Source organism: Anser cygnoides, chromosome Z (genome assembly GCF_040182565.1).
Source record: "Anser cygnoides isolate HZ-2024a breed goose chromosome Z, Taihu_goose_T2T_genome, whole genome shotgun sequence".
Lineage (NCBI taxonomy): Eukaryota > Metazoa > Chordata > Aves > Anseriformes > Anatidae > Anser > Anser cygnoides.
The window spans coordinates 71,916,692-72,041,238 of NC_089912.1; the positions used below are offsets into that span (position 1 = coordinate 71,916,692).

Here is a 124,547-nt window from a genome sequence, read left to right on the forward strand (position 1 = left end):
CACAACTGTTTCTGGAGCAGTGAGCTATACTGGGGTTGTTTCCTTTTGCATGTAACTGGGTAAGTATATGCAAGTTTACCTTTTTTCTTTCTTTCTTTTTTTTTTTTCCTCCCCTGGAGAAGATGGGAATAATTAGACAGGGAGAGAGAGAGAGGAAAAAATGCGGTATTCCTGCATAACGCATTTATTAATGAAGTGTGAAACTGAAGTAAAATGAATTGAGTCTATCATCAGAGAATTCAGTAGGGAGAGCAATAACTTTCAGCAGTTTCTAAAAGCATATAACAAACAGCCATGCATACTGTTGCACTTCAGGGTTAAGTTTTCCTCATCAAGTGAATCACTGGCTTGTGAAACAGAAAACAGCTGCTGAGCAGATAACGGGCAACGTCCCAGGTTATTTTTATCCTTATTCTAGCAAACCATACATTTGGAATTGCATTTTAAAATGATTTCTGGAGGACAGTTTGACAAGAGAAGAGCCAATAGTTAAATAAAGTAGCATAATTCTCCTGCCCCCCAATACTCGATTAAACAAGAGGCCATTAATCTAAATTATCTTGAACCTTTGATCTATCTTTGAAAATCTCCTTACCTTGCAATGTAGCCTTCATGAGTCTAAAATAAAATTGCAACCTTAGAACCTTAATTATAGATATGTCCAGCAATCCTGCTCTGTTATCGATTCAATACAGAAGTTCATTTCTGATTACTGTTGAAATTCAGCTACCTCATTCTGTATGAGTCTACAGTCCATTAGCAACCAAAGATGTCATATGAACTGGCTTGCCATTTTCAGGATAATGAAAGATGTAAGGGCAAGAGAGAGAGCTCAGAAGAACAAAAGCCAAATAAAAAGGAATTAAGGTATCTTGTCTGATTATTTCAAGCATCAGTACAACATGGGAAAACAAACCATTTTCCAGCAAACAGGAAATGCTTTTCCCTTTTCACTGCACTTTCATCTTTAGTCTTGTTAATCAAACTATTAATACTTCTAGGCATTATTTGCCCTGAGATCACACAGTAGCAAGACTACACCATAGAAAGTCTTTGAGGTTCTCATTCCTGCTCCCCAGACGTGGTAGATGGGATCATAGGTTCATGCTGTTAAACCCCAGAAGATGAAGGCTGCTGGGACAGCGGGATACCATTAAGGATTTGGAGTTTTCTTTACTATTCTCCTAGGGAAAAATAACTCTGTGCTCTGCTGGAAGCTGTGAAACATGAACTTTCCCTTTAATTTCCCCTGTGCTCTTGAGTCCGACTCCCTGACTGCAGAAGACTCTGCTGTGTTTGTAGGTCACTAAGACTGCAGGGTCAGCCATTAGCCACCCCCTTTCTAGGCAGGGATGATTGTGTTTCCTTCCTCCCTCCAGTAAGGCTGTTCACAAAGCCCAAATTTCACCTATGAACAACCTAAGCAACAACATCTAATGCATTTGATTTTATAATTCACCTAACCTAAAATTTACTCTGTTCCTACTGTCAAGCTACTTAAACTTCTTCCCTTTGTACAGTACAATAACTTTGTATTTCAATTAGAAGAAATACAGTTTGTATCTATTGCAATGTATACCTTGGAAAAATTGAATCATTAAATGTCCATTTAAATAAATGAGTCTTTCACATTATATGTCTGCTCATTATTCACAAGAACAAACAGCACAGTATTGCAATAAACAGCAGTGCATTACACTTTTGCTTTTACTTACGCATGGAAGCTGCACATGTGAAAACTGTTACAGCCACTGAAGACCCTAGCACTATAAATAGTGCTCTATTGTTAGCAGATAGGAGATGAAACGAGCCTCACTGAGCATGGCGTGTCCGATTAAGCGTTAAGCTCTCCCTGCTAAAAGTGAGAGGCTACATCAAGTGATCAACGAGCCTGAGGGTAAGGCACATGCCTGGGAAGAGTTCGGTCTAACTCCGTAGCTTCCCTCAGGCAACACAAACGCAGCAACTTATCTTTCTGCCTCAGCAATGGCAGAAGCTGTTATAAGACACTGGGTGGAAACTCCTGTACGCTATCAAGAGCAGTTTGCAGCCCAGGAGCTGGAAGCACACAAACTGGATCACTCTCTGTATGCTTTGCCGGGCCCTTCTACAGCAGCACTGAGCAACAGGAGGCAAACGGTGGAAAGTACAGCCGGGGCCGAGGCCGGTGGCCAGGAGCAGGGAACCACAGGCTTTCAGGTCTTGCTGGATGTTGTGCAGTTCCGCCCTGAAGATATCATCATTCAGACTTTTGAAGGCTGGCTCCTGATCAAAGCTCAGCATGGACCCAGGATGGATGAACATGGTTTCATATCGAGAAGCTTTACCAGACAGTACAAGTTGCCTGACGGAGTGGAGAACAAAGATTTGTCTGCACTCTTCTGCCATGATGGCATTTTGGTTGTTGAAATGAAGAACTCGGTGGGAATGAATTAGAACCTTGTCCATAGTTTATTGGTGAGATAAAATTATTCTTAATATAACAAGACGATATCATTCAAGTAATGCTGTAGAGTGTAGAAAGCATGTGGCTGTATTTATATTACAGGAAAGAAAAATCTCTGTATATATTTTTCAGCATGCTGAATTTATTGTTTGATGTGAAATGTTAGACTACTTGTCTCAGGCTACGTGTATCCTGGAAAGCTAGGCTTTTTGAACAGTAGAAAATTTAGGCTAATCACAGCAAGAGAAAAAAATCTATTTGATATTATTGAAAATAAAACACATTTAAGAGTTCAGTGAACAAGGAATTGTATTTCTTGCAATAAGCACTTGTAATATATATTCATAATGATTAAAGAAGCAATAGACAGGTTGTGAGTTTTTTTGAAATTTAATTTACATACCAAAAATGTTGTTTTCTAGTTTTTTAGATTAAGTTCTTCTTCCTAGGCTCTGGAGAAGCACACAAACTGAAGGATAATATCAAGAAAAAAAATCCACAGTTAATGTTTATATATAAAATAGCCTTGAAAAAGCACTTTTTAGAAGTGTGTTACATGTTTGAAAATATAGAAAACCAGAATATTCACTGACTATATATGTTTGAAAACACAGTACGTAGAAATGAAACTTTCTGTCAAAGACAGAAATAAAATGCTGCAAGAGATTTAGAAATTTGTTGTTGCTTAACACATTCTGCTATCTATTTGCAACCAAAGAAGAAATATATTGCTTACAAATACTCAAAAGCATCAAGTTTTTCTTTGTGAACCCCTGCTAATAAAAAGGCATTACTCTAGCATGGGTGCCTTTATTATTATTCACTGTCTTGTAGATCAATAAGCTGAATACTTAATTCTTCATGTTGCTTGACAGTTTAGGCTGACATCCTCCAACTGTACTTTCAAGATCAAATTTTTCTGCTGTTTTTTTCTCCCACTCTTTCTGTACCAATATGGATCCAATTTTAGTGTGGGGGTTCCTTACTACAGACACAAGTCTAATTTCTCTCTCAGTTTCTCTGATTTAAAAAAGAGTAGTAGAGATGAAAATAACATCTGCCCACTATACCTTGTAATTGGTCTTCTCTACATTTTAACAAAAAAATGCTCTACATGAGTTTGCAAGTGCTCAAAAATTTGAGATCTGCAGCTGCAAATGAAAGTGCCTCCTTTCATGCACACTGGAGATAAGTTTGACTGCTCTGCTATGAATAGTAGAGGAATGTGGGATGGAAAGTGCCAAGTTAAATACAGACTCTTTACAATAGCCATCTGCCGGTTGCCCAAATTAAAAACATATTCAAATGAAATTGAATACAAATACAATTTTAAGACTATGAAAAAAATCTGATGAACAAACCCCTGGCACTCACCAGCTGAAGCCAGAGAGTTCTTTTACTCTGAAATGAAAGCCTGAAGCTTGCACTTCTGCACATGTCCATTCATCAGAAAGACTTTTGTTGTGATTGTTTAGACTTGAAGGCATTTGAAAGCAGTTCACTTTAGAAAACTGGAGAGTTGCATTCTTGCATTTTATTTATTATTTGTACTAACAAGAAATTTGTACAAGAAGTGCAGAATAAGACCTGGATTGTAAATTTCCATGATGTACTAATTATTATTATTATTTTTTTTTTTTTTGGAATACAGCATAAGTCAAGAAACTGCTATTTTTTAACAAACCAAGCTAAATAAAATACGTATGTCCCTACATTTCCATTTAACTCACACTTCCACCTCATATTGCCTGTGTCTAATTTGTATATTGGTTTAAGGTAATGAGAAATCAATCACACTAGAAAATTGGGTCTAGATTTTATACACTTCTAGGTCAAGGAGCTTTCTCAGCCAGGAATCTGATGGAACATGTAGCATGGATTAAAAACTGTGAAGTCTAGATACAGGTCTAGATTTAAACCTTGCATGCCAACTCTATAAAAACTCACATGTTTATACCCTTGGTTTACATATCATTTTATGGCACAACTGCTGGAAGATAGCTCAGAGTCACCAGTGAGTAACCTGCTTTGCTGACCTCTGCTGACTTTCTCTTTACAGAGAATTTTGTAATTTGACCATTTAAAATTACAAGTTGTTATAAAAACGATTTTACCTATGTATGTGGTGATGGTGTTTATAGCCCTAGAGATGAAAAAGCAGTTTAAAAAAAAAAAAACACTGACAATTATTCTAAATTAGATGATGATTAAACTACTGGAAACTTGGCAAGGAATTAGATCAGACAGCCAAAATCACATCGTCTGTTCTATATATGTAAATACCACGTTTACACAGAGCCCTTCCTACGTGTACAGGCCTGCCTCACAAAACTGGATAAGGGGTTTGGCATCTCTGTGCCCGATTCCATACTTGCTGATGACACTGTCTGTCATAAGCCAGCAGAAAGTACTGACCCAAACATGTCAGGGATGCACGCGGCCAGGTTTCTTCTTCCCTAGCACCCAGAGGAACCCAGTACAGAGGCCTAAGCCCATGCTCCTTCACGAATGGCCACGTGCCCCGGCCCCACACCAGTGTGGTGGATAAGTGAGACCGTGCTGGAATATGGACGTGCCACTCGCTCCCCCTCTTTTAGTTCCAGGTACAGCACAGGCAAGTGTTTCTGTCGTCTGTTTAGTTTACTGAAAGTTTTGGGATGAATGCTTTTTATATGTTAACCAGAACAGCCTCAAAGTATGTGGCAGAGCACTTCTGAATTTTCTGTAAGGAGCTGTTTTCATTTGTATGTGATGTTTGACTTTGTAATTCAATTAGCACCGAATTTGAACGTCAAGGAGAGAGCTGTTAATATTGCTCACGAACAGCAGAATGAGACATCTGTAAACAGCAAAGAATTTTTGAACAGTTACAGCTTAAGGCAGGTTTAATACGCACTGATTTGATTAAATTAAGAACCCTGATATTGGCTGGCCACAAAATCCTGGCCCAGAATAAACAATATATGCTGCTGCAAGCACTGCAGAGCAAGTTATTGAACCTTCTCAGTATCTGTCAGTGAAGGATTACCTTTGTAATTGATCAGGCTGCTCCTCCAAATTGGGTAAAGATGATTTCATGCATGGATCTAAGCACTGTAAAAAATGCTTTCATAGAAGAAAATGTCTCAGTATCAGAACAGGTTGCCAAAAGCAAGGTCACAAACACATTTCTGTGTGACCGCTGTGGGCAGAAAGCCTACAAATGCCTTGGACTTTGAGACATTGCCTTGTCTTTTTATAGTATCTGCTGTATCCAGGGCATTTGAGATGTCTCAACACAATCTGATACTTGCAGTAAAGGGAACTGAGGCTGACGCAGCACTCATCATTCACTGAGTAACCACTCAGCTACAGCTATGGATATTGGAAGAGAGGAAAAGAAACCCCTGGGGTAATCATGACAGCAAAATTCCCATTAAGAAGGGCAGGTCTTTCATTCCTTATACAGTTCATAGCTGGAAATCAAAATATGCATTTTTATCTGACTAACACTATGAGATTTGGCTTCTAATGGGAGTAGGAATATTTCTGAAAATACTGGGTGTGCTTTCTCATTTGAGAGAGATGCTGGCCTTAGACTTGCTGACTGCCAGAGACAACAGCTGGCCCCGATCATCCCGAGGACAGCATCTCCATGGCCCTACACTGAAGGCAGGGGTTAAGCCTAAGGGATTAGATCTACCTGCGCATTGCATCAGGGATACCTGAGGTGGACCTGCTCACGCTCGAGCCAGAAGTATCATCCCCTTTTGCCACTTCAGGTCCAGAAAGCCTGGAGCGCCCATTGCTGTGTGCAAGATAAAAAATCATCCCTTATTAAAAATACTTTTATGGATGGAGAGACAGGAGAAACGAGGCACTGCAGCTCAGGACCCCCATTCAGTTTGGTGCTAGACTGGGGGCCTTGGCTCTCTGTTCCACTGTGGGCTATAGCCTCACAAGCCCCATCAATCTTTGGAATGTCTTTCTCAGCCCTTAAAAATGCACTTTTTATAAAGAAGTCAAGTATTTCTCACACACTCTTTAACCACACGGTAATAACTCTGATGACCATATTTTCAGGGGGAAGTATTTCTAGTAGCTGCTTGCACAAGCAGGACTGATGCAAGGAGAGAATCGTTTTCATCTTCCCCTGTGTTCTTCAGCTTGTTTCAGTGCTTTTGGCTGACCCTGATGCCAGTGAGTAGCACTCTTCTGCTGATGAACCATGTCACTCCCTAGTCCTGCAAGCTAATGCAGAAGCAGCAGCTTGCAGAGCTCTGTGCACAAAGAGGAGACAGAAAATTGTAGCACCATGGTGGGCCTGGGCACATGAGGATGTCCACCAGAGGTGGGCTCCAGAAAGGATGGGGAACAGGAAAAACTCTCCAACTGATTTGGAATATATACTTACATATTTCAATATTTTGAGGTATAATACTCAATCTCTTATTAGAAAGAATTTACTTTTGTATAAGATGGTCATCTTTAAAGGGCTGAGAGATATTTCAAAATAACCTTAACTGACAAATTTAGGTTGCTAATAGAAAAGGAATGAGAGAACAAGTCACATACAATCTTCAGCTACATTTCTTTCCAATTGCACATCCCGTTAGTTTTCCCACCCACTAGTTCTACACTCCCATCAGGTAAGGATGGATACCACCACACAGTCTCCAAAGTTCACAAACTCCTGGCACAGCCGGATGGCGTAAGGGTTAGGGTGTGAGTGCCCTATCTAAACTAGCCACTCCACAGTCCAAATCCTCCTTTCCTCAGGCTGGAGTACTGATTCACAGTAAACTAATCAACAGGTGAAGCCGTCCCTCTCAGCTCCGCTTGGAATTGCTTTGATCCATCAAGACTTACTGACGCAGGTGCCACTCTGCAGCCTCCAGGGCCATCTGGCACCCAGCTGTCTCATACCACAGTATCGATGCGGCGCGGAGCTCAGCTGGCAGTTTGTGCAGATAATTGAGATGTCCAAACGGGGCTCCTGCAGACGGAGAAGCTTGGGAAACACAGTGTGGAAGCAGCCAGATGGTGCCACATGGGGCCGGGTGGCACAGCGTGAGGGTTCAGTGTCAGGGGTTCCCTGCGCTTATGTGATGTTGCCTGAGCAGCGAGATGGGATCAGAAAACGTTCACAGGGTCCACTGGCAACAATTCCTTTAATATTATTTCCAGTCCTCATTTTCTGGGAGATCTTGCTCTCCTCTTAGCCTGGAAGCTAGAGCTCAGTGCTCCAAAAATGCCGCAGCAGTGCAGCGGTGCAAGCGCTAAAAGCAGGTGAAGCATTTTGGTGTGGATGAACTGATTTTGAATTCGGATGCTGGGTTTAAATAAATCCGAGTCTTAAATAAAAGTGATAGCATTACATCAGAGCTACAATGAAAAAATAATGAAGTGAAATGATTTGCAGTGCATGGTTTGACAATGCTCTGTATTACAAGATTGCCAGAAACCCATGATCTACCTGCAGTGGTGAAAGCCATATGTATTTTAATAGTACTTTAAATATATATTTTTTGTAACTCCATCATAATTTTCCAAGTCCTGATGTCATGATCAAAATACACTGTAAAAGATGCACCATAAAGGCAGTCCTTGCCTTGATGCATATATGAAGCCTGAAGGCTTGATACCAAAAACAAACTGGTAAGGACTCAATGCGGATTAGGAGACTTTTGAAGCAAACATAAGCAGAAATATGAATTCTGAGCCTCATTTTATCATGCTATATATAGCAATATTTATCTTGGACATTTCTGCAAGGCAGTCAGCACAAACTTAAAAGGTTTGTTTATTTTTCTTATTTTTCAGTGTAATGTGGAAGTGAAATACCAAAATCAACGAAAAAGTTTAGCAAATTAACAATATTTTGCAGGAAGTTGACTAGATGGCTCCTATATAAACAGAGTGCATTCCCATTTTATACTTTACCCACAAATCAACGGTGGTTTTGGTGAATCTCTTAAGATCTTAAAGATCTCTCAATAAAATATATTCGCAGTAAATAACTTAGTGCAGGGGGACAAAGTCAGACTTTCAAAAAAGTAGTGGGAAGAAGTGATCAAAAGGGCTGTAACCTGTATGCCCCATTCCAGCATCATTCTGTGCCTGAAATGCTCACTTGGAGGGGTCTCCACCCTCAAAAACAGCAGAGGATCCAAATTCAAAGGTTAAGGCAAGCTTATTTTGCTGTGATTTAATCCTGCCCCTGCAAAATCACTTTTCTGTGATGCAAGGTGGGAGGGAACAGACAGAGAGAAATGAGAAATTAGCCCAGAGAGAGCGTCCTTCTTCTTTTTACTAGTTTCCACACTTTGACTGTTGCCATGGCAGTGATTATGATTTATGTTAATTAAAATAAAAGGAAAATCAGATTACATTGACCTACGCTGTGATTTCAAGAGACTTTACAGCTGTGTTCAGCTACTCAGTCGCACACCATCCTTCCTTCAACAGGCCGCCTCTGATTCCCGGGCATCTCAATTCACACCATTTCATTACCACTTCATTACCATACGGGAACCCCTTTGTGCTTTTCCAGTAGAGTGAAGGGGCTGGGACTGGGACACAGTGCCATGACTCCAGATTTGTGTCCCTGTAGGCACAAAAAGATCTGCCATGAGCAATGTTCAGGTCGGATAGGATAAGGAAAAGAAGCAGATTAGAGTATGTAAATGATATATTTTACTTCGCTAAGTTATATATAGCTGGAATAGGTCCAGTAACCAGCAGTATGCAATGCCAACAGTTTCACATGCACCTTTACAGTCTGGTTTTTTGTTTGTTTGTTCGTTTGTTATAGAACATTTTTAACTACTGGGGAAGCAGAAGAATTTTGACAATTGTGGCTAAATGAAGATTTTTGTTACTAGCAGAGAAAGTAGAGACTCAAGTCAAAGATATCTACATGAAGATTGTTAATCCAGCCCATGTTTGCAAACCACAGCCTCTGTAAGAGTTTGTTGGGGAACTACTGCCTAAATATTTACAATAAAGGCCAAGAAAAACACATTTTGGTGAGCTAAATCCAATACAGGATCCAAGGAACACAGCGCACGAACTGTTCAATTCCTCCCTCTTTCAAGTGAGTTCATTGATCACTGAGGTTATCTTTGTAAATCAAAATGTCACATCTTGCGGTAAAGATTTTACTTAAAAGGAGGTATTTTAGGTGGTCACTTTGTTCTTCTCCGTAACTTTCTTACCACCAGGGAATTCTTATGCATTCTAACCCCTAAATTAGATTTTAAAATATTGATTTAATCCAGATCAAAAGAGTCTGATCAAGAAAAATTTGTACTTGATCATGGGGTCATCAAGTCAAAGAGACTGGAGAGATCTGCATTTCAGAAATAAGTTACTCAGTACAATTCAACTGAGTACAATTCAATTGAGTACAACTCAGTGCTGGAAAACAACTTTTACAAGAAACCATATTTTCAAAGTTTGGAGATTAAAGCTAATGAAAAAAAAAAAAGGGGTTATGCTTCAATGGAAGACGTTGTAAGAAGAAATGAAACTTCCACCAACACCTCTCAAATAATCAGGTGGAAGAATTGCTCTTGGCATCCTCGACACAGACACCAGTCATGAAACAATTTATAATTCAAATGTTCAAGAAAGGAGATACACAAGCTGTATAGCCTAACAAAGGGGGAAAAGGGGAAACAAGCAGGAAAGAGAGAGAAAAACTGTACGAGGAGAATCAAAAACTTGTATTCATATGTGTGCCATTTCACTGTACACTGAACTTGCAGAAGCTCACAGCTTATCAAACACCCTGCTGTTGATAGGGCCACTTCTGGTTAGAATAATGTTGAAATCTCTGACTTTCTATAAATACAGCTGTATTTATTTATTTATTTATCTTTCATTAACTGTATCTGACCATCATGAAACATCTTCTGAGCACTAAGCATGGCCAGAAGAGCTAAGATTATTTAACTCTTAGCTGTTAGCTGAATGCATCTAAAGACATCCTTTGCCACCCATGCTTGTCAAAAGTCAGAGCTCAGCTTGAAGCAAAAATCCCAGTCACTTCCTTTGACGTATGGGAAATAACAAAAAATGAAGTGTCACAAAATGACATATACAGCATGCAGTTCAAGAACTGTGTATACAGACAGCATAGGGCTTGTGATTTCTAGATGCATGAAGGGAACTGAGGCAAATTTGGTAGATGCTTGTAATTTACCAGTGCTTGCTGTAACCTAGTAAATGAGAAAGGTAGGAGGAGAACAATTTCTCCCAATCCACATAAACCTGAGGTATCTCTCCTGAATAAGTAAAACGTGCAGACAAAAATCCAAAGATGGAGGAAGTCTATTTTGTTTGATAAGACACATGATTTCAGTAATTTCAAATATTCAGGATCAGAGATGAATAGTTGTCTTAAACTTTTATTAGCTATCTCAAAAATATCTACTTTCTGTAAAACTGAAATTTTCATTTTGAAAATGTCAAAGTGAAACCATCTCAGCAACTTAAGATTTAACCTAAGAAGTGTCTTGATTTCAGTCTAATAGTACTTTCTGATACTGATCACTGGTCCTTCTACCGTTTACACCAGATTCCTCCTGTGTATGTGAACACAAAGAGAGTTTTTATAAACACACACATGAATCTGTGGAGGAAAAAAAAAATAATAAAGGATTTTTTACCTAGTCTTGTTTTCAAAAGGTATTAGCTGAGACCACCTAGAAACTTCAGCCTGAAATGGTTACAGCATGGAGACAGTCAAGGTTTCCAGATTCATAGGTCTAAAGGTTAGAAGATCAATGATGATCTCCACTGTGATCCCCTCGACAAAAGACTACATGTCATCCCACCTGCTAATTTCCTTGTGAAACCTGTAGTATGTTTGAGAAAGAACATGTACTTAAAGACTTCAGTTCATGGAAAACCCACCACAACCCTCCATAACTTGGTCAAGTGTTTTCAATCCATTCTCCGCCCAGCCTGTTTGTGCTTGGGATTGCCATGACAGGCATTAGATTGCAATCTATTAGGACTGATATTACTCCTCAAAGACTTGTGCAGCTTGGGCTAAAGCACATCTGGCTCATATGTTTGTTTTTGCTAATGCATCTCAGTCTTTAAATTCTGGAGGTAAATTCAGACTGTGTGTATGACAAGGACTGGCAGTTGACCTGTGCCTGTTTCTCTGTGACCATGAAAGACTCTCAGCACCACCTGAATATCTGTCTAGCGCATGCCCCCATTACACAGCATGGAAGGACGGCATACACAGCTGATTTATCTTAATGGCCATCCCTGCATAGCTGTGAAATGATATCTCTTCAGACAGGGAACAGAGACAGACATGCATTCCTAGCAATATTAAATGCAGGGTTAAGAATTTCTGAGTACCGGCCACCTATTAAGCAGACAGGGGCTGAGGCAACTAACGTATTGCAAAGGTCAAACAAGAACCTCTGTCTTTCTGCTCAGTTATCTCTTATTTTACACAACCTAGTTTCAAAAATGTTATGCAACTTCTGATGAATTTATGTTCCTGGTTGGGAAAAAAAAAAAAAAAAAAAAAGATTTTGTTTTCTCCTAAAGTCCACTGCATCTTTCCCTAAATTCAATAGCACAATATAAAGTATCTCCATTTCTGATACCTGAAAATAGATATATATTTTCAAGTATGATTTTACAGAACGTTTAAAAGCTAATACTATTTGATCTTTTTAAAGCTGAAAATGAAAAAGAAACTATAATTATTTGTCACATTCATTGTATTTACTTCACTGCTTTGCTAGTTTGAAATCTTTAATCTTTCAGAATGATAATTTGTTTTTAAAATCATTTTGTGCCCTCTAGTGGCAGATTTGTTAGGCATGGTAACTGCTGCTCTGGCAAGTCCTCATACCGTTCAGAATTAGACATTACAGTTACAGACAATGTTGAAATGTAATAAAGCCACTTCATTTACCTTTAAAGTGAAATTTCTGTCCATCTCTACAGTTTTTAAAAAAATAAATTACATTGGTTTCTAGTTATGATGAGATATTACTGACAACAAAGCAAAACAATAAAAAGCACATACTCAGTGTCTGACTGAGTTTGCTCTCAGAAATGGTATTGATGAACACTTCCTTGCACAAAGCACCATTCTGCTTGTTTCCTACTAGGACACTGTCCAACATCCTGGATTACGGTTTTTCCAAGTTGGTATCTTCATAATGGTGACAGTGAAAAGGCTAAATCCCACCAGAGCTTCATCTTCCCTCCTGGAAAAATCACTTTCTTTTCCTTACTAAAGCAACAAAGTTATAGCACAGAGGAAAATCCACAAAAGAAAGAAGGAAATATTTGAGGACTTCAAGGAAAATTAAATCTGGATTGATACACAATTTTATTATTTTTGTTTGCTGGGCCTCTACTAACTCGCTTTCTTAGGAAAGATAGCTCAAAATCCTTACCTTTTCCTTCATGTTCCCAATTTTTTTACTATAAGCTTCTGCACCTGAGCAGAAAAATAAATCACAATGCTTTCAAACAACTCTTTCAGCATAGGTTCTCAGGAGTCTTGAGATAGCAAACTCCAAATGAAAGCAATGAGGCATCCTGTATTTAGGCATCTGCACACTTTTTGCTTTAGTTTGGCTTTCTTTTCCACCCCTAAATTACAAATCTCTAGGAACACATTAAACATTAATCCTTTTCACTGAGTTACAGGTTCTGAGCTCAACAGAATCAGAATAACATTCACTTTGACTCTGAAAATTTGATTCCCAATGAAGATGGTAGAGATTCGCTACCAAAGAAGGCACTCAGATACATGTTTCATGCAGATAAAATGACAGAAATCAATATGTGCTATTCTGATTTTAAAACCCTTGCCTCTGGTAGTCTGAACAAAAAAGCAAGGCTTAATCAATCCAGCCTTTCCACTTAGCACTATAGATGGTTACTGAGGGCCTAAGAAGTTGGTGTTTTCAAAACCTTCAAAAATCTTTTTTTTTAGGGTGGTTTCTAATTTTGCAGGTCAGTTTTCTTGATTAAAAAAAAAAAAAAGTTCATTTTAAAACCCTTAACAGTCTCTGCACACAATGGTCATCAGAGCTGGCTCACTGATGGGAGGCAAATGGAAAATATAATTTGAAGCTAGTTATTGTTCCAAGTTCTCTTCGCAGTTTTGTCCACTAGGGAAATAATATAACATACTTTCTCCCTTCATATGTTTGCCTAATATAGTGCCTGAAAAGCCGTGACTTAATTTCATGTTATATAATTTTTGTTAAGGTCTCAAAGATGGAACATTTTAGAGAATAACCACTTAACTAGTTTACACTTACGTTAAAAAAAAAAAAAGAATGTTTTTATTAGTTTTACAGATTTTATGACTCAAAATCCTTGTTGTAGCAGTTTTTGCACCTTTTGAAGTTGACACCTTCGCTCGTGTCTGTTTTAGATACAAATAATGAGCCAGAAATTATTAAGAAAACACTAAGGGGGGGGTAAAGGCAGAAAGTAGGACAGCTGTCCTCTCCAGCACTGGACCCTGTGAAGTACAGCAGGCCAGCAGCTCAGCTCCGTCCCTCCTTCCTTCCCTTCCTGGGACAGAGGCAGCCTGCCAGGCACTGAAAGCACAACTTCTCACCACTTGGGGCAGCAAAATCCAGTGTCTGAGCTGCTTTTGTAGCTGAGAATGGCATCTCTTGGTCACTCCTGGGTGTTCAATGAAGAAAAATTTTAAATCATCTGCCTATACAACTCTAGCAGGTCAGCATTATTTACAGTGCTGATCAACTCATGAGAAAAAAAAAAAAAAAGCAAAATTGTTTCAGAGAAAACAGCAGTAATGATTAAAGGAATTGAAAATTAAGATGAATAGGGACCGAAAAATTTGGGAAATGAGCAGAATAAGATGCAATAAAACACATATAAAACAATAAATAGTACAGAAAAGGCAGAATGGGAAGTAATTTTCCTGTAGTTTAACCTGTGAGGATTCATGTGAATGCAAAGCCTGCTCAGATCAAACTGTGATCAGTATTAGGAGTAACTTTGAAGGAATATAAAACTTAGATCGCTTATCTTTGTTTCTTGCAGTAGTGAGAATTAGGGATAAAATCTATGACAGAGGTTAAACTGATCCGTAAGTACCTCCCATTGGGGTTTTAGTCCTCACTCTAAGCTGGCCACACGGGCTGAGGGCAGCATGCTGGAGCCTGGACCACATACCACTGAAGTTCCTGTGTTCAGGAGAAGAAAATCCTGTCTGCATGGATGGCAGGCACTGACTGCAGTGGCCAAAAGATAACGACCACTAGCCCTAGTGGAAAAAGAGCTGTGGTGGTTCCAAGGGTGTTGACAAATGCTGACGCAGAGCCTGAGGAACGCCTCTGGTCCTGCTGGGTGGGTCAATGATGACGAGGCCAGGTCAGTGTGCTGATGGGGAAAATCCAGCAGCCTTGATAAGGAGCTGTCTGAAGTCAAGGTCTTCAGCTGCACAGCCCTGAGCAGCTGCCAGCTGTCCCTTGGAAGGAGACTGATGCTTCTTGCTTTATCACTAATGCGGATACTCAGCACTGCTCTGAGTAAATGGCTGCTCCACATTCTGTGCTCAGGTTTGGAGATGGAGACACAAGCGATATAATGTGAGCATATGCCCCTGGGCTGGCCACGCAGGAGCTGCTTATGCGGTGAACTCTGAGGCTCTTTGGGCACTATTGGTATTGCCTAATGAAAACAGACTTCCAGAGCTAGGCAGATGCGGAGTACTGGGAGTGACATATTAATCTGGGGTGAACTGATGCATTCAAAAAACGTTAAGCAACACTAGATAAAAGTGCTGTGATAATATGTCAAATGGGAAAAATGGAAGTCAGAAACAAAAAGTGAGCAAAAGCAAAACTTGGGTATCAAAAAACATTAAGAACAGCGATCATAGACTCACAGAATCATTTGCATTGCAAAAGACCTCGAAGATCATCTCGTCCAACCTTTAACCTAGCACTGACAAGTCCACCACTAAACCATGCTGCTCAGTTCTACACTTACACCTAATGAAAGCAAGGAGCGGGTCTTGTAGCATTCCAACGAATTGCTCCCAAATTCACAGAAATTATTTGACACAAAGACCTTTGAGAGGTGACATAGACTTTGAACAAAGTCAGAGAAATGAGCTAGAGCTTAGTACCTGGCAGGGTGTTGAAGGGAAAACACGAAGAACTGGAAACCAAACGGGCGCACGCTGCTTTCCCAGCAGGGTCGAGAACGGTCAGCAAGGCACGGCGAAGGCAGTGGCACACCTGGGAGGAAGACATTGGGCAGAAAGGGGAGTGCAGTCAGCATTTGCTGCCCTGCCTTTCTTCCGCCAGGTAGAAGTCGTGAGGGAAATGCATGTCCTGGGATACAGGACGGCTAAAAGGCCGTGGATGGGATGTGTGTGAGTGGACAACACAGGGCCAGGTGCCACAGGAGTTATGAGGGGAAATGGCCAGGGTAGGAAAAGAAGCGTAGGGATGGGACTGAGGCTGCTCTGCAGAAAGCAAACGTGGGCAGGATGATCGAATTTTTGAAGAGGGACAGAATACACATCATCCACGACTAAAACACGGGCTTTCCCGACTGTAAGCGAGGGCAGCCAGGTCAGGGGTGACCCAGAGGAATGTGTGTGACGGGGAGGCACGGCCCCCTCACCCACACCGGGCCACCTCACCCAGCACCTCTGCACTACACCGCGCAGGACCCGGGGTTCAAATTCCTCCCTCTGGCCACGAAACAGACCCTCCGGGAGGCGAGGCGGGCCCGCCAAGCCTGGCGCAGCACCCGGACCCCTCCACCTCCGCCGGGGGCAGCCCCAGCCCCGGGTCCGTCCCGTCCCGTCCCGTCCCGTCCCGCCCCGGAGGCCGCCAGGGGGCGGGCGGCGAGGGTCGGTGCGGGCCGGGCCCATCGATGGGGGCGGCCGCTCTGCGCTCGGCTCCTCCGCCCTGCCTCTCGGCTCTGGATTAGCGAAACTGGCGACGTGGGACCGGGCCGGCCCCGCCGCGCCCCGCGGGGTGAAGCCGGGACTCGCCGCCCGCCGGCACCGCGCCGCGCCGGGGCTCCGCGGCTCCGCTCCGCGCCGCAGCACCGCACCGCCCGCACCGCCGGCAGCGCGCCGCGGCCATGGCGCTGCGGGCCCGGGCGCTGTACGACTTCAGGTCGGAGAACCCCGGCGAGATCTCGCTGCGGGAGCACGAGGTGCTGAGCCTGTGCAGCGAGCAGGACATCGAGGGCTGGCTGGAGGGCGTCAACAGCCGCGGCGACCGCGGCCTCTTCCCGGCCTCCTACGTGCAGGTGATCCGCGCCCCCGCCGCCGAGCCGCCGCCGCCCGCCCGCTACGCCAACGTCCCCGCCGCCGGCTTCGAGCCGCTGCCGCCGCCCGCCGCCTTCAAGCCGGCGGCACAGCAGCAGCAGCAGCAGCAGCAGCAGCCCCCGGCGGCGCAGCAGCCCCCCGAGCCCTTCCCGGTGCCGCCCGCCGCCGGGTACCCCTTCCCTATGGCGCCCTACGGCGGCCCCTACCAGCCCAGCCAGGGCAGCGACGACGACTGGGACGACGACTGGGACGACAGCTCGACGGTGGCGGACGAGCCGGGAGCGCTGGGAAGCTCCTACCCCGACTACGAGGCGGCGGGGGGCGGCGGGGCAGCGGGGCGCTACCGGCTGTCCACGCGGTCCGAGCTGTCCCTGGGATCCCGCGGTGGTGGCGGAGGTGGTGGCGGCGGTGGTGGGCACGTAGCCGGACACCCGCACCCGGCCGGTGGAGGAGCCAAGAGCTCGGCCACGGTGAGCCGCAACCTCAACCGGTTCTCCACCTTCGTCAAGTCCGGCGGGGAGGCCTTCGTGCTGGGCGAGGCGTCGGGCTTCGTGAAGGATGGGGACAAGCTGTGCGTGGTGCTGGGCCCGCGCGGCCCCGAGTGGCAGGAGAACCCCTACCCCTTCCAGTGCTCCATTGAGGACCCCACCAAGCAGACCAAGTTCAAGGGCATGAAGAGCTACATCGCCTACAAGCTGGTGCCCAGCCACACCGGGCAGCAGGTGCACCGCCGCTACAAGCACTTCGACTGGCTCTACGGGCGCCTGGCCGAGAAGTTCCCTGTCATCTCTGTGCCCCACTTGCCCGAGAAGCAGGCCACAGGCCGCTTCGAGGAGGACTTCATCTCCAAACGTCGCAAAGGCCTGGCCTGGTGGATGGACCACATGTGCAGCCACCCGGTGCTGGCGCAGTGCGATGCCTTCCAGCACTTCCTCACCTGTCCCAGCACGGATGAGAAGGCCTGGAAGCAGGGCAAGCGCAAGGCTGAGAAAGACGAGATGGTGGGTGCCAACTTCTTCCTGACCATCAGTGTCCCCACTGGCCCTGGGGCCGGCCTGGACTTGCAGGAGGTGGAAAGCCAGGTGGACGGCTTCAAAGCCTTCACGAAGAAGATGGACGAGAGCGCCCTGCAGCTCAATCACACCGCCAACGAGTTCGCCCGCAAGCAAGTCACTGGCTTCAAGAAGGAATACCAGAAGGTGGGGCACTCCTTCAAGTGCCTCAGCCAGGCGTTTGAGCTGGACCAGCAGGCCTTTTCGGCTGGCCTCAACCAAGCCATAGCCTTCACTGCGGAAGCCTACGATGCCATCGGGGACCTCTTTGCAGATCAGCCCCGACAGGACCTAGATCCCGTGATGGATTTGTTAGCGCTGTATCAGGGGCATTTGGCCAACTTTCCGGACATCATCCACGTCCAGAAAGGTAACACCCTTACTTATTTTCTGAAATTATAGTTTAATGTATCGGTGCCATGCAGACAGAGGTAGGAACCAGGAGCTAAACTTTCTCCATGTATGGCTTGTTGGCCTTGGGTTAAACTTTTCAGTGTTTACTCAGGTAGTCTGTTGCTAAAAATACACAAAACACATCAGTGACAGCTTTCATTCTGTGCCAAAGGTCTAGACTTTGTTGGGATTTCTGTTCGTCAGAGGTTACTGAGCGTGACTGTGTGCCTCTGAAAGAAACCACATCTACCTGTGCGGCTGATACATTAAAGATTAATGAGCTTGTTTACAACCCCCGGAGATCAACTGGTATGAAAACATCTATTACTCTTTGACGTATGTCAGGTGTCTTAAATCTCTGATCTAGTAGGTAATCGATAAGTAATCTGAAGATGCAGATACACAAACTGACCTTGTTGTTGGAAGTGTCACATGCGTTTTGCAGTGGTGGGCATTCAGATGAGAAGTTTAAAGCCGTTGGTGTTTGTCAGTTTGGCCATACATTAAACTCCCTTTTGCACCTTTGTGAGGACAGTGGTCTGCCACAGTGTTCCTAGTTGGGTTTTTTCATCCCTTGCCCTTATTATCCTGAAGAGATGTTGCTCATGTGGTACCCTTTTGGCATCTTTCTACCTGAAACATGCTTCTGAGGTTCACATTGCTGTTTGTTTGGCACTTTGTGATCCATTAGGGGGAAAGAAACTCTGAAAATGAAAGAATCATCTGCTATATAACTAGGGACACTCATTCAGATAAATACAGGTTTGTAGCATTGAATAAGTGTAGGTAATTTCCCTGCTCTGAAGTTAATGCTCTTCATGCGTTCATCACTGTTGTGAGAAGAATAGCCCATCATTCATCCTTTTTCCTGTTATATCGCTGACCTATGGCTTTCAACTCAAAGATTAGAATTAAAGAGACCTAGGAAAACACCACCTAGGCTGTACAGAAATTTGTGTGTGTAACAGTTGTACAACAAAATGCGAGAGCTTCTTCACTGGAAATTATTTTCGAGATTTATTAGTGGTGGTCTGTATCCAGAGAGGCAGAGCCTTAACTGTGACCCATAGTGATTCAGTCTTTCATGCCCTTATCTGCCTTTTTCAAGGCCTTGAAATCTTGAGATTTTTGATGAAATGGTTGGAAGAGTTTTTACAACAGATCAAAAAAGGCAGGCTTTCTGGAGGTGCACACTATTGCTAGGAAAATCTGAGGAGGCAGAGTTGATATAAAGTACACAACTTGTTTAAGAAAGCAAGAGTTTTGTTTCAAGTAGATGCATCAAGTTCAGATTTTCATTCTCCTGTCGAATCTTGAAAATTGTGGGTGGAAACTTAAATAATCCTGATATTATTTTGAAGAGAAAACTGAAAAGTGCAGTCTGACCTTTGAGAATTTGCTCCGCTAGCTGGTGTGGTATTGTGTTCTGATAACAACTCTCAAGTATTTTAAATTTGGAGAAAAGCGTGACACAATGTCTCACACTTGGGAAGGGGAAAGATTTTTTTATCAGGTGCAATAAAACAGCAGATGATATACACTACTTAAATACAGTCTTAAAACTTTAAGATATATTACAGAGTTTACTTTGAGGAGAGGATTGGGAATAGTAGAATATGTGCTTGATTCAACCCATATTTCCTTTAGCTTGCACATCTCTATTCCTCTTTCATTTGTGTTTGAATTTGCACTTACAAGAAGGTTTACCTTCTTGAACTGGGGAAAATTCATCTAAGCGAGCTTCCACCATAGCAGTGCAGAAGTATGATGACATGCATAGAGCTGATTTGGTGCCAGAAGTCTGTGCTGGAGCTGGATGGAGAAAACTACAGCCAGCCTGCCTTCACATGCTAATGCTCCAGCACCTCTGAGCTAACACAATTATTATCCCTGGTGCATATTTGCAATGAGAAAATGGCATGGGTTTGAGAGTTTGGTCTCCTGAGTGTCCATATTCATCACAGGAACAGGGTTAGGGCTGGGTTATGCATTTGTTGCTTTTGTTCCCTGTAGAAAAGAGACAAACTAGAAGAAAGCTTTTTTTTTTTTTCCCTCTCCATTTTATGGCTGTTTTATTGCTCTTAACAGTTATTTCTAACAGGGTATAACTCTTCAATTCCAAATTGTAAACTTCAGATGAAAACATGAACTGTTTGGTGTTCTTACAACATAAGACCTTTCTTTTAAATTTACAGTCTGGGATAGTTGCCAGTATGTAAGGATTATTATTGTCTGTACAGACCAAACAAAAATCTGTTGGTGATAATAGATCATCTGAAAACAGTCGACGTGTCTTTCTTTCAGTGTTTTATTTTCTAGTGTACAACTTTGTGCAGTAAAATAACCCAAAAGTGCCTTTAGAGGTGGCAGAAACAGCAGCCTGTTGATACATTGCCAACATGGGCTTGGCTTTAAAAAGATGAACTCTACGGTTATGAGTGCTTCCTCCATTTTTCTCTACATAGTGCAAATGGATTGTCCGCTTGGGGTAAAAAGCGAAGCCGTTTCTAGACTCCATCTCTGTATCCCTCTAGACCTGAGAAGGACCAAAAAAATAAAGGCGGCTATGCCCCAAACATATATGTGCTGGTAGAACCTTAGACTGCCTTGTCTTGTTAAGGGTTTGATCTACTGCAGATAGTTGAACAGCTGCTTAATTTGATTGGAAGCGTGTTTTGTGCAATGGACTGAGAAGTCTGCGTGTCTAGAGGTTTTTGAACAATTTCTGCAAAGTTTTTTGTGCCAAAAGAAAGCCAAAGAATCTGAACTAGAGGCAAGAATTTTCTTCCATTTGGCCTTTATCTGTTTGTCTAAAGTTATGAACCAAAGACACAAAAGCCCACTGTTGCTTTTTCTGTGTATCAGCAGGGAAATGGGTTAAACGTTGTGCTTGTTACTGTTCAGGGATCCCGGTCTTTCTGCCTCCCATGTTGAGGACATCGTACGTGATCTGTGGTGTACAGAGAGTGATTGTCATTTTGGTCACTTAGGTAAAGATGGAAAGCCATGGGAATATGTTCAACGTGTTTAGTAGCGTAAGTATGTGATGGAATGGCAATAACTTCAATAGGAGATTTAAAGATTCCTGTCTGTCTGCCTCCGTGATGTTGAGCACTCAGTGTTTAAGGAATTTTCTGTGAGGGAAGGAGGAGTTCAGGTTCCTGCTCCAAAAGAGACAGAGGAGGGGTTCGAACTGCTTTTCTCCCACAGTCCGGTTGAGGATCAGCTTGGCAGCGCTTTGTGAGAAACCTTACTTGGTTTTGTGTGTGCACCCGTCCAGGTCTGAAGGTTCACTGAAACAAGCCCTACAGTGAAGAGCACACCGAGCTGGAAATCCCACGTTTCCATTTGGAAGTGCTTGGCGTGAGAGTCCCACTGGGACTGGCAACAGAGCATTTCAGTCCCAAGACATGGTTTCCTTACAAACGGTTGCTCTTTTAGACGTTTTCAAAATAAAACTGAGCACTTAGGGGAAAACTGACATTTGTAGGGGTAGATGATGGCAGAGAAGTGTCTCCGAGCCTCTCAGCACTCAAATACTTTACAGATCTAGCCCTCATCCACAGGGAAGTGCACCTAACATGCTTACATTAAAGTTTTCCTGTGCATACCTGTGTGTTTCGGAATAGAGGATCCAAGTGTGTTAGACAGCTATACTTGTACTTAGTTTTCTTTAGCCTCTGGCAAACCATGTGTAGAAGGGGAGTGTTTAGTTCATGAAGCTTAAAACCAAAACTGCACCTTGTCATTTTCTTTTTGCAGAACTGATGTACCTTTCAAGAAATGCTAGATTCAGTTGCTTTAAGCTTGAGAAGAAAAGCACACTCCCATCTTCGTTTCTGTGCTTTTTAAGGTCTAGTTGTGGAAATTCCCTAGGCATTCTTGGCAAAATAATTCCTACATATTAATTGCTAGAGCTTCACTCAGGTGATGAAATCTTCTGACTTCCATAATCTTCAACCTCAATGTTTGCTGCAGGCCCATGCAAGTTCAGGTTTGGGAAGTTTGTGCACATGAGAATTTGGGATAGTGTGTGAGTGTATGCTAGTGCTGTAGTTCATGCTTGTCTGGCTATCTCATCTTGATACTTGCTTAGTGAGAGTACAGAATTTAGTGGTTTTTTTCTTTCTTTCTGTTTTTGAAGTCTTCCTTGAGGAATTACTGTAATTGGCCTCTTGTTTTCTGAAAGAGGAAGAAACACTGGCTAACTTGATGTTTCATCTCTGCTTTCCAAAATTGTTTCTATATCTTACCATGATGTTGTTAACTTCTGGTACGATTTTTGCAAAACAGGCTTAAGAAAGTGTTTTCTAAATGTTTTCTGAGATGTAGGCAGCAATTCATTTCCTCAGCACACCAAGCTCTAAAAGAATTATTTAAAAAGATCTGAGTGACCCTACCCATTTACTTCTTGATAAGTTTGTGAAAAATAAATTGAGGCAAATGTCCTTATTAATCTGGAGCAAACGTCATCCTAGACATTGGCTATAAAAATGCACTGGGTGTGCTTTTAGAATAACAAAATTATAGGTGAAAAAACATTCCAGATAGTAATGCATTGGAATTTCAAGCATGGAAAAAACCCAGACAGAAATCTGGAGGTCTCTATAACATTTTCAGCAGTTCTTGCAGGGAGGGGAGAAGGAAGAAGTCTCTATGTGTCCTTGAACGAATGAAACTGGTCAGAATTCACACCTAAGATTTTATAACACAGTGTAAAATCAGTGCCCTTCTCCCTTGCTTACTTTCTAGCCTATTAAGTTCATTGCACAGACTTGTATTCTCTTGTAATCCTTGCCAGGTGCCTTCTATGATAGTAAAAAGAGATGGGTACCCATCTTCCATCTATTTAAGGACTTTGATGAACAAGGGTGGATTTCCTTAGGATGACTGTTGTCACCCCTCTCAGCTTTCGCACTGCTGTTACCGGAGTGATGTAGTATTTGTCTACTTGCTCCTGAATCACCCAGTTTGAACCTGGTAGTGTTTGAAAGAAGCCTGAGGGAAACAGACTTCTAGATGGCTAAACCGTGAAGGAATCCTCACTTTTAGCAACAGTATAAAATTACAGCTTCCTTGGTCTGTGTAAATCACACAGAGGACAACAATAAGTAAGACTAAAATTGAGCAATGCCCTTACTTGAAGGGGATTAAACAGAAAGAAAGAAAGAAAAAAAAATAACTTGTGTGTCTTGTCTGCCAAAAAGATGCATGGATCTTGCATTGATTGTTCTTTTCTTTTTCCTCCCACTCCCCAGTCTCTTCGTACCTTATCTTTCTAAGTGAGTAAGATTCATGCAGGTATGATGTTTCTCTTTCCTGGTACCTTTTGGAACCTCTCTTAGCTTGATATCACACAAATCTGACGATGGCAAGACATTTCATAGGCGGTAAAGTCCCAATGATAGTTTTTCAGCAAACAGCTGGTAGCAGAGGAAGAAGATCGCTGTTCCACCTGTGGGAAGGACTGCATGCACTGCTGCACACCAGCAAGCCTGTATCCACCAGGCATTTACTACCAGCAGGCTGGAGAAGTTTTGACCAGAGCTCACACTTGCATTTTTGACCACAGGTAGTAGACTCTCAGCTCTTGTGTTCTTGCTTACCACAAGAATTAAGACTCTGTGTGCTGGGAAGACCTCATGAACGGCAGAGAGAAGAGGGTAGCAGGATATATATATATATATATATATATTTATATATATAAAACGCCTGTCACCATATTGATACACACTCTTGGGAACCACTCTGATGGCAGGGGTAAGAACTGGAGCTGGCCTTTTAGTATCTCAGCACTTCCGTTACCAACTGATTTTAAAAAGGGAAAAAAAAGCCACAAGACTACAAGATAAGAGTGCAGATATTAAAGAAGTAGAAATTATTTTGTAGAAGGAGGAAGCAGTTTTATTTCAAAGACTATGCAATAGCTTTTCAGGTTGAAGTTTCTGAAGAATCTATATGCTGAGAAAGGGTTCGTTGTCCTCTTACGGCTAGGGAAATGCAGGTCATGCTAGAAGGACTTCTGTCAAAACAGGGATGACCAGAATTGGTAGACTGAAAACAGAAAGCAACTCCTAGAGCTCTTCCAAGTCTTTGTAAGCACATTATCAAAAACAAACAAGCCGGACGAATTTTCTATTTTTGCAAGTCACCTTTGAAACAAGGACACGTTTCAGCCTTTCCAACATCTTTTCCATGACTTCATTGTTAGACTTTGTTTGAACAGTTAAAATGCCAAGTTAATGTGTGCAGACTGTATAAACTCATCCAGCTGGTACCGTACTTATTTTGAACTGCCTGATTCAAATAGCACAGAAACTGAAATTTTAATTAAAGAAATGAAATCACATTTGGCTGAGCCCCCAAGATATTAGCTTTATCAACGGATTTGAGCAAATAGCAAATGCTTTCTGCAGTCTTGTTTGTATCTTTCATGAAGGCCACAAGGATTTAAATAAAACAAAAAAAATTAAAAAAAGTTAAAAATGCATTTAAAACTTTTGAGTTGGTATTTCATGAAATCAGTAACTATATATATATATATGTACGTTAAAAGTCTGCTCAGGTCTTGACTATGCTTAGGCCTTGTCTTGGGCTGTTCAGCCTATGCTTTGGGTAGGCACGCATCACATATAAATAACTTCCGTAATAGTGATGAACTGAACCACCCTTTTTATGCCTGCATGCGATTCTTTCAGAGCAATGTGAAAGCAGGTTAATGCTGTTACTGGGAGTTTACACTGCATTTTCACCCTGTGATAAAAACCAACTTACTAGTCTAGTTTTTTCAGAGCTACCATTTCGAATCATAGGCATGAATAGCTGTTCCAGCCAAGTGACAATAAACTGAAGGAAAATCCATTTTACCACATTTTCAAATTGCTTGGAGTTTAGGTAAGTCAAGGTACTCAGAGGAGTAGATCACATCCTCCAAAAAGGCAGACAATTCTCTTCTGCCTCAGTAATTCTGTAATACTTTCTATACATTAGAATATATATTTATTTACAATTTTAGTTAACATATAATACAATAGTATCTGTTACAGCATTTTTATATATGATGTGTATATAGCATTATACTATGCTATTGTAAAGTTCTGCTTTTATATTTCAATCAGTTACGTTAGTGTTGGTTTACTTTGGCTGTTTTTACTGCAACAAGGAATGTCCTTTCTGTCCCCACAGAGATGCTGCAGCATTCACGTTTCTAACAGAGGGCATTTAAGGTGCACTATGGAAAAAGTGGAGCAGGATCTGCACTTAATTTGGATCTCAGCTCTTTTCATAGGAAGTTACGTAAAGTGGCTCTGCGTGTTATATTTGCTGATCCTAGGACAGTCGTGGAACTATGCAGATGATGGTGAACAGTCAAATACCATAAACTGTGCTCACCTTTTGCATCCCTTCAGCCTTTATGGAGACCAGCATCCAAAAGCAGGACTTGGCATAGGACCCCAATAAAGCAGGGTTATGAGAGTAGGTGAAACCAGCATTTATACTGGCTTTTCTTGACAATGTCATATGGATATTGCTATGTTGTGTAGCCTGTATTCTCCTGTCCACCCACATCCCATAAATCTCAAGAAATTTTTGAGGTTGCCATTTAGTATTATTACGCCTACATCCATTTTGATAATAACTTGTATTCGTCTTCTATAGATCTAGAGGAGACATTTCTGCTCATATGCTGCCAATTGTACTGAAAATTAATTGTACCAATTGTACTGAAAATTAATTTCTCATGTGTGCACAACATCATTTCTGATTGAGGTTGTTTTCTTGACTTAGGCATTATGAACAGGGCATTTATATAAGCTATTAAGATTTAGTGGCATTCTTCTGGCAGAAAAGTACCTGTTCTGAACGCGCTGAATGGGAGAAACCCATGTTGAGAAACTGTGATAATTAAATTGTAAAAGGCAACTTAAATTTTTGGAAGAACAAACATTTATTTTAAAAGCCTGCTTGGTGCTACTCTTAAATGCGGGCTCGTAAGATGTACTTAAAATCACTGTAAGTTTTCGTCTTGGCACTCCTGCCAGTTGTGATCACTTACATTTTCAAGTGTCCACCCTGAAATTGTTCAGCGTGAGCTGCTTTTCGAAGGGCAGATGTTATGCATTTCTATCAACCAGCCTGGTCTGTGGGGTCACTCCTTTCTATAGCCCAGTCTGTAGCATCAGCTGAAGTGCTGTCAAACCTCCTTAACTTGTAGCTAGGAGTGCTGAAAAGTACAGGCTGTCTTAGAATTGGGCAAAACCTGTGTTACTGAATGTTTGCCTCTCGGGCTGTGATGCACAATGCTATGTTTGTAATAATAGAAAGCCGTGTACACAGTTCAGCTGGATTTTAAAATTAACTCATTGATCTTATGGGCTTTCTTTCAGACATCACTCTAGGTACATATACAGTCATTAGAAATACTTGTAAACACATCCTGCAGTGGCTGCAATAAGCTTGTTCATTTGCAGAAAACATTGTCTGCATACAATACATCTAAAATATATTTCTTTTAAAATTGCTACATTCAGCATTCAGGAGGAAAAAAAACCAAGCACCTTTCAACTGATTTTGCATAATTTTTGCCTTTGGTAACGTAGCAGTGTGGGTTTCCTTTTTTTAATGTGGTTGTGCAGAGTGGTAGGTGTGGCAGACCTGTTGTTCCGTAGTGTTTCTTTCATTTATTTTGCCACCTTACTCACACCTCCTGTTGTCAACTGTTTTAAGGGCAAAGTGTGGCTTGTAGCTTGTATAGCAGTGCGCTGTAGCTTGGCTCAGTGAAACGTTCTTGCTGGAGCTGCCGGATTTATCTGGAGGACTCTAGAGCTGAAGTGTGCATTGCCAATGTGATAATGGAAGTATTTTTCAGTAGCATAAACATTTTGGAGATTCTGAACATGCCTAGGTATGATTACAGCCCTTGTTTCTCTGGATAAAAAAATGGGTCGTGTATACTCTTCTTATGTGTGTGTACACGAACTTGCCTTTGTATACACAGTGATCTACAACGATTTAATCAGACCTTAACTATGGCATTATTTAAAAATAAAAAAAAAGATAGCAGTTAGACATGTATAGTATCCATTAACAGTACTAATTCTTGAAAATTGAGTGGCATTTGACACTGTGCATTCTATCACCATCATTAATCAGTTATATAGGAATTAAATCAATGTCTATGGTTAAAACCACCAGATAAGATCAGAATTTGTCATGTTTCTGAAATCTCTGGCAAAGACTTTTATTTTTGCATGATATCTGCATTGTGCAGATTAGAGGGTGACTTTAGTTTGAACTGAAGAATGAGTCTCTGAGTGACAGCTTTTGATGAGCTTTGTAACAGGGTAGCTGGAAGAACAAATAGTTCCGTCTAATAATGCCACAGTCAGTCAGCGTTAACCTGGGTGTTAGCAGAGACCTGTAATTTGTGAGCCTAGATTTATAGGATAGTACTATCTTATTCTGATATTTTTTGAGCAGTGAGCAAAAAAATAATGAAAAATCTGAGGTTTTTTTAATTGTCATTAGGATGCATATTCTAAAAGCGTTATAGCCATGTTTCCATATCTATACAAAAACCTGCAATACTAAAGTAATTGTAATTTTATTTTTGCATTTTTAAATCACTTTCATTATGAAAAGCAGAACTTTCTTAAAATAGTTTTGCACCATCAAGAAAAATATCATCATTAAATTAGAAAGCTTGGTTTTGAAAACTGTGTTGACACTTTTAGAAAATACAAGTGACTTCATCCTTTTGCCTTTGATGTTGAAGACTGCTTGCTTTGTTATGTTCGAAACACTAAAATCAGATTTCAAAGTAGTGAGCCGTTCCTTCATTAGTTTCAGTAATGCTACATTTTCCCTGTGACATTCTTTTACGCAGTTAAGTCTCTACTGGAGAAGCCTTCTGTTTTTAATTTCAGGCAAATTCCCATTATGCTGCTCTCCCTTCTAAATCTCAGCCAGAAAATGTAAAGAATTTGCAGAATCTTAACTTAATGTAGGCTTCTTTTGTTAATCTGTGCTCACAGCATTCTTAAGCAAATAATCCATCAGTGTAGTACAATCTCTATTCTACTACGCACAGTTTCTCTTCGAATTGAGAGAGGGGAAGTGTAGGGGTTTGCTTCAGAGCAGGATTTCACGTTAGGTGTAATCTTGCGCGGTGCTTCTGATCCTTCCCTTGTGTTGGAGCGAGCAATTGCATAGCCGTGGGCTGAGCTGGATGGAATTGCTAAGCCATCGGCAAAGCCAAGCCCTCCAGGCCCAGAGCAGTGTTTAATTGGGTTAGTCATCTGAGTCATCCTGTAACAACATCTCTGCTAGCTGCGGTGTAAGCGGGACGGCCACGTAGATGGCTTCGCTTGGCAGCAGTCGGATGGGTTATGGAGACGGCTCTGTCTTCCACGGGGTAAATCAAAACTGCGGCTACGTGCACGTGGGCTGCCTGGCGTTTGCCTTTTCAAATCTTTAGGCAAAGAGCTGTAATTAAATAACAAATAAATAACATGAATAAACATCATCAGGTCTGTGGTAAGAAAAGTGTAATATCATTTCTAGTCACTTTTTATGCTTTTGCATCTTTTTATGAGAGCTGCTAAAATCAATGTGATGTGTATTGTTTTCTCACTTCTTTTTAGAGGTGGTGTCTCGTAATAGAAGTAAAGCAAAGGGAATTGTTTGCGTTCAAAGTTCTCCCTTCAGTATCGAGTAGCACACTTTAAAGGAGACATCATTGATGCCTACTGTTTGGCAATTTAATATGAAGGGCAGCTGAATGGCATGGAAACACAAGTTATTTTTCTTTCCAGTAAGTGATGCACCAAATCTGATTTTGTAGTTTGCAGACAGTAGGAAGACAAAATAAATTGTATGTATGTATGTATGTATCACACAGGTCATATCGTTTTCACAAGATCTATCAGATGAGACTGCTGAACAGTTTTCTTTGCTAATCTTCCGAGTTTCTGTAAAGAACACAATGTTTTCTGACTAGCTTTCTTCCCTCACGAGGGAGCCGTTTTTCAGAGGAACCTTTGTACTTTGACACAAATTCTTCGGGGAGGCTGGTGTACCGAAGCTTATTGGCCAGGGGACGTCTCAAAGGAGGCATTCAGGAATCTGGTGCTCTTTGTTTTTGCCACGCTTACCGCTGATACAAAGGCCAGAACAATCGCCCTCCCCAGATCTTTTCCGCTCTGCCATCTATTGTCCTTTTGGGTATCGTTTTTGAGCAAAGTGGGTACGGATTTACGTCCGGGGCGGCTGGTGGCCACGTGCCGTGTTCCTGTCCCGTGGAGCCACCGCTGCTTCCCACCTGCGGCACCAGCAGCCGTCACGCCAGGGGCAGAGCAGAGCAGAGTGGGGCGGGCGCAAGGCTAACGCCTCCCTCCCACGTTAAGGACCTATTCCAGAAAGTAGCTTTCTGCTTAATGTATCAAGGACAACCAGGGGAATAACTTTTCTTTCTTTGTCTCACGTATCTTCTGCACTTATTTTGCAGTAATTCCTTAACTCGAGGTATAAAGAATAACAGGAATGGGTGTATTTGAAAGGAAGTCTTACACTATCATAACAGTTTACGTATGTGTCAGTTATCTCACTACTAGTGGGAGAAAGCTATTTGCTGTGGTTTAGCATAATTCATCACTAAAGTGACGTACATATTTGAGTATCTGTAGTCATAAAGGCATTACAAATACAGGATCTAAAAAGCTATCTAAAACTTCTACATGCTAGGTGAGTTTTCCAGTTCAGTATTTTGTGCTCAGATACTGCAGACAGTGATATATAGGTGACTTAGTGGATGATACACATTCCTGAGAGCGACAGTGAATTGCAGACCCCCTGACCTCTACCGATCCTCGCTGCTGCTGCAAGTGCCATGTGTTAGTGACACCGAGCTGACAGGCCTTCATATTTAATCCCATATTGCAAGCCCCTATGCAGTATTGCTGTATGAAGTTAAGTCATTGCTGCTACAGCAATTTTTTAGCTCTTTTTCAGAAAAGAGGAATACCTTTCTAAACAGCATCAGTAAGGACTGCTCATATTTTTTAAGAATCGAGCAAGCCCAGCCATGGGGCAGATGTCTGCTGTACTAAGCACTGTGCAAAAGCAGAGCAAAGAAGGGCTGCTGCCCCAGAGGTTTCCCTTCCTCTCGCTTTGTCTTCATGTGGACTCATAATTTCATATGCAGCTGAAATTTCACTCCTGACTACTGCATGCAGAACTCCAAAGCTGACATCCAGGTGCTGCTTCTAGAAGAGGAGGTGGGCAGTGGGAAGTTGGTCTTCATGAGCTGAGCCCCAGGACTTCTGCTTTCTGGTCACGTTGCAGGCTGCAGTCTGGGCTGCTGCCGTGCACACTCAGCGCCAAGAACCCGGGCAGGGCTGGCTGCTGGCAGGCCGATCACATGCAGTCGGTTGTGATCCATTCCCCATGCATGAACGGGTGCTTGTAGACACATATGCATCCACATGATGTGATCCACTTACACATCTCTGTACACATACTTACAGGGTGAGGGGAAGTGAGTACAAGCTCATGTATGGGCTCAAACCCACCCTTGGTTCATTGTTCACACATGCTCAAAGCATTTCTGAACGTAATAAAACTGCAGGTGATAGGAAAATATATTGCTTGACCCAAACTTGAGTGCTCTCAGGTTCAGGACTTTTTTTTTTTTGGTTTTACTTTCCTGAATGTATTTGATTCTTTCTGCCTCATTGCAACCTCATGCTTGCATGGGAGCTTCCTGACTCAATACACTTCATTTTTTCCTGGTAACTCCTCAGCACCTATTTAAGTTGCTGTTTATACAGCATGTTTCACAGCTTGCAAGTATTTGTTTCTAGCAGGAATTTTATGTTGCCCATATATTCTTGGCTGCTAGTATTACTATAAATGTCCCTTATTAAATGTGTTCGTGTAACCTAGGCTTGTCTAATCTCAGACTTCAAAACAAGTACTGAAAACTGAGTTTCTAAAAGCCCTTAAACAGCATTCATCGAGCACCCCGGTCTGTTTAACTTCAGTCTTTGGGTGATGAAAAATAGCATTCACATCTGCTTTTCCCCACCTTTAAGAACAGAAATAGATGTAGCACAGCTTTTTGCAGTGTCTGTGACCCAGGCCTTCTTTGTTGATTGAAAGCTATCCCTGACCACTGGAACCTGCTCTCCTAACAGAAGGGCTTTTCATCAGACCAGAAGCTTTAAATTCACGGACAAGTTGTAAGGGAATCTTTAGAAATGGAGCTAAACAGAAAATATACATATATATATATAATATATATATATATACATTTTTTTGAATGTGTTCCATCCCTCTTGGAACCATGCCTTTGCAGATACTTATCCCAGACATATTCAGCAGGAGATTTCTTTAAGCTAATATGCATTGGGAGGTGCCTCTTTCTGTGCCTTCTCCTCCTCCCTAAAACATGTGGTATTCTTTTCTAGGGCTGCCAGAATTCTGTGATTGCTACTGTTGTTCTGGTTGTTTGCTTTTAAATACGCCTTGCTTATTTGGATTGTCCAAACCAATGCTTGACGTTTGGATCTTTGAATCCAGGAGCTGGGGGAACGGAGCAGAGCAGCCCAGGTGGAGGGAGCTGCATCCAGCTGCAGGTGCTTCTCCAGGTGTGCCTGGCCAGAGGGGGCTCGCTCAGCCTCCGCAGGGTGTGGGGCAGAAGGGAAGGTGCAGAGGTGCCAGGCAGGCAGAGGAGAGGGGTGCAGCAGCAGCTAGGAGAACGTTTTGAGAAAACGGGAGATGAAACATGGTGTGTTGCTGTTAGTGAAGGTGCTTGCAAAGCCGTGCGAGCTAAGAGTGCTTTTTTTTCCTGAGGTTTACTAAACTAAGGCTTGAGAGCTTCAGTAGATGATGAACAAATTAAAAATGGTGTTTTAGAACAAATGATTGCTTACTTTTTAATATAAAGCACGTGGGTTGTTGTTTTTTTTTTCTCTGTGTTTGGGGAAGGTTTGTTGATTGCCCGAAAATAACCTAAATGTTTCCCTGTATGAAGTTATTTCAAGGTTTATTCTTTCACTGTTAATTCAGTACTTCATTTAAGATACTTGAAAAAATAATAAGAATTTTGTGTATAAGTATATGTATAAGCTCTTATACATCGCTGACTTCCAGTTGTAGTCTGCCTAGACTTTAAAGGAAATTCCACTATAGTACCAGCATGAAAACACATGCATTATGAGACCAGTGTTAACGGTTGGAAGTTTTCCCCTTGGATTCCTCTCCCTAATTATAAATCTTTTTTTAACTTTTTTTTTTCCAGAAAAAAAAAGTCACAGTGTATAATATTTGTAGTCTCAAGGGGTTTAGTGTTTGGTAATGTATGGTTGTATTGATGTAAAATAATTCGAAGATTATGCATGCTCCAGAATCTAGTTATACATTCAGCTGCTGATGCTGTAAAATTTCAGTATTTTTTCTTCCAGTTCGGTCATTCTAGAAATAACATCTAAAGCTATTTCCACACATCACAACCAAAGAGTTGTCATGTTTATTTAACCAGCTCCATCTGGCTCCCAGTTAAGTCACAAATTTCATATTTTTTCACAGCCCTGTACAGATTCCTGCAATGAAGCAGAATGCAGAGAAAAAAAAAAGCCGAGTTAGGTTTTGTTTCCTGAAAGCAATGTCCTTTTTGTAGAACAGAAGGTTGACTGTTTTTTTTTACATCGTATCCTGCCTCCCAGATTACTCAGTCTTTGAAGGGGAAAGCACAGATCTTCTGGCGCGGCCTGCCGCTTGCAGCACTGCCTGTGTTTTTTCAGTTCTGTTTTTTTGGGACAGGCTGGGGATGATGTCAATCAGCTGTCGCATCCGGTGCCAAGCTTTTGGCCCTCACGCCTGAGGGCTGTGGCATCGGGAAAGGTGTGGACGGGCCAGGCTGCACCAACCACCCGACACTGTCCTCGGGACCATCGCTCAAATACCTATGCTTTCTGTGAAGCAGTCTTCGGTCTAAACTTGTCGTGCTCATGACTTTCCTAGCAGGAACGGTCCATATGGTTCCTGCAGACCAGAGAGGATTTTCTGAAGCTCCTGATGGAGATCACATACTGGGACTGAAACAAACTCTTTTTCCCCAGGTCCTCTAAATCCTCTGGTATTCTAACTTGCCTCTAGTAAGAGCACGCTGACACAGTGGTTAGGCACTGGGACAGGCTGCACGGAGAAGTGGCGGCGTCCCCATCCCTGCAGGTATTTAAGTGACATATGGTTTAGTGGAGGGGCTCAGCAGCTCAGGTGCACAGTTGGACTTGGTCATCCTGAAGGTCTTTTCCAACCTTAATGATTCTGTGACCTTAGAGACGAGACAAGGGACGACTGCACCAGGCTGTGAGAAATGCCAGGGTGACGGGTGTTCAACTAAACAGGCAAGGAAAAAATGGAAGGTGATGTGTCTGCTGCTGAACTCTTTTTGCTGGTGAATAATGTTCACTACAAACAGAGATTCAGGCTGACAAGATGAAATTAGTCCTCCAACAGACAAACTGGAGGTCGTCCTCCTTAAAGACAGAGGTAGGGAGTCTCCTCTGTTAGCTTGGTTCCTCTGTAAGCGTGCTGTAGGGAGTACAGAAATGCATTTCTTCAAGGCAACGTAAAGGGAGTCCTGTTCATGAACTGTAGGCACTTGTATGATGTAAAGCGTAATATGAAAGGAGAGAGTCATTTGAGATATTACAAGTAGCTGAAGGAACAAGAAACTTGTGTGATCATAAGAGTTTTGACAAATATATCACTTTATAGTGATATATAGTGATTTTTTTGAGAAGATAAAGATGTATTGATCTGACTGTTCTTATGTATATGAATAAGATACATTCCCAGGGCGGCAGTGGTCACGGCACCAAGCCTGCCAGAGTTCAAGAAGTGTTTGGACGATGCTCTCAGACACATGATCTGGTTGGTCTGATTTTATTTATTTATTTATTGGGTGGTCCTTTGGGGACCCAGGAGTTGGACTCAATGAGACCCTTCCAGCTTGGATATTCTATGAAGATATATGTGTGATATCTAAGGCAAAGAAGTTGCTTTTAGGGGAAGCTGAGCTCATGAAAATGAATGTTCAAGATGCTTCTCGGTGTTCTGCGTCACTATATGAGTCTGTTTTGGTGACGTGTTTTTGTAGCGTGTGTGCTTTAATCAGCTGTTTGGAGGAGGAAGGCTAGCAACCTTTTTGCTTTGTTTTTCTTCAGGCTCTTCCAAAATTGTGTTACCTCTATCTGGAGTCTACAACTTTGAAATAAACTCCTAGATTCTCTAGTACTCAGTGCATTTTGGGGTGTCTGTAGTGTAGAAGCAGAATGGTATACTGTTATTTTGTGTATTCGGATCTCCTTTTGATGTTTCACAAAGATTGTGAAAGTGTATGGTGTTTCACAAAGGTTTCTGAATGATGTTACTCTTCTGGTGTTTATGTAGGCTTAAATCTGACTCGTTTTGTAGTGCTTTTCTCCACTGCCGGTGTATTTATCAGTTATTCTCTGAAGGACACCATCTGATTTCTTAAGATTATGAAATAGGCATGTTTTTCTCTTACTGACTTTTGAAAGCTACAGCCTTAAAAGTTGCTTTTTTTTAGCAAGATACACTGTTCTGTGATTTTATTTGAAAGAACTTCCCATTCATATAAACACACGTGTAAATACATTCAGAATGAGCCTTATACAAATCCTTGTTAAATGACCTGTTAAAGTGCGGTAAAGTCTACATTTTCCTCACAGTTGTACTCTTGTGTTTTCTTCTTTACACAGGAGCCCTTACCAAAGTAAAGGAGAGCAAGCGGCATGTCGAAGAGGGGAAGATGGAGCTCCAAAAAGCAGAGGGCATTCAAGAACGCTGTAACATTATTTCTTTTGCAACCCTAGCAGAAATTAATCATTTCCACAAAATCCGTGTGAGGGACTTTAAATCACAGATGCAGCATTTCTTGCAACAGCAAATACTCTTTTTTCAAAAAGTGACACAAAAGCTAGAAGAAGCTCTTCACAAGTATGACAGTGTTTAATCTCTGAACATTGATTTGTGGACTTTGCTCAATTTGAACATGACTTAAGCAGCGAAGCAAACATCGCTGCTGTTAAAGAGCTATTGCCAGTGGTAGATGGTGGTACAAGGATGGTTTGTGTTTACCTGGAATCCCGGTTTAATCTCTGATATGTAGGAAGGAAACAGTTATAGGGCTATGTAGTAGAAACAGTACCACACATTGTAACTAAGTTATACTGTGTATGCCTACACTACCATTGTAACTTTTTTGAAATAATGAATATACTATTTGCCTTATTGCTTTTTGAAATACGGTATTTTAGTGCATACTTTGTAGACCTCAAAACCCTTTGGGTCTTTAAGGAAGTTGGCTAGATAAGCCTGCTTCAGATGCCTTTTTACTTTCCTAGATTTGGATTTCCTAAATTCAAACAATTCTCTGTTTACAGACTCCTACTAGAGCAGCTATGTGATTCTGTGCCTTTAGACTCTATTTTTCCTTTTCTAGTAAGTCACATTTTTATGATTGAATGAATGAAGGGTTGATGCCTATGAGAGGAACTGATAATGAAACCTCATATTAACTGGAAAAAAATCAGCTGCCATCCAGTTTGCACAGCAAGTACTGTCTTATGACAAATGTTGGCTCAAAAAGGAGAAATTAAATCTATTCACACTTTCCTTGAAAATGGAGACTACTTGTTACATGTACTAGGATGTTAAGCACATATACAAATATACACCATTGAATTCCCTTTCTGAAATGAATATTACAGTGAGGGGTTTTTTTAGGATAAAGCATTACTGTGAGTGGAAATTTGAAGGAATAGCCTAATAAAAGTGATGTTTATCAAAAGGATATGAATGCAGGCTATGTGGCTAGAACATTTTTTTCTTATAAGTAGGAAAAGATCTGCTCATTGCTCAGTCGCTGATTCAGTTTAACTTCAGACTTGCATCTACATTGCCGGTTGTCTGAGTTGAGACTCCACTGTGATTCATTAGTTTACTCGGTTATAAATTTTCAGGGATGTTCAGTAATACAAATGATCTGAAATCAGTCTTGGCTGAACTGACTTGGAAAACAGGTGGCATTTTTATGTTTATAACACTCAAGAATTAACAATTGTCTTAATTTTTGTATAAATATTTTTGACAAGCAGGGTGCATTTATATGTATGTAAACACTATCTTTTAAGGAGTTTTCTGGCTTGTTTCCCTTGAATTAAGTCTGAAGTCTGTGTTTATAACCTATTGGTTCCCTTCTTAGAGGTCAGTATGAGAGGGGGTTTTTATTTATCCTAGCCTTCTTCTCCTAAACAAAAATAACAAAACCTTCAAAGGAAGCAAAATGTTTACTTTATTTTTTTTTAATTAAATTAATCAAAGATAGCTTAAACAAATTAAAGCCTGGAAAAGGAAGTTAAGCAATAGTTACATTTAAGTACAAATCATTCCTCACCTATGCAGCAGAAATGTACAGTTCTTTTATTCAATCATGGGAGATTCTGTAGCTTAACCCCACACCTCTGTTTCAGAGGAATAAACGTAAGAATGTAGTTTTGGGTTTAAGATTTGCCCCAGAATGTTTGGAAGATTGCTATTTTGACCACTTTGCATTCAGCAGTGCTGCTAATACATACCCAAAGAAATGAAATACGGAGTGAAGAGGAAGAAAAAACAACAGTGTTTGTAACAGAAGGACAATCAGTGAGGGAAGAATCCATTTGCAGGCTATTGAAAGAGTGCTGCAAACAGCAATGTTGACTGTAAAATAAGGATCATAGTCATAGGGCTGACTTGCTCTTTATCTTCCTCATGGTGTCTTGTTCTACATTCAAAACTCACCACTTCCCATAACAGCTCTTCCCACCAGTGCTCCAACTTCCCACATACTGTTTAATTACCTGAGATAGCAGTGAGCCGGGTTTGAGCTGTTCTGTGGTTTACGTTTGCTTAAGCCAGATAGCATTTTGTTAAATGACTTTACAGTAATTAGATCAGGCTACAGTTGAAGTAATTCTATGTAGAGGTATTAAGACCTGATCAGAAATTGATCTTGGTCCAGTTGAAGTATTCTAGGCGGTTAGTATTAATGAAGTGTACATGCCCAGGGGAAATTAAGCTGTGATATGTATACATAAAACATTATCAGACAGGTACAGTTTTCCCAAATAAACTGTCATGGCCATCACCTTACTTTCTCATTTGTGAATTTTTGGGGTAGAGGGAGAATAGGGGTGCTAATTTGTTAAACTTGATGTACCAAAATGCTTGACTGCAGTCCAGGATCTGAGGTGTTGCAAAGTTTGAAAAGGTATTAGCACATTAGCATCTTGCTTTTATTCTCACTTAGAGAGAGTTGGAGTTAAGCAGATGTAGGGAGCCAGAACTCAGTTCATGCTTACTGCACTCCGTGAGATCTACTATTTTAGTTTTACTTGGAACCAAGTGTCACATTGACCACCCATGCTGACGGACTACTGGATGGTGTGATCTGAGGTCCGAATGTACTCTACAAGAAGGTGAATGTATATTGTGTGGGACTGTGGAGGTATTGAGGGAAATCTAACAAAACCTCTTAAATGAATAAATGTGGAAGAGAGGAAATGAGCTCCATAACATAAACGCATTTGTTTTATTCCATTCCTGTAATTTGTGTTTGATGCATTACAATTTTTGTGCTGATAGTAATATGTGTCTGTTATATTTACTGGGAGTTTAGGGGGATTAATTGAAAGCTGCAAAAAGATTCACTGATGTATTGGTTTCTGTGAAAGTGCTGTATCCAATGAAAAATGTAGAATAAACCCATCAGTGGAATATAGCTACTTAAAATGATCAGCAAGTGGTGAGTGAGTAATGTTTCTTTTTAAATTAGAGGCTTTACATTTAGAAATTAACCACCTGTGAAAATGATTATCTAATCATTTTCATGTTTGTGTTGTAGCCCTGCTGTTGTGTGATGCTTGCAAAGAAAACAGTTATCTCGGTTTGTGACCTGTGCACATTTTCTAGGTACTCCCCACCAGTTTCATGATCCAATGGCAGAGTACATTTGTTTTAGGAGCGTTGCACAACCCAGCTTAGAGAGATCAGCAGTAAAATTGTGGTGATGAAACATTTAAAACAAGCACCAACAAAATCTGAAAAAAAAATCAAAATGGAAGTATATGTCACATAAAATTCATACGCTTTTATAAGATGTTAATGAACTGCATACACTGAAAATACCTATGTTATTTTGTGAGGTACAGATATATTTTTGGTGAATTACAAGACACTGTATGCACTACATTATTATTTTGTCAAACTTTCACAATTCCAGCTAATATCTTCCATGCTGATTGTCTGCTCCAGCTTGAATTCTTCAGGGAAACTTCAAGCTGTTCAGCTATTTCTGAGAAGGAGATCATAAAAATATAAAAAATTAAAATAAGTTATTCTTCTTCTTAGATCCTTTGGCTGAAAAGCTTTAGTTCTCTCATGCTTTGGAACAAGGACTTGAAATTTGGCAGACTTTTTACCTTTTGCATCCTCAGATACGCCTTGCTGCACTGTGAAAATTTGCCCAAATATTTCAAAGTTGAACTAAGGTTTCTTCAGACGCACTTCAGCTAAAGTTTGACAGATAATTATTCTGTAGCTCCCATTTGCTTCAAGCCATCTTTTTGCCTAACCTCAGTCAGCAGCAGCTACACGAGACTTTCTCTGTCATTGTTTTGTCCCTTCATCTAGAAGGGGCTGAGCCTCCCAGAGCAGAAGCTGGGCAAAGAAGCTGTCAGTAGGTCCTGGCGTTGCTGTTCTTGGTACCTGGCTGTGGCAGAAGAGAAGCGGCAGCCTGGAAGGCAGGTTGGCAGCTACAGCAATGTGGACATCGGGGCTGATACAGGGGAACATGGGGACAAAGATAAGGGAAAGGCTAGGGCAGAAAGTTCCTCCAGTCCCTCGTTATACCTTGGGCTTCCAAAGCGTCTTGGCCTTTTGCTGTCACCAGGGAGCCATAATAAGCAGATGCAAAATGGATAACTTAAGTTCTTCTGGTGTTGAGGATGGCAACAGCTTGTTTTTCTCATTATAAATTGTATATATATGTATAAATTTATTTGTTCAGTGGTCAAAGGTCTGATACGTTAGTTGAAAAGTTTTGACTCAGTTGATAAACTCTGGTAATTTGGGGACTGAAGGATTGTGCTGGAGCTCTAAGTATCCATACCACAATTTATATTCTAAATTGTTTTAGGAGTCTGCACACTAGAAAGTTAAATAACAAAAAATGCTAAGTTTGACTAATGATTTGAAAAAAAATAATAAATTAAAAATACAGTTGCCTGTGTAACTAGTGTATCAAGACACACCTTGATAACGCCATCATATGAATGCTTTACCATCATTTCCATGCCTATTTTGAGTGCACAGCGTATACAGAGGTCTTCTGGCCTGTGGAGATCTGTCAGGGAGGGTGTCGTCTGTATCATCCTTACCTCTTTTGTAGCACTGGTTGTACTGTGTGCAGTGAGAAAGAAAAGTAAGGGTCTTCAGCCTGCAGAGAGGTACTCAGAGAGCTAGAGTCCATCCCTGCCTGCACCCATGCTCTTCTATGCAATGTGAGCCGCAAAAAACTTTTAAATTACTTATATCAATTCTTGTGTAGGTTTGAGATTAAAGCTAAAACCTGAAAAAAAAAAAAAAGTGCTTAGAATTCACAGTTTTCACTGCAGATTGTGGACATTCTGCTTTGAATAGAGAAAATGCTACAAAATGCACAGCTCTTGGATTTGTCCTGTAAGCAGAGCACCACAAGTTAGAGGACACTTCTACTCTGTCAGCTGCAAAAGGGAAAAGTAAACCCAGTTCATTTTTCTGGAATGTTACTAACAAGAAATAGTTTTTAGACACTGCATTATTAAGTTAAAAAAAATAAAAATAAAATCCTCATAAGGAAATTAATACTCAGTCTTCAGAATGAAGTGTGAGTATTATTTGGGATAAAATAAGCCTCTAGAGGAAGCTCACTCAGTTACTATTCATACAGTGAGCTGAAAGAGAGGAAGACTTTCACAGGAAAATCCTTTGTGACTGTGTCATTGCAGCACAATTTTGATGCATATCCACAGGAAAGCTGAATTGAGTTGCATGGGTTACCTTACTTCTGTCATTGCCTTGTTTTTGAGATACTGCTTTTGTAGCTTCAGTAATTTCTTAATGTAACACAATGCAGTATAGTAAGCACTAACACAAGAACATAAATTGGGTAATATGCGTAATAAAAATACAAGTAGTGTAAGTTCACTGTATTTTGAACTTACACAGTTGGCAGCAGAGCTCAGGCATGCATGAAATTAATACATAAGACTTTTGGATAGAGTGAAAAGCTCTGATTTAAAAGTTAAAAGGCATTCTTATCCAGACTGTCTGATAGCCATGCTGCTTTGCAACCCCGTTTAAAACTAAGCACTTAACATGGTTCCATTTTGAAATCCAGGGGAACTTTTTTTCTGCTTGACTCCACTGGGAAGAATATTAGGCTCTCCCTGTCGACACAGTGCGGTGTTCCTCTCCTGTGCTAAGGTACAATTCAATCTAAGCCAAAGATTCTAAAGTTCCCTGTTACAAAGCTCTTTCACATAATTTTAATAAAAATCTCTGGCTGTTTTAGGATATATGAAATTATCATTTGAAATAAAGAATCTGAAGGAACAAGGTGGGTTTTTTTTGTTCCCCTTCTTCCCTCCTCCCTGCCCTCCTGTTGTAGCTTTAGAAAACATTTCCAAGGAGCAGGAAAACATCCTCTGTCAGAAGATAAAATCAGGAATTTTTAATTTGATTTTTTTTCTTTTTTGATCCATATGATTGACCCTAACAGCTAGGATTTTATTGATAGAATAACAGTGCAGGTGAGGAGAGTATACACAAAAAGTTAAAGAGGTGAAGTAGCATAAACTTCTATTTTTAGCGAGTGCTTCTCACAGTTGGTATTGATTCACCCCATGCTGTTTTTTAAGATTCTTATTTTCAGGGGGAAAAAAAATGCAAGAACTAGTTCTTTCAGTAAAAATCTTTGTGAGGGAGGGAGGAGGGGGATTGGTCACTAACTCTCAGGTAAGAGTTGTAGGAGGTGGTTCTGTTCCTCCTCTGACCTTGAGGAGCTCTCAGCTGTCTCAGGAGAGCAGCTGGGGGATGCAAGCAAAACAGCTTGCTGTTCAGCATCCATAAGGTGAGCTGCACCTGAGGCAACGTGTCTGCTGTCAGTGTGTTGCGCCAGTTGGGTGCTGTGTCCATGTGTAGCTACGCTCTGGAAATACTGGATTCAGGCAAACAAGGCTGAAAGATGGCTAGACACTAACAGAAGCCTGACTACAAGCTCAAGTGCCTTCTTTAGCAGAGACTTAAATTTCAAAAATATAGCATATGCTTTTTTAATTATTATTATATTTTATATATTCAATTCCCCCACTACCTGAAATGGCACAGGTTGAACCCTGAATAAAGCAGTGGCTTGTGCATCCACCTGCACTGTTTGCGCTGGGGCTGTTACCCTGCTCTGCCCGTCTCCCTGTCCAGGTGGATGTGGTTTTCCAGGCTTAGCTGTCCATAGCATAGAGGGACGCCACTAGCACAAGAAGCACACCAGAGTTCACGAATCAATTACTCACACTTTGAAACATAGCTAAAGAATGTGTCTGGCCGACAGGGTTGAGCAACATGCATCCCGTGCCTGGGGGTGGGGAGGGAAGCTCGCAGTGGTAACCAGATAAAGGGCAGCCTCTGCATCCAGGAGCATTGCTCCCGGTATTCCACTGGCCAGACAAGACTGGAACTTGTTAGGGCAGGAGGACAGGAAGGAGGAAGCGATTTTCTCTTCCCATGCAGCCCAAGTAGGCAGCAGGCTGGGGAGCAATGTGTTGATGGCCAGGGAAAGAAGGCAGAGGACACTGCGGGTTTCCGTCTAGGCCGCGCTGAGACCATGAGTGCCCACCCAAAGGACAAAGCTTCCTACAGAAGGCAGTTGTGGCCACTTTCTCTTTAAAATCCATTATTGAATAACCACAGTGTAAAATGCAGGAGAGGCCCTGGGAGCAGGAACTCCTGGCAGTACGTGCTCAAGGCGATGGGCCTCTAGGTCAGGCTCTCAACTCCCAGCCTCCCTTTGCACTCTTCTCTGCACTGGGAGGCAACGAGGGAAGGAAGAGCCCTGGCCAGCTCTTTGATCACAGATATTGCTGCTGAAGGTGACCACCTGCCAAAGAGGACACCAGACTGTGTCCAAGGGTTATCAAAAACATCCTTCTAAAGCCATAAGGGAAAGACGTAAGTTCCCAAAGGGGCAGCACTGGCCATGGCCCCAGTGCTTGGTCCTTTGTGGGCTGCTTCTAGGTGTCCTTTTGCTTGTCTTCTTCAGGACTGTGAATGCAAAATATTTAGGAAGCCAAGTCGCCTGACACAGAGGTCCCCTCCTCAAGCCAGGTACCCTAAGATAGGCTTACAAAATCTGCATTCTTTACAGGATCTGGCCCTAACGAGTTGTCTACTTGGAGGCTCAAGAAAATTTGTCCATATTAGATCTAAAGTAGATTAGCTAAACCTTGTTAAAGCCTTGTGTGCATGTTTTCATTCAGAATTAATGTTATTTCCATTTGGCTTAATTTACTCGGCTAATGAATTAAAGCAAATCAAATTAAGTTTACTTCAGTTCTGAACAAGAATGTCCACAGCTCCAATAACCTAAATTCACATCCCTAGTTGACAACAGCATACTGAAAATTCCTGCATAGGAAAGCCCCCGGGTAGTTTGCCATATATTCCGGGATTTTTGCAAAACCTGAGCACCTTTTCTAGACTGGGATTTCAGGCTAACATCTTTCTAAACACCACTTCCTCACATAAAAGGTGTGTCCTGCATTCTGCCCTTCCCACCACCATGCCACGCTTCTGCTAACGCCCTGCTGTCCCGCATTCCCACAGAGCTGTCACCATCCCCACAAAACCTGTGGTCTGTGGCACTTGGCAAAGCGGGCTATGAGTGTGGGCAGAGGTGACTTAACTTTTTCCTAATTACTGGTGCACCAGTAATGTTCTGGCTGTAGCAACTCTGTTTTTATATAAATTTACCTTATAAACATCTCTTCTGCATTCACTTTTTTAACTCCAGTTTGGCATGTAACATTCTTAATTGGAACTTACGTTAAGTGTTCGTGAAACCTTTTTTTCAAGCTTTTACACGTCAGATGCTATTTTGTATCTTGTGTATAACTGTCCTTGAGATATTGTTTCAGTGGTGAATTTGAAGTCTTTCTTAGTTTAAATTCCTGCTCAGTGATTGGTAATTTAAAAGCATTTTATTTAATTAGCAGAATCTAATTGTATTTTGATTAGCAGAACCTAATTTCTATCAATAAGAAGGGAGATAACCCAGTTTATATATATACATATATGCATATATATATATTATTATTTTTTTTTCCCCATCTCAAGGTCCTAATGAACACCAAGCACGCTAGACCAGAGGTGTGTCCTGGATTGCAGGGCAGTGATGCAGCAAAGCCAACGCACAGGAGTGAGCTGCAGAACTTGAATGTTTGGGACTACATTCAAGGAGGCAATTAGGCACCTAATTCCCAAATTATGTACTTTAAAAACCCTCATCAGCCAATGCTCAGTCTTGGAAGCGCCTAATCCTTAACACTGTGCTGCTGCAGGTGCACTGTGCGCCTCCCTGAAGGTTGCTCAGATCTTTGTATGGTCAAGCAGCTCATTGCTTAATGTGTCCCTCAGACCCATCAGTCCAGGTTAACTGGGTGTTTCTCTGCTGGAGTTCCTTACAGTTTTGATGGTTGTGCCTGGTTGTGGCCATCTAAAAGAAAACAAAGTCTAGATTAAAGAGTACTTAAATGCCTGCAGTGTGAACTATGCTGCTCCCTTCTTTTTATACATCTGGCTCATAGCATCATAGCAAGCACTTGCATTGATTTTTCACTTCCTTCTCAATTAACCTTCTTCAAGATACGTCTTAGACTAAAACTTCGTGAAATGATTTCTCTGAGTCTAGGAAAAAAAAAATGAAGTCGTGTGTATCAAACTTGTTATCAAGTAATTACTAGAACTGCTAAGCACAGCATGATAGCTAAAGAGACTAACACCCAGTATTTCACATATGAAATGCTGTGACTTTGCCTCATTCTGACTCATACAGCAAGTACTTCTGAAACTAGTGACCAAAACTTCAAGTGTTTACAAAAGAGAATTTCCTCTAGAAAGGTTTCCAGTCTGTCTGAGGACAGTGCATATGTTTGAAATGTTCTTACTGAGTAAAATAAAATAATGAAATAAAATGAAATAAAATGAAATAAAATGAAATAAAATAAAATAAAATAAAATAAAATAAAATAAAATAAAATAAAATAAAATAAAATAAAATAATGAAATGAAATGAAATGAAATGAAATGAAATGAAATGAAATAAAATAAAATAAAATAAATAAATAAAATTAAAATAAAATTCTGAAGCAAAACAAATTCAAATTCAGGTATACCTGCTTGGTCACTGACATTACACGGAACAAACAAGGGCCATTGAGCAGTTTTCTGTCCAGTTTTCCTATTGATGCTACCACTCATAGGGGTGCAAATAAAAATCGTAGACTTAACATACCTATAGACCAGCAGAGGTTTTGTTGGCTATCATGTCACAACCATTAGAAAATGGATTAGAGTAAAACACAGGCTGTAATCCTGTAGGTGTGTATTTATAAGATATTAGAAGGCTAATTATTGGCATGATTTGAATTGGAGTCTGGCCCTGTGCCAGAGGGGTGTTGATCTGGAGGTCTCTGAGTTCCTGCTGAAGCCCACTGGTGAAAAGGGCTTGCTGTCCCTCAGCAGCAGGTAACACCTCCATTTTAGCACTGGATGAAAACAAACGTAAGGGACACACTTGCTCAGCTCCTGTGCACATTTATTTAGCAACATATGTTACAATCATCTGCCAAAATAAAAATAATCAATCCGTGTTGACAGCAGGACCTGCCAGCTTGGTTTGTTGGATATTTATTACCCACGCTGCCAGCAGGCAGCAGATGTACGGTACGCTTCTATTACTGACTAATCACTGAATAGGAAGACAAAAGCTAAATGAAAAGAAAACGTGGTGAAGCATCTCCTCACTTAGGTGGTAACTCCTTGTCTTAACTAGAATTCTATACATTAACAACACCTCCATACATCTATATCCCTCTCTCAGTGCTGAAATTTTAGGTCACTTTATTATTCTTTTCTGTTAATTGCTTCGCGACTGACAGGCTTTGAAGCGGTGCATTTTTCTCTTATCATACAAGCTGGAAAAGCGCCCAAAGCATTAGCTCATCAGCCAGCCATTTGTACCTGCTGCTCACTGTCTGCTACTACTAAATATATGCTAATGATGCTATCTGAGTCTTGGGAGGATCGGGATGAGTTTGTAAATTGTGCTCATGCCAGGAAAATGAATGCTACTTGCAAAGATGACAAAGAAAGCAGCTGCTTTTAGATGAGATGAATCACCACATTTCGTATTACTCTGGGGTAATAAATTATATTTTCTCTCTTGAATTCATTTTTTATGGAAGCATGTGGTTATGTGGCAAGTATAGCATGTGAGAAACCTTTCAAAGCCTTCTGAGATGGAATAAAAATGATCAGATTTATTATTTTTTAATAGACTTGTGTTTAAACACATGCAAGCCTGTTATGTGTTTCTTTTAGAGGTCTTTTCACATATTGCATCCTAGTAAGAAAACAACAACTTTTAAATATTTTATAAGGTGGGTTTGTTTTTCTCCTGCTCCTTCTTCTAGCTGTTAATTACAGGGGTCTTTTCAGCAACAAAGAACAGAATTCTCCATGTCTTAAATGCATATGTATAAAATATACCCAAAGCAATTGAATAATATGACAGCAAATCAAACCAATTTGAAATTCTGATGTGATGTAAAGTAATGCAGACTATATTGTGTGTTTGTTATGAAAGAACAATTTAAGTTAATTGCAATTAAGATGGAGTTTAAGTTTTTTGAAAGATGATTAAGACATGCAAACAACAGGCTGAAAATATGGGTGCTGCATTTGACAAAAATGCAGAAAAGACTTGGACTGATGAGTAGAAGTGGGGATTATCTTGGGAAACACTGTAATTACACTTTGTGTGGTATTTCTGGAATGCCAGGACAGGCCATGCCCTTCCACAGCGCATTTCCCTTCACTCCCAAGTAAATCTGGGGTGGAAGAGGTGAAGAGAAATGCTCAGAGAGGCAGAGCAGGTTGCTGGCCCTTGCCCTGGTGGGTGAGCGGTGGGCAGGCAGATCTGGTGGACCAGCTCCACTCGCCTGGAGCTGGGTGGCACAGGGCACCAGGCTGCCCTCCCGCACGATATCCAGCAATTGCGGCTCTAGACTTCAAGTCCTGTTCTGTGAAGGGTCCAAAATGTGCTGGGCCAGGCAAGCTGATCGTGTGATCTTGTAGAAACACTTTTCTCCAAAGTCTTAATGCTTTCTGAGTAAGTCATATGATTTCTTTCGTGTGATAAACCACTGGAATTAGAAGCTTTATTTATGTATTTATTTATTTATTTATCCTTGCTAGGAATGGAACAACATGAAAGGGCTTTGAAATATTTATACTTAACCACAAGAGACTTCTCCAAAAACAGTGGCCTAGACTATATGCTGAAGGGGTGACTAAGAAAAGCAAGGAATATCCGGAGGGAAAAACTGAGTACAACAGGCTCTACAGGGGATATTGCTGCCCCCAGAACTTCCCAGACCACGTGAGTACCACCATGGCTTAGGGCTATTTTAGACCATAGTCATTTTTTGCAAGAATAGCTAAGCTTTACCTCTTAGAGACACAGCACTGAAATTCACTGCATGGATTTTTTGTGCAACACATTTGCTTAAAAAAATTAAGAAAAGAAACCAGATATTGAAAAAAGTGTTTTTGGACTAGAAAATCTGAACAGAGGACATTCAGTTTCATGAAAACTATCACAAATAAGTAAAGCAGGTCTTCATCAGAGATGACTTTGCTCAGTACCATGAATCCCACTTCTCCACTTCCCTCTCAACTGCACCTCCCCCTGTTTTCAGGACATCCATGCCAACTTGGTTGTCATTGCTCCTGGATGTAGGGCACTCCATCTGCCCAGGGCTCTTCCCAAACCAGCATTTCAGAGGGCGATTTCTGCTTCTCTGTTGCAGGATTTGGGTCCTGGCCACCTCTAAGCGAGCTTTCCCAGTTCCTGCACACACTTCACAGCTGGATGATGACACTCAGAAATGTTTCACAAACTGAGCAAATGTATTGCTATTAGAGAATTGTTATGGAAACACAAGTACCTCCGGAGACAACCACATTTTGTCTATTTTTTGTGTAGCTACATTTAGTGTAGCTACACTGCCTTCTAGTAAGAGGCCATAAGTTTTGCAGTGAATTTGCAAGACCTTCAGACTGAGGCTTGCCAGGCTTGTTCTGTCTGAACTTCTCTTGACCTGCCCCTGACTTGAAGATCCAGAGGAGCAGAGAAAGGGTGACCACACCTCTATGAAATGGGACACAAACGGAGAAATATATGTGTTGCAATTTAAATTCTATTACTGCTGTTATTGAGACATTTTCTGTACAGAAATGCTGTAACTGCATTATTAGTCTCCCTGTTTCTGCCATGATAACTTATAGACTAATAATGATTCATTATTTAGACTGATAAGATTTACATTAAATAACAATAAATTATTGCCTTTATTTATATATATATGACATGCTTCCTCTTTGCCCACAAACAAGACTTCAAATGTAGCAGTTTGTTATTTCACACCCACAAAATGAAGTTTGTTGGCATTTTGGGAGTGCCTAAGCCAAGACGGACAAGCCCTCTGAGCTCATTGTCCCAGTACCTAGAAAGAGTGCATGCCTACGCAGAACAATTGTCCTCTAAAGCTATTTGCCAGGTCTTTTGTGTGTGTGTGTGTGTGTGTGTGTTTTTGTGTGTGTTAATTCATTTGTAGACCCTGTTTCCCAAAGAAGCAAAATATTTCCTGTCTTGAACCACCCCAGAAAACCACAGCTATTGGTGAGTTTGGGGGCTGCAGGTACAGAAAAAGAGAGATTTAACTTCAATCTTTTGGGCTGGGGATTCGTAGGCAGGCAAAAAAATGATAATAATCACGTTGATCCTTGTCTACAGGAACGGGAGGATATGAACTGAACATCCCAGGGAGTTGCCTGGCCATGACCTTTGAAGACAAAGTATTTTGTCTCTTCCCTGGTTCTGCCCCAGGAGTTGTCATCCACAGGAATACCTCAAGGTCAAAGTACAACTTTCTTACCAGTAAAAACAAGATGCTGAAGTCACAGTGGGGTGACCAACAGGAAATTTTGGCCACGTCTGAAAGAGCTGCGCTTCCATTTGGGAAAAGATGTGTTTATATGTTAAACTGAGTTCAACTGCAAGAAATACTGCTGTGCAGCTGGAAACATCAGAGGACCAGAGGTCTGTTTGAAATGTCAGGGAAGAGTGGAAAATTCATTACAGCTTTGGCAGAAGGAGATGGATGTGGGAAGAGAGGGTTTTCATTGCAGATACCATCTGATGGTAGCCTTACCAGGAAATAACTGTATATTTGTATTTTTGAAGGCAGGTTTCCAGCCTAATAATGCTACTATTGCTGTCCTTTGAGAGCTTCTATGCCTCTGAGAATGCCACGCGCTGCGTCGCTTGCCATAAAGGCACAATTGTGCTGTCATGCAAAGTGAGGGCTTTGCTCAAACAGAGCACATCATCACACAGCATGTACGTGGATACAGACATGCATGCAGGGTTTGCAGGCAGGGTGCAGAGCAAGCTTACAGGGAAACGAACCTCTATTTCATATTGCCTTTTAAGTCGCCTGAAATATCAGGGCCACGATTTCAAGTTGTGAATGCCTGCACTGTTATATCCACATGTTCGCATCCATTTGGTGCACTTTGAAAATAGATGCATGTGCAAAATAAATTCTTATACATAATAATTGTCACCAGCAGATGTTTTGTGCACCATTCTGATTACTGAGCAACGTCTCCCAGAAAATGCAGAATCCTACTGCATATCCACCCACTGCACAAGTGCAGTTTTCTTTTTCTTCCATTTTTTTTTCTCCAAATATGCACATAATTTAAATTTAGTCCTGGTTTGTGGTTTCCTAGATTTGAAGTTAATTACTTCATTCTATACATATGCCAGAAGTCCTATACACAGCACTTTGAGAAAGAACCAGAATAGAATACAATATCTTCAGGATCTGTATTGAGTGTTGTGGGTTTAGATGTATTTCTCAATAAAAAAGATAATTAAATAAATAATAATTAATAAAATCTACTTGCATTAGGATCTGGTGCAAAAAAATGATACATGCCATCTAGCCTGAAACACATATTTTGCATCTATATTTACTTTTGAAAGATGTACTCACTAAATTGTCTTTCTCTAAAGCCAAAACTGAGATGTATGCAGGTACAATGAATGGTATGATGGAAACAGAGTATGCCTTACCATTTCACTTAGTTGCACTGCTGAGTTAGCCGAGTTTTTAGTTCATAAAAGTGTGTACTAGTTAGATATCTGAGTTAATATCAACGAGAGGAAGCTTCAAGAGTGGCAGACTGCAAATATGCATGAACAAAGCATATCTTTAAAATCAAACAAACAAACACACACACACTAGTTTTACAGGGCTGGATACACAGCTGAGGATTTTTTGGGTTGGAAGAAGCACAGAAAATATTGGGGTGCTCCTTCAACAATGCAGAAAGCTCAGGCTCTGCTCAGTGAGTCTGGCTTTGCTCTATCTATGAACCACTGTAAGAAGGGAGCTAGTCTGCTCCTAGTAAGGAAATGGAGCTTGGTGTCAGGCACAGGTGAGCCACTTCCAGCTCCAGCAACTCAGCAGCTGGGGATGAAGTGCAGCACTACAACTGCTAGGAAAATACAAACAACAATTTGTAATTTGTAGCGAATGGATCCACCTGCTCTGCATTGCACAGACCTCATTCTTCACATCATTGTTAAAATTATCAGCAGGTATCTTACTGCACAAAGTGGAGGGAGGCATGCAGGGCAGAAGAAGGAAGTTCTGCTGAAGGCTCACTCTTTCCTCATGCTCACTGCAGCACCCACAAGGACCTCATCAAAGCCAGTGTAAGAAATCTGCAAGATGCATTTAATGGCTAATTTACTAAGTGAAATTTTTGCTTATCGATACGTCTGTCGAGACTATCCATTTTGAATATTTGGTCTCCCCAAAACAGCTGTTCCATGAAGACATCTGTGGTTGCTGTAAGAGGAGCACACCAGGACAACCAGATACAGCAGGCTAGGACAGAACCTGAGTCATGTGATGCTTTTAGTGTAATTTGTGCTGACAATTAAAATATGTTCTTTTTCATGGCTACATAAAGAAAAATGTGAATGTTTTCTCTGGTATTGCAGTTAATGTATGGGGAATGTTTTAGGGGAGCATGAATCTTGCAGGGACTAGCAAATATTACGTACCAGCTGACCAGTTTCCTGCATTAATGGATTGGCTGCTCTCCAAAATGAACCTCCTGTGTGAAAATAGACACATTTGTAAAGAGGTTACTCAGCAAATTCTTCATTTTCAACAATGAAATAAACAGTATGGGCAAGAAACACCTTCACAAATTTTTGCAGTGTTTGTGTTGCAATAGCAGACAAATATATGAGGGAAAATTGCATCTACAGACATTGCTAATTTCTATACTGAGTTCTTGGAAAAATTCAAGGTTATTTCAGATGGCTTTATATTTTTCTTTTTGGATACTAACAGTGCTCTAACTTTTGGCCTCAAATAAAGGGGAAAGCCTAAATTGCTTTGTTGTTCATGGAGCATGGATTTAACCTTATATCTTAAAGTGACAATCTGTGCAAGGTTTGGGGAGGAACTGCATGGGCGGAGGAGGAAAGAGAGAACAGGACCGGGAGAGAAAAATATTCAGGGGCATGCACTGTTCAAAACCACATTCAAGGATAGGGCCATCACCCATGACGAGATATTAACAGGCTGATGAATACATTCATTCCTCTGTAGTGCCTGTTCAGAAATCATATTTTGTTCCTGACAGAAGTTATTTACTTCCCAAAATATATTTTTCCTTGAAGTTTTTCCTCACTTCATAATTACTGAAATAAGACAGGATGGGAAACAGAAGTAGGAACCTTGCCTGGTTGAGGTGGCTGGCAATATATCTGAAACCACAGAAGTTAAATGCTCAGAAACCTTGGAGGAACAGCGAACTTGAACCTGATTTTTTCAGTTGGGAGTTCACCAATCAGAACATAAATCTAAACACTTCTCAAACTTTGCACACTTGAAATCTCACTTTGAATCTCTATAATAAGTTTGAGGATTATTTCAAATTAGATGTGCCGCAATAACATAGTGCTCAGCTTTGCTGTGTGTTAAACAAGATGGTAGAGGGATTAGCATAAGCAAATGCAACCACAACTGTTGTAGGTTTCAAACCTTGATATTTGCTCATAAGGTAATAGTGCCAGTGCTGAAGTTATCAACAGAAAATTTTATACTTTGGCAAGAATTTGTAATAGACATAACAAAATAGAAACAACTCCAACCAAAAAAACTCTGCATTAAACAGTATCTCGATGAGCTCAAGTTGGCATAAGAAGAATTTTTTTTGGCTGTTTCCTGTGTTAGCTGAGGAAAATGAAAAACTCACTCTGTGCTAAATGCAAAAATCCTTGTCTACAGGCAGAGATGCTCTTGGCTCTTCTTTGCCCTGGGGGGAGCACAAGCTGCCCTCCCCTTGGTCTTCCCTTGACAGGGAAGAAGGAATAAATTCATGATGAGCTAAAACTTGTTGCATCACGGAGCAGAGGGTGTCATTGTGCTGGTGGAGCAGAGGTGGTCAGGGGGCAGCAGAGCTTGCAGCAAGCAGCAGATCCTCCTGCCTGGGCTGTAGAAAGTCTCCAGTCCTGTAAAGTATGTCAGCCTGGTCCTCTGGCCCGCTGGAGAAAACCTGATCTTGTATCAGCCAAGCTGAAGCTGAGGAGACCTGAATGGGTCTATGTGGCATGTGTATTGTATGGCATGTAATGTGAGAGAGAGGTATGGTTAGATTTTCAACTGTAGATGAGAGCATTTTCAAGCTTAAAGATGAGTAACCAAAGAAAGAAAAAAAAAAAAAAGGCAAGAACAAAGGTCAAGCAAATCAGCTACGTAGTAAATTCAAACAGGGCCTTCTACAGGAGCACAAGAATGGGACCTCACCTGAGCAGGGGAATGAATGGCAACAGGCTATAACATCTGCAGGACAATCTGTCTGCCTTCAGGAGCCAGAGCACTTCTGCTCCATCTTGTGCTACAGATACAATCACACTGCCCCTTATATACATGCAAGTGCTTGTTTCATGTCAATTAACACATACCTCACTATTTAAACTGTGCCTGGTTAATACGTATACAGTCAGACACTGCAGAATGAGTGTGTGGGGTTTGGGCCTCAATCTCTCTGCTGCTTCTTGTAATTTCCTTTTGGCCCTGTATCCTTCCTGCAGTATCTGCAGCTGGAAGGCTCCTCTGCTTGGAGCAGCACTTCCCCAGCACTAGAGAAGGAAAAGGAAACCAAAATCAGGATTCAGCTTTTTTTCCTTTTTCTTGTTGTGTCCCCGTGACCATCTCAAGTGACCTCAAACTTTGAGGTTGCAATTTGTTATCTTTTGTCCAGAAGACCTCATTTGACCGTAACAGAGTTGATGTTTCCAGCCTGGTATACAGAGCTAAGCCAGCTCACTGATGGGTCATAGAAACCCCCTCACTGCCCTGTGAAGAGATGCACGCAGGCGGAAACAGCAGATGTCTCCTAGAAACACCTCTCCTTTGCAAACTACAGTTTCTTTGCAGCCCCAAGCAGTGAGCAAGTCTTTGTTCTGCTCTCTGAATGGCTTCTTCCATCTTTGTCTCACTGCTGCATGGGAGCACTCTGCCAGGCACCTGAAATTTCTGCCATAACCAGCCCTCTTTGAGATTACCATTATTTTACAAATTATGGTTTCTATGTCAATATCTTATCACCAGAACCCTGCCAAGTACCTATAGAAAACCGTGACATGCTAAGATATGAGTAGGACTGAGAAAACTTTACCTCATGACATCCATACACACCAAACATATTCAGGACTCGTGTAAATCCATCCTATCTACACACCTTGCCTAGATGAGGTACATGAATACTCTTAGGAATGTATATAGCAAGGGCAGGACTACATATATTCACAATGACTATTTCAAAAGAGCTTTAATATGTTGAGGACATCTGTGGCCGGACACATGAAAAATGTCAAGAGAGTCTTGACACTGACACTTCTGCCAGGACAAGTGATGGAAGAAGTGAGGCAGTGTAATGGAAGGAGTTAATTTCTTTCCAGGTTCACAGAACTTAACCTCTTTATGAGTAGTTGGCTACTTGCAAGCAATATAAAGTTGGCATATCAAGAGAACCCTGGGATCAAATCTGAAATTTGATGTTACCTCAACTTAACCTTATTAAAGCAGCTAAATAGACCTGACACATATCAGATTTTACCTATGAAGCCAAAAAGCAGGCAGTATTTCCTGTGCCCTTCTTTAGTACCTTTGACGCTGATTAAATTCTGCCTGGTAGACAAGCAGACCCAGCTGACGGAAGAGCTATCACACTCCCCATGAAACCACGAGAATTTTTCCGGCTGGCCAGCCCAGCTAACAAAACATCTGGCACCAGAACAGATCCAACATCTCAGCAAGGACCAGGCGTGTCGCTACTCGGAGGCAGATGGGATCCATCCCCCTACAGACTGTGAAAGCCCTTTTTCAACAACAGTTGGTGGAGATGAGCTCACTTAGCTGACAGTGCACTGGTCCAGACGAACGAGGACCCAACAGCTGACTTCCACGCCACCCCTGCTGCCAGCTCAGCAGGTGCAGAAGTGGCAGGACCACTCTACGGAGGTGAGGGGCACGTCTGGATCCCATGAGTCCAGATGCAAAGCTGTGGAGGAGCTTTTTGGCAGGCTGCAGGACTGCTTGCTGCCTGGGAGCAGGGATGCTGTTGCATCAGGGATCCACAGGCAGCTCTGGACAGCTGAGCTGGGGTTTGTAGTCTAAATCTTGCTGCATTTGTCTTGCCCACACAATGAGGCTGCAGTAAGTCCCATCTGTAAAAAAGGTGAGGCATTACTACATCCTATTTTCGGATCCTTCCTAACGAGAGCGGGGGCATGGAGACCAAAACCTCACCAGTGTGCACTGAGGCTTCCCCTGTGGTGGGAAGAGTCAGCTGGCAATGCCACTGCTACCACAGGATGCCAAGCCTGTCAAGGACCAAACAAAACCCCAGCATTCAACTAATTTGCACTCACTTAAAGAATGTTCCATTGTGGTTTTGTCAATGAAGGGAATGAGCTCAGTTTTGAGAAAAGACACTGTAAAATGAGCTTATTAAGGACTCCTATTGGACAGGTTTCTATGATAGTTCCCTGAAAAGATATTAAATATGGGTACATATTTAAATAACTTTACATACAGATTATTCAAAGAAAGAGTAGCCCATGATCAATAAAGGTTATCAGTTAATGTTAAACAAAGGATAAATTATGTAATTGTTTGTATGGTTTGCGTAATACTTCAGACAACTGATTAAGAGTCATGATACAGCTGCCTTTTAAATCCTTGGCCTAGATAGGAGATGGATTCACATGGGATTTGTGATTTGGTCAAGCTGAAGAAGAGTCAGCTTTTGGCAATTGGATGATACGTTGTTGATTATGTGCATGATTTGTCAAATGTTTGAGGCATCCAGGGAGAGGAGAGCTTCCAAGTCATTCAGAATATATATTGGGCTGACATTAGAGAAAATGCAGAGGAAAAGCCATACCAGCAAAACCAGCACAAATGAGAAGACAGTCTACTGAGGAATGTGGTTTTTCTGAACATATTGGAAAAGAAGGTGAAGGTGTCCTATCGAAAGGGAGTCTATAGAGAGGAATTTTAGAAGATGTGGGATAAGTTCATTTCAGTGGAGCCACCTCTAGCAAGCAGAAGGCTTGCAAACACATATAAGATGTAACCACACATAAGCACAATCAGACAGAGTATCCCATCACAAAAACCTGGCTGTGCAGCACTGTGGTAACCTTACTCTGGCATATAGAGATGAACGTTAACTCTAAAGTTTTAGCTGCTTTTTCGGGCTTCTATAAACTACAGCTGCAGTCAGAAGCACCCATGGAGTTGGGGCCTCTCCAAGACACGGAGTCTGGGTTGATTAGTGCAAGGAGTGAGGACGTTGCACATCTTCCCTTTGCATTTGGTTTTGATTACAATGGTTGATAATAAGCAATAAAAAATAATAGCAATAATAAACCATTAAATCAATCAGTAAGCTTACGGGTGAGGTGAATATAGGTGTGTTTTGAAGCCTATCTTATCCCACAGTGCAATTTGATAAGAGAGACAGAGGAATTTTTGTTTCCAATGACTTCAGTTAAGAAGGATTTGCATACAGACCCTTTACAAGGAATATTCCTGAATGGGAGAAAAGGGGTGCTGTATGGAATATTCCTGTATATCATCAAGACTGTAACACAAGGCTAGGACCATACAATGGGCAAAACCAAAGTATTTCATACAGAAAAAAAGTATCTGACAAATTTGTGTTGTCCTTTGAAATACCATGTGGAAACTCTCATAACAGTGGAAGAACAGAGTTTGACATGGCATCTGTGATAGACTTGCTGCTTAAAAAGAATTATGCTCTTTTCTTGCCACATGTGTAATACTGACAAAACATTTTTTCTTTAATCGGACACTGGCTTCCCATTCTGATTTTCCTTCTTTCCACATTCAAGTGGAATTTCCTTGCCAATAGGAAATCAGTACAAAATCTCTCAGCAGCTGGAAAAAGTAATTAGAGAATAGAATTAGGCAATTTTAATGTATGGAAGAACAAACTCTCCGGGAATCTGCCTGCTAACAAAATCTTAGCTTGCAACTGCTTTCATGTCCTGTTCTTGCAGTGTAAGTAGGACACGGAAAATACGACAGTCATATGAAGAACGGAAATTCTAGCTAGAAAAGTTTTTCACATTTTGAAGTTTAACTTCATTTTAAGCTGGATAAAAGCCCAAAAATTCAGGTTTCTTCCTAGTGAAATGCCAAAGCATTTTCCAAGCTGCTAGGTTTCAATATAATATACTTTTTAAAAAGCTGTTCCAAAAAGACAATGAAAACAACTACATTTTTTCCATTTTAAAACAATTCCAGTGTGCTTTGTTTCCTTTATAAAGGATTTTGTTGCAATTGCACATTTCAGAGAAATGCTATTCTACAAAGTCCCTCCAGTGAGCTCTAAGCAGATCTTTTATGTCTCATTGCTCCGGATTTCCCCAAACTGTTGCTCTCTACAACTGGGGCAGGGGGGAGGGGAAAAAAAAAAAAAAAAAAAAGAAAAAAGTAGATCCTTACAGTGATTTTAGTATGTGCTTAAGAAGAGTCTTTTCTTATTGAATACCAGTATGGTATTTTGAACATTCTCATTGGCTGAAACAAAAATACTCAAATAATTCATGTTCCTGCCATACGAAGAAGCTGCTGCCTTGGCAGCCCCGGAGGCAGGAAAAAGAGAGACAGTGCCATTGAATGCTCTCAGCTGGGCTGCAGCCAGTCTGGTCCTCAGCCAGGCACAAAGGAACAACTCCCACCACGGCTGTGAGAGCCCCGCACGGAGCAGAGACCCTGACCACATTGCAGCCTGCAGCAGCACCATAGATACTGAGGTGTGGTGTTGAGCAATGTGCAGCTGGTAGGCATTATTTATGGACGATTTAGCAAATTAGGCTAACGATGCACATGAATGTTGGTGCAGCAGGAGGGCTTTCCCATCAGAGCCGTAGCCAGTGGCACAAGACAGATAGAGCCTTGCAAGGGCCTCCACTGACCTCAGAGAGCTCACAGGGGCAAGCAGGGATACCTGAGCACCTGGTTTGGCAGGACTAGCTTCCATGACTATAATACTCTTTGCTAATAACGCGTTGACAGCAACTATGTCTCTGTTTGCTTTCCATCTGCTACTGGCGTTTGATTAGTGGGTATTTGGTCATATGCATCTTTGAGATTTGCCTTGTGTTGGTGGAAGAATAGGAAGCAGGTCAATCTTTTAAAATAATTTCAATATAATAAAACATACATCCATAAAACTGAAATAGTAATATCCCATTTCTATTTAAATGATGCATTGCCATCAGATGGGGGACACTCTAAATGCCTCAGGCAGGCATGGTCTGGCAGCACCAGCAGGAGCAGGGCTGCCCAGGGTGAGAACAGCCAATCTGCTGTTCCTAGATGCAAACCTTTTGCTCCTGACACATTCCCCCGTGTTGCAATGGCAAGTGTGTAATCTGCTTAGTGACTGCAGTGATCTCATACAGGATTTTAAATGGACTGGACTGCAGGAAGACTATGACCCAACAGAGTGTTTACTTTATCCTCTCTGATGGATTGCATGTCCCGATGAAGTAATCCAGTTTGAGTGAAATCCAGCTGGCTCAGATCTCTTCTCCTCTAATGAGTTCAGTTAATATGTCAAATGAGTAAGGTGAGACGGAGATATGCTAGAAAACAAAGAAAGAAAGGTTTGACACCAGTGGTAAACGAATTAGCTAAATAGCATTGGTCCAGTAACAGGTTTTGTGATGTTTGTAGAAGTCATTGAAGGAAGCGTTTGCTTTCATCACATGCTTTTACAAAACAGCCTAAGTGGTTAACAAATATTTTTCCTGAGGACTTGGGCTTTGGCAGAAGAGGACACCGTCTTGTCACTGGTCACAGCCTCCTCCCCACAGCTTGGGAAATGAATTAGAATCAGGCATTTTGCAGGCAGCCAGCTGCTGGGCTGGGCTGGGCTGGCAGCACTGGGATGGCACAGGAGGGGAAGCCCAGGTGCCCACCCACGTTTGCTCTGCATGCTTGCCTTTGCCCACCTGTCCTGGTGGACACGCAGTGTCCCATACCATCGTGCTGCTAGTTGACCCCGAATATCTTCATATTCCCTGCATTACTCTCCAAATAAAACATAAGAATCTTTTCATATCATTTCACTGCCTCAGACAAACAATCCCAAAATACTACATGCTGATCTGGGAGATGCCTAAAATTAAAATCTCTGAGGATAAGAATAGATTTAAGCTTCCAGCCCTCCTCCAGACTTTAGATATTTGCTCCAGGAATCATTTCTAATGCTGTTATATCTAAAGAAACCAGATCTCTAATGACGTAGAGCATATAAAGCAGAACTAATATTTCAAGTGGGAAGATTTTTTTCCCAAGAAGTGTACAGGGTGAAAAACAATCTTTGTCCAGGAAAGTCTGGACTTCCAAAAAAGAACCCAGTTAGAGATTAAACAAAGTGTATCAGTATTCTTATTCTTGAGTTTATTGAAGATTTTATTCTTTGAAATACAGTAATTTGCAGATTAAATTTTTGCCAGTATGTATACACATTACACTGAATGTGATATAAAGACTACACAGTCATCTGTTATGCTTAGCTGACAACTGCTGCTTATCTACACCCGAGTTTCCCCAGTTCAGTCAGTTCTCCTACTGGCTTCCCAAAAGGAAATCCTACAGCCCATTCCCTCCTGGTACTGCAAGCACCAAGGCAAAAAGTGAAGAATAAGTGTGCGAGTCAGGTCCCTGATGCCATTAAGAAGATATCCAACTGGACCTGCTGATGGCTCATGCACCCACCAGCAGGAGCTGTGACTAAATCAGGTGGACCAGAAGCCAAAACAGATATCAGCCTGGGACAGGCACAACCTTACACACAGGTTTTGGGATCCACAGGAAAGTGTAAGCTTCCAGGAAAGATGAGCTTTATCATCAAGTAGAAGTTACAGTATTTGGCCTATGTGTAAGAAAGATTATCTTCTACTACTAACTGTTTTTACTGAGGTGTACTTTCAAGATTTCATTCTTAATTATGCCATTTAGTTGGCAGGATATATAGATATTTTTTTTATTAATTTGGCCAGCAGAAATTCTGGAAACATTTAAGATTAGTCTGACTGCCAAAATAAAATGTCTGTTTGTGTTATGAATCACAAAAAGATGCTACACGATCACTACAGTATGATAGGTTATCACATGATTTTATTATCATGAATCTTATATATGATCTCCCAGTAATAATTATTCGGATTGCATTTGCTAAAGGTAAGGTGATCTGAGCTCAAGGTTTCTCTTACAGGCTCCACGTTTGTTGTCATTTCCACAAGAATCCCCCCCCAAAAATAAAAAAATAAAAACTTACTTGGACCCAAGTTGTGCCTTGCAAATCAGTTACTGGAGCCCAACAATTCCCAAACTTTTTCAGATTTAGGAAAGACCATATTCAACAGAACATGAGTTTTACCAGAGAAGAACTTCTTTTTTTTTTTTTAATAAAAAATAAAAAAGAATGCTTACATAATCTCATTAATTAAGGAAGGCTCTCTCACAAATTCCTCTTTACTAATCTGTGCGAAAAAAAAAAAAAAAGTTTTACTCTTTAATCCCTTTGTAAGTTACTGGAAATCTTCTGTTCTGCTTTAAATGGCAAAAAGCACCTTTCAACATCAAGGCAGTAAATAAGTCAAGCTTTCACCCTAAATCAAGAAATTGCTCTTTGTGGATGTGCAGGACAAACCATACAGCTGCAACAATATCATCAGCTCAACACCCCAGCCTTAGGCTGTAGAACCCAGCCAGCAGTGGAGGGAAAATAAAAACGATTAAAGTCAAGTCATCACTCTCTTCATCCTCCCTCACTTTCCTCCTTCAGTTGCCTCTGCTTTAAAGCCGACAAAACATTGAGTCATTAGACAGCTGGCATGCAGAGGCCTGTCAGTTTGTTACTCGGTGTTATATATATATACAAGACAAAAATGAAGATAAAGCCATGTCATCTGCTAAAATTGTTTTGTCTTCATCTAGCCCCTGTGAAGTCACAGTGACCCGTGTTTTAGCTCTTAGTAACTATATTGGCCAAAGGGTTATTTTACTTTCATCGCCGGTACATGTTGAACTGAGTCACCACCTCTCCACTGCCGTGGTTACCCACAAAAATGGGCTCAAACTTGTCCATATAATAAATATATATACATTATATATTGTCGATACATTGCCTCTTATCCCTTGTACCTTTTCCATCTGTTGGAGCTGTTCATTTGGTGTCATTTGAGAGGAGGAAAGGATCTCCAGCCCTTTGTTATGGGTTAGCTCAGTGCATGTATGACGCTGGAGCATGTCAGTGCTGCTGCAGTATGAGCAAAGAGGGATTAATTAAGAACCTTAGAACATGACCATGAACAAAACAGCAGCATGAGTTTGGAAACACTCTCAATAGGAAAAACAGAAACTACTAAACAAAACCTTTTCCTGCTGTGAAGCATCTATTGTGTTTCATTTACATCTCTCAAATACTCCAGGGTCTTGGATTTGCCATATAGGATATTTACACTTGCCAACTGAGCTGAGAAGACTGAGTTTTCAATTTAATGATCATGGGAGAGAGGGTAGTAGAGGGTTTCAGTTCTCTGCTCACTCTCATTTAGTGTTTGTGTTTTAAGAAGAGACAAGTTGCGATCAAAATACAACTCAGGGGATCATGCTGAGCTCTACTGGTCTACAGAGGACCAAGGTAACAAAGTCTGTAGCAGCAAAGACACCACACTTGCTGTGAGAGTTCATATATCACCACATTTTTTCTGCTTTCTAAATTCCCACGTTGTAATATAAGTTTCGCACTAAGAATTTTAGCAAAGGCATGTAAGATGCCCTAATGGCAGAAAATAAATCTGTACACTCTGTGTGAATCTAACTCAAACTCTAGATCATATTTTTAATACAGTACAGATAAAACAGGTTTGAAGTTCAAATTTTACAGCCCTCAAGCCTAGTTGTTTTTGTAGTAGGAGCACAGAATTAGATACCTCTAAATAAACTGATCTGGGAACAGTCCTCATAACAATTCCTTTTACTAGGATATAGGGTTGCTACTAACAGTATGGAATTCCTAAAAAGAACAATGAGCAGGGACCCAAGAAGCCTGAACTAAATAAATCACTCCTACATAGGAACTAAATCCATGAGGTGTCTTTGCCAAGACATAGTCTAATGTAAAATTTTACTGCTTTGTCCTGTAATAAATTTTAAATGCCTTAACCGTGAGAATCATGCTACTTACTCACAAGGTTATTTTTTTAAACAGGATAATAATTTTCAGTGTTATGGAAGATATGCATCTGGTAAGACTTTCGTTTATTGAAATAGTTGCTAAAACTTCTCAGGACACAACATAACTCAGTCACTTCAGTATGCTCATGAGAAAATGCTTTATGGAGCTTCACAGATTTGAAAGACTTCAGAAGAAAACTTGGAGTTTAAAAAAGTTAACTTAAAGATGAGAAAAAATTAAAAGTGAGATCTATCATTAAATATAGGAATTCAACCATATAATAACATAATGTTACAGAAAAATTGAAAGACTGATTTGAAATGAGATAAAACTAGTATTGAAGTCATATTGCTAAAATGGCCGGCATCATAAGTAGATTCACATTCAGCCAGGTAATACCAGCACACTAGATCACTTCTGTTTAGTAATAGCTTCACTGTTATCTTCACCAGTTAATTACACAGAGAAATACTTAGCTTCACTTCATTCAAAAGAAACCCCTCCCATCTTCTGTAATGTTTGTGTGGAAGAAGCCAAGTCTTTCAGGATAGGCATTTTGTTTGTAAAAACATTGTTTATTTTCTGCCCTAGTTCTGGGTAGGTTTTGACTTACCACGTTAAGTATATGATCGTTGCTGTTGCAGAAAGAAGTATTAATTCCTTCTTTATCTCCTCAAATGTACTCATTAGCCTTTCATGAATAATAGACTGTTTAGTTAAAAAAAAAATGTGCTCATGTGTGTGACTAACTTGGCTGAAAGCACACATTTAGTACTCTTTCTAAAAATACTGAAGTGTTTAGCTAATTGAAGAGTTGGCTTGAAATCCAGAACTCGAAAATTAGTTGTAGATCTATGAAAATACTCCACTGCCCTTGGGGAAAATGCAGAAAAAGCACATGACTGTCATTAAAAAATTTTCTATCCCTGCCCTTTTCCTACAAATGACCAAAGTGTTTTAATATCAGAACTAGTCTTCCTAGTTCCTACACCTCACTTTTTTTGTGAATATCATTCATTATTTTCCTTGTGACTGTCTCTCTGGGTCTGACAGCTCCTGTTTTTGTTCTGTCCATCACTCCTGGGCATATCATATCCACAGCAGTTCTTCGGTTTACGACCTTCCATGATGACCTTGCAGGCAGCCTATAAGCTTGTAGTCAGTTTTTGGTCCCCAGGCTATTAACTTTTTTAAATGAATGCTCACATGATAAATCTTTCAAAAGCTTCTATCTGGAGGAAATTCAAGGAAGAGTAGCAGCAGTACAGCTTGTTGCTGCTTCCAGCTTTTGTAAAAAAGCTGCCCCTTACCACCCTTACAAAGGTTGCCCCTTTCACTTGTGAGCACAAATTTTTGCTGCTGGCACCAGTCAGAGCTCAAGCTTGCGAAAGGAAACCCTGCAGGGCTGGTTGCAACACACAGCATATCAGAGGAGATGTGGCTTCTCCTCACCCCTCCTTAAAGGAGCCCGTGTTCCTCTATGAAGAAAGGCTGAGAGAGCTGGGGCTGTTCAGCCTAAAAAAGAGTAGGTTCTGGGGCGACCTTATTGCAGCTTTTCAATATTTAAAGGGAGCTTATAAAACAGATGAAGAACAACTTTTTGCTCAGTCAGATAATGACAGGACAAGGAGGAATGCTTCTAAACTAAAGGAGGGGATATTTAGATTAGATGTTAGGAGGAAATTCTTCACTCAGAAGGTGGTGAGGTTGTTGAAAGGCTGTGGATGCCCCATCCCAGGAAGTGTTCAAGACCAGGCTAGATGAAGCCCTGGGCAACCTGATCTAGTGGGTGGCATCCCTGCCCCTAGCAGGGGGTTTGGAACTAGACGATCTTTAAGGTCCCTTCCAACCCAAGCCATTCTATGATTCTATGAAAATTACTTCCTCAGCCCAGTGTGGTTGAAAATGCTGTCTGTGGAGAGCAATTCCATCAGAAGGAGAGGGAGGGAGAAAAATATTCTGCAGAACATACAGCTAACACTGATTTTCAAAGCTAAAATACCAAAGTATTAAATCCAAAATATTTGGATGTAAATAATCTGGATGAGCTCAGCAAAGCTGGGCGTTTCTCCGCACAAGTATCTAACAGGTTTGTGAATGCACTTTCACATGTGTGTCAAATAGGTTAACAAAACTGTAGACTTGTCAGCTCTGTCATCCTCTCTTTGTATATCAGATGCTCTGATTCATTCATCATCTTCATTGCCCCTTGCTGGCCTCACACTGGTAGAGGTCTGCCTTTCTTGTGCTTAGCAGTCCTGAGCTGGACAGAGCACTCCAGGTGTGGCCTCTTGCAATACTCTGGCCTACAGCCACTATTCATTTACAATTCAAGGACTTGTGAAGAGTTCAGTCTGAATGAAGTACACAGACTTAATCTTATTAACCTAGTTTTAAGTATCGGAGCTGCAGAAACAATAAACATAAGCCTTAGGGCATCATTAGAAGATGAGTCAAAGGCTATGCCTATCTGCCAAACAAAAGAGGGCCAGAAGTGAGTCTGAATGCTGGCAGCCTAATTGTCTACACTGTCTACATCTGGCTCAGCTCAGGGCTCCTCCAGCCAAGTCCCTCCAAAGCAAGGTTTGGACACAGGCAGGGAGATGGCTGACTCCAAGGACCACTCCCAAAAGACAAGTCAAATAAAGTGGTACCTCAGAGGCACCAAACAACTGTGTTTGCTCTTCAGTAGGAGACTGTCAAGTACAAGCACCATTGGCATCACTACTCACAGTGTGGCTGGGATATTTGTTGGCATCCAGATTCTGCCAGTTTTGACTTGAAGGCAAGGAGGAAAACTCAGAAACAGTCAAAATGATGCTACAAAATCTGATACAGGCTGTCAAGAACACCTGACAGCAAAGGAGTGAAGAAGCTTGTACTTCTGAGTCTATCCTAGACTTGACAAGCATGACTCATTCCTAGTTTCTTACCACCTGTTCAATCAGATTGCATTTTAATTAATTACTGATTACTAATTACTGTTTTATAACTGATCATGTTTGTTCTGAGCAGAAAATGGAAATGACCTGACTCATAATTAATCATTTTTATAGGCCTGTACCCAGGTGTTAAGAGTAAAATGATCTAGACACAAATCCCTAGGTATCTGTAATGTGTCTTAAGAAGGTATGACAAACACAGCACATAGTTCTTAAAAGATCCTTCAGCCAGCTCTTGGTTTTCAAGCTATAGTGTAATTCTGAAGTGAGAAGTTGGAATCAAAATCATGCAGCTGTAACTCCAGCCACAACATCTACAATTATCATTTTCTAAATTTGTTTTCAGACTGTAGCACAGTTCTGGTTATCACATCCCACACCCCAAAGGTGATCACTGTTTTCTAGCATTTGCAAAGGCTGGTAGAAATGCTAACAAGCTTCAAACTCTGAAAAAGCAGCAAGTGTAAACTAAATTAAACAGGAAATTTCCTCAAGAACATGAATATTGGTGGGAAAGGGCAGAGAGAAAGGGAGAGAAAACTCTTTTATTCTGATCCCTGCAGGGAAGGAGGTGATATTTTCCTAACCAGAAAACACACATTCACAGAACTGCCATTTATTTTAAGCCAACTGCTGTTTGAGTCAGGAATTGAAACTCAAGTTTCAAACAGCACCTACAAGCTCCTTATCCACAGGAGCAGTGATTTTGAATTCTCAAAGAGTCAGAATATGGATAGGACAGAGAGATAGTTTTTGGAGGCATTTCAAAGAAAGTTCTGGATCTTGCTGTGGTGTGAAGGCTTCTCCCAAGGGAAAATTCCAAGTCTGTAGGGTAAACAGGAGGAGCAGTGCTGCAAGCTCACAGCTTGATGGTTTTAAAGATAAAACAAGTGTGTTCTAAGTACAGAGATCTTCATTAATAAACATCCTTTCTGCATCTATAGAAGTAACTATTTACCCACTAGCTGATTGATTGAATCAATCTTTCCCAAACCTCCTCCCTTTCACATAAGAATACAGCAGGTCACCATTCGGGCTTGCAGTATTACTCTTTGCTTTCTCCTTGCTTGCTTTTACACATAACTGTAAGCTCCTGCTTGAAAGACCTTCAGTCTAATTTGCTTTATCCAAGGAGCAATCACTAAGGACATGTGGTTATCATGCAGTGGACTGGCAGTCAAAACAATTCACAAAATAACACCCACAAAACCATGGCACTTTAACCACCTCTAAACAGAGAACCATGAAGAGGAGGAGGCTTAGGCATCCTTCCAGCAAAGCAAAAGGTCATTCTTTGAGACTGTGCCTATTGCATCATTTGGGCATCATAAACTAAAAATGTGCGTGGGTCTGGATATCAGAAGTTTAGTTTGCATTCAGGAAAGAAAATGCCAAGAATTGTTTGCATTTGTAAGCAACAGTATTTTGGAAATGGCCTAAAACCCAATAAAATAGTCAGGCAAGGATGTGAAAATGGAAGCTGTATGGTGTTATAAAGGAACAGACAGCTAGTCCTGGAAGGTGAGCAAACATTCACTTTTGCAATGAGACTTGGCTCTATATGTACTCAGCCTATAAATGGGCTCCGTTGATAGTGTTTTAAACAGGACATGGACAACATTTTGTTTTGGTTTTTTTTCAGAGCTTCAGAGACGTGGAGCCTCTGAAGAGCAAAGAAAACAAAGGAAATGGAGAAATTGAGGCAAATGTCTGTGAAACAGCAATGAAGAACGAGGCTTATGAAATTTCAAGAGGAAATGAAAAATAAGAATGAAGGGGTAGAGTGAAAAAAGTTTGCAAGAATGAGAGATGAAACCCTGACTTTCCTGCAGGCCAGAGAACTTACATCATTGGTTTTAGCTGAGCCAGGATTTCACTGAAGGAGCACCGGAGCTGCTAGGAGTCCAGGCAAGATTACCTGATGGAGGAAAGAAAGGATCTGAAGCAAACCAGAAAGGCTTGGGGTGTTAAAAGCCCTGAGGAGAGACAAAGCGTTGTGAGACAGAGCAAAGTTCTGCTGTGCAGAGGTTTTTAGGACTAAGAATTAGAAAATAACTATTACTGGCTTCATCTCTATAATCTGCTGTCCTGCTGACGCACTAGAGGGAACTGAGGAAGAAGATCCCTGGAGCTTTTTTTTTTTTCATGGGTGCTACACACCCACTAACAAAATTTCAACCTAGATGAAATGCTTGGGAAAGGTTATGATTGTAGAATGTCACTCAGTAGCAGGTTAGCAGTTGCATCAGTTAGAAACAGAATGGAAAAATAGCAAAAGGAAACAGAGCAGGTAGTGGTGGTGTCCGGCTGCACACTGATTTGGCATCCTGCTCTAAGGAACCTGCTTTGGCAGGGGGGTTGGACCCGATGATCTTTCGAGGTCCCTTCCAACCCCTTCGATTCTGTGATTCTGTGATTTTGGGATAGGCAGTTCTGCAGAGGTGTCATTACTTACACTGCTGAAGGACTTAGGCTTTGCAAATGCAGGTGGCAAATGCACACGTTTTCTGGATGCTGAAAAATACAAGCATATTTGCAGATGATCACCAATCTGCAAAGGAAGGAAAATTTCAGAAGAATTTATATGTTGTTATAAATGTATTTCATATATTTATGAAAAACAACAACAAAATAAGAAACAAAGTCACTGCAAAGACTGGGTAACATAGTAGCCTTGAAAAGTTTGTCATGTGAGCATTTTAGACCTTTTATTTATTTAATTAATTATTTTCCAGCCTGAAACATTATTTCTGCTGATTTTTTGCTCATTTCTTTGCTATGCCAATATTCCCAGAAAAGAGTAGGGAATTTAGATTTATTCTGCAAATCAGTGGGCATGGAATTTAAAAATATTTTGAAAATATTTTGTTTTTTATTTCTGCTCCTTACTAGGAGCAAATATAATAACCTGCTTGGGTCTTTCTAGAGTTAGCAGGGTAACTTCAGCAGAAGGAACTTGAGCATTTGTTGTATATTTTTGCTCTTAAAAAAATCAATACAAGCTACATGGTCATTAACTTATAACAAGATGACAGTGATAATATAAGCTTGATTTGAATAACAGGATGATCTGATCAGATAAAAATGAATTTCCAAAATATTATAACAGTAACAGTAACAGTCACAATAATAATAATAATAACAACAACCACCTCCCTGTGATAAAATAACTGAATTATCAGATATACCTTACACTTTCATTAGGTTCACACACCATTTGTGATTCAGATATCTCAGTTTCAGCTTCAGAGATTTTGTGATGTAGTGTGAGTGTGTGTTAAGTCTTGTACTAATTATCAGATATAGATTACATTCATTCTTGCTCTTTTTGTAATTCCATGTCAAAAAAAAAATTATTTTCCACTCAATTTTATTGATCACAGTCTCTCTGATGCATTATGGAAATTTAATTCATTTTAAAAAGTTATTGTGGTTTGGCTAAGAGAGAGAAAGTGTTTTTCATGGCATCTATCAAACATTTTCCTCTCTGTTTAACAAAAACATTTACTGGAATTTGCACAGAAGGAAAAATGTGCCAAGCTAGAAGATAGAGGGTTGGCAGAGTGCTCAGTACATGCATCGATGCAGGAAGATTGTTCCTTTTGTGAAGTGGTCTAGCTCAAGCAGAAGCAAAGAAGAAAGGATGAAAATATCCTTAGGAATTCTCAGAGCTTAAACTTAAAAGGGAGTCTGCTTTCTATATTTCACATGAGTAAAATAAGCACTTCACTTTCTATCTGCCTGTACCCTAGCTTTAGTTTCCAGAGTCTCTTCTGGGCACAGACTGTCAGAGCAGCTCAGCTTTGAGCTGGTAGAGGCTCAGGTCCCTGGAGAACCTGGCAATGGGGGACATTATCAGAGGGCGAGGGGTATATTGGTGGACAGCGGTGGTGGAGCACAAGAGCCTCTACCAGGCTAGGAGCTGGGGCAGACTTAAACTGGGACAGGGTTTGGAAGAAAGTTTGGAGGGCAAGTGATACAAGTGGTACAACTTCTGGATTGGGAGAAGTTGCAGAGTGGAAACCTGGAGGATCTGGGGACTAAGGGCCTGGGTCAAGCAAGAGAGAGAATCAAACGGACTGGAGAGCACACGTGGGACCTGGTTTGGGGGTAGGGATAGACACGCTAGGGCATAGCTCTTCTGATTCTCTTTACCACCTTCTTTCTAGTTTTTGGAAGCACATCAGCCTCAAAAAGAGTGTCTTGTTGCTCTCTGACTTGCAAGTTTTACTACTTAAAATAAAGCCCATCAAAGAGCCAAAGAGTGTCATATGAAGTTATTGCAAAGTCAATGCTTAAATTTAATTACACAAATATGGACTCAGCATGCTTCCGGAAGCACTAAAAATTGCCTATTAAAATATTTTTTAAAACTATTGAAAGTTTTTAAAACTGTGTAAGGACAAACTTTAAAAACACGATGAGTAGCCAAAACCAAGCATCCCAAACACCATGTTTCTTTCCACCCATAGTAACGCTGCAGTGTCCATACTTTTTTGTTTCTGCTCTCACTCTAACAACTTCCAGCAGCCTGATGGCTTTGTAATAAAGAGTACAGAGTCTTTGCTAGCTCTTGAGGACATCTGTTTGTTCTTTCAGCACCTCTGAGGCTTGGCTGCAGCTTGTTCTTTGCCACAGACAGGGCTCTGTAACTGCTGTAATGTGTCGTGGCCTCCCCCAGCTCTCCATCCCCCTGCTGAACCCTCAGGTCTCAGAGCCGTCACAGTTTCCTCCCCACGGGTTTATCTGACTTCACAAAGAGAAGCCAAAAAGGGCAATTGCAGCCCTGCTGCCCTGCTGCTCGGATGCAACCTTTTAATGAAAGCCACCACGCATCATACATATAGTAAGCTGTGAACACACAAAAAGCGTGATGATATATAATTTATCACGTTTACCCTGAAGTGTGGTGTATTTCCAGTATACCAAAGACCCAAGGAAATGATGTGGCTGAAACTCATCAACCACTACAGCAAACTCATACCGAGCCAAAAAAACAGACATACACTTACCACTCAGAGAATTTCTCTTTGAAAAACAGCCATGCCATATCAGATTTCTTGGTCATAATCTTCAGAGGAGGAAATTAAAATAAGCATCTCAGGTACTAAAATCCTGGATTGTACTGAAAATTAAGGGCTCAAGAGAGATACTAGTTTAAGTATTGGTTATGACCTTCATGATTTCCCCTCTGTATCACTCAGGATGCAACGGCACATTTTTTTCTACTCAGTTGATGTACTTAAATATAACTAACAGCAGTCCTGTAGAGCTGAATTTAGCTTGGATTTTACTGTTTTCTGCATGTGTGTTAAGGAACCTTGAGGTCAAAAGCCTTTCCCCCTCACTTCTGGCAATTTGTGGCTACAGCAGAGCCAATCCAACAAGTGTAAGGGAAGGGCTTGCTTTGCCATCACTGCTCCTAGACTGAGGTTCTGGTGCTTGTCTGACCCTTCCATAATCAGACTAAACTAATCTGAGGTGGTTTTGTTAGTTAGTTAGCTCGTTTTTTTGTTATTCAATTGCTGAATTTAATTGCTTGGGAAGAATAGGGCACAAGGTGATAGGAGAGGCAGGGCAGCACTTTTTGTGCCATTGAGATGGTGGGTAGCCTTATTCCATTTCACAGTAGGCTACCATTGGTGTCGCAGTCAGATGAAGGATACTGAACCTCTGTATGATCAGAGAGAAAAGGGTGATTACCATAGCTGTATTATTGTCACTGTCAAGACAAGTAGTGATCTGAAATCTTCAGATCAAGAGCAAAATACCCAGAAGATGCTCCCCAGACAAGCATGTCTTTAACAGACAAAAATTCTGTGGTCAAACAAAGTGATACAAGAGGTCAGACAAAGTGTTCTAGTGGTTCTTTTGGTCTTTTAAAATATGTAATAAAAAAAAAAAAAAAAAAAAAAAAAAAGCACAAAGAAGTAACTAAAACAGCTCTTTGCTAGGACCCAGGATTTTAATTTGGACTTAAATCTGGTTTTGAAGCATCCCTCCTCCCCTGCAAAGTCTTTTTGAACTGAAAAGACAGAAAATTGTTCCAGAAGTATGGGCTTCTAGAAAAAAGAAAAAGAAGGCTTTACTCACCATCTTAGATGAGACAGAATGGCTAATACCTTAAATTATGTTCCAGGCAGAAGTTGCTGTTCTAAAACTGCTTTTTTCTTCTCCATCCAAAATGGCTATTGGAAAGCTTTTGAGTTTAAATATTGCATCAACAGTGGGTAAATAGAGCAGCTCTTTGGTCCTGGCATGGGACCACGATGAGGTCAGATTTGCTACAATAACAAAAACCGTCAGAATTTAGAAAATGATTTAACAGTGGCAACAGTATAACTGCTGGCACTGGCTGACTGCATGCAAAGGCAGCTGTACCATAAGAGTCAGGGCATTTATTTTATTGCTCTTTGGCATTTTCTTTCTTCAACTCTTTATATACCACCATTTCTGTGGAAGATTATTTCAGAGCAGACACTCTGTACTAGACCTAACCACATGGCTTAAGTTATTTCATTCAGCATTTAACGGTTAAACACTTTCTACTCTAAAAGATGATGGGAAATGGGACTTTAAATCGTTTTCTCCCCTGACCAATATAGCAAAAAGAATCCTGCAGTGTTAAGTTCCTGACTTCATTTTTATTTAAGTGATACTGCTCTAGCTACTTCTTAGGGTCCAGAACAGGCTATTCACAGTTGCAGTAAGGTCTCACCCTGTGGCTACAAACAAAGTTATTTGCCCTCCCTCACCTTTGCCAGCCCAATAGGCAAGCACAGTGCCAAGGCTGACATTGCACTTTGCACTCTCTTGCAGTCAGTAATTTTATTTTTAAAATTTTATGTCTTTTTTTTTTTTTTTTGAATTGCTTGGGGTCCTTCAAGCTCCCTCTCCCTGTTTCTGTAGGAGTCAAAATGAGCGTGTTGTCAGTAGGTATGGACAGGCCTCCAGCTGTTTCCAATTGATGTCCTAGTACAGAATTAAACCTTGAAACAGAGCAGGCAGGACAGCATGAGTCACTGGGAAAGGACAGGAACACGAGGGCAGTTTAAAATAGTTTCTTTCTCCCAAGGGTGGTTCTTTTCAGAGGCCAGCTGCAACACAGCTCTTGTGTGCCTCTTCAACCTGAAAAAGGTTGTGAGCCTTGTCTTTTGGGCCCTGTCTTCATACTCAATATTTATTTCCTGCTCTTTGTTTCCCCCAGCTCTACATATCACTATAATTTTCCTGGATTTTCCCTTTTCCTCCATTGTTTACTTCCTCACCTGTTTTGTAACAATGAGAAGTGCCTAGAGATGTGTCCCAGCCACATCCCAAGCCTGTACTGGGGTGGGATGTAGTTGTGTGCCCCCCTGGCAGGGATCTGAGATGTGCTCCCCAGGTGCACTGATGTGGATACTCCAGCAAGGGGGTCTTGAGGACTACAGGGCACTCTAGACAGACCTAAGGTTCTTGCTGGCCAAAATAGTTGCAGGCAGAAACATCTTCTGTATGAATCATCATGATTCTTTTTTCTGAAGTACTTTTCCTTAGAAGCAATGGTGTATAGTCTAGCTGTGCTCAAAATAAAGCTTAATATACCTATTTAATTAATTGAACATAACTGGAAAAAAAAATCTGCTGTAAACAAAGTTGAGAAATAGCATTTTAGAGTTTGCTAATATATTTATGGATGTCAGTCAAGCATAAGGTGGTGCAACAACAACTGAGTTTGCTCTGTGTATAATTTTATTATTCTGGATTACATCAAATCTTGACCACATACAGTTAACAAACTTAACACTCCACAGCTAATACTCTTCCAAACTCTGAACCCAACCATGCTCAGATATGCATGCTATACACAAGCCACCCACAAATTCATGGTGTTTTGCACTGGTTTAATTTCAAAACTTTGAAACTGATGCATGATCGGAGTGAGCACTTCCTACAATGGTTTGAGTAAAACCAAAGTATGATTAGTTCAAACCCAGAGAGCTTTTTTTTTTTTTTTTTTTTTTGTTACTTTGTTTTTTTGGCTGGTTGGTTGGTTCGGTTTGGTTTTGTGTGTGTGCATGTGTGAGGATTTCCCACTCCTCACAAGGGCAAAGACTTGAGATGGAAGAGGAGAAGCACTTGGGCTTTTTGGTTTTCAGCCATGGTCACAACAAACACAAAGCTCTGCTCTGCTGGTCAGGACAGATGAGACCTCTGACCATCTTTTGGCCAAACCCATGAAGGCTGGATGCACTCCCTGGTCCTACCAACACCCAAGGAACAGGGCAGGCTGCAGGGCTTGGGCACGCTGATTTTCCTGAGCTCTGATGTATAGGAAATGCACCACGGAGGGCTTGGGGAGCCTGCTGTTAGCAGGGAGAGGGGAACCATGAGGAAAGTGGAGGACTACACACAGGAAGGTGGAAGGAAGGACTATATCCCCAGTAGGGCAGTGGCCTGCCTTCACAGCGGGGCCTCTGAGGGAGTGGCAGCAGTGGGCCTGCCCGTGGTGGGTACTGGTAGTATTTAGAGACGAGAGGTTTAGATGAAGCTGTTGGGAAAGAGAAGGACTGAGTGGGGCCTGCAAAACACCCTGTGAGGGAAATTCAACCAGGAGCTCTTGCATTAAAGGAGATGGGAGCAGAGTGCAGCCATGTGGGATGTGCCGGGGGAGGCAAATGGCCCAGGGCCTTGCCAGTTGCAGAGCCGCAGGCGCTGAGGAGGAAGGGTGTCTGTGGGCCTGGGCCCCAGCCACCGCTCCAGATCTGTGTGGAAATGTGGCCAGGTGCAGTGGGACAGCCAAGCAGCTGTAATGTGCTCTGCCTCTTCCTAACAGACCTCAAACGCCGATGCAAGACTTCTCCCCATGCTGGCTTAAAGCTGTGGTTGAGCTGCTCTGTGCTTATTCAGCCAAACTTTCAAGCATGTGGTTAACTTCTGGGCACATGAGTCAGTCCCTGGGACTCCGGTGGGACTAAATCATGTGCTTAACTTTTAATTTGTGCTCAGGCGCTTTGCTGAACAGGAAGGGGATCTCCTATGTACTTGAGGTTAAGCAAAAGCACTTCAGCACTTGGCTGGGACAGGACTAACTCAGGAGTCAGTCTGCCGAAATCAAGACTTCCAGACTCACTAAAAACAGAAAGAAATGAGAGAAGAATTAAGCCTACTCTTTTTATGGAGCTTTTCTTGATGGTTGAATATGTTGATGTCAGCAAAAGCTGAGATACCTAAAAAACAGAACAAAACAAAACAAAAACATTCATGCTTGTTTCAACATTACTTAAGGGACAACAGAAACCAAGAAAGGAGACCACCATTAAGCAAATTCCTATCTTAAATAATACTGCATAAAAAGGCCAGCTATGATGTTGATCCTGGTTTTCTTCTCCCATTGCTGCAAAATTTTCATAAAAGCCATTAATCATCATAATTGTCATAAAATAGAGGTGTCACTGAAGGTGTACACTGATGCGAGAGAAAGGAGAATTTGGACTAATCTTTACAAGCATCTGCTTTGAGCAATTCATGCTGTTGATCACATGAACATCCAAGCATTTATGTTCTATTAATAAATAAACCAAGCCTTTTACAACTTACTTCCTGGTAAAAAAAAAAAAAAAAAAAGTGGTTTTTAAGACACAGAAATCCATTGTATCATGTGTAGAGCTCATTCTTCTGGGAAACTTTGTCCACTGCCTATTGTATACTGAATGCTTTGTTTCAAGCTTGCAGAGGTTGTTCTGGATGCTTCCACCCAATGTTACTCCATCTGTGTTTAACAAGTATTTAAAACCCAGAGCATGTATTTGTAGCAAGAATGAGAATATGTGGCTGTATGTCAAGAGCTATTGAAAAACACCGCCTCCCAAATGCTAAGGGGAGGGAATTGCTGCAATTATCAGCAGGAAACTTATGGAAGCCTGAAATAATAATAGGAATAATAGAAATCTAAGTATGATTTAGAAATGTAAATAGTTTTCTGTTCCAGTTCAGTGTAACTGCAAAATCTTGTTTCATATTTTTTGTTCTAAAGTTCCAAGAACATGGCTATATATTTCAGAGTTTCTGGGAAACTGTAGTCAAATACCTCTAATGGGATGCAAAATTCTGCCTGTTTACATAACAGGCAGAGGGTGGTTGCACACTGGAACAGGCTCCCCAGGGAAGTGGTCACTGCACCAAGCCTGTCTGAATTTAAGAAGAGATTGGACTGTGCACTGAGTCACGTGGTCTGAACTTTTGGGTAGACCTGTGCGGTATCAAGAGTTGGACTTGATGATCCTTAAGGGTCCCTTCCAACTTAGGATATTCTATGATTCTATGATTCTATGATAAATAGTAAAGCTATTAATGTGAAAGTCACACTCTCTCAAGCAGGTAAGCTTGACTAAAGATCAGTTAATAGCCATCATGGCATTAGTTTTATGCTTTTTGAGGACAGCAGGAAACACTGGGTGTTTTCTAGGGATAGTGTTTTGTGCAGACACACTGTGTACATCACCCGCAGAAGCACAAACCATGAAAATTTCAGATCATTGTGCTAGTATTAACTCAGCAGCTGTCTGGGAATGCACAGAGTCCTAGGTACTTCCTTTTCCTCTGTCTTAAACTGGAAGATAAATATATACTCACTGTGATACGCTCTAAGCAAAAGTTTCAGTATGCTTTCTCTCGCTGGTGTCTAGGAATGTCACTATATAATTTGCTGGTGTACTCCTTGTTAGGTTCAGAAGTGAGTATTATATGACTGTGCATGATAAATATTACCCTGCCTGTTGCATTATATTGACTCATTTTAACAGCAGGATTTACATCATTTGTAAAAACAAGCCCCTTTTTCCCCCTCTCAGGATTCCCAATAAATATTCAATTTTTTGGAGTCCACCACCTTTACTTTCATCATTTCTACAAATGCATTAACACTGAATTTTATAATGAGATGCACAGGGCAATTAGAGGACTGTTTCTAGACTGGCAATGGAACCACTCAATTGTCTCAGAACAGCATTGCACAATGCTGACATAATTTCCAACACCAAAAGTTGCATCCTTCTTGAGAAGAAAGGGGGATATGGTTGCAGCAGTAAACCCCTAAACTTCAACTGAGACAGATGCAGCATTAGACTAGAATGTCCCCGATTACTTGAACAAAATGCCTGGTTTAAATAATTTTGAATCATTTTCTTCCTGAAGATTACACATCATGGAAAAGCTGGTAGCAGTGTCCTGGTTTCAGCTGAGATAATTTTCTTCATAGTGACTGGTATGACACCTTGTTTTGGATTTAGAATAATACTGATAACACACAGATGTTTTAGTTATTGCATAGCAGTACTTATGCTAAGTAAAGGATATTTTAGCTCCTTGTGCTGCCCTGCCAGCGACGAGGCTGGGGGTGCCCCAGGAGCTGGGAGGGGACACAGCCAGGACAGCTGGCCCAGGCTGGCCAAAGGGGGGTCCCACACCGTGTGGTGTCATGCTGAACAGTAACATGGGGAGTTGGCTGGGGCTGTGTGAGGGGCAGCTGCTGCTTGATGCCTTGCATCAGTCAGCAGGTGGTGAGCAATTGCATTGTGCATCACTTGTTCTGTATATATATATATATATATAATTATAATAATTATTATTATTACTTTCCCTTCCTTTTTTGTTCTGTTAAACAACTTTTATCCCAAACCAAGGGTTTTACGTTTTTCTGATTCTCTTCCCCATCCCACTATAAGGGGATGAAGTGAACGAATGGCTGTATGGTGTTTAGCTGCCTGCTGGGTTAAACCACAACACAGAATAATTTCTACAAGTAGATTTTTTTCTTTCCTAATCACATGGCCTTACATACAGAACTGCTAAGGTAACATTCAGAGAGTGGTCTTTGCCTACTAGATAAATCAAAGTCTACCTATTATTGGATTCAGACTAACATCCCTGCTCCTATTTTTGTTGCACATACGAGACCTTGAGGTAGACAGGACCATTTGGGGCACACCGTACCACAGGAAGAGTAGTCAAATAATAGCTCAGTTCCCTGAGTTTCGTTTCATTCTGTCTTGTCCTGCTTCCTTGCTGTGGCTTTTGCTTATAGGCAGGCAACCCTTTCTCAGTGAGGTTCCTGTACCAATCACACCATTCTGCAGCAGAAGGAGCAGACTAACTAGCACGTCTTTTTCTGTTGTTGACTTAGCTATGTGAAGCAAAAAGTACTGAGTGTTTTCCAAAGCATTTCTTCAGAATTTAAATTCCACAATTAGAGAAATTAATATAAGATTTTGGTACAAAGTCTTATGTTTTCCAAAAAGCATTCCTCAAGGACGGACTACTGGATAACAAGTTGCAGTAAACTTATATGGAAGGTCTTTATAGTCTCTTCCTGGATGAACTTTGCAGCTGCTATGTATACCAGTTCTAAAACATACATTATAAGGAGAGACTGGTGGAATGTAGTTTGATTTACTGTATCTTGCTGCATATTTTATTTTGCAGTTTGATTTATTGTTTGTTTGTTTTTCTGTATATATATACATATATATTATTGTTTTCCTCTAGAAGAGAGCTGTCTGTTACTTTGTAAAATATTTTTAATTTTTAATTAAATTAATTAAATTAATTAAAAATATTTTTGCTCTGTAATGTGTTCCCCCACATTTTGCACAATGACATCCTATCTTCTTTCCACTAAAATTCTTTTAATTTTTGTTGGCAGTGTAAGAATGAGATAATGAGTTGGTTTAACCTTGACAGCTATTATCAAAATGAAATCAAGGGTGCAGAAAGAGTGGTTGCTAATATAATTCATAGCAGGTGTTTGCATCCTAACTTTCCTTATCATGGCATCCAAGAAAATGGCTTTAAATTTGGATAAACTTCAGTTACAGAATAAATATCCTTGTTCTCTTTGAAGACCTATAGGCCTATCCCTTTGAGAAAATGTGTAAATTCTTAGAGGAAAAGCTTTAAAATGATAAAGGAGAAAAGGACCAGCTTCAAAAGGATGTTGCACAGAGGTAGGAAATAGTCGTCACCCATCCTCTCCACATTCCATGTACATTTGGTGCTAACTATAAAAATTTCTTCCTGTAGTTTAAAGCTGAATAAAATTCCCAGTGAAGTCATTCAATAAGCACCACAGTGTCAAATCCAAAGCAGTAAAAGTAAATATTATTTCTTCCTGTCCAGGTCAGAGTCTTTTACTTTTAAGATAAGCTGCTTAGGACCTTCATTTTTATTCAAAAATTCCCCAAGGAAAATCCTTCCAAGCACACTTTCAGCTATTTAATTCAGAGGGAAACGTCATGCATAGCTTAGAGCTGATGCACATTTCCCTTGCTGGTTTCCTGCAAGCCTGTCAGTTCCTTAAGGAATCATTCACTTTACAGCATATTCAACCTCTGGTTTGTTAATCACACAGATAATATGGAAGAACATTAGGATCTATCTGAAATACAAATATTTTATCAGAGATTCTGAAACACTAATTGAAATGTTTGCTGCCCAACAAAGCATTCAAGTATATATACCGTGGAGAGAGTTTGTGAAATTGTGATTAACCACTTGATTAAAGCCTGAAATCATTCTCTGAACAGGTAGTGGTACCAGTGACTTCAAGTATCAGATCTGGCTGCCTCTAAACAGGTGTCTGTCATCACTTCCAGATTTTCTGGCTTTTACACCAAGTTCTTAGAGCACTGCCAGTGCACAGCATCACGTCAAGGCTGGAAACAGGCCAACAGCAATTTAGCTTTAAGCTAACAAAGGCAGGAAGCAGGGAACACAGGCTTTATCTAAGCTTGCTGAAACATGCTTCCATCGATGTGGTGTTGAAGAACGGGAGAATGTTGCCGAAAACATTGAATGACCTTAAAAGGGAAGTTAGTGTTACTTGCAACAGGAGCTAGAACCCCTCCTTTAAAAACAGAAGTAGTGAAATTTGTCCAGTTAATTCTGCAGATGCATTTTTAGGCTGCATTTGTGTTTTGTATCGCATCACTGAGATATCCTCTCTTTGCATGCCTGGTATGTAGATGGGATCTGCTTCACTGCTTTTGCTGATTAGATAACAAAACAGACCGTAATGAAATTTATAAAGCTCAAGGCTATTTGTAAGAGCTGGCTGAATTCTTTCCAATGAATATTTCAACAGGATTTAATATAAGATCCGCTTTATAAATTATTCACAAGCAATGTAATTCTTCAAAAGGATCTAACATGTAAATATCCTAGAAAAAAAAAATCATTAATAATTAGGAAAAAAAAAATCTCTTTTTTTTCCTTTCCAATTCCATTACCCTTCTATTTCTCTTAGAAAATGTGTTTAAAATGTGAAATGATTTAATAGCTGTATATTTTTAGAGATAAAAAATCACACAGAGAAGTCTCTGACTTGATGATGACAAATATAAGGGGAAACTGTTCCCTTTCCCCACTTCGTTTCTCAAATGAAGGAAATTATTTAAAATCAAAGTTGCTTTTCCTCCACAAAACAGGAACACTAAGAGTTTCTGGACAAAAATCCAACCTTCCTGTTTAACAAGACATCCACACAAAAAGAAATCCCTGTTACTGGCCGCATCTGCTGTTCACAATAATTCACAAGCTCCCTAAGGAAAGAGAAGTCTTTGTATGGCAACCCCGAGTTTTCAGATAAGACATTGATCCAGGAACTGCAGGGCTGCATCCAAGCATCTGCCTAGGTCCTTGCCTCAATCTATCATCTTATCTTGATCAAGTGAAGCAGTCACATTTAGATCTAAATAAACTGAAACTAGAAAAATCTCTGAAAATGTGTACTTGGGATTACTCTGAGTGTGTTTTCTCAATCTGGAGACATGTATTAGTTGCATTTTGTACTTTAAAAATAGATTGTACTAAACTCAATTCAATTTGAAATCGTGGTACCCATTGGCAACTGTGCTGCATTACATCAGTACCCTCAAAGGAATGAAAAACTAAAGGCAGAGACCACTTTTTGCTGTGTTTGCAAAGCAGCTGTCAGGGACATTGGGAGTTCTGTGCCCTGCTCATTAGCCATAAACAACTGCAATAATACGTGCTAGACCTTCCATTTCTCGAATCTTTATCTACTGGATAGAAGACATTACATACATGACTTTGCAGCCAAATGAGAGGCAGTTTAGAGGTTAATTAAATACCTGGGCTTTGAATTACATGGCTTTGAAGGATACTTAGCGGAAAATAAAAAGATTTTACTAAGTATAAGTGTATCACTGCTATTAGGTCATGGATCCTCCCTGTCACCACTCCTTCCTGGAATAGTGGAGTCACTGTGAATTCATGATGCAGAACTGGTGTGTCACAGGCTGCTCTTTGCCAAGAGAAATGTGTAATCCTACACAAGTGCACAGCTGAGGTGTCTGGGAGCTTCCCACAGTAAAATATCTTGTATGTGTGATTAATGATTTCTCTAATCATTTCACCCATTTGTCCTCTAATTTGCTGATAAATTATATTACACAAATTGCAAAAGCAAGCATTTTTACTCATCATGCTTTGTGTAATCAACAACCGCCAACTTCTCTTTCTCGAGCATGTTTCCTGTCTGTGGAAATTACTACAGGAAACATTTCTGTGGAGACTGAAAAAGCCTCAAATGGCAAGTGTTTGCAAAGCCATCAAGAGACCCTTGCTGCAGCAGGGACCTCTCTTTACAAAAGCTTTGATGGTTTGTGAGCAGAAGACAGGACTGCCGTGCCACAGTGGTGGCTGAGCAAGGACCTGCTGCGGTGCGACAGTTGCTGCTTGGTCACTGCTGTGGGTGATGCTGGAGCAGGGGCTCTTCTTTTAAGACATCCATGTTACCTGTCCCTGCTTTTCAGAAGAAAACAAAAATCCTTGTTCGTGCTGATGGTGTATGAATTCAGGAGGACTAGAAGTGTTTGGATGTGTTTGAATTTAACTGAATTATGGAGCTAAACTGTCTAGTAAGAACATATTCTGTTATTCAAACCATTTGTTCACATAATCTAACATCTCTCAAGATGCCAGAACTACAGATGACAATAATTAGCTGAAGTCTCTTTCACAAAGGGTTAAGCGCGTGCTTTTTACTTTTCTTTTGCCACGTAACTCAACAGAAAATGAATGTATGGGATATACTGCAATGACATGGTCAACACATGTTCACATATTACTCTTCCACAAGTTGTTCAAGTGTTTGAAATCTGGTTTCTCTACTGGAGATTTACCACAGCTTATCTTCTGCTTGACTATTACAGAATTTGGCCACAAAAACACAGAGTTCTCCAGGCTGTGAGGGACCTCTGGAGCTCATCTAGTCCACCTCCCAGCTCAAAGCAGGGCCAGCTTCAAAGATAAGCCAGGCTTCTCAGCGCTTTTATCAGCTGAGTTTTAACAGTCTCCAAGGAGGGAGATTCCACAGCCTTTCTGGGAACACGCGCCAATGCTTAATAGTACTCATCATGAGATTTTCTTGCCTTAGATCCAACTGAAATTTGGATAGGTGCCTTTAGCCTCTTGTCCGTTTGCTGTGCTCTTCAGTGAAGGGTCTTGCTCTGTCTTGCTCTAAAACTTTCCTTTTTGTAGCTTTGTAATAAAGACATGTTTCTTCTTCAGGATGAGTTTTGAAAAAATATTATTTTCTGTACATACTTTTTGATATGCAAATACTGTTAAAATATTTAAGAATACTTTCATATGTTTCATAACTAATCCTATGTTTTTCATTCTGTGAATTGTCTTCTACAGCTTATTCTCAAGAAAAATACTTTCTGAGGACTGTTTTTAATTCCACTTCCCTTTGCCTTGCCATCTGTATTTACTTGAAATGCCTAGGGTGAATTGAAATTTATTTATAATATTGAGGATAGCTCAGGTCTAATTAAAGCTTTTTAAACTCTTGCTTTTCCATTTTAACTACATTAACTAATGTTTTATCTAAAGAGAAGAATTTTGCTTTGTCTTCTTAGCTCATATAATTTTTTTATTTTTTTTTTCCTGAGGAATAAGGCTCTTTTTCAGGCCTATTCTACATGCAATGCTAGAAGTAGGGAAAAAATGGCAAGAGTTAAGCAGTAAGCAGAGACTGTTATCTCCACGGAATCTCTGTAACTTCTGTAACTTTGCAAACAGTTCAGAAGCCAGTGTTATTAAAGATTGATAAAGCTATCCTGGAGCACTAGTATAAACTTACACCAAAACAAACAAACAAACACACAAACAAACAAAACAAACAAACAAAAACAACAACAAGAAAAAAAAAAAACACACAAAAACCAGCTTTATATTAGCATAAGTTACTCTCTCTCTCTTGGAGGTAATCTTTGAGTTCCATACTCCAAAACAATCTTTCTGTCTATCAGGCTGGCTGTATCACCTCTACGCCTTAGCCTCTGTTTATAAAATGAAAATTGTCACACTTCCCTGACATATATAACTACAGTATGGAAACATTCATGATGTTTCTGGGAACCACAGGTATTATAATTATGTTGGAAATGAGTAATAAGAGAAAGGAGACTATCTGACCCTTTCTTTTCAAGGCCAGAAACAGCAGGAATAATTCTAAAGTTCATTCTAAGGCAGCTGAGCTTCTGAATTTCTAAGTGTTTTTCAGACACCCAGATTCACCATTGCAGTTTGATGGCCACCAGATGCCAATGTGCTAACTTTGGTCAAATTTTACCTGAGGATATTCTTGAACCACAAGACTTGTGTGAGCATTCTGAGCTTTCAGATTCAGGTTCAGTGTCAGTCTTTCAATTTGTGGCTAAGCCTGGTCACTGAGGCCTGAATCAAAACCTAGGCTCCTGGAGTTATAGATCTCTATTTATTGAACTACTTCAGTACTATAATTTTCACATCGTATGAACTACTGGTGTCAGAAATGGCCATGATATATAAACTGGAGATGAGTTTCTTAGCACAGATATTTTAATCAATATAAATATACAACACAGGAGAAAACAAACAAATAAATAAGTAAAAAAATAAATAAATTTCCAGTGCCCAGTGCAAAATCATAAGATTACTCAAAACACACCTGATGTGCTGTGGTTGATAATTATTAAGGTGAATTGAAATATAATGTGTCTTACTGTTAAGATTATTTCATGCCTCAAACGTAAATGCATATGTTTGAAGACCTATTGATTTATGCAATAACGCTTCTCAAAATTTCTCTGCTAATGACTCATCAGGGTATGCACTCAGACAAGAGCAGAGGCAGAAACAGTGTTGTGGCTGGGAAGATGACGGCAAGTTACTGAGGGAGATGCAGGGTCATCCATCAGTTGGTGACCAGGTGCTCTTTTCATGGGGTACACATGGTGTGCAGGAAAGGATGCAGTGCCTTTTCTCCACCAGGGTATCTTAGAAATGCAATATGGGCAACCAACCAAGCAGTAAGGTATTTTTTCTCCTTCCTAGGGCAGTCTTTTATGCAAGTAAATTAGTAATTCTCATGATGCATCTGCAGAGCCATAGCTTTGGGCTGCCGCTAGGTAAGACTCACCTCTGACTGCTGAGCTACAGCTTGCTGTTGCCCCCCTTATGCTGCATGGGAGAGCTGAACTGGGAGATCAAGCAAGTGTCAGGACTAGAACAAGGGAAGGGAGATAAGCACCCCCCAGCCACACCAAGGACAGAGAGGGGAGTGGAATTTCTTCTTTGACAGGGATGAGCTGTTCAGTTTGCTCACCCTATTGCATTGAACACCTTCAGCTGCTGTTCAGCAAAACAAACTAGTGACAGCTTGAGAATGAGTGGACAGATCTGGTGTCCTCTACTGCTATTTTCAATGATGGCAAGCTTCTAAAAGAGCTAGACTCTTTGTCACAAAGTGCTGACAAAGTTTTGCCACTTTATATAAGAACTTGGCTCTTAAATAGAAACTCTGACTGGGAACATATGTTGGAGTCAGAAAGCTGGACTTACTTGGCCTATTTATAGGAATGCTTTGACTTTTGAAAGTGTTGGATTTTGGTAATTGCTCAAAAGGAAGAATGTGTGGATTTTAGGTGTTGTGGATACCACTTAGCTGAGAAGTGTGTTCGCTGCGGGCCATATGTCTTCCATTCACCACTGTCATCAACAAGACGATGGAAACTTCAGGATCTGACAATGAACTTTGTTATTTTAAGTTCAATGTCCGTGATCCTAAACCTCCAATAGGTATCGCAGTTCCTTTTTTCCCTTGACTTTAATAAGCAAACACTTCCCTTGGAATACACAGTCACATTTCTAAAAGGAAAACAGTGAAGCTTTCAAAACTCCAGGAAGAAATACACCTCCATGAACCAAATACCTTGAAATGAACATGTAGGGAGTGCCATGGTTTACTTTAAATCTTGCAGGAGCTTGAAAAGATAAGAGGTCTTCAAATGCAGCTCTAGTCCTGCCTTTCTCTCTTACAGAGCCTGGTGCAGTGGTACACTTATAAAACATACACTATGAAGAACCAGCCTGCTAGTGTGTGAAGCCTAGGTCAGATTTAATAAAATGTGCTTGCATCGCAAGATGATTACATCACCTAGTAAGCTGTGGCTCAGGTGGTGTACAAAGAAACAAAGAGAAGTTCTCTGGGACAGCTAGCCCTACTGGCCCAGGGGAGCCAGCCCCAGAAAAGGGGCCCTCAGCCCCCCCCCAACCCTCCTCCTTCTTCCATATGAGGGCATCTTCCAGGCTGCTCCCAATACAGCCACCTTTGGCCACTCCATCACAGAGGCTTGCTGAGGTCACAGTGACCACCACTGCCCCGCCTTTGCTGCGGGCCCTATAAAACAGGACCCCTGCGGCAACAGAACCCTGCAGCCATACAGTGACAGGGGGCCTGGGCCTTCCCACTGGCACAATGGTGGCGTGGGGCGAAGGCAGGAACGTCAGGCAGACAGCCGTGTGGAGCAGAGGCATGTCTATCATCCAGAATACAACGTGGGACCCAGCCATGGCCGTAAACCAGATGGCAGTGTTGAAACCATGCATGGAAATGAACCAGACAGTGGCATGGGACCTCTGCGTGGAACTGGACGACCTCCTGGTTCGGCACTCTGGCCTGAAGACATTCCAGATGGAAGGCATCCGGTCTGGGCAGTCCCAGGAAAGGACTGGCTTATCCTTCTGCCAAACACTGTGGAGTCCATGGAGTTGGTTCCACCAGAAGATGTGGAGGAACTGACAGAAGTGGATCCACCTCGGCCAGACCAGACCTCTGACTACCCCACCATGTCTTCGCTCTCTGCCATGCGAGTGCACCAACAGCATCGCAGGAGTGCCCGGTGAGCTCCCTACTCATTGCTCAAGCTCCATCCCAAGCATTAGCTTGGAGCCGCCAAACACCATGGACATCCTGCAGGCTCACCTGCAAGATGTCCCAGCAATAAAGAACTCTGTTGCCAATCCTCAGGGGTTGCGTGAGTGCTTCCTTCCCATCCACCAGCCCTTGTGCAAGAGGTGGCATCCCTTGCCAGCCTCGAGGAAGAACACAAGAGAGGACCCAGCTTCCTTTGGACTGCTGCGCTGGGGTGACAGGAGGAGTCCCCAAGGGCCACCATGCACCTTTCACATTTGTGAAAATAGACTGAGGGGTGAAAATAGTAGTGTGTAAGCGATTAAAGGTGACTAATTTCTTATATTAGGAGTGAGTTTCTATATCTGAATAATTGGTAATGGCAGACATGGAGAAGGTTGAGGTACTCAACAACTTCTTTGCCTCCATCTGCACTGGTAGACGGGCTTCCCAAGTCTTTCATTTCCTTGAACCCATAGATGGAGGCTGGGGGATCAAAGTCCCACCCACTGTAAGTGAAGAGCAGGTTTGAGACCACCTGATGAATCTAAACAGGTACAAGTCTATGGGACCTGATGACATGAATCCCAGGGTCCTGAGGCAACTGGCTGATGTAGCTGCCAAGTCTCTCTCCATCATAGTTGAAAAGTCCTGACATTTGGGTGATGTCCCTGGTGAGTGGGAAAATGGAAACGTCATGCCCCTACTCTTCAACAATTAAAACAAAGAATTGAACAAAGAGCACTCCTCTTCAACAATTAAAACAATTAGGAGACATTTCTTCTCAGAAAGAGTGGTCAGGCGTTGGAATGGGTTGCCCAGGGAAGTGGTTGAGTCACCGTCCCTGGCGGTGTTCAAGGAAAGGTTGAACCTGGTGCATAGAGACATGGTTTAGTGGGTGACATTGGTAGTAGGGTGATGGTTGGACCAGGTGATCTTGAAGGTCTTTTCCAACCTTAATTTTTCCATGATTCTGTGATTCTAACTCCACTGTTTTTCTGTATATTTTGGGCAGCACTGAACTAACTGCTATTGCTGAAAATAATCCCTTCCCAAACACATATAGGAAATACCATCCCTCATCTTATGAGCAGAAGAAAGACATCATCTCTCACAGAAGCTTTGCAGACATACATTGCCATGGCTGCTGCATGTATCTCAGACTTGTAAGATTTTCTAAATTTTAGAATTACCCCAGCAAATTACAGACATTTTTGGAAGATGACAAGAAGTCAGTGCATGCAGGTGCAGGTGCAAAGTAACCGTGAAGAGTGGTTGCTAGTTGTTGCCAGCTGGTGAACTGCCAAAGAGTTTGACACATCTTGCACTTGGGAAATATCTACTCCAAATGTGGTCGTACAGACTGCTCTGTTAACTGTGTGAAACACTCAGGTAACTGATTTTATCACAAGATGGGAGCTTTCAAAGAGCTTTCGTTGACATCCATCCCCCTCTCTAGGATTATCTTTGTTACTATAATGGAAATATATTCTGGCTATGATTAGCATGAACCTCTCTTGATGTGGCCTGTTGTTGTGAACAAGTTGTTTCTCTGTGCATCATCTAAAGCACAGAATATAGGCCAAGTGTTTCAGAAGTATATTCATTTGCATGGGGATTCTCATTGGGAATTGCCACAGTAAAATATTAAATACTGTCAGGCCAAAATAATAGCTACTTTAAGGGCTCCATTGTGTCATCAATCAAATGCAGATGTCCCAATTAATATTATGCAAACTTATTATTTTGCCTGGAGAATTTCTGGCAGCTAGGGTCATGACAGAGACTGCCTCCTAAGAAATAAAGGATAATCAGGCGAGAAAGGTTCAAAATCTCCTGAAGAAAAATGATAACTGTCAATTTAAAACACAGTGCCATAGCAATCTCTAAAAAAACTTTTATTTAAAAAAAAAGAGGTGGGTGGGATGGGGGGGAACATGGGACAGGCTCCAAAAGAGCTTGGCAAAGGCAGCCTAATTAGTGTGAAACACAAAATAAAATTGAGGTCCAATATATTCCTACACTTTTAAATATTAAAAGTTGCATAATATATAATTCAGAATTGATCTATTTTTTTTCTGGAATTTAATAAAAAACATAAAATGTGATTATGATATCTTCCTTGGCTGTTACCAAATTCTGTACATGCTACTTAATACACTTAATTAAGAGCATGGCATGAAAAGCAAACTTCTTCCTCCAGGGCAAGTTGAACAGCAACGGATCATCTTGCTTGATGCCTGCCAATGAGTATGTCTGCAGGTGAACAAATAAACCTGGGCTTCTTTTTAGCAGTAATGAAGAGAAACACATTTTAGATGTAATTCACCTTGTCCATCTGAGGAAATAGGTAAATTAAATCCTATTAAATCCTTACCTTTCTTCTCTGTCATCCACGACTATAGTGACAGCTTAGAGGCATTAGCTTAAACCACAAACAAGGTGAGATAATTCCCATCCACTATGACTAAAATGTTACCAGGTGTTCAAAATAACTATATCAAGTCTTGAAAAATCAGGTCTTAAAATACCAAATAGTAAGTATTCATTATGGGATTTGACTACTTTTCCTTTTACCCAAAAAATATTCCTCTGACTTCTCAACCTGATGTCAGCAGGTGTTTGTTTGCTCTGCTATCTCTGCAATGTAGGAATATTAGCCACCGGATGATCAGAAGAAACTTGGCTCTTCACATCTAACTTTCATTGGGAAAAGGAAGAATTCACTGAAACCAACCATTCTGAGTGGGCTCAACGCATACAAATCCATGGGTCCCAATGGGATGCATCCACGTGTGCTGAGGGAGTTAGTGGAGGAGATTGCTGAACCGCTCTCTATCATCTTTGAAAGGTCCTGGAGAACAGGAGAGGTGCCTGAATACTGGAGGATAGCCAATGTCGCTCCAGTCTTCAAGAACGGCAAGGAGGATCCGGGAAACTACAGGCCAGTCAGTCTCACCTCTGTCCCTGGAAAGGTGTTGGAACAGCTTGTTCTGGATGCCATCTCCAAGCACCTGGAAGAGAAGAAGGTTATGAGGAGTAGTCAGCAGGGATTCACCAAGGAGAAGTCGTTCTCGACCAACCGCGTTGCCTTCTATGATGGCATCACCAGCTGGGTAGATGGGGGGAGAGCAGTGGATGTCATCTACTTTGACTTTAGCAAAGCTTTTGATACTGTCTCCCATGACATCCTGCTAGAAAGGCTGAGAAAGTGTGGGATAGAGGAGTGGACAGTAAGGTGGGTTGAGAACTGGCTGACTGGCTGAGCTTAGAGAGTGGTGATTGGTGGCGCAGAGTCCTGTTGGAGACCTGTGACTAGTGGTGTTCCCCAGGGGTTGGTGCTGGGCCTGGTCTTGTTCAACATCTTCATCAACGACCTAGATTAGGGAATAGTGTCTGCCCTCAGCAAGTACGCCGATGATACAAAGCTGGGAGGAGTGGCTGACATGCCAGAAGGCTGTGCTGCCATCCAGTGAGACCTGGACCGGCTGGAGAGATGGGCAGGAAGAAACCAAATGAGGTTTAATAAGAGCAAGCATAGAGTCCTGCACCTGGGAAGGAACAACCACATGTATCAGTACAGGCTGGCAGATGACCTGCTGGAGAGGAGCTCTGAGGAGAAGGACCTGTAGGTCCTGGTGGACGACAGGTTGACCATGAGCCAGCAGTATGCCCTGATGGCCAAGAAGGCCAATGAGATCCTGGCATGCATAAAAAGGAGCATGGCCAGCAGGTCAAGGGAGGTGATCCTCCCCCTCTACTCTGCCCTGGTCAGGCCTCACCTGGAGTACTGTGTCCAGTTCTGGGCTCCCCGGTACAAGAAATATGGGGATCTTCTGGAAAGAGTCCAGCGGAGGGCAACAAAGATGATATGGGGCCTGGAGTATCTTCCCTATGAGGAAAGACTGAGTGACCTGGGTCTGTTCAGCCTGGAGAAGAGAAGACTGAGAGGGGATCTTATCAATGTTTACAAATATCTTAAGTGTGGGAGACAGAGGGATTTGGCCAACCTCTTTTCAGTAGTTTGTGGGGACAGGACAAGGGGCAATGGTCAAAAAAATGGATCACAGGAAGTTCTGCACCAACATGTGAAAGAACTTCTTCACGGTGAGGGTGACGGAGCACTGGAACAGGCTGCCCAGGGAGGTTGTGGAGTCTCCTTCTCTGGAGATATTCAAGGCCAGTCTGGATGCCTACCTGGGCAACCTGCTCTAGGGAACCTGCTTTGGCATGGGGGTTGGACCGGATGATCCCTAGAGGTCCCTTCCAACCCCTACAATTCTGTGATTCTGTGATTCTATGATCCACCTGGACTTCCTATTATGGCTAATGGTACCAGTACCTTCAATGTTACTATTTAGACAACTCTGCATTTTCTGTATCTTTAATAAAAAAGAGATAAGTTCCCTATTTCTTTCACTCTTCTTTTAATGTTGTGTGAAGCCAGCTGGCCAGGCAAGTGTACTGACCAAACGACACCTTCACACATGTCCAGCCTCTTTCATGCACTTGTCCTTCAATTTCCCCACGCTGTTCCTCCCAAACCACCTTGATCCCTCCCTTTACATTCCTTTGTTTACTCCCCTGAACATCCCGTAATCTTCCACAGCATCCCCTGCCCCCTGGCCATAACCCCTCAGTCTGTATCTGGGGAGCCTCTCCCACTGATTCACTGTGTAAGATTTTGGTTTAGGGAGAAGAAAAGAGATACGATCTTGTACTTTTAATTGTCTATGGTTTAAGTAATTAATGTTTTACTTTAAATTAAATCCTTAAAATTTTAATGAAATTTATAAGCATCAAACTCTACAATCATCTCCAAGATCAAAGAATTAGAATGGGTTTCCTCCTCCTTCCGAAGCTGAAGACACTGTGTGACTTTGATAGCCAGTACCAGTCATAAATAGCAAAAGTTTGCATAAACTACCCAAAACCAGACAGAGAAATAACTACACACACTGTATTAGTCATGCAATTGCAAATGAGTAATTCGCTGTTGAAATCAGGTTTTGTATGTGTTTAGTCCCCAAACAGGAGTGCTAGATGCATAAAAACCTGAATTACTTCAAATGAATAATTATTTGACTAGCTCTAACCACAGCTTAGTGAATGAAACACAAAATGTGATTATCTTTAAAACTGGGCGATATCATATGCTGTTCCATCAAATGAATTCGCTGCTCAAGCCTGCTACAAGAGATGTAAGAAAATGGGGCCATGCTATCAGTCAGTGGCTGCACCACTGGGCTGGTTGCCACTTTCCCACCTTCACAATAAATCCAAATTCCTCTTCTGCTGCTTAGCATAACAATAAAGCCAATCTATTTACAGGCACTGACAACCTTTTTCTAGATTTGAATGTGCAGGTGTCATAAAGTTACTTTAGAGAGACAACTAGCTCAGAAAATGTCTGCTTACCTTATTTTTTTTAAGCAGAGCCAATTTCTCTAGTGTGTATATAGGAAATAGCAGTCTTATTCCCTGTGAAAATAACTTAACAAAATTGTCTTTCCATTGTGTCTGCATCTCATGCTGCAGCACTGAAAAGGAAAAATCAACACAAGTGCCACCTTCAGCATCCTCAAAAGAGAAGAAAAATGCTATGGCCTCGCCTTTCATTTCCCTCCTTCCTGTATTCCCATAATAACACACAAAACTACTGTTAGGTGTGCTCAGATGCAAGACCATGTAGCCAGCTGGTAACGAAGATGAAAACACCCAGAAATTCACACTGCAGAAACTACAACCAAGGAGGTTACAGCTGCGACGTCATGCCGATGCCTGTGTATTGGGTTGGGCTGTTTCTTTCCTTTGGGGATCCACCACCTAGATTCTATAGTCCCACAGAAGAGATTCTGATAAAAGACCTCAGTCTCTTTTTCATTCGGTTTTATAAACTGCTTCTTTAAAGGATTTGGAGGTTCAAAACTCATCCTGGCTAAATGCCAGAGTGGGTGGATTCCCAGCTAAATTCTTCATGTCTATAGTGATTTGAGCTATTCCTAATAACCATAATACTGCTCTTGAATTTTTATCTGTTGTCACAGACTTGCTCGTTCTTTGTCAAGACTTACTGTGTCCTAATACCATGGTCATCATCCCTGTTAATGTTTTGTTCTTTGAATAAGAGTAATCCTCTTCCATTGTCCCTTCTAATACTTTATTCTGGCATTAGTAATATGCAAATACTAAGTGAAGATTATTATACTCTATTTTTGCTGGCTGTTTCCCTGAGAAATGTATTCTATTTATGGGACATGTAGACACAGCCGGTTCCAATTTTCCTTTTCATGCATAGCAATTTGGGGAAGCCTGCCATATTCCTGTATGTAAAAGCAATCATGCCAGGCTTTTGTTTCAGAGAGCACCCCAGCCTATGGGTCCTTTCTACTGCCTGGGGAGCTGATCCTTGTGTTCGCTTGCCAGATTGTCCTCAGCTTCCTCAGCAGATGTGTCGACCCCTCACTGGGGTCACGGCCAAGGATAATACCAAGAGGGAGACAATGCTTCTCAAGCCTAAGGCCTGTTCTCCTCCCACTATTCTGGAATAGGAGTGTCCACACATGGAGTTAATCAGGAGTAAGTCCCAGTGCAGACAAGCCCTCACACTAAATGTACCACTCTAAAAGATGCTGAGGCCTCTAACCACATCCTGGGTACTTTGCTACAGGCTCCCTCAGCACAGTGATTTTATGCTACAGTCTAAACCTGAGCATTCAAACTTAACAAAGATCAAAGAGTAGGTACCCAGAGATCTACTATTAACTTCAAGACTTTACAACAATTATTGTGATAGCTGTCATACTTCACATAGCCATTTTAAAAAGTCTTTGAAAAATTAACTAATTAATCTCCACAACACTACTGTAGAGAAGGATATCAAATCATAAAGAAGACTATCAGATGTATCACACTGCAAATGTTTCAGAACTATGTTTAACCTCTAAATGTGAATATCAGGAAAATTATAAAACAGTAAGTTTTCTGAGTGCTTTTTTTTTTTTTTTTTCCATGGAGAGGCATGGGGAGAGGTTGGGAAAATGGTTCAATGTGATGACCCTCTAAATTCCTGTGGGACTCCATGAAAAAATGATACTTTTCTACTTTCAATTTTTTTGGACAAAATTAAAGGCAAAGTCCCAATTTCAATTCCCTGTTGCTGCTGTGTAAAACTGGAGTAACTCCACCAAAACCATTGGTATTACACTAGATTTATGTTGCTCTGAGATCAGAATTTGGACTGCAGGCTTTGTGGTCACTGCTTGACTACAAAGCTTTTCAACTTAAGTGTTTTGTAATCCTTTCTCCCAGAATTCTTTTCAGATGAATTTAGGAAGGCACTTCAGACAATGTTGTATTTTTCTTTTAAAAATCTGTGTTTTAGTTAGTGAGCAAGTGTAAGTGTAGTCTTACAAGTACAGAGTAGAATAAAAATAGGAAAAGGAATTAAGAAGTCTGAGTAACTTTCCTTTGTTGTTTCACCAATTCTTTAGATAGCTGGATTTGCTCAGCAAATGCTGGCAGTGGAATTACTATCCAAAAAACAATCAGATAAAGTTTAGTTTGAAAATGGATAAACTGTCTTTTTCTGCTCGTTTGTCAGGACTTGGCAGGGTTTGCATTGGAGAAGCGTTGTCTACAGGAGCATGCTGGGACCTGGCATTTGAAGGCTCTTGAGTTGCATCATCTCAGAAAGCTTGGTCACTCCTGTAGGTCTCCTTTGCCTCTTCCTCCTCCTTGCAGCTTCCCTGTCATACCCCACAGTGACCACAAACTGGCTGTGCAGGTGATGTCCCACCATGGTGTTCTATTCCAGGCCCTCTTTCCAGCACCAGACCTGGTGTCTGTCTCCGGCCCAGCCACAAGCATTCTTCCCATGGCAGGAGAAGAACTGTCTTCTAATTCATGGGTACACCATGAGCAGGACATGGTCAGAAGGCATGCAGACTTTCTTGTGGCCCTCCTCTGGATGCCAGCAAAGCAGATGCAATGGAAGAAGACCACGTAGGCTGAGCTGGTGATGGTGCCCAGGCAGAAGGGCCATGAGCAGCCTGCTGATTACTCTGACTGCCCTGCCCGGTGCAGCTGGGTCACGTTGTCCATTGCAGCAGAGTCACTGTGCTCCAGAGCTTCCTCAGTGCTTATGCTGTGAGCAAAATAATCTCCACACAGGGGATTTTTATTTCATTAATAACTACTACTTCTACCACACCAACTTCTGAGCACTGATTTGGGTACCGAGGGTAAAAAACAGAGACCATAAACAATCAAACATTTTCTTCCCTGCTTTCTAGTCTCGACTTCCCTTATGTTCACCCTAGACCGCACTCAGAGGGACCCAGTATCTTTGGTGAGGTGACAACTGGCACAAAATGTCAAATACAGAATCCAGAGACACCAACGAAAACTCTTGTGCCTGTACCAGAACAAGGCTGGCATTGGGCAAAGGGGCTTGGGCAGGGGGAGCACATGTGGCTCTTGGGGTTATGGTATTTTGCAGGTATTTTAAGATTTCTGAGGAGGGAGAGGGACAAAAGTGGTTGGGGCTGATAAACGTTACAAGGGAAAGCTTTTAAGGAGCTTTTGGAAGTGTGTAAGGCTCATACCAGGATGTCTTGGGGAAGGCCCTGAGGTAGGGGAATGGGATGGGTCCAGACAGATGAGTGAGGAATCAGTGTGGAAAGAGAGAAGGAAAATCATGGGCTCATGGGAAAATTCAGGCTGGAAAGAACTTCAGGAGGTCCCTCATGGTCCCTGCCCGCTTTCTTACACAGGGGGATGGAGAGTTCTTGTGCTCTAAGGAAAACATCCTTAATGAGTTGCCAGCTCTGTCCAGCTCCTTTGTCCTTAAGGACAGTGCTCCAGGGGATCTCGTCTACAAGGTATTTAAATAGCTTGAAGTTTGGTTTTCTAAAATTCAGGGCTCTGACTCTGCTCTTCACCAGGCCTGTATTCCTTGAGATCACAAACTCAGTCAGGGAGTGGTCGCTGCAGCCCAGACTGCCTCCGGTCTTAACCTTCTTAATGAGTTCATCCACACTGGTGGGCACCAGGTCTGGTAACACTTCTCTGGTTGGTTTGTCTGATACCTGGACCAGGAATTTATCTTCAACGCACTCTAGAAATCTTCTAGGTTGCTTACAGCTTTCTGTGTTGCCTTCCAGCAGACATCTGAGAGGTTGAAGTCCCCCATCAGGATGAGAGCATGCGAGCATGATGCTTCTTGTAGATGAAGCAAGAAGGCCTCATCCACAGGCTCTCTCTTTTTTACTGAAAAAAAGCCTGGCTCCACCTTGTCAGTGACCTGCCCATAGGCAGGGGAAGGCTGATCTGAGGTGCCCCTAAACCTTTCCTTTCTCCAGGCAGAAGCAGCCCCATCCCTCAGGCTTCCCCCAGAGGTCAGGTGCTCCAGTCTCTGAACATCCCGGTGGGCCTCTGCTGGGCTCACTCTAGCTTTGCAATGTCCCACTTGGATCAGGGAGCACAAACCAGAGGACACAGCATCTAGGTATGGCCTAAGAAGTGCCAAGTGAAGGGGATTGCCACCTCCTTCCACCTCCTGGCTGTGCACCTGATGCTGCTGGCCCTTGCTGCTGGTCCCTAGGGCCCCAGGGACTTCTGTGCAGAGCCACGGCTCTGGCAGGCAGTGGAAGGGAAGGCCTCAGGGAGGGAAGGCCTCTGCTGCCTCTCCTGCCTCCCAGAGCTGCTACGGGGTTTCTGGGTGGAGGCATGTGGGGCATTATTAGTTTCTGAAGAACAGCTTAACTTGGAAGGCGTCTGGGTGTTTATTGGACACAAAATGAAACTGCAGCTTCTTCCCCTCATGTCCTCCTTTTCTTCCTATCCCAGAGACACAGACAGGGTTTCAGTGGGACTCCCCAGCACATAGGTTGACACAGTGCCATTGCAGGCAATTTACAGCAAAGTGGAGGATGTACCTAATGTCCCTGGGCCTTCAATATCTACCGAGATAGCAAGATCCTGTTCAGAGTGATCAGATTCAAGAACACCATGGACATCATCATTAACTCAATTTAAATCCATGGGACCAACCACAGGAGAAACAACAATTAATGTTGTGTCAGGGATAATAAAACATCCAAGCATACCAGTGTGCATTAATCATGTATCCACTAGTTTCAGGGTGTTTAGATAGGACAGGATAACTATCAATCCCATTTATTTTTTGAAATCTCACTAGTCTACCTTGCCTGGTCTCTCAGAGGACCCTTCTGTTGTGGGGTTGCTGAGGGTTGAAGAACAGCAAGTGCCGATCGCTACCACAACTGTGCACCGGCGGCAATATCGCACCAACCGAGACTCCCTGATTCCCATCCATAAGCTAATTCGTCAACTGGAGAGCCAAAGAGTGATCAGCAAGACTCATTCACCTTTTAATAGTCCCATATGGCCAGTGCGAAAGTCTAATGGTGAGTGGAGACTAACAGTGGACTATCGTGGCCTGAACGAAGTCACGCCACCACTGAGTGCTGCAGTGCGGGACATGCTAGAACTCCAGTATGAACTGGAATCAAAGGCAGCCAAGTGGTATGCCACCTGACTGATACTAATTGTTTAATTTCTACTGTTGAGACAAAGTCACAAAGTCCTCAAAAGTTCTATCTTGAGACTTCAGCAGCGGCCCAGAATTCATTTATAGTTTTTTCTCTCGTTTGCCCTCTCCCTCACACACACATGCTCCACCCAGATCCCATGAGGCTATCTTTAGACTTACAAGCAGTTTGGATTGTTACTTAAAATCACTGGTTACTGTTGCTTTTGTTTTCAAGTCTGCCCAAAAAAACAAACAAACAAAAAACCCAACAACAACAACAAACTCTGTAAGCTAAACTTCACTTTATCATAAACTATTAAAAATGTCAGTGTACTTTGTAGGCTGGTGGATTTTCATAAAAGATCAAGTTGTTTAACATCAAAGGTTTTTTTTTGTTTGTTTGTTTGTTTGGTTTGGTTTGGTTTTGGTTTTGGTTTTCTGGAAGTTTTAGTCCCCTGTGGTATCCTGCTATGCAGTAACATACTACAACTGTATACAACAGAAGATGGATGAATCATGGCGAAGATTGACAAATGTCACTAATGGAGAATATGTATGAGCTTGTTTGGACACGGAACCCCAGGTCCACACTGATTACTGGATTTAGGAAAGTAGGAGCTGTCAGCCTGTTGTGACATGACATGTCTCCTTTTGGTGGTCATGCCTACTGTTGGGTAGCAAACATTATCAAAGGCTCAGAGGAAGGCAGACATTGAGCTTTGCAACTTGCCAAAGTTTGAGTTAACTTTTGCATGTTGATACAATTCAAGATAATTTGAATAAGTCTTTTATTTTTCAGATTTTCTGGTATAGATACTATATTTATGCTATGACATAGGCCCTTTTAACCACACAGCTGAGTATTGATGTACACAAAGTGTTTTTTCAGAGTAACATATGACTAAGCATTTAAATTTTAGTTTACTAAGCTGAAAATTTATGTTTTGAAGACCACAGAGTATCTTCCCACATAGTGCAAGCTAAGCTTCAAGGGTGCCTTTTCTAAATTATGGAAGTTGTCTTGCTGCTCTGGCAGACTCCTTCCATCTTACAAAGAACACCAATATCTCTCCTGTGGAAAAAGATAGTTTATGCACACATTCTAATCTGAGGTGTTCCTGTATGACCCTGTAATTTTAATGACTTTGATGACAGCTCTATTCCTTCATTATTTATTTTTATTTATTTTTTTTCCCTTAGGAAATCTACATTAGTTTCCAACATCTGTTACCTCTTGACTCCTTGGGAACAATGGCTGATATCATTAGTTTCCACACATCACTCTGCACGTCTCTTACCCACATTTTCATTTGGTAAAGTGATCTGTTCTGTACTCATCCCAGGGAGTGGGATAAACTCTTCACCTGCACCTAGCACAGGGGCAGCTAGGGCACTTCTTTGTGAGAGGTGATTTTTCAGGTCAGTTCCATAGAGGAGACCATGGCCCCAACAAGTATGAAGAAGTCTGTGCCTCCAGGAAAAATGAATGTGAAGCATCCTACCTTGGCCAGTTTATGCTCATCTCTGATAGCAGATCTGGAGGAAACTGGCTGAGTAACAAAAGTTAAATGTATATTTAAAAAAAAAAATCTAAGTTCATCAAACACAATAGTTTTGTTTGCAAGTGGAAAGCTCTTCAGACTCAGTTTGACAGACTTTGAAGTGGCTGTGCATGTTACAGAAAAAAAGATCTGTGTGCTGCAACTCATGCCCATTCAATTGGACCAGATCACTGCCACAAAATCCCTTACCAGCTCACTGCCACAAACTTCCTTTCACAAACTCTTGGATTTCCTTCATACAGTCTTATTCCTTTCATGGGAAATAAGTGCCTCTTAGATGCCAGCATTTAGATATAATGATGATAAATGCTATTTAAAGGATGAAGGCCAGAGTATACATGATGGGGGAAAAAATTAGACCCTTGTCAGTTATGGTGATTCAAAGTTTCATAGTACTTTTTAAAAATCATATGTATTCACTCTCCTTCCATGGTCAAAATTCAAGTTAGAGAGCATGCTGTCAGCTTTTCAGACTGGAAATTTTTGCCTTCACTTCCTTTTCTCCCTAGTGTAGTACTTCCAGTACTTGCTCAGTCCCATCCCAGAGGTGGTTGAGGGATGATACCTCACATAGAGGTGTAGCTTGTAGCTGAGTTGTTACTCCTGCAAATACTAACACAGCTTCAATACAAACCACACCTTCCACCAGATTTACCCCTAATATACCTTAATACATTTTGTATACCTCTTACAAAGCTTTTTGCCCTAGAACACATTATAGTGTTTGCTCTGTCTGCATCTCTAAGTCAAAAACAGAGTAGCAAAGGCACAACTAAAGGAAACAGCAATGCTGAACAGGTCACTAGAGGGAGAGGTGGACAGGGTGAGATGCTGTAACAGCACATGCCAGGGCTGAGCTGGAAGCGCCTCTGTCCAGACAGTCTCAGATGGTCTGGAAGAAAAGAAGCACTTTCTCTCATGCTCCTTAGACCTGATTTTTTGTTGCCTTTGTCCTTGTGGTCTCCTCCATATATTGATGTTTGGCTGTGAAGTTTATAATAGCACCTCTTCGTTTAGCACTGAGTGCCCATACTACCCCTTAATTTCCCCAAGGACCAAGATAGCTGCTCAGCTCTCCCTTTCATGGTGTAGTAACTCCAAAATTTATCACTGGTATGCACTGCCTTGTGCTTTTCTCATTAGATGCCTTTTTTCAAACAATGCCTGCTGCTCCCTGATGTGCATTTGTGTAGCCCTGGGAGAGTTTTGCCAGGCGATCTCTATCTAGTGCTACTTCTACAGGGCTCATGTTGCCAGAAATGTCTCAAGCCCTCATCAGCAAGGTGGGGCTTGACAACCTTGAGACTATTTCAGATGCTCATCGAGGTGGGGATTGTAAAGTGTTTTTATTGCTTAAATGGTGTTGCAGTCAGAGATGTTAACCCCATCAAAAGCTAATTATAGTTCTCTCAAGTATGCAAAGGAAATAGAACTAAAAGAAAAAAACATGATGGTATGTAGATGTTACTGGTAGAACAGCATGCATTTCCCTCTATTGTGATAACGTGAATACAGAAAAGGACAGTTTGACAGGCATCAGCCATAACATGCTTCCACCAGTATCTCCAGGCTTCATGGTTATCTGCTTTTATTTATCGATGTTCAGAGATAACTTCACAGTGACCTTTTTCCCCTGCCTTTTGGAGCCTGCCCTTTACCCTGCCATTTTTCTCCTGGTATTATTCTTCCTGTTATTTTTTTTTTTTTTTCCTTGAGGCATTCTGCTATCTATTCACTGCTTCATACTTCCTCCTTGTTCAGCCCTATGCTTAATTTAGTTGTTTTTTCCTTCCTCTTTCTCATTTTTTCTGTCAATTTCCTATGTACTTCTAAGTTTTCCTTGCTTCCCTCCACATTTTAGCCCGCTGTCTACTCATAAACTTTGAATATTTGGGCATCACGATATGAATGTGATTCATCAAAAACATCTAGAAACAAAAACAGTTTCTTCCTCACAAGCAGTCCCCTCATCTGATTATGACAACCATTTGCTACTACTCACCACATTTTATTTTCCTGAAATAGAAAGTCATTCCAGCTAGGAATGCTTATGTTGACCTAGCACAGTTTCTCTCACCTCGTCCCTCAGCACAGCATCCTTGGCTACTTCCTCCCTCCCCTGAGCTCACGTGGCTGTGCTCTGACCCAGGGAACATACAACTGAAGCAAAGATTAATTTTGGCCAAAGTCAACTATGTGGCTGGGTACAGCACACAGTCGTGATAAACACAAGGGCAGAAGTGGGGCATGAGGAAGGAGATCCACCAGGAGGGGTGGGTGGCAGTGCCTCCCCAGCCAGCTCTGAGGCTGCAGGGATAGCTTGTGCCAGTTGAAACCGATGATGACACCAAGGCACTGCTAAAAATTACTTCTCTGTGCCTTGTCACCATCAGTAGATATGTGAGGAGACTGAACTCAGGCCCAGGACTCCCATTTCTCACCTAAAAGCTATGAGTATTCATTGCACTATTTCTACTTTTGTCCAATCCCTAGTCAAGGCTTTCTCCAGTCTCAGTTAGAGTCACAAGCTTCTTCTCTGCTATCAGCAAACCACACTGAACTTGCAGTGACTTCCATCACCCTGTCCATGTTTTCTCTGATATCTCTCTGCATTATCTTCTGGCTCTTTTCTGTATTTTCCTATTTACTGTCTGCACGACTACAAAAAGAGACACCTCCATTAAATCCCACAGACTTAATGAAAAATTATATACAGGCTTAATGTTTGCATTTGAAATCAAGTGAGCAAAACATTTTTGTAGTGTATGAGAAATAACTTGGCTCCTGGATACCCTGGTACTGTAACTGAGAAAACATTTCTGGTCCATCTTGCACAGCAAAATTCATATTCAGCAAGCATTTTAATTGTTTTGTTTTACTTGTTATTCTCTCTCTCTCTTTTTTTTTTTTTTTAATTGGAAATCAAGGTCTGACATCAGACCTATTCTCTTATCGGCCAGACTCCCAGTGAGTTCACTGGGGTCTAGAGCCCTTGCTATGGACAGATGCAGAGACCTGGCCAACCACAAGCACTCCAACAGTTCACTCAGTAGACCTACTGAAAGTACCTATAAGACACAACCCATCCCAAAGTGCCAATGTCCCGAGACTTGAAAATGTTATATTATTACATCCACAACCCAAGATATTTTTGCATCCATCACATGCTGTACAGCTGTATACAAATAATATTGCCTAAACCATCACTATGTCCCAGTAGGTCCAGCAACATGGCATGGCACCCAAAGGAGCTTTGGTCAACCACAGTGCCACCAGGATTAGGTCCTTTCAGAAAGGAAAGCACACTAGAATTATGCTCACATGTCCTTAGTAATCAACAGATACCCAGCAAACAGCAGCAGAAAACAGGACAAACCGGAAAGGAAGGATCACCCTTAATCCACTGCTTTGTGCATGTGTATTGTCATAGACACAGAACAGTTCTTTCTCTTACCAAAAAGGACACATAATTTTCAATTATGTGAATGTGTTTGTACTTCTAAGAGGCCATGAAATGACAACTGAAATAAGAAAGTCCATATGCATTCTATACATCTCTACATCTATGTGAAATTTCTAAGGGAAACACTACCCTTTCAGAAAAAGAAGGAAAAAGAAAAAAGAAAGAAAAAAAAAAAAAAAGAAAAAAGAACATGAAAGTCTGTGCATTGAAAAAGACTGAAATAAAGGGACTGGCTAAGATCCCATTAGGGGAAGGGTCATGAGCTGGACAGGATTTCAAGTGCCATCCAGTGTTCAGGGATTGGCAGTGATGCAGCTTTGCTGTTCTGTAGTTGGGATTGCAACTGGAACACTTCAATACCTGGTAGTTTAACTTCATTCCAGGTTAGAGCCAATGAGTAAAAATGAGTAAAAAGTCATTTTGCTTTCCCATATTTTGTGGCTTGAACTCAAATCACCAAAGGGAATGAATGTACATTGCTACAGCCACAGAAAGAGCCATCATGTTTAGGCTCAGCTCAGTACTGAACATGTTCAAAGAGGGACCTGTGAAATGATTGCACCAGATCAGGGCTCAGCTGCATTGTTAAAAATACTCAAAATGCCTCACTGCCACTAAGCATTCTCTATTTCTCCTTTCGGTATGTGTAGAAGTTCAGGCTCCAGAGCTGCCCTGTCACATGCACCACATCCAACAGAGTAGGCGTTGTTGGTGGGCACTATTTCACAGAATCAGAATCACAGAATCATCTAGGTTGGAAGAGACCTCCAAGATCACCCAGTCCAACCTCTGTCCTAACACTAACAAGTCCCTCACTAAACCATATCACTAAGGGCTACATCTAAACATCTCTTAAAGACCTCCAGGGATGGTGACTCAACCACTTCCCTGGGCAGCCCATTCCAATGCCTAACAACCCTTTCAGTAAAGAAGTTCTTCCTAATACCCAACCTAAACCTCCCCTGGTGCAACTTTAGCCCATTCCTCCTTGTCCTGTCACCAGGCACATGGGAGAACAGACCAACCTCTACCTTGCTACAGCCTCCTTTAAGGAATCTACAGAGAGCGATAAGGTTGCCCCTGAGCCTCTTCTCCAGGCTGAACAATCCCAGCTCCCTCAGCCACTCCTCGTAAGACTTGTTCTCCAGACCCCTCACCAGCTTCGTTGCCCTTCTCTGGACTCTCTTGAGCACCTCCATGTCCTTCTTGTAGCGAGGGGCCCAAAACTGAACACAGTACTCGAGGTGCAACCTCACCAGAGCTGAGTACAGGGGACAATCACCTCCCTAGACCTGCTGGCCACACTGCTTCTTATACAAGCCAGGATGCTGTTGGCCTTCTTGGCCACCTGAGCACACTGCTGGCTCATATTCAGCCGACTATCAACCAGTACTCCCAGATCCTTCTCTGCCAGGCAGCTTTCCAACCACTCATCTCCCAGCCTGTAGCTCTGCTTGGGGTTGTTGCACCCCAGGTGCAGGACCCGGCACTTGGCCTTGTTGAACTTCATAGAGTTGGCCTCAGCCCATCGCTCCAGCCTATCCAGATCGTCCTGCAGAGCCTTCCTACCCTCGAGCAGATCGACACATGCACCTAACTTGGTGTCATCTGCAAACTTGCTGAGGGTGCACTCGATCCCCTCATCCAGATCATTGATAAAGATATTAAAGAGGACCGGCCCCAGTACTGAGCCCTGGGGGACTCCACTAGTGACCGGCCTCCAACTGGATTTGACTCCATTCACCACGACTCCACTCACCACGCTACCCAGCCAGTTTCTAACCAATGAAGCGTACGCCAGTCCAAGCCACGAGCAGCCAGTTTTTTGAGGAGAATGTTGTGGGAAACGGTGTCAAAAGCCTTACTGAAGTCAAGGTAGGCCACATCCACAGCCTTTCCCTCATCCACTAAGCGTGTCACTTGGTCATAGGAGGAGATCAGGTTCATCAAGCAGGACCTGCCTTTCATAAACCCATGCTGACTGATCGCCTGGCTACCCTGTAAGTGCCGCGTGATGACACTCAAGATAATCTGCTCCATGAGCTTCCCTGGCACTGAGGTCAAACTAACAGGCCTATAGTTCCCCAGGTCTACCCTCCGGCCCTTCTTGTAGATGGGCATCACATTTGCTAGCCGCCAGTCGACTGGGACCTCCCCGATAGCCAGGACTGCCGATAAATGATGGAAAGCGGCTTGGCCAGCTCCTCCGCCAGTTATCTCAGCACCCTCGGGTGAATCCCATCCGGCCCCATCGACTTGCGTACATCCAAGTGTGCAGCAGGTCGCCAGCCATTTCCTCGTGGATAGCAAGGGCCACATCCTGCTCCCCATCCCCTTCCACAAGCTCAGGGTACTGGTTATCCAGAGAACAACGGGTTTTGCTGCTAAAGACTGAGGCAAAGAAGGCATTAAGCACCTCAGCCTTTTCCTCATCCCTTGTAACTAAGTTTCCCCCCGCATCCAGTAAAGGATGGAGATTCTCCTTAGTCCTCCTTTCTGTGTTGATGTATTTGTAAAAATATTTTTTGTTGTCTTTAACGGCAGTAGCCAGATTGAGCTCCAGATGAGCTTTGGCCTTTCTAATACCGAAAGGGTTATTAAGCATTGGAACGGGCTGCCCAGGGAGGTGGTGGAGTCACCATCCCTGGAGGTCTTTAAAAGACGTTTAGATGTAGAGCTTAGGGATATGGTTTAGTGGAGTACTTAGTGTTAGGTCGGAGGTTGGACTCGATGATCTTGAGGTCTCTTCCAACCTAGAGAAATCTGTGAATCTGTGAATCTGTGAATTTTGTCCCTGCACAGCTTCGCAACATCCTTATAGTCCTCCTTAGTGGCCCGCCCTCTTTTCCAAAGATTATAAACCCTCTTTTTTCTCCTAAGCTCAAGCCACAACTCTCTGTTGAGCCAGGCCGGTCTTCTTCCGCGCCAGCTTGTCTTTGGGCACGTGGGGACAGACTGCTCCTGAGCCATTAAGATTTCCTTCTGGAGGAGTGCCCAGCCTTCCTGGACTCCTCTGCCCTTCAGAACCTCCTCCCAAGGGACTCTGCCAACCAGTGTCCTGAACAGCTCAAAGTCAGCCCTCCAGAAGTCCAATACAGTGGTTTTACTGTTTCAGTGAATGGTTTAAAGGCAGAGATCAACTGTTTAATTTTCCAGTCTTTATTGTTTTTAGTCAAACCTTCTGTAGTATTTTAATCTACATGGTATGTCTTTGTACCATGTAGACTGAAAAATTGGCATGCTTTCAGACACAGCGCTACGAAATAACCCAGTCTCAGGTGTTATCCACTGCTTTTAAAAAATCATTCATTCCCATTCTCAAAGCTTTGATCTTAACATACATTAATACAATTGGATGAATATTTAGAGAATGTTTGATACACCTGCCAAGTCCCCTCTTTACAGAAACCTTGCTTCAGAGATTTGGGGATGATAAGAACAAGTCTGAAGCTTTTTAAATATTTGTGTGATACATAGCTGCTAATATTTAGCAGCTCACAAGTAGTTTGCCATAATCAAGAGAAATGTGTTTTTCAGAGGACAGCAAAACAGACTCTTTAGAGTATTGCTCTGTGGCCTCCTTTAGCTGGCACCTGCATGCAACATAAATGGTTTTTACATATAGTATTTAAATTTTTAGAAAAGAAAATTGTGCAAAACCACCACTCTCCAAAAGATTATTTAAAAAAAAAAAAAAAAGGAAAAAGGACTTTGTGCCTTTTCTGAAAAAACAAAAATGAGGGGGTGGGAGGGGGGAGATTAAATGAACTCACAGGTTCTGAAGACTTTTTGAGTCACCATCGAAAAGGTATGCTGAGTTCTGTAGAGCAGGATTCCTCTTTTTCACTTCAAAGCTTCTAGTAGTTTAAAATGACCAGCTAAAAACCCCAGAGAATCTTTCTTTCTACTTTATGCTGATACGTTTTTGAGTTGTGTGTGTTTTTCCACACAGGAAGTTCTAATATTTAACATCACATTGATTGAAGTTGGATTTACTTCACTTTTTATTTATAAAGGTTACTATTTTCATGCTTCTCATTTGTGTCACTGGAAGTAGATGATGTACACATGGCAAGAAATATTAACCAAAACAAATATCACAAAAGTAAAATTAACAAAAATATTAACCAGAACAACTATGCAGAAATTTGGATAACATTGTTACCTTGGTAAACACAAACAGCAAATGTTTCTGTGGCAGAAAGCTGGAGCTAAACGACTATGTGTGATAAATGAGGAACTTTATTTTTCTAGCATTCTGGATGGTAAACATCTGAACGAAATTGTCAGGAATGGTGTGGTCTAATCATATGAAATGGCAAGTCCTGTGAGTTCGGTGCCTCAGGTTCCTCATAGTAAGATAAGAATGCTTGTTGTCTGATTTTACCTCCTACAGGATCAACTCTACCTTCCTTGCTCCTGAACCTTATGGCACACAGGCAGCCTCTGCCCTTATGGCAAGACTTGGTCATAAAAATCTGCCTGCATTGATTGCTTTATAGGACAGGGCCACAACATTTGCAAAGCTTGTGGCCAATCTTCCTGAATCTACAAGCTGCATCCCAAACTTTCCCATGTGGGTAAGTGCCACAGAGTCAGAGGTTCAGGAGGACAAGTGACCATACCAGGGGACAAGGATATCCTGGAAGGATTTGCAAGCAGGAGCAATAATTAGGGTTGACAGCTGCTGAAATGCTGGGATTGGAGCCTGGGACAGAGACAGGTTGCACTGCAGTGTGCAGAGTGAGCAGCTGGACCAGGCAGTGCTGGCCTCACTACATTCACAGCCTCACCTTGCTCCATCACTGAAGACATTGCTGGGCACTCAAATGAGCTCTGGGTGGCAATCCCACCTGAACTGCTTGAGAGCTGCCAATGGCTCAAGAGATCATTGTAGGCTTTCCCTTGTTTGAGCAAAAGGGCTTCCTATCTGCTCAGTACCAAAAACAGAAATAATGTTTATCTTACTACAGCTAAAATAGCAGCTGATGGTTTCATTGAGACATAAATAGACTAAAACCCAGGAAGATGCACAGGTTAATGTGCAATGTGAGCCAGATTTCCGTTCAGATTGTATCTTTGCGTGGTCTGGGCTTTTAAGGTCATCGCCATCTGGGAAGTGATATAATTCAATTAGAAGATTCACTTTGACTCAGGACCTCATTTATCTCTTAGAGCTGGGACAATAAATCACAGCTTTGTGAGCAACAGTACAAGACAGTTGCTCTGCCCTCCACCTTGCTCATTGATCTGCCTGAAAAGAACGCATCTGTCTCCAAGATCTGGCACTGGTCTTTGTTCCCTTGGCAGTCTGGCTCCAGGAGCATAAGTCAGAGCCAAGCAACTGAAGTAGAAATAACACCTAGTAGGAAACAAGTCATTTCCATGCAACTGGAAACACATGTGCAGTGACCAACCATGTGTAACCAGAAATTGTGTTTGTGAATAAATAGCTCAGTCACTGTTCTGAGTCTGAGTTTGCTGCTGGTGGTGGGCCTCTGCTGAACAGCGGTGTCATTGAAGCTGAGCTTAGTATTCAAGCTTGGTTGAAAAAGCACAGCAGTGCAAGTTCACTGCCAATTCTAAAAAGAGCTTAGCAGCTGAGTACAGAATTCTCTACACACTCTACCTTCTGGGGTTGGAGGGGTTGTTTTGTAGAGAAAGTCATATAGGTGGGATTAGCCTGCAAATTGTCTCTATCAGCAAGTACATTTTCACTTACAGGGATTCCACATGAGACAAAGCACTTGAATTTCTTTTTTTTTGTGGATTGTTGTGTCTCCATTCCCTTGCCATGGACAAGACTACCTACTTTGAAGGTTGCAAGGCATTCAGCATGCATTTAGACAGATATAATGCTATCTAATAGATAAGATCCTGAACAGACTCAAGTGTCTGAAAATATAGAAGGGCAATATAGACTTAGACTGGAAAGAGGCAAATCAGAAGTGATACTGTAAATACCAATAAAGTCACAAGTACCATGAAGAGACTTGGGATTAGACTGTTCTCTCTTTCCTATTATCTGAACAAAGTACAGTTGTGGAGCTCCTCACCATAAGATCTTATGTATGCAAATATACATATATATATATGTATATATGTATTTAAGGAGGGACTCAACATATTTATGGAACAGAAAAACATCACAGGCTTTTTTTTTTTTTGAATACAAAATCACTCCTTTGCCTCTGAAAATCCACAGATTCTTGGAGCATGTGGACAAATACTATATAAGGTTCCTCTCTTGATTTACATTTTCAGAAGTTTTCCAAGATCAGCCACTGCTGGACACAGGGTAATGGAGTAGATGGACCTTTGTGCCAGTATGTTACATATCTACATTCTTAAATCACTGTTGCGTTGGTCTGTTGGAATTATCCCACTCTTCATATATATATTTATCATACATGCACTCAGTGTGGAACATGGCATCTTAGTAAATTGCTGCTAACATGGAAGAAATGGGCAGAATTTTTTATGCTATTGGTGTGAACTGCACACCCAAATATCTTAAAACAGTCACGCAAGTGAGAGTTTTGACATTAACATGACATGCTATGCCTCTGTCACTTATTACACATTTTCTCTATAAATGAGTCTGTTTACTCAGAACGAAACAGGTCTAGAATAAGAAAGGCCTTGTGAACCTCAGGGATAAGTGTGACTTCTGGCATACTTGCATTCAAATAGCACTCTCTGCTTTTTCAGTTTGTGTAATGCTTGAAAATCAATATGTCACTTTATCTTGATAAAGGCTAAGTGCAGATAATGGATTAATCGGATTATTGGGCTGTGATGAAAATGGTCCCAGGAGAGCACAGATGCACAAAGATGCATGCAGGTTTTGGGACTGTCCAGCAACAACTGAAAATACTTTGATTTTGTTATGCAAATCATTACTTCTTAATGTAGTGATTCAGCACATGTTTTACAGTGGAGTTTGGGATGCATGATTACTATTGGTTGTTTTTTTGTTTGGTTGATTGGTTTGTGGTTTTTTTTTTTGAACATCAGTGAAGATAGATAACTACTCCCAGTGTCATTTAGTGTATGAACGTCTCAGCCTTCCTGAATTAGCACTTTAAGCACTACAGTTATATGACAGGAAGCACTCTCTTCATCGTTTGAAGCAATTCAGACACTGTGTCCTGTGTATGAAATCAGTGTGCCCTACAGACGAAACCACAAAAGTCATTTAAAAGCATTTTCCAACGCTGTTTCCTGGTTCACTGTCTTTAGTTTATGATCTGTGAACTCTTTCTATGATACTCACAAACAGAAACAGAAGAGCAATCCAATTGTCAGCAGGCTTAAATTCTCTCTAAATGAACTACATGTCCACTGGAAAGACTGGGGAGCTCAGCAAATCAGAAAATCAAGTAGGATTAAATTGTGCCACCTCAGACAGAATTTACTAAACACATCATTTTCTCCAAAAGCAGCCCCTGTTTAATTCAAGGGACCAAGGAATTGACTTACCAATTAATTCAATACTGCTACAACTGCAAAGAAGCAGGAAGGGGTGCACTGCGCTTTTGTTAAGCAATGCTCAATAAGGGAAGCTGCATATGGAAATTAATTCCTTCCCTGCATTTTAGCTGTTGATGCATAAAACAGCACAAACATTCATGACCTAACGTCTGGACAAGGAACTTTCATGCTCTCACTTCTTTCTTTCAGTTTGGAACTCGTGGGTTTTTTTTGTTCATGCTACCTCAAAATATCATGACAAATGGAAGAAAGAAAAATAAATTTAGGCAGCTAGTGTAATGTAAAAGTTCTTTAATTTGTACCTTTTAACATACCAAATGCATGCACAGCCGAATTCTAAGCCTTGATAAATGTGAAAACAGGTTCAATATTAATTTTAAAATTTTTAAAAAATATATGAATAATTTATAGACAGAGAAGTTCCCACATTGGTCAGATGAATGATTCACAATGAATAATTCATCAAAATCCATTAAATAATTTTACATCACTGAAACCCCTTTGCCAGGCTCCCAGCTGTCTCTTCAAAAATCTGATCACTCTCAAACAATGCGATAACTGCAGTATTAATTCTGAATATTTAAACCATACTTTTAAACTTCTGTACCTAGTGAAGGATAGAATAGGCCAGTATGGGATCAGGAACTACATGTATCAGGTTCCTTCCACTGAAGTGAAATAATCTGAATTCCCCAGGAAACGAACACTTACGTTCTTCTTTCTCAAGCATAGGTCAGGTTTCCTATCACCAGAACTGTTAGACAATACTACAGGTGTACCTGGTCATTCAGTTCAGCTGTGTTTAAGTGATCAACCTCTCCTTGTTTCTACAGGAACTCACTTTATCTGTTTTCTTCTACCTGAGAAAAATTACCCTGAGAATAGTACTTAGCGGCATAAGCTGAATTTAGTGCAGACAGCCCCAGCAGCGCTTGTGACGTGTGGCAACTGGTAGGTTCTGGACTTTATTTTGCCAGAACAACCACCAGCCCCAAGGATTATGACATTTCATTTAAAAATATATCAGAGAAAAGCCATTAGGTTAGTAAATGGTTCCTGCTTGCTAGCAGAGGAATCTTTTCAACCTTACTCAGCATTTCGCGTCAGATGGTGGATATCTGTGGTCACAATCTCAAATTCCTGTTTATTTTCAGTGACTCAGCTGTTTCTCCTTTTTCTGCCCTAAAATCAAATAGATTCACAAGACTCATTTTCCCTAGACGGAGTATTTGTGAGTAACAGAACACAAGTCACTTGTCTTCCTTGCTCTTCCTGTCATGACAACCACTCTGATCACTCATTTCTCTCTTACTTCCTTCACACTAGATATCCTTTAGTGCATACCTGACTAGTGGACTTACTTCACAAATACAAAAAGTACAACAGCCATTCCCTCGTCTTGCGTAAGAATTTACTGTGGGAAATAAGCATTTAGTGTGAGAAATAACATCTTCTAAAGGGAAGCTAAACTGTACATGAGAAGACGAATTTTTTAAGCAGCACACAAAAGTAAGCTATTGTCCTGGTTTCAGCTGGGATAAGTTAATTTTCTTCCTAGTAGCTGGCATAGTCTTGTGTTTTGGGTCTAGGATAATAAGGTTGATAACATCCTGGTTCTTTAGTTGTTGCAGAGCAGTGCTTACACAAAGCCCATGGCTTTTCAGCTCCTTGTGCTGCCCTGCCAGCGAGGAGGCTGGGGGTGCACCAGGAGCTGTGAGGGGACACAGACAGGACAGCTGGCCCAAACGGACCGAAGTGATGTCTTACACCATGTGGCTCAGAAATGAAACTGGGGTGACAGGCTGGGATGGAGATGGGGCAGTCTTCAAGGTCTGGCTGGGTCCTGGTCAGTGAGTGGTGAACATTTGCATTCTGCATCACTTGCTTTGCATATTCTTTTGTTATTATTATTGTTATTATTAATCTTCCTTTTATTTCCTATTAAACTGTCCTCATCTTAACCCAGAAGTTTTTTTACTTTTTTTTTTCTTTTTTTTTTTTTCCAGTTCTCTCCCCCATCCCACTGCAGGGGTGTGCGGAGTGAGGATATGGCTGTGTGATGCTGAGGAGCTGCCTGCTGGGATAAACCGCAACAACTATACATGTCTGTGAAGCTACTGGTATTTTATATTCTCCTCCTCTATCACAAGTAATCCAGTTTAGACATTTTGTCCATGTATTATGTCGGTGTGAACTCTCTCTCTCTCTTTCTCTCTCTCTCTCTCTCTCGTGTGTGTGACAATAAACAGAATCCCAGCCTGGTTTTATAAGAGGAGATCTCCTTGGGGACTTTGTACACCAGCAGAAGATGGGGTTATTGTTTTCTGATTCTTGACGATACCAGACCAGTGCATCACACAGCTGTGAGCCACAGGACTCTGAAGTTTCTATGTTGTAACTTCTTAGAGTACAGTTCTCCAGTGCACAGGGGAAAAGTTATCTTTTCAAAAAGGCTTAAGTATTTGGAGCTTATGTACTTACCTATATATTGGGTCCAAGGACGCAGGCTTAGCGAAAAAGTTATGTAAAGGGGTTCTGTCTTGTGTTGTACTTGCTGTGTACTGCATTGAAGTACGAGGCAAACGTGGTGTTAGCTAGACCAATGCCATGGGATGTTCCAGGCACTGGCACTCAATGTTATTACATCACCAGAATTGTCCTCAGCAAGGCTTTGGTCCAGGACAACTGAAAGACTTCCTAAACTTCCTAGACATAGCAATTTCCTTGGCTAGGAGCCTTTCCTAGGAGAGTGTTGTAGCCATCGTGTCTGGGAAGGCAAGAGGGGTTAATAGATTGTGAGCTCTCCTGAGAGAATTGGCTCCTGCTCCAGGTAAAGATCTTTGTCATGTTTAATTTACCAGGATAGCTGCAACCACTAAGCCGAGCTCCCACCTGATTTCTATAATTGAGGTCTTCAGATTTTGGTTTCAAAATCTGGTGTCTATAGATGTTACTATAGCTCCTAAACCTGCTCCAGAGGACTCCCAGAACAGCAGGTTACACCCCATCACTGTACTGCCATGCTGTCTGCAAGTCTCCCCACTTAACACTGGGTTAAACCCAACTTTTCCGTCTTGCTTCTGAAGTTGATGCAAATGATGAGAGGCCTTCTCTCTCCACCAGCACCTTCCACTGAAACACCAGAATGTCTAACTGCACCAGGGGGATTTGGGAGCCCCAGCACACAGCTTTCTGGGCAGCTAACACAGGAAAATGGGACTTGCCTTTGGAAAAAAACTAGAAACACTGACAAGTTATTGTGCCTTTGGAACGAAACATAAAACTTATTTTTCCTGGATGGGAAGAGAGAACAAATGCAGTCAACAGCAGCATGATCCAGTGAAGCCAATTTTGTTGATTTTTTTTTGTTTTATTTTTTTTTTATGAGCAGACTGCATATATAAGACGAATAATTCTTAGAAAAACTCAATGGATGGTTGCTGTTTTTCAAATTTTCAATTGTACAGTTCTTTAGGTACAATTGTGGCAAACATTCTTTAAACAACTTGGCTTATGTACAGCAATGCTGTACAACTTTCAGAAAAAGGGAGTAGCGTGAAGATAGTCTTCTTTGGTCATTTTATCATTCACATAAATCATCTAGGATGCTATAGAAATAAATAGATTAAGAAAAAATTAAAAATAGAAAAGGAGTAATTTATTCTTTGTGCACTTCCAGAGTGCTTTGTTATTTAAACAGCTGGTCATATTTCTTGTCCTGATCATTTCCACTCTCATTTTTTTCCCTCTTTGTTTCCCTTTCATTCTTTAACCCTACATCAGGCCAAGGAAAAATAAAATTGAGAAGGAGAGGTGCCCGTGGAACAACCAGGAAAAATAAACACCATGTGGGTGGAGGATGGAGGGAAGGCACAACAGTGGATTCAGCTGTAAATTCATGCAGTTTGTAGCCTTGCCTTTCCAGACTGCCCAGCAAAAGGCCACATTGCCCAACTTGGCTTGTTTCAGTGAAAGAAAAACCCATGACTCTTGCAACCAGGAAATGTTGACATAATGGAGTTAGTAAGAAAACCTAAACATTAGTCATTCTCCAAACTAGATGCATCACAAGCAAGGTTGCACAAACATTATTCACATTAATACCAACTTTTCTTTTGTCTTGACCTCGACTGTCACAATCAGGCACCAACTTTTTTGTTTGTGCATGAAACAAAACAGTGTCTTCCTTGAATACATTGAAAGGAGATGTTGAGCCTGTGGTATGGATGGACCTTGTGAAAAGAGAATAGGTTTATGGCAAGGAAGGGTGCATTGCAGAGAATTGCCAGGACACGTTCAGATATGGGTGGGTATCTTATTCCTCCAGCTGCTATTGTTAATATACATCTAAAGGAATTTAAATGACCATGAAGAGACATTAATCCTATATTCAAGAGTTCTCTTTTAATATCAAAAGCCTGAACAATTACATGCCTTTAAGCCTACACCACACTTTGATAACTAAAAGTCATCACTGAAGCAGCAGTAGCTGGATATATGGAAGACTGAATCAGTTAAATACAATTACGGAGCTGGATATGTGTTGTATGAGGGCTCTGTGTCATGAACCGAGGAGAGGAAAGGAAGAATGAGCTGCATTATTTGACAAGAATGAACAAGGCAAGGACAGGAATAGAAAAAGACATAGCAGATGTGGGACCTTACAGAGTTCTGGTGTTATGGGTAGCTTCTTCCCTTTGTGGTGAGAAAGGAGGGGGTGAGTGTCACTGCAGGCATGGCACCATCTGCGTGCAGCACATTGGTGTGGTTTGTGCGAGTGGCAGTGGGAGTGAGAGGTGCAAAGGCAGGACAGCTGAGCCTGTACACCTGCCCTTGCATCCCAGTCCGCTGCTAAGTCTCCTACAGCTACCTCTACTTTCTGACCAGTTTTATCCTCTCCCTTATATTTCCCTATTTGCAGCAATTCATTTTTCATCATCTCCCATTTTCCCAAGAAAGGAATATGGCCAAACTACACTGTTTTACACAAAATAAAGAACTCAAAAAAAAAATTTTTTTTTAAATGTTAGTATATAAAGCTTTGTAACAGTTCAATGAAGATGAAGGTTCTTGCTCAGAATTGAAAAATTTGAGGCAAAGAAAAGTTAAGGAGTTTATTTCATTTCCTAGGTTTAATGCTTTCTTATAACATCATTGTTAGGGTCAGAAGATGTGTGTAAATGGTCCCCAGTAAAGCACTTTATCTAAAGACATGGACTAAGTCAGTGCCAGTTAGGATTAGAAGCCAAGATTTCCAAAATCTTGATCTTCCTATTTAACTACCTCTATTTATCTATTCCCCCCTTTTCAGATCATGCGATCACAGAGAAACCAAAGAGCTACACATTTTGCCCATCATGTTAAAACAATGAAATATTTGGGTTTTATATCGAACTGGTATGTGAGGAGTATATGGACAAAATCTGAGTTCTTTCTCTTCTGTTCCTGCATACTGTTAAGCTTGAGTCCTTGAATAAAACCATTCTTGTTTAAAAAGGACATTAGTACATCAATTTCAACTGAAGTAAGCATGAATGAAGTAGAAGATATATTTTCCTGTGACAGTAAGTGACCACCAGTAATTTCTGGGTAATGAAAAGGATAGGTTTCATGGTGGAGAGGTCTCGGACAGGACTAACCACAAGCGTGTGTCATTCATTATTCACTGTGAGGCTGAGAGGGGAAAGCTAGTCTGCCTTTACCATTTCAAAGCTAAAGGTCATATTCAAAACATTTTCAGGTTATTAGTAAAATTGTGGTTCTTTTTTCTGCTATAACCCCCTGAAATATAAATACCCTACCCTCTATATATATGTTAAAGCACACAGTTCTGGACATTAGCAATGTAATCCAGGCTCTTCAGGGTGTTGAAAAATACCCCATTTGGGGTTGCTTGTCTTTCTAATTGAACTGCAAAAAGGTTTCTTCTGGATAGCATTATCATCAAATGGCTCTAAAAAGCGTAAAACTACTGAGTTACTGAATCTATTTAAACTCCACTCGGAGATCAGGTAGAAAACCCGCTACAAATATGTTCTTCCTAAAAATAGGCTTTTAATGTCAATTTGTGATTTATGTGTTAAAAGAATTCTCTCAATTGTTTTCATCTCAACAGTTCAACTATCACAATTTAAAATATCAATGAGGAAGAATAAGTGAGATTTTTTTTAAAAAAAGTATCATCTTGCCTATGTATTTTGTCTCCTTTAATTTGACAAGTACATTTATTTCCAGAATAGGAATCTCAGGACAGGCACACAGCACCCGTCATGTGAGGTTTAATATTAGAAATACAACAATACCAAAAACTTGGCATTAGGGACACTCAAGATGCTTCTGTTTGCAAATTAAATAAATCAAACAGAAAACCTCCATAGTTCAATGGCCTAAAAAATTAAATTAACCCCATTCATTATGGAAAGGTTACTTAGACTGCATATACCCCAGAGATTCTGGTCTCTTTACCAATTACTGTGGTAATTTCAATGATAGGGACACCTGTTCTCTGGACACATGGTTCAGGCTACCATCCTTATTTCATCTGGGACACTAAACAGCAGCCAGATGGCTGCATATTATAAGCCTTTTAGGAATTTGAATCCAAAGTGGGAAACAAAGTATGCTTTTCTGAGTTTCCCAAGAGAGTGAGCTGCATTCATACTGTGAAAATCCAGTACAAAACAGCTAAAAAATTTTCCTCGTGTGAAATGGACATTTTCTAGCCTGACTTTCTAGGGTGATAAGTAAGTTATTTCATGAATAAATGCCAATGCCATTTCATTTTCAAAAGGATTATTAATTTCTTCTGTTTAGAAGTGGTGAAGCACCTGAAATGTGTCCAACAGGGCAGGAGAAGAAGAGCTGCTCTCTTGAAGTACTGCACTGTAAGGACATTGCTGGACTGTGGCACAGGCAAGTGGTTGCAACCAGAAGGCAAATTAACTCTTCCAGTGTAATCATTAGTTAACAAAATTCCAAGCAAGTATCAGGCAACCTTTCCCATTATGCTTTTTCCTTTCCAAACCAGAGCCTTGCTAGATTGAGAAAAACATCTGGGATGACACTGACTATAGGCACTGGGGCTCCCATTTAAAACCTAAAGCATCTTCAGCTAGGCATCAAAATCCTTAGCAGGATACCTATACAATAGTCAAATACAAAAATGTAAAGGGCATACTATAGCTCTTTTATGAATTTTGGAGGACATCAGGACAATTTTGCTTGTCACAGCAAGATGTGAACTAGGCAAGAGCCTAGTGAAAGGCTGCACTTTCAGCCTACCACTTCGGAAGTCCACATATTCAGGTAGACAATTCCCATCACAGCTCAGGTCAGAGGCAGGAGATTGTTAGGGTGGGAGAAAGTGCAGATCAGGAAGCAGGGATGTGTTTGGGCACTGAGATATGCCAGCCTGTTCATTTCCTCTTCCCCAGACAGATGAGGTGGGCAGGATCCCTTTGCTTGGCTGCTGGCATTCCTTTTTCTACCTCATTGTATCACTAGGGCACTTCTGTTTGACAAGGCTTATCATGAATTCATAGATTTTAAGACTCTAAGCCTATTTAAATCTCTAAGCCTGTTTAAGCCTGTAACTCTCTTGGAGCTACAATATATATTTAAGAAAGACTTTCAGGCTTAATTTGAAGACTTTCAAGTAAACACAAGCAGGATGACATTGCCAAGTATATTTTTGCAATGGTTAAGTTTTGCACCCAGAAATGTTTCCCATCATTTCTTCACAGTCAGCTTCAAATTTTACTCTGATTTTTTGTTTTGTTTTGATTTTGTGAAGAGTCACTGGTAGTCAGAAATCTCTTCTCCAGAATTGTAATCTTCTAGGCCATCATCAATGCAAATGACTTTGGTCACTTTTTTTCCTGTGAAGAGAAAACCACTTATTAGTCTTCTCCTAAGAGCGTGAGGTTTGATTTCCTCAAGTATTCCCCTTCACCAAATCACCCTGTTTTATATTCCTTTCCTACTTTAACTGTTTTACCAAACATTCACAACAGCATGGAAAAATCTGCTCCTTTCTGCTCTTCTTAATCCAGTACTGAGATAATAATTCATCCTTAAGCCACTTGGATGTTCTTCTGCTTATAAGGCCAAGGATTATCCTTGTCTTTGATCTAATGCGAGACATTGCAGACCAGGTTGAACTGCTTTTTTGCTGTCATCTATAGTCATCTGCAGTTCCTGGTCAATGTCACTGCTTTCTAGGAGACAAACTCCACTCTGACTTATAGTCTTCCTTCAGACATGGTTATGTGTGAAGCTGGTTGCAGGTTTTTCAGAAGTTCAGTCTCTCAATACCAACCTGTATTGGGTTTACATGGCAAGGCTTTGGTAGCGGGGGGCTGCAGGGGAGGCCACAATAAGAAGAGCCCAGCAGCTGCCCCGTGTTAGATAAGGGCCAGTTCCCTGGGAGAGAGAGGAGTGAGAACCAGCCCTGCAGCTCCCCAGGTCAGCACAGAAGGAGGGCAGGAGGTGCTCCAGGCAGGCAGCAGCAGTTCCCCTGCGGCCTGTGGAGAGGCCCCTGGTGGAGCAGGCTGTCCCCCTGCAGCCCACGGGTCCCACACGGAGCAGATCTCCACGCTGCAGCCCGTGGAGGAGCCCCCGGTGCAGCAGGTGGATGTGGCCTGGAGGAGGCTGCGGCCCATGGAGAGCCCCCGCAGGAGCAGGCCCCGGGCCGGAGCTGCAGCCCGTGGAGAGGAGCCCACGCAGGAGCAGGGGGCCTGGGGGGAGCTGCCGCCCGTGGGGGACCCGTGCTGGAGCAGTTTGCTCCTGGGGGATGGACCCCGTGGTACGGAGCCGTGTGGGAGCAGGTCTTGAAGAGCTGCTGCCTGTGGGCAGCCCCCGCAGGCTCAGTTCGGGCAGGACGGCATCCCGTGGGAGGGACCCCACGTGGAGCAGGGGCACAGAGTGATGGTGACCAGAGAGATGAAGCCTCAGGGACTGACTGCAGCCCCCATTCCCTGTTCCCCTGCGCCACTTGGGGGGAGGAGGTAGGAGAGGGTGGATGGGGGAAGGTGTTTTTGGTTTGCTTCTAGTTTCTCACTTGTTAGTGATAGGCAATAAATGACATCAATCTCCCTATGCTGAGTCTCTTTTGCCTGTTATGATAATTGTTGAGAGATCTCCCTGTCCTTATCTCAACCCTTGAGCCCTTTTCATCATATTTTCTCTCCCTTTCCCTCTGAGGAGGAGGAGTGAGAGTGTGGTTGTGGTTGAGTTCAGCTGCCCAGATGGGTGAAACCACCACAGAGTGTCACAGGGAAGAGGAGAAACTGTAGCAGCATGGTACCATTATCTTTGACAATCACAGAGAACACATTTTAGAACTTAATTCCTCATTCTTCAGCCACCTACAGAACACCATTCTAGCATATTGCTTCTGTGTAGCTGTTTTACACATTTCAGTCTTTCAACATATGCAACACTTGAAAACTTCTTTGAACTAAAAATTCTCCTTCTTCATTTTTAGCCTGGTTTGCTAGGGGAACAACCCCTGTGCAGCTATGCCATTTACCTGTCTCCCAACTCCAGTATCAGTGCTACAGCCAACTTCATCCAACTTTGAAAGTGGTGCAAAGATCAATAAGATATTATGTTCTTGCAAACTCCATGAAAAACGGCAGCTGGAAGGAGGAAAGAAGCCCAGTTTAGTATCTCCTGATGAGTGAAAGACATGGTCAACTCAGCATCTTCTCTGTTTGAAGAGGCAGCGGCCATCTGGCCAGTGCATACACAGATTTTGGCCAATTTGGCAGGATGGGTAACTCTGCATCAGCCAGAGAATACACTGAAACTTCACTGTGCAAGATACGTAGGAAGGAGTTGAAGGCGACCCTGCAGAAACGCAGAGCCTGTAAAACACGACTCTGTGGGAAGCTAGGCCTTGTTCATCTTGCAGTTCATCATCTTTCAGTGATTCCTTTTAAAGATATGACCACCTTTTTCATGACGACAAGGAAAGGAGAACCACTGGTAACTTTTGGCTACAATGTCAGATCACCACTGGTTTTAGTTAGCTATCATACAACAGAAAAGGAGTATCAGCACAGATGAGAAACTAGAAAACTCCTTGGGAGCTTACAAAAATCTATGAAAAGATGACAGCATTATACTAATACAAACTCTGTGTCATCTGTCCCAGTGCATACTGTCACCATGTCACACTGTTGTTGCCATATGCAAAAGATGGCTATGCAGTGCGCATGAAATATCTGAGCTGACCAAACATTCTTTACATCAGTTTCCTATTAAATATTGTTCTCATTATACTTGATGAGGGGCCTTTCTTCCCTTCTTTGTGCTCAGCAATATCGTTGATAATCTATTTGTAGCTTAGACACATACATCTGCTTGTATCACTTCCAAATTAATACAGAAACAGGTTTTGAAATACCCTGACTAGAGAAAACTGATGGGAAGTCACAAGGGACTTTGACATTGAGACCAGCACCTTTATAATTCTATGATTCTATAATATTATTTCTATATTCATAAAAGCAACTTCTAATAAAAGTTATGTCTGCAGCAAGGTCAGGCAGTGTTCTGTTAAGGCTATCTCCTGTATTTTTAAAAACAATCCAAAATACCTTCTTATAAAGTGGTCCCAAGGCAGCTCAAAACCAGCATGGATTATATGAAACAGTGATTTCGTACTGCACACATCTGACAGAGAGAATCTGCTATGGTAGATTCACATCTGCTGCCAGCTGAGCTCTTTATCGGGTGTTAGAATAACATTAGAAGCTGGAGCTGCAATGGGAAAACAATTTGTCAAGAAAGAAGCAGGCATAGATTAATATAACTCGTTAAAACTGGAAAACAAAGTAAGCATTGTTGCAAAAGCAATGGGAAAAAGTATCTGTTGGGTAACTGCTGGGTGACAGTAAAATGTCAGAAAATTTGCTTTGCTTGAGACTGCAAGGAAAGCTGTGATATGATTTCTGTGAGACTGTTTATCTGAAAGTAGAAAACAAAAACATCAAAAGCTGTAAAACAATGGGTAAAAAAGCCCGTCATTAACATCTAAGGGCAGTTCTCTGGAGAACATTTATGCAATGCCTTTGTGTGTTTGAATGCTCAGACACCGCCACTCTGGCAGTTAGCAGTTTTGTATATAATAAAAAATAAATTAATGAGGTCTGTAAACTAGTGGGTTTTTAGGAGGTGGGTGTGACACCTTTCTCAGTCAGGGAGGAATAAGATTTAAATCTAGATTTCCCCAGTGGGGCATGGATGCCCCAGTCACTACATGTATGAAAACCATCCCTACCTGCCACCACCACCACTTTCCTTGAGTGTAGGGGGTTTGCAAACACAGTGGCAAGGGAGCTTGTATTTCACTTTGTTAACCTAGCCAAGGTGCAGGCTACACCAAGGGGCCAAGACTTTGCTTATTCTTCAGCTGCTGCATTTATATGCCCAGTAGCAGAAACAGGACTATTGAGAGATTTTGGGACATGTTATTGCTGTCTAGCTTCATTGTCACTGCTGCACTGGTGGATAAATTTGCCAGAATGATGAAAAATTCAGGTCATTTTCTACACTGAATTGCTAGTCCTGGGCCCCAGCCCAGAGTCAAGTCTAAGGCAAGCCCAAAGACTGGCCAGTGTGATGGCAGCCTCTCCCCATAGTTTCATGCATGCTGATGTGTGCCACTCTTTGCTGGACAGTGATGATGCAGCAGGTGCAGTGACACCCAAGTCCTTTTCCCGATTTACCTCTGAATGAAGCATACAATCATAGAATCATTAAGGTTGAAAAAGGCCTTCAAGTTCATCTGGTCCAACCATCCCCCTACTACCAATATCACCCACTAAACCATGTCTCTAAGCATGAGGTCCAGCCTTTCCTTGAACACCCCCAGGGACGATGACTCCACCACCTACCTGGGCAACCTGTTCCAATGTTTGACTACTCTTTCTGAGGAGAAATGTCACCTGATTTCCAACCTGAACCTCCCCTGGCACAACTTGAGGCCATTCCCTCTAGTCCTGTCACTAGTTATCTGCAAGAAGAGGCCGACCCCCAGCTCCCCACACCTTCCTTTCAGGCAGTTGTAGAGAGCAGTAAGGTCTCCCCTGAGCCTCCTCTTCTCCAGACTAAACAAACCCAGTTCCTCAGCTGCTCCTCACAGGACTTGTGTTCCAGGCCCTTCACCAGCTTCGTAGCCCTGCTCTGGACATGCTCCAGGGCCTTGGTGTCTTTCTTGTAGTGAGGGGCCCAAAACTGAATGCAGTAAGCAATCGTTAGATGTTCATCCTTTTTACAGTGGATGTGGTTAACGCAGAGCAAAATCCTGGTGTCGACAGCATTCACTCCTGTTTCACCCCCTGTGACAGACCTCTCTGGGCTGGGTTTGAAAAAGAAAACTGGCACAGAGGAGTATTTCCAACCAGCCAAGCTACCAGTCAGCTGTGTAGCTGCATGTGTTTCAAACACTGTGATTTTCAAAGGACGTACCAGTCCTGCGTGTCTGCCCAGGGTGAGTGAGAAACCAGGCCATTTCCTGTGTCTGGGAAGTCTTCAAGGGCGGGCTGCAGAGGCCCTGCGTCAGGCGTCTCCTTCGCTCCGAGCCACGTGCTCGTACGGAAGCCATTAGTCACTTGTGTCACTTGTTCCAGAAGGGGACAAAAGGTTGAACTCAGAGCAGTTTTTTGTAAATATAAATGCCTCCTGGTAGAAAAACAAACAAACAAGCAAGCAAACAAAGCAACAACTTCCGTTCTTCTATGGAAACTGTAAAAATGGAAATAAAATAGCTGTGTGAGATACTCGCTAGATCCACCTTTGACATTTCTTAAGCATGTGCTGTCAGCACAACCAGTAGCATGACTTCCCCATGTGGTACCCAAGGGATATCTCCAGCTCCTCACTTCCCACAGAAGGGCAGTCGCACTCTCACCTGTTTGTAGTCTCACCTGTTTGTAGAGGTCACACAAACAACCAGCTTCATCATTTTTGCTTTCATGTATGGATGATATCAAATGCTAAGAAAGAAAAGCATCTATATTTCACATGATCAGGAAGGAATACAAAAAAGGTGGTTATTGCTACTTATTTTAAAACAACTCCACTGGAAGACAGAGTTAACTATATGTAGAAGAGTTGGTCTCCTTTTTTCCCCAAAGGAATAAAGGTTGGAGAAGTTGCCAACAGCAGCCATGCTTGTCAGCCCTGGGGGGATAGCTACAAAACCTTTCAGTCATCAGAGTATTAGAAACTTACTGTTACAAAATCTATGCACTGGAACTGCTTCTCACTGAACTCTTACGTAAGGAAAAGTAACGTGTATTGGCGACTTGTGAACAGTGAACATTAAACCGTGTGACAGCTCCATAGTGGAGACAAATAAATGCTCTCCCTCAGCAGCCAGAACTGTTTGAAGGGAATGGCAATAATCACAACTGACCATGACAGACAGTGTCGGTGAGGTAACGGGTGAAGATGAGTTCAGATATGTAGATCTATTAGATCCATAGCTCGTAACTCTAACGCCTGGGAGGTGATGCACAGTTTACAAATAGATTATTACAATTTCTTCTGGCAAAAGCTCTGATTTATGTATGTTTTAAAAATTCTTTTTCTCAATTTGTGCTACGCCTTCCTCGTAATAAAAAAGAAAGAATAATAATAACTAAAAGTTTTTTAAAAGTACAAAAAGGAAGTTAAAATCTAAAGCAGGAACTGAGTATATCTAGGTTTCTCAGCAAAGAACCGCCTTCTGGTCACAGCTGTTGGCCTGAGAATTTCCCAGCAAGGTGGAAGTGGGAAATCTGTGAAACCAGAGCGAAGGAGCTCTGCTACGCAATGGCCCCTCGGAGCACCTCCTTCCTCCGCAGCTGTGCTCACCGGGGCGCAGGAGAGGACCTCTCCCTGCCGCCTGAAGCGGTGCAGAGAGGTCTCACGGAGCAAAGACTTTGCCCTTAGTTGCTGAGAGGGACATCCCAAACCCACCATTTTAGAAACATTAAGGTAGCTTGGGAACCAAAGAAATGGGAATGGGGTATAACGTGTCTTTAAGTGTAACTTGTGGGTTCAGCTTAGGGCAGGACACATCTCCATTCAGTGGTGACCAACAGTTATGACCACTCTGCTGGCTCTTAGGTGGCACAGAGAAAATTACTGGGCTTCTGAGGCCAAATCCCATGCTTGGAGGCAAGAACTACCAAACAGATATCCCAGCACCCCAGGAATTAGCACGAAGGGGAAAGACTAAATGATCCTAAGTCTTACAACCAGGAGCAAGGTGATTTAGGGTGGGAAAATCGGTAACTTGTCTCACTGCTTCTTAAGCTGCAGCATTCCTAGCAACATATAGGATTGTGGCTGGATAATCCTGTTTGACCAAGAGACGGTATGAAGCAGGGAGCTGTTTGCTCTTCCAGCTAATTCGTACCACTTCTGCTTGCTTCTACACCTAATCTAATCTTAGTCCTAGAGCTGATCTTTAACAGTGTTTTGTGCAGCCATGTGTAAATGTGAATAGTCCTCAAGCTACTTTCATTTCTTTCAGGGGCCAAGTTCAGGTCCATCTCCATCTGCATTAGTTCAGTGCTCCAAGTCAGGACCTTTATCACCACGCTTTCAAACACCTTCCAGCATTTACAACTAACAATACTTACCACTAATCAGTAATTGTGATTACAATCAGTCAAAACCCCAGGAAAGTTCACCCTGCTCCTTTCTGCACTTTGACCAAGACACTGGGAACACTGTAGCTCTATTTTTAAGGCAATATTCATGCCAACAGGCTTTAATATCTGTTATACCCTGTCCAACCCTGCTCAGCAAGACTGGGCAATGGTTATATAAGGAAGGATTTTAGTGATCTGATCTGATGAATCCCCACAGCTGGACATCTTGAGAGCCTTTCTAAGTCAACATTCAATATGTTCATGCCATGGCAGGTTTAATTCAACTAAATCTTATGTCAGCCACAAAGAGATGCAGGAAAAAAAAAAAAAGAAAAAAAAAAAAAAAAGCTAAACTGCTTTTTTTCCTTGAATGTCAAGAAAACTTGTCATCTTGATTCCAGGTCTTCTCTGGCAGTGAGGTGATTTCCCCAAGCCCTGTGGCGTCATAGCTCTCTTCCCACAGGCACAGCTCAGCACACCACCTCTGCCTTTCAAACAAGCCCATGGCTCTACTGCTAAATGACCTTCTGTGGTTTTAAAACTTCCCATCTACGCCAGCAATTTCACTTCTGTCCTGTCCTCCTAGCTACCTGACTTTAATTAACATCTTCCCCAGTGCTCCTGCTAACAAGGCAGCTTCCCTGGTGGCTTTGCGTGTCTGAAACCAACTTTCTATGTGTCTCTGCCTTACTGATTCAACCTCATTTATACATATTTGAGCTTATACTTGTATATAAAATACACACTTTTGATGCTTCTGATTATTTGTAATCTTCTCTAGAATCTCACTCAGCATTATGTTTTTCTGTGTTATACATAAAAGTTGATATGTAAGATAAAGTTTAATCAGTCATCTGCTATTAATTGAACTTATTTATTCGGATCTATTGCCTCTACTCTTTCAGGAAGCTCTGACGCTCAGTCCCGTTCCATACCAGTGCTCAGTCAACTCAATCTTCATTTCTCCCCAATGAATTTATGAGATCTGACGCCTCTCTGTGAAGCCATGAAAATGTGAGGCAGCTAAAACCTCAGTCTGCAAACAACTTCATGTTTAGGTAGTGGTTACCAGCACATAAAAAGCATTACCACAAAAATAACTAAGAAGCAAGACTGGAATTGAGGAAATGAGCGTGCAAAGCAAGCATTTCACCATACTGAGTCTCCCTACAAACAGATGTGGAACTATAGATTTCACCAGTTGCAATGAAAGAACATTTTGTTCTGGGACTGCATTTGGGATACGCAAGCTCTGGCAGGAATGATTGTTTCGAACAAGTGAAGATAAATTAATAGAGTTTCCATTGAATATGCCAGGACAATTATTTTCAGCCCATTTAAAAATATTCACAGAATGTACTTCAACATAACATCACGAGGGTGGACTTGAAAAAAAAATGGTGCAAGCAGAAGGTAGGCCTGCAGCTTAGGACACTGAAGTGGATTCACTCCTGAATTTGGCCTCTCAGGTCTTAACAGGCTATTGCAGAAAAAGCTGTAGCTGGCGCTTATGGATTTCTATGTTTGCTGACAGTCAAGGAGCTGCATCATGGTGCAGGGGAAGCTGCTCTCCGACTGCCACCAAAATTTCTGACATTTCAAAAAAGAAATTCCTCATCTCAAGTTACAGAAACAACCACAAACCATCTGAGTTCTGATTAAATAAAAATGAGAAACAGCTCAAACAAAGCATTTAATGTGGTAAGTGGGTAATAATGTCTTAATTTAGTATCCTGAAGTTGGGAGGCAGCTTTAATGTAAATTAAGTTTAAAATTGTATCAACCTAAAACACGTAATTGTTCAAATTGTCCTTCTTCCTCCAGTTTAACAATCCTGCTCTTGTATAACTGGAGTAGAAAATTTATTTGAACAATATCAGGCCTCTTCATTGTTGAATTCAAACTGATCAGCATTTTCTGACCTAAAACATTTGAAGAATGATTTATAATCAGCTCTAGTACTGGGCCAGGACTCTCACAGTGTGAGTTCAGATGCTCAGATCTTCCCCAGAGAGGCAGCCAAGCAAGATGCACACAAGTTTATTCCGTAAGACCAGCTGCTTAAGTTTTCTCAGTATCTGGTTAGACACTGGGCCCACAATTAATATTGAAACAGCTTAGTAATTCA

The 124,547-nt window shown here is 41.6% G+C and overlaps 2 protein-coding genes and 2 long non-coding RNA genes across 4 annotated transcripts; 2 read left to right on the top strand and 2 right to left on the bottom strand.

Moving 5' to 3' along the window:
• Positions 1–1,764: 1,764 nt before the first annotated feature.
• On the top strand, positions 1,765–4,554 carry HSPB3 (heat shock protein family B (small) member 3). The gene has a single exon (XM_013180561.3). It carries the CDS (start codon positions 1,987–1,989, stop codon positions 2,434–2,436), a length of 450 nt encoding a protein of 149 aa, XP_013036015.1. The 5' UTR covers positions 1,765–1,986; the 3' UTR covers positions 2,437–4,554.
• Positions 4,555–11,947: 7,393 nt separating this feature from the next.
• LOC136788933 (uncharacterized) lies at positions 11,948–17,088 on the bottom strand. Its single transcript, XR_010827555.1, has 3 exons — positions 16,955–17,088; positions 15,588–15,699; positions 11,948–14,113 (listed from the first exon to the last, which is right to left on the bottom strand). It is a non-coding gene; the product is annotated as an uncharacterized lncRNA (long non-coding RNA).
• On the top strand, positions 16,408–38,056 carry SNX18 (sorting nexin 18). The gene is made up of 2 exons (XM_013180494.3): positions 16,408–18,170; positions 34,981–38,056. The coding sequence occupies exons 1-2, from the start codon at positions 16,559–16,561 to the stop codon at positions 35,232–35,234; spliced, it is 1,866 nt and encodes a 621-aa protein (XP_013035948.3). The 5' UTR covers positions 16,408–16,558; the 3' UTR covers positions 35,235–38,056.
• Positions 38,057–39,751: 1,695 nt separating this feature from the next.
• Positions 39,752–70,665, bottom strand: LOC106035642 (uncharacterized). The gene is made up of 5 exons (XR_010827554.1): positions 70,552–70,665; positions 66,914–66,972; positions 66,305–66,376; positions 50,778–50,830; positions 39,752–39,890 (listed from the first exon to the last, which is right to left on the bottom strand). It is a non-coding gene; the product is annotated as an uncharacterized lncRNA (long non-coding RNA).
• Between the last annotated feature and the right edge of the window lie 53,882 nt (positions 70,666–124,547).

Coding starts and splice junctions, on each gene's coding strand:
- HSPB3 (XM_013180561.3), top strand. CDS start 1,987: ATGGCAGAAGCTGTTATAAGACACTGGGTGGAAACTCCTGTACGCTAT.
- SNX18 (XM_013180494.3), top strand. CDS start 16,559: ATGGCGCTGCGGGCCCGGGCGCTGTACGACTTCAGGTCGGAGAACCCC. Junction 18,171..34,980: donor CATCATCCACGTCCAGAAAG/GTAACACCCTTA, acceptor TTCTTTACACAG/GAGCCCTTACCAAAGTAAAG.